This window comes from Phacochoerus africanus, chromosome X (genome assembly GCF_016906955.1).
Source record: "Phacochoerus africanus isolate WHEZ1 chromosome X, ROS_Pafr_v1, whole genome shotgun sequence".
Taxonomy (NCBI): Eukaryota; Metazoa; Chordata; class Mammalia; order Artiodactyla; family Suidae; genus Phacochoerus; species Phacochoerus africanus.
Genome location: NC_062560.1, coordinates 36568498 through 36710859, shown reverse-complemented (window position 1 = coordinate 36710859; position 142362 = coordinate 36568498). Strand labels below are relative to the sequence as shown.

General features: G+C 41.5%; 1 protein-coding gene and 2 pseudogenes across 1 annotated transcript; 1 reads left to right on the top strand and 2 right to left on the bottom strand.

The window, feature by feature from the left end:
* The first annotated feature begins 2339 nt into the window (after positions 1–2339).
* On the top strand, positions 2340–3251 carry LOC125118009 (ferritin light chain-like; annotated as a pseudogene).
* A 68367-nt stretch (positions 3252–71618) lies between these two features.
* OTC (ornithine transcarbamylase) lies at positions 71619–138915 on the bottom strand. Its single transcript, XM_047764630.1, has 10 exons — positions 138627–138915; positions 125764–125902; positions 124264–124345; positions 109325–109412; positions 92462–92615; positions 89909–90031; positions 83991–84044; positions 83761–83910; positions 81308–81445; positions 71619–72653 (listed from the first exon to the last, which is right to left on the bottom strand). The coding sequence occupies exons 1-10, from the start codon at positions 138701–138703 to the stop codon at positions 72594–72596; spliced, it is 1065 nt and encodes a 354-aa protein (XP_047620586.1). The 5' UTR covers positions 138704–138915; the 3' UTR covers positions 71619–72593.
* Positions 105191–105315, bottom strand: LOC125118321 (thymosin beta-4-like; annotated as a pseudogene).
* Positions 138916–142362: the final 3447 nt, after the last annotated feature.

Below are 142362 nucleotides of genomic sequence, written 5' to 3'. Positions count from 1 at the left end.
ACAGGTCTGCATTGAGGAAACATGGATCAAAAACGTAATGGGATATGCTTCTGATACTTAAGGGGGTTGACAGGGTCTCTATAGTTTTATTGCAAAACTGATTGACGACACAGCACGATTTTTTGAGGGCTTTCTAGTTGTTTGGCAGTGTTTTCTCATGCATTATGTCATTGAATCCTTGCGGCATGCTTGTGAGTTATTAACATTGCCATTTTACAGGCAAGAAAGCAGAAGCCCAAAGAGGTTACACTTGTAACAAGTGGCAAAGCTTGGATTTGAGCCCACCTGAGTCCGATTCCAACAACTATGTGCATAGCCACCCATCAGAGTACAGTTCTCGTGCTGGCTCCTCTGTAAAGTAAGATTTATCAATATTTGCACAAGGCAGAAAACCATCTCATCTGAGAAGGTTTATATAGGCATTTGTCTTTTCCAAGAATAAGTAAATGTATAGAAAATTGAAATATATTAAATGAGCCTGACATGCTACAATATAGAAAGCCTGTTAAATGGTGAAGTTTTCTCTAAGCTTAGCATTTTCTTGTTACGAGGTCAATATGATGATTAATGGTTTATGCACAAGGTAGAAAATGATCATTTTCTTTGCAGTCATTTGGAAGGTACTGCGTCGAGTGTAATTCATCCCCTATTTAGGTATGTGCTAGGATTGTTCTTGGATTTGAATTTTTGTTTCCCCCGCCTCCTCTCTACCCCAGCCTCTTTTTGGCCCTAGAACCAAGGCCAGAAAGACTGCAGAACTACTCCTGTTTTACCCAGTTAATTCCCTCCAGGATTGAAAAATGTGCTAGTCCTGAATATTAACAGTTTTTGCAAACCTCAAATGCAATATAGGAACACTCTGGGACGATAACATTCATGAAAAAAATGGACAATATATCCTGTATTTACATGCAGCATATATGTTCATATTTTAGCTTAAGCAGTGAAAGGAGACTTCAGATCTCCTTTTGAAAATTTAAGATGTCAATTTTCAACAACACAAAGTACAATTTGAAAGCTGCAAACAAATGGATTTTTATTTCATTTAGAACTAGATCCAAAATTTAGAACAAAATTCTCCTCTCTGGGGTTCAAATATTGTTTATCCTGAATAGAATATTCCTTTCTGTTTGATAGAAAATGCATGAAAGGGTTCTAATTGTGAAACAGCCCTAGGCAAGTGGTATTTAGGAAAATAAAATGCTAAGCATGGAATCTCATAGCTGGAAAAGCTCTTATGAGAACATGTAGTTCTGCCCTCATCTTACTGCTAAGAAAGGCTAACTCACCCTGCATGGGTTTTTTTGTTTTTTTGTTTTTTTTCAATTTTGGTAGGATTTATAAATCTACATTTTCGTCTTTAGTGCCTATTCACATGACAGGCTTCAGTTAATGGTGGAATATCTACATAATCACAGGAAGCCACCAGTACCTAACAAAACACCTGACCTATAAACAGTGTTTAGCAGAACTTTTAACTGAAGGAATAAATGCATCAACAAATGAAAAAAATGAAGGCTGAATAATAGAAAATTTATGATGGGATTCTTACTGGTCTGATTAATAAAATGGAAAGGAATTATGTCCATGTTTATTGTCTTGCCGGTTCTACCATTTCACACTCCATAGTGTGGATTTTGTCCTCAGTCAGTAAGGTCACCATGTAATGTATATTCCTAACAAGGACCATTTTGAGTATGAAAGGGGGTGCTATTTTTAAAATTAATTAATTTAAGGGTTACTATTCATAATTACGCCAGGGCAACAAGGCTACTGTGGGCAAACCGGAACTAATAAAGTCACCCTCTGGATGAGGGATTAGGAGCAAGGGAAAATCAAGTTATATGGTCTCTGAAATTAGAAACAAGGGGGTTTTGGAGTTCCCGTCCTGGTGCAGTGAGAACGAATCCGACTGGGAACCATGAGGTTGCAGGTTCAATCCCTGGCCTTGCTCAGTGGGTGAAGGATCCGGCGTTGCCGTGAGCTGTGGTGTAGGTCGCAGACGCGGCTCGGATCCTGCATTGCTGGGGCTGTGGTGTAGGCCAGAGGCTACACTCCGATTAGACCTCTAGCCTGGGAACCTCCAGATGCCGCGGCAGTGGCCCTAGAAAAGGCAAAAGACAAAGAAAAAGAAAGAAAGAGAAAGAAAGAGAAAGAAAGAAAGAAAGAAAGAAAGAAAGAAAGAAAGAAAGAAAGAAAGAAAGAAAGAAAGAAAGAAAGGAAGGAAAAGAAAAGAAACAAGGGGGTTTTAAGTCACAAATGAAGATTGGAGGGGGTTCACCATCAATACTTCTGATTTTTACTTTGGACACTAATCTTATCATGGAATTATGGCAAGAAATGGGCAAAATAATAGACTCCCATCCAATAATTAGGAAGGAAAGAATTAAACCTCTTACGAAAAGCTAAACTGAGAGACAATACACCTGGCAGTTCCCCAGTTTCTTTCTTCACGAGCATTTGGACGGAACAAACTGGGGGCTCCCACCTCTGGCTGTCTCCTCCTCCCCGAGTCTCCCACCACCCTCTAGCCCCGCCCCTTTACTCGCAACTTCCGACAGCATCTTCTAGGCTTATCCCCTGCTTCCTGGACCCGCCTCATAGCACACTTTGCGGAGAAGCCATCCTCACTGCTGACTAACCCTAAGCATCCGCATCCAGCAGAATTCTTCTGCCTAGATGCAGGCCGCCGTCCACCGCCCGATCTACCTGCACCTGCGGGCCTCATCCACTTACCTCGCTCTGAGCTTCTCCTTTGAAGGCGAGAAAGTGGCTCTGGAGGGCGTGGGCCGCTTCTTTCGGGAAGTGGCTGAGGAGAAGCGCTGGGGGAGAAGCGTCCAGCTTTTCATGAAGATGCAGAAGCCGCGGGGCGGCCGCGTCCTGATCCAGGAAGGGCAGAAACTGTTCCCGGACGAGTGGAGCACCAGCATGGATGCCATGGAGACCGCCACCGCCCTGGAGAAGAGCCTGAACCAGGCCCTCTTGGATCTGCATGCCCTGGCTTCTGCAAACGCTGACACCCAGCTCTGTGGGTTCCTGGAGAACCGCTTCCTGGAGGAGGAGATGAAGCTCACCAAGAAGATGGGTGACTACCTGAGCAACCTGCGCCGGCCAAAGGAGCCCCAGGCCGGGCTGGGTGATATCTCTTCGAAAAGCTCTCCTGCAAGCACGACAAGGAGCCCCCGGAGCCCGGAGCCCTGCGCCATCGGAGGGACCCTTCTGCTGTCCCCCGCATCAAGATCTCTGCCTGAGCCTTGTCCTCCAGCCAGGAGGCAACTTTTTAACCACCCTGAAACCTTCACCCAAGCCCTGGCGTCAAACGGAAACAAGAAAGGTTCTTTTTGCAGAGGGGAGAAAAAAAAAAAAAGCTAGGCAGTGTGTGTGGGGAGAAGTATCTGAACAGCATGAATGATTTGTAGTCTGTTTAATTCTCTAGATTTTCTAAAGAAATGGTCCCTAATTTCTGTGTTTCACCTGGGTACATTGAATATCTGATAAACAATGTTTTCTCTGTCAGAAGAATAAACACACCTATCTCAAAAATGCTGCATACAGTTGTAGGGGTTTCATGACTTCTCTGGAGTCATTCTGGGCACTGGATTCAACTCGATTGTCCTAACATGTATCTTTGGTTTTGCTGCCCAGAGAGCTGAGTACCTTTACAGTATGATATTATGCGCCACCCCCTCCTCAACCCCCAAACTCATGCTGAAATTGTTTTTCCCGATTTTCAAGTTGGTGTGATGCCATCTGCCTGTATTGAAGAAGGAGCCCTGGGAAATTCATCTTTGTGTCTCCCATTAGGTTGCTCCTGAGAACACTGTTACATTATACACTGACCCCTTCATGAAGCCTCTCAAGAGAAATGTCTTTCTGGTCTTAATATTAGTAGTACCAGTGCTTTGCTTGGGTAATTGGTTTGGTTTTGGTTTATAGACACTGTAAATGATATGACTAAGTTTCCTTTTCTGGCGGCCTGCTAAAAAGCTTAAAGCCAAATTTGTGATCCACTCAAAGTGGATAAGTAGAATTGTAGAAGCTAGAATTGTATAGGCATTTTATACACACTTCATTCCTGGTTCTTCTGTTACTCATTCCTCGGTGTATTTTATGTATTCTTTTAAACCATCTTAAACCCTTTCTGGAATAAAGTTGTGTATAAACAAATAAACTTTAAAAATGCAGACTTTTAAAATGGCTCTGTGGTTCATTTTAGAGCAAAGAGAAGAGAACTTTCAGGAAGCACTAAGAGAGCCAAAATGATTAGAATGGAGGTGGGTCAGATAGAGGTTACATTCCAGAAGCCAGGAGAAGAGAAGCAGTAAAATGTAGCATTCTTTTAAAAATGTGTTTCATTTTTCTGGTGAGTTGTTTTCTACTAAGTCCATACATTTGTGTCCGACAAATAGCAATCTAACAATTGTGTATTATTTTTTCTTGCACTTCGAAAAGCTGGAGTTATAACTTGTTCTCAAGGGACAGAAGTGGAAAAAAAATCATTTTTTTTTCCTACAGCAACTTTCCTTCCCAGAGCAGGACGACCAAAGGCATACTATCATTTCTTTTATCTTACAAGGGTCAGAGGCATAGGAAGAATATTTTACAAAGATTGGGACAACTGTTTTCTCAGTTAAGGAGAAAACCGTATCTTCCTGTTTTTGTGAAAAGTCTTTTGATAAAAAGAATATACTGGAAAAGTTACTCCCAGAGGGAAGAATTTTGCCCATTTGCTGGTGGTTGGCAGTAAGAGGTATAAGGAAGTAGTTAATAATTTTCAGCTTCAGATTAAAACTTGGACCACTGTGCTTAAAATATATACTTAAAATCAAAATTACTTTCAAATTAGCACTCAAATATAAACACGTAAATCTGAAGGAGAAAAAAATCACCTAATAATTATGAGACCATTTGAAAGACTATAATTTGGTAGATTATTTGGAAAGAAGGATAGAAGCATTTGTTTCCAAATAATGACATGATATTTGTCAAACCATTGCTTATTAGTGTCTTTTAATGTCAAGATTGAAGTTGTAGGAGAAAGCTTTATTAAAGTCTCCAAAATAGGCTGAAATATTCTTTGGCAATCAAATAATTTTAAAAAACAGTAACTGGCTGGGAGGACAATAAATGATTGAAAGACATATGGATAAAATATTAGTTTAGCTTTTAAAAATAACAAATCTCTTGGCAAATGTATTTGTGGAAAATGGGGATTTGATGACAAATTTCTAGAGATGAATTTGGAAACAGGTCCCGCAGTGATTTTCTCTATGGCTAAGCACTATGTGTGAGTGGGTGTGCATTAGTGCATTTGTACAGAGAATTATAATAACTGATTCCTGTAGGCTATGACTAAATTTCTTAAATCGGCCTTTAAGGCTCTCCTTGGTCTACCATGTCTAATCTACTTTTTAAATGGAATTTTCTAGTACTTTCCTATTGTTGGAAGTTTGGGGAGTACCAATCGCTCATCTTTTTGGTCATCCAAGTTCAAATCAATTAGAACAGACACAAGAAACCAGATGGAAATCAAGATAGCTTTATTGGTGGTAAAACCAAATTGGAGAATGTGTTAGGGCTTCCTATTGCCACATCCTGAATTAAATTCAACCACCCGGTTCCAAGAAGAGAAGCTGAAACAGAGCAGAAACCAGGCCGGACTGGCCAGAGGCAGGTTCAGCCTTTTCTGCTAACCCCATGGAGATTGGAACCTAGGAGAGTGCGTGGTGTCCCAAGGGAAGCGAGGAGGACATGGCAGGCCCCATTGTCTTATTATTCTGGTGACCCTGTACTATGGCTCACATGCACCAAAAAAAAAATCAGGATTTTAAAGTTCTCCACATTCACTCCAATAACTCCCTGTTAGGGACTAGAGTAGAAATTTCTATTCTTGGAGTTCCTGTCATGGCTCAGCGGTTAACAAATCCGACTAGGAACCATGAGGTTGCAGGTTCGATCCCTGGCCTTGATCATTGGTTTAAGGATCTGGCATTGCTGTGAGCTATGGTGTAGGTCGCAGACATGGCTTGGATCCTGCATTGCTGTGGCTTTAGTGTAGGCCAGCCACTACAGCTCCGATTCGACCCCTAGCCTGGGAACCTCCATATGCCGCAGGAGCAGCCCTAGAAAAGGCAAAAAGACAAAAAAAAAAAAAAAGAAAGAAAGAAAGAAAGAAAGAAATAGTTTCCTTTCTTACAGATGCGTGATGCCTCAGAATCCCTCGAATGACTGCCAGGAGCTCTCTGCCATAGCCGAAGCGCTCAGTTTGCCACCCAGTACCAGCAGTTTTCAGCCAGTTTCCTTTACCTGGAAAGCCTTTTCATACTCCACCAACTCCAACTCAGTCTACTTTCAGCCTAGTTCCAATCTGCCTTCTTCTGTGAAATCTTCCCTGACCAACCCAAACCAGTCATTTGACATGGATCCTTCTTCTTCTCCTAGTTGTCTTATGGTACCCACTAGACCGTAGGCAAGTTGGAGTCTGAAAGACAGAAAGCGTAGTGGTTGAGCAGTGGGCTTTGGGCCAGACTGCCTGTGTTCAGATGCTGCCTCTGAATCATCTTGGTCTGGTCTCCTCACCTTTCTTGGTCCCAGCTTCCTCCTCAGGAGAACTGGGCACGATCATAGTAAGACAGTACTATCCAACTCATAGATTTTAGGGAGGATTGAATGGGATGAACCAGGTAAGGATCCCTAAGTCTTGGCCCAGCACATCCTAAATCCACAATAATTGTTAGCTATTTTTATCAACTGATTTTTATATTCCAGCAGAGCTTAGTAAAGAGCTATGATAATAACATCTCAAAGTAAACTTGCTTCCGGTTTTAGGAAAATGGGCAACTTTAGATTCTAGAATCTTCCTTAATGGTCATTCCTCCCTCTAAATAGGCCCTATGTGTAGAAGTGAAGTGTAGGAATTTGCTCATTTCTTGGATGTGACATTCAGTATGTAGGAGGGGGAAAAAGAAAATGAGAGAGGACAACTCTCTCTTTAGGTAAATAAATGGAGCCACCTTATTTAGGACCTGGAATTAATTGTTTTAATTACCACACCACTAAAAGCAGACATGACACTGTATTAACCCCTCTCTCAGGAAGGACAAGCCACACAAAGAGGTCACTTCAGAGCCGAAACTAATTAGCTGCTGGCTGCTACTCTTCACATAGTTTCCAATTCTTGGGAGTCTTCTCTGCCCACTCTTTCCACCCACACATCCTCCTTACACTTCATGGTAGCCTTGAATCTGTCAGCATGAGGGAGCAGGGGCTGAATAGGCATAGTCAAGACTCCAGGCATCACTGAGGCCTTGAACTTCTTTACTGGAGGGCCTGTTGAAAGCTCTTACTTTTGGAGTGCTGTGTGGCTCTTTCTCTCCAGAAAGGTGTACACTCTTAGAGAAGTAGGTTCAAAATGCTACTTATTTAGAAAAGGACGACATGTTACTACATTCATGTCATGTTATTTATCTCTATAAACCGTGTATCCACCTTGATGAATAATTTATTCTGCACAATAATAATGAAGCAGGCACTAATCCATGGGTGTGGGAGGGGGCACACATTAGGAAATGGTTGCGGATTAATATAAGGTTTCAGCTGAGTATAAATTCCCCAAGAAGCAGACATGCTCCCCAGGATTTCAGCAGTTCTGACGGCTAAATTAGGGATCATGAGAAGAAGCAGAGAAAAGTCTCGATTTCACCAGGAAGACCTCAAAGGGTCTTCAGCTGCACAAGGTATCAGGCTCAAAGTGTGGGAAACCTGGGTAGAGGCAGCTATTTGGGGATTTTAAATCAAGTACATATGCCTGCTAAAAATTCATACCCTGAATCTAATAATAAAAAACATCAAACCTATCCAAATTGAATGGCATTCTACAAAATATCTAGCCTGTAATTCTCAAAAGTGTGACGGTCAAGAAATTAGGAGTTTGGGATTAACAGATGCACTATTCTGTGTAAAAAAGATAAACAGGAGTTCCCGTCGTGGCACAGTGGTTAGCGAATCCGACTAGGAACCATGAGGTTGCGGGTTCCGTCCCTGCCCTTGCTCAGTGGGTTAACGATCTGGCGTTGCTGTGAGCTGTGGTGTAGGTCTCAGACTCGGCTCAGATCCCGCATTGCTGTGGCTCTGGCGTAGGCCGGTGGCTACAGCTCTCTGATTAGACCCCTAGCCTGGGAACCTCCATATGCCGCGGGAGTGGCCCAAGAAATGGCAAAAAGACAAAAAAAAAAAAAAAAAGATGAGCAACAAGGGCCTACTGTATAGCACAGGGGACTATACTCAATATCTCAGGGGTTTTTTTTTTTGGTTTGGGGGGGTTGTCTTTTTGCCTCTTTCTAGGGCTGCTTCCCTCCATATATGGAGGTTCCCAGGCTAGGGGTCTAATCAGAGCTGTAGCCGCCGGCCTACACCACAACCACAGCAACGCGGGATCCGAGCTGCGTCTGCAACCTACATACACCACAGCTCATGACAACGCCGGATCCTTAACCCACTGAGCAAGGCCAGGGATCGAACCCTCAACCTCATGGTTCCTAGTCAGATTCGTTAATCACTGAGCCACGACGGGAACTCCAATATCTTGTTATATATCTATATATCTATATCTATCTATCTATCTATATATATATCTGAATCACTTTGAAACTAACACAACATTTTAGATCTACTATACTTCAATAAAAAAGAAAGAAAAGCAGAGAAAGACTAAGGAATTGAGGAATTGTCCCAGGTTAAAGAAGGCTGAAAATTATGACCACTAAATATGTGACCTTGGGTTGGACCTGTGCAGGGGCAAAAAATCTACAAAGGACATTGAGACAATTTATAAAATTTTGATAGGGATTGTGGATTGGATAATGGTATTGTATCAACATTGGATTTCCTGATTTGGATAATCGTGTGGTAGTTGGGTAGGAGAATGTCCTTGCTTTTAGAAAACATACACCAGAGTATTTAAGGATATAGCTGGGCACAATTTCTCTAACTTCTTTGAAAATGCTTTGGAAAAAAATATTGGTAAACTACTGTTGCAGCTTTCCTGTAAGTTTGAATTTATATGTAAATAAAAAGTTTTCCCCCAAAGTCAATCACAGATAATTTAGACTTATAACTACTGCATCTAGCATAGTTCCTAACTTATACTAAGTGCTCAAAAATAATTTATTGAATGGATACTGCAGGGGTTTTCAAAATGGCCCCATGGACTTAGATTTCTAATCATAGGGCTTCATGACCGGTTTAATTATCAGAAAATTCCAAATTCTTTTTTTCTTCCTGAACATAAATTATATACTTTCAGATTTCTTATCTAACCCTCATCCCCAAAAAGGATGTCAACAATTTTTTTTAAAGAAGAATAGCTAGACCGGGGAAGGCAAGCAAAAGGAAATCTTATTATTATATCACTACACCAGTGGTATTGCTGCTAGATTAAGTATTTTAATTTTCCAGGCCTTATGGTTTTATATCTTCAAAGAAGAATCTATGTACTTGCTTTTCTGGTGAAAAAAATTCTTTCGGCCATTATATGCCGTTAATACTCTGCAGAGCTTCATAATTTAAAACTCCTGTCAATCTGAAAAGGTCATAGAACAGGATATTCACTTTTATTTCCTTTGTTTCAGCTCTCATTCCACTTGTGAACACTCTTAGCATGTATATATACTATAACCTTTCTTTTGTGCCTTCCTCTTTGCTCATCATCCCCCAAAATGCATTCCCTGATGTTTAAAACTTATCTGATGTTTATTACAAGCTGATGTTTAAAACTTATCTGATGTTTATTACAAGCTGTCAAACATTCACAGCCAGGCCATTTTTGTTCTGTTGGACATACACAATCTCACAGAATGCCAAACTCAGATAACGTTACTCTAAGACTATAATAAAAGTGAGACAAAACAAGGTTGCTTCATAATTTTGTCTAAACACAAACAAAATCAAAATCTTTGCCTCTCACAAAATACCCAGTCATGGAATTGTCCCCACTTTCTAACAGCATCTAATGTAGAGCAAACCTCTGCTTCCTTGGACCCTCTCCCAAATCATCTATCCAAAATCCAAATCCTGTAATAGTTTCTTTCTACATACTCTTACTGAGACACCCCACAGTCCCTCATGATGTGAGTTATTTGTCTGCAATAAGTAAAATTCCAACTTGCTTACCTCTGGTTGTGTTCTTAGTTGTCTTTGCCTGAAGGGCAATGATGTGCTATTCTGGGAAATATTCTCCATTCAATCTATAAATATTTGCTAGTTTTATTAGACGTGCCCAAACAGGTATGTTCAGCCTCCTGTTTCATATAATCAGGAAATATAAATGAACAGGTCATGTTCATTTATTCATTCAAAAAATATTTCTTAAGCATTTACTCTATACAAAGCACCAAGTTAAGTGCAGCAGTAAAGCAATAATTAAGACACAGTTTACTTCCCTAATGAGCTCACACTCTGGGAGGCCAGACTAACAGAGAAAAACGTAAACTTCAGTATGGTGTATACATTGTATAGTAGAAGTAAGAGCCAGGTAGTGGTTTTCAAAAAAGGGCAGGATTACTCTACTTGGGTGGAACATGGGACACTTTTACGAAAGAAAAGTCACTTAGCTGATCTTAAAAGATGTTCAGTGTTGACCATCTGAACAAGGGAAGAAGAGATATTCTAGACAGAGAGGAGGCACTTGGCATCAATTGAATGACTGGAGTGCTTGGAATGAGCAAGTGGATGGCAAAGAGAAGCATGGAGATGAAGCCTGGGCAAGGCCCGAATCATGGTGGGTTTTAATGGATTTAATCTCACAGTAGCAAAGAGCCCACAATTTGTGGAAGAAGCAGTAGATACTATAAGCTGTGGCCCATGCATTCAGAGAGTTTATACTCCTGTTGGTGAAATGAAGCTCACATATAAAAAAACAACCAGGAGTTCCCGTCGTGGCGCAGTGGTTAACGAATCCGACTAGGAACCATGAGGGTGCGGGTTCGGTCCCTGGCCTTGCTCAGTGGGTTAACGATCCAGCGTTGCCGTGAGCTGTGGTGTAGGTTGCAGACGCGGCTCGGATCCCGCGTTGCTGTGGCTCTGGCGTAGGCCGGCGGCTACAGCTCTGATTCGACCCCTAGCCTGGGAACCTCCATATGCCACGGGAGCGGCCCAAAGAAATAGCAAAAAGACAAAACAACAACCAGAGAGTGACACAAGCAATATAGAATTATAGGACCCCCGTCCTCTTTGTCTACCCTGGAAATTGCTTGTGAATAGTTCCCATACAACTCTTTGCCGGAGGGCATTCTCTGGCCAGGGGAGTGTGCTTGGTCTGCAGGTGGGAGAGTTCAGAAGTGCCAAGTGTTAACTTTTGCCTCTTTCCTGATAGTTTCCTTGAACAGATGAGGGATGGAAACTAGTGCGTAAATATCTCAGTGTCCTCAGCTCTCGGTAGGACAATTCTGAGACATGTTTTCCACAATGTCTCAGAAAGTGCCCGGTGAGATTGAGCCCCAGGTTCCCTCCAGCAGTAACCCTTTCCTTGACAAACATTTTATCGGTTTTCCTTCCTTCCTTCACCATGCTTCTGGAGATCATACCTCCTCTCCCAATAAACTTCTCGCACTCAAATCCTTGCTGAGGGTCTGCTTTTTCAGAACTCCAAACTAAGGCAAAGATGAAGTAATAAATTATGCGTTACAGTCTCTATTGGCCCTAGGAACTTCCAGAAGAACCCATTCTGTTCTCCTTTTATCCTCCAAGCAGTGTGCCTCACCCTTCTGCCCCTACAGCCTTGCTCCACATATTGCTCATTACTTGGCCCCTCGGTAGGTAACAGTCCATCCACGGTGTTGATGGTCCCAGGGGAGATTCAGCCTGTAAATCTCCCACTCCCATGCAAAGCTGCTTTTATTCTGGTGTCTGCTAGGCGAGTGATTTGGCTGCCTTTCAACTTTCAAATAAAATCGTCACATTTGGGGGTCACTGAGACCATTGCCAGTCACTGTAGCTTCCTAAATATTCATAAGTATAACAGCTGGGGCTTGGTAAACACATTTTTCCAGACAGTGGTCATTTGGAATTCTCTGAGTAATGACAACCTCAGGACTGGGATCAGCAACAAATTTATTCGTCTGAACATCCAGGTTATGGACCCACTAAGACTCAAGAAGAACATTTGAGCCTATTTCTCTGAAGCAAATATTAATAAGCAGGATGTCTATTCTTGAGTCAGCTCACATTCCAATTCTTATTAGCTGCTTGCATCAGTAAACTTGTATTTAGCATGACACCTGTTGCAAAGAGGATCATGTTTCTTTATGCCTGTAACAACAATTTAAATCTCTAGGAGCTAATCAGACTTTGACATTGAATCTATTCCTATAACAGGACTGATGGAAAATCTTTTTGGCATGGTGGGATAGAGTGAGAAGTAAAACCTAAACAAGAAATTGGAATGTGATCCCTTTTCTAGGGACTGGCCAAAAGCTAGTAAGACTTTTGAATGTATGTATTAAAAAGAGAATTTGGGAGTTCCCATCGTGGCGCAGTGGTTAACGAATCCGACTAGGAACCATGAGGTTGCGGGTTCGGTGCCTGCCCTTGCTCAGTGGGTTAACGATCCGGTGTTGCCATGAGCTGTGGTGTAGGTTGCAGACGTGGCTCGGATCCCGTGTTGCTGTGGCTCTGGCGTAGGCCGGTGGCTGCAGCTCTGATTAGCCCCCTAGCCTGGGAACCTCCATATGCCACGGGAGCGGCCCTAAAAAGGACAAAAAGACAAAAAAAAAAAGAGAATTTAGTAAATTAGCAGGTTATAAAATCAACATAGGCATATAAAAATCGATAATGAAAATGATGGTTAAGTGGGTATATACTTTTATTAAAACTCACTGAACTATACACTTAAAAATTTGTGCATGTTGTTGCATGTAAATGATAAGCTTCATAATGATGATTAAAATTAACGAATTTTATATATACAAGCAATAATAAGTTAGAAAATATAATGGAAGACCCTATTTAAAACAGCGAATAATAAACCAAAATAAATAAATATAATATCTAGTTGGAAGTTTATTTTTAAAAAGTCCAAAACCTATATGAAAAAAAAAACTATAACACACTTCTGAAATACACAAAAGTACACATGAACAAATAAAAAGACATATATTCTGTTAGAAAAATATATTATCACTAAGATATCAATTCACCTTAAGTTAATTTCTTAGTTTGAATACTAACTGAATATTTAATTGTATTGAAGAATTACTATTAATTTTTGGATATGATAATGGTATTGGAATTATATTAAAAAGAATTCTTCTTTTAGAGATACATTTTGAAATATTTATGAGTAAAGTATGATTATTTGGGTTTTACTTCAGAAAACTCCAGTGTTGCGCAGAGAAGAGAAGTGATTGAAAGTATAGATGAAAAAGGTGGCCATGCATTGATATAAGGAGGTTCACCATACTACTCTTCTTACTTTCTTATATGTTTTAAATTTTTCATATCAAATAGTTAAATTGTAAAGAAGTCTGTTTTTAAATAAATCAAATTCTATTTACAGATACCATTGTAATTTTCTATTTCCCCCTTATAATGGTTGGCCACACAAACAAACCCTCAAAATATAAATCACTATTTCCCAAAACCAAAAGGAAAGGAAAGGAAGGAGAGGGGAAGAAAAGGAAAAGAAGGAAGGAGGAGTAAACAAGGAAGGAGGGAGGGAGAGAGGGAAAAGAAAGCATATGATCAAGTAAGGTTGGAACATATTTCATATATTTTCTTCCTCTTATAAATTCACAGTGCACATTAGCCAGTGATTCTTAACCAGATGAATATCAGAACTATCTAGAGAGAGAGATTTTTCCTCTTATTCCCTAGATCTGGTGGGACCCATTCATCTATAATTTCTAAAAATTCCCCAGATGACTCTGATATACATATTTGAGTGAGAGCCACTGAGAACATATAAAATGCCTAAAAATTCCTATAGCCAAGGAACTTGTAAAAAAAAAAAAAAAAGAGGAGTTCCCGTCATGGCGCAGTGGTTAACGAATCCGACTAAGAACCATGAGGTTGTGGGTTCGGTCCCTGGCCTTGCTCAGTGGGTTAACGATCCGGCGTTGCTGTGAGCTGTGGTGTAGGTTGCAGACGCGGCTCGGATCCTGCGTTGCTGTGGCTCTGGCGTAGGCCGGCGACTACAGCTCCGATTCAACCCCTAGCCTGGGAACCTCCATGTGCCGCGGGAGCGGCCCAAGAAATAGCAACAACAACAACAACAACAAAAAGACAAAAAAAAAAAAAAAAAGAAAGAAAAAAAAAAGAAGGGAGTCCCCTTGTAGCTCAGCAGTTTGGGCATCCAGCATCGTCCCTGCCGTGGGTCTGGTTACAACTGTGGCGCAAGTTTGATCCCTGGTCTGGGAACTTCCACATACCGCGGGCATGGCCAAAAAATAAACAAATAAAAAACCCTTTTTGATATTGCCTACCTTTGCCTATTTCCTAAGCATATGTGATCAAGGAACCCTTTTATCATATAACAACTACTAAGCTCTCCCCAAAACTATGGTCTGTAACAGGCAGCAAAACACAAGCTTAGGCTTCCTTGAATGCTATCTAAACAGTAGGAGATTGGGTTAGATTATCGCCAAATTATCTTCTAGCTGTGAAATTTGCAAATTGTAAGGCCCAGATCCCCAGGGGCAAAAAGTGACTACTAACATAATTAACTTGTACCTTTGTAGTCAGCCAAATGATTCCATCAATCAGTAATATACTGCTGAATTTTTAAATGTACTTTTTAGTCCATATTTTTGACAGCTTCTGTCTTTCAAGCTTGCTTCCCTGTTTCATCACCCACCTTTCAAGCTTAAGTATATTAGCAAAATCTTTCCAATGTCTTTTTCACCTTTTAGTGGAAGAAATAGAATGTATGGTACTACCTTAAAAAAATAAGCTCTGCCAATAGGCTATTTATAGCTTTCAAAAAGAAAAGTTTAAGAAAGAGCTTTTTATTGACCCTTCCAATTAAAAAGCAAACATCAATGAGAGCAGAGCTCTTTGGAAATTAATGGGTGTTGCTAGGGTGATCAACCATTCTGGTCAGCCAGGGACTAAGCTGTTACCCTGGACACAGGACTTTCGGTGCTAAAACGAGAACAGTCTCTGACAAATCAGGACAGTTGTTGCCAACTGCTGTTTGAAAAGGATGGAAAAGGTGTGCGTTTTCCCCTGTGGTTCATTATGCAATTGCTTTTATCTTCTGGACTTTTTCTGCTCCGACTGTCAGAGTGGCTGACTGTGGCTCAATGTCATTCATTCCATTATTACCTTTTCTTGCTGTGGGAGTTGAAGGGCTGCATGTTTTTCAGTTTTACTTCTGTCCTCTCTGAGTTTTAATCTGTCATCCCATGGCAACAAGAGGAATAGAGGGCTGGAGAAAGCATGCTTGGCTGATGTCTACTTACAATGACAACTGTGCTATATGTGGGTGGAGATGCAGGGGCAGGAGAGGCACACATTGGAAAACACGATGTTGACTGGGAGGCACTGAACATAACTAGTTGTCATTGTGCAATAAGCCAGCTGGTACCTAATTTGCATTGTCCCTTATTGATTGATTAATCAATTGACACAAGCACAAAACCAAAAGCTTGTTTGGGATGCATTAAGGAGTCCCCTTGTGGCTCAGAGGGTTAAGGATCTGGTGGTGTTACTGCTCTGGATTTTGCACAGGTTTGATCCCTGGCCCAGGAATTTTCATGTGCTGGGGATATGGCCAAAAAAAAAAAAAAAATTACCCAATCCTCACTCCTAATACATTTGCTGTTTACTTGATTCTAAGAGTACCAAGAACCAATCACACTGGAAAATTAATGCTTTTTTTTTTTTTTGTCTTTTTGCCATTTCTTGGGCCGCTCTCACGGCATATGGAGGTTCCCAGGCTAGGGGTCTAATCGGAGCCGTAGCCACCAGCCTATGCCAGAGCCACAGCAACTCGGGATCCGAGCCGTGCCTGCAACCTACACCACAGCTCACGGCAACGCCGGATCTTTAACCCACTGAGCAAGGGCAGGGACCGAACCCGCAGCCTCATGGTTCCTAGTCGGATTCGTTAACCACTGTGCCACCACGGTAACTCCGAAAATTAATGCTTTTATAGTGATTTATTGCGACCATCCTAGTTTATCGGGCTCTTAAATCACCAGAAGTGGTAGATTATTGGTCAGAATTTTTATTGGTAAGTCATTGAGCCAGAAGATGCAAGTGTTACACGGAATAACAAGCCTGACTCCTTCTCTGCTTTCCAGGCAGCAGTTGTTTTTCATTGCTATTTTGGTTTGGTTTGGATTGGGCTTGGGGTTTTTAAAAATACCCCATGTTTATTCTCTCCCAGTTTGCATGAGTAAGGCTTAACTCAGGAGCTCTCCTAGGCTGCAGTCAGGATGTGGACCATGGCTGTAGTCTCACTGGGGAAAAACTCACTTCCAAGCTCACTTACATGATTGTTGGCAGGATTCAGTTTCTTGCAAGTGTTTGGATTGAGGGCCTCGATTGTTTGCTTGTTGTTGACTGGAGGCCACTCAAAATTCTTAGCCACCTGGGCCTCACCAACATGGCAGCTTGCTTCATCAAAGCCAGCAAGAGGGTTTTCTAACAAGAGGGAATTTACAACCTTGTATAACTATCATGGAAGTGTCATCTCATCACCATATTGTTTGTTAGAGGCAAATCACTAGGTCCAGTTCACATTCAAGGAGAGATGATTGCATATGGGTGTGAATACCAAGAGACAGTGATCTTGGGGGTCCCTCTTAGATGTCTGCGTTCCATTCAGCAGTTTTGGAAGCAGCATAGCAAAGTGGTTTACTGATCTGCCTCTGAAGCCTTGTTTGGATTCCTGGTATTGCCACCTAGTAGCTATATAGCCTTGAAGAAGTTAATCTTTCTAAAATTCAGTTTCTCCACCTGTTAATTCAGAATAATAATAACATTTAGCTCTCCGGGTGGTTGTGAGGGTTAATTTTTTTTCCACTGTACAGCATGGGGAAAAAGTTACACATACATGTATACATACTTTTTCGTCCCATTGTTGTGTTGCGATGTAAGTATCTAGACATAGTTCTCGATACTACACCGCAGGATTTCATTGTAAATCCATTCCAAGAGCAATAGTTGGCATCTGTTAACCCCAAGCTCCTGATTCCTCCCACTTCCTCCCTCTCCCCCCAGGCAGCCACAAGTCTATTCTCCAAGTCTATGATTTTCTTTTCTGTGGAAACGTTCATTTGTGCTGTATATTAGCTTCCAGTTATAAGTGATATCATATGGTATTTGTCTTTCTCTTTCTTAGTTATTTCACTCAATATGAGAGTCTCTAGTTCCATCCATGTTGCTGCAAATGGCATTATGTTGTTCTTTTTTACGGCTGAGTCGTATATTCCATTGTGTATATATGCCACATCTTCTTAATCCAATCGTCTGTCAATGGACATTTGGGTTGTTTCCATGTCTTGGCTACTGTGAATAGGGCTGCAATGAACATGCGGGTGCATGTGTCTTTTTTAAGGAAAGTTTTGTCCGGATATACGCCCAAGAGAGTATGGTACTGGTACCAAAACAGACAGACAGACCAATGGAACAGAATAGAGAACCCAGAATAAAACCTGACACCTATGGTCAATTAATCTTCGACAAAGGAGGCAAGAGCATAAAATGGGAAAAAGACAGTCTGTTCAGCAAGCATTGCTGGGAAACCTGGACAGTTGCATGCAAAGCAATGAAACTAGAACACACCCTCACACCATGCACAAAAATAAACTCCAAATGGCTGAAAGACTTAAATGTAAGACAAGACACCATCAAACTCCTGGAAGAGAACATAGGCAAAACATTCCCTGACATCAACCTCATGAGTTCTCAGCTCATTCTCTCAAGGCAACAGAAATAAGAGCAAAAATAAACCCATGGGACCTAATCAAATGGACAAGCTTTTGCAGGGCAAAGGAAACCAAAACGAAAACAAAAAGACAACTTACAGAATGGGAGAAAATAGTTTCAAATGATGCAACGGACAAGGGCTTAATCTGTAAAATATACAAGCAACTTATACAACTCAACACCAAAAAAGCCAACAACGCAACAGAAAAATGGGCAAAAGACCTGAATAGACATTTCTCCAAGGAAGATATACAGATGGCCAACAACACATGAAAAAAGGTTCAACATCCCTGATTATTAGAGAAATACAAATCAAAACTACCATGAGATACCACCTCACACCAGTCAGAATGGCCATCATGAATAAGTCCACAAATAACAAATGCTGGAGGGGCTGTGGAGAAAAGGGAACCCTCCTGCACTGTTGGTGGGAATGCATGCTGGTACGACCACTGTGGAGATCGGCATGGAGGTACCTTAGGAATCTATACATAGAACTTCCATATGACCCCGCAATCCCACTCTTGGGCATATATCCGGACAAAACTTTCCTTAAAAAAGACACATGCACCCGCACGTTCATTGTGAGGGTTAAATATAAATGAAATTACTTGTATGTACATGGAGCATGGTGCCTGGCATGTGGTAGGTATTCAGAAATGTTTCTTGTCTTAGCCAGGTTTTCCTAGCAGCACCCTGAGAGACAGGCAGATGGGTTAGGGAGAGGGGAGAAGAGGAAGTCAAGCCAGGGTAATATCTCAGCAAAAAGCCTGCAGGGGTTAACTTCAGCCTGATGTGGCAGAGGAGTTCTCAGTGTGAGTTAGCCCTCTTAAATTGTATCATCTTGAGGTCAGGCAGCTGTGCTTTCCTACTCCTTTGCTCCCTATCCACTGGTCAACAGCCACCTACTTAAGGTAGAATCGGGGGATGGAAACTCCCAGCACTCCCAGATTATTGCTTAGAATAATCTGGGCAGAGCAGCTCCAGCAGCCTGAGGTCAGCTCACTGAAGAAGAGCCGCTGTAAGTGCGGGCATGGCAATTCAAAGAACACCAACATTGGTGGAGGGAGGGTCCATAATAGTAAAATGGCAAAAAGTGATTTGGGTTGAGCACTGATAATATCCAGTGCATATCTCAATTCAAAAATGGAGAATCACTTCTCGGCCTTTTGGCTAAGATCAAGTGCAAAAATGGAGGTTCCAGGGAGTTCCTCTCCTGGTTCAGTGGTAATGAACCCAACTGGTATCCATGAGGACGTGGGTTCGATCCCTGGCCTTGCTCAGTGGGTTAAGGATCCGGAATTGCTGTGAGCTGTGGTGTAGGCCGGCAGCTGTAGCTCTAGCCTGGGAACCTCCCTATGCCATGAGTGTGGCCCTGAAAAAAAAAAGAAAAGAAAAGAAAAAAAAGAGGTTCCAGTCTGAGTCGGGAGCTAAAACATGTTCACAGAAAACTATAATTAGATGTAAAATGTATTAATTGCTGTAATTTGAGTTTCAGATGGGGTCTTGGCAGAAGTTTCAATCATATTTTTACAAGAAAAGATAGAAGGGAAGGCATCCAAAATAATATCAAATATTGGTCAAAATTTTAACAAGCTGAGATGAAGGAAGTGGTATGAACAAAGGTATGGAGATAGAGAATATGGGGTCAGATTTAGGGAACAATTAATTCAGTTTTCTTGTAGGATATGGTAGGAGTAGAGGGAGGAACAGCAAGCATAGTTGGGTTGGGGATAGATCACAAGAAGCTTGAATGTGGAGATGATAAATTTATACTTAACTGAGAAGGAACTGAGGAGCTCTGACAGGTTTTTGAACAAGTATGCTATCATTGCTCTACTTTAGGAAATTAATTTGACTTTGCTGAATATGAAGGATTGGAACAAGAAAGGAAGGGTAGAGGAAGAGAAATTAGAAGCCTATTACATACTGAGTGAAGTAAGTCAGAAAGAGAAAGAGTAATACAATGTGATGTCACTTATATCTGGAATCTAATATACGGTACAAATGAGCCTTTCCACAGAAAAGAAAATCATGGACTTGGAGAACAGACTTGTGGTGGCCAAGGGGGAGGGGGAGGGAGTGGATGGTCTGGGAATCTGGGGTTAATAGATGCAGACTGTTGCCTTTGGAATGGATGGGCAATGAGATCCTGCTGTATAGATAGCACTAGGAACTGTGTCTAATCCCTTGTGATGAATCTATACATGTATGTGTAACTGGGTCAACACGCTGTACAGTAGAAAATTGACAGAACACTGTACACCAGCTATAATGAAAAAATAAAAATAAAAAAAACAAAAAAACCCCCAAAAGCAACATGGGTGATTGTGAGCGCTGGGAGTAGAGTAGTAAGAATAGAATATAGGCGATAGATGCAGATATTGCAAAGACAGAGAACTTACAGATTTGGCAGTTGAGTGGATAAAGTGAGGAGCAAAGAACAGGCTTCCAGCCTTTGGGAAAAGAGATAATTTGTGGGTGAACATAATGAGTATCGTTGGGCCTGTTGAGTTTGATATGTTGTCAGATGATGCAGGCAGTGATGTCCATCAGGAAGTTGCAATCATAGCAGTAGAGCTTGAAGAAGTAACTGAATTAAGAGATATAGGTTTGGCAGATGAAAGCATGGGCATTGATGAATTCATCAAGGTTCAAAAGTGAGGAAAAAAATAACAACCAATTGCAGTCTTGGAAAGCATTTAGGAGCAAGAGGAGGAAGAAAATCAGTGCAGAAGATACAGAAAAGGAGCATCCAGAAGTAGAATGAAGAGACTTCAGTGTCATAAAAGTCAGGAAAAGGGAAAGTTCTCTGGTAGCCTAATGGTTAAGGATAAGGTGTTGTCACTGCTGTGATACGAGTTTGATCCCTGGCCCAGGAATTTCCACATGCCAAGGACACAGCCCCCCCCCCCCCCAAAAAAAAATCAGGAAAAGGGAGAGGCTCAAAGAGAACAGAATGAAAAACAGAGAGAGCGATGGAGAGGAATAGGGAGAAGGAGACAACAATGGGATTGACAATTAGCAGTTCATCTGTGACATTAGTGGGTGGTTTCAGTGGGGCGGCAAAAGTGGAATCCACACTTCGAAGGAATAAGTAACGAGCAAGTTATGAGAATTTTTTCAAGAAGTTTGACTGCAGTGAGTTTGGCAGCCTGTGGGAGGTAAGGTATAATTACTTTTAATACAGGATAAACCTAAAAATGTAAGCAAAGGGAAGGGACAATAGAACAGGGATAATTAAAATATTGATTGATGGGGCCAGATCTAAAATGTCACCAGAAGAGACTGAAGTCAAGAGAATACATGTATTCTTCCTGCCCTTGCCAGCACTGCTCAGGTAAATAACTCACTCATTACAGCTTCCGGTGGTTGATGTGGTTATCGCACCCCCCCCCCATCCCATTCCCTTTAAACTTTGAGTCTTTTAAATTGTAACTCAAATAGTGTCTCTAGTAAAGTGTCTAATTTCAGATGAAATTTGCCATTTGAGAGAGTCATTTGCAAAAGATGACTCTATCAGGGTGAGGAATAGCGGATGCGTGACTAGCAGTGAAAGCTCACAAATCCACCCACCACACTCATCATTATGGAGGAGAGCAATTACCCTGGAACGAAATGCCATTTCCACATCTAATTTTCGGTTTCTGTATTAACTAAAAGTTCCACCAGCACACATATAAAATATACTTCAATTGAACTTCATGTGCCCAGTCAGTCAACATAACTCTAAGGGTAAGGATTTGGGGACAAGTTTATTAGGCTCTAAAGAGAAACAGAAACGCAGGAATCTTAAAACCAGTCACTATATTATTTTTATCTTCAATATATTTTTGTTGCTGTTGTTTGCACTTCTTTTCTCAGACACTAGAAGACAGGATTTGGGGTTCTAAAGTAAGCCTGGGAATGAAGAAAGTAAAGCTATCTCTGTGACATTATTATCATTTTCCCAGAGCATCATGGTGAATTATACACATGAAATTAAGCAAGACTCTATGTTATGCAGACAGTGATAGGGGCAGCTGTGTTCTCCTGTTAAGAGGTTAGTAATGGTGGGTGATAGTGACCTCTGAAAGCCATGCAGAGCCATGCTGCACCGTGTAGTCACTTTCCTGCTGCTAATTTATATGTGCCATGGTCAATAAACTTGGTATTAATTTAGCCATATCATATGTGCATGACATAATTTATTTTCACCAATCTGTAGCCCATAACAGAAAAACCTAAAGACTAAACAATGCAACATAAAAAAGTTCACAGATATAAATCAAGAGAACATTGCTGAAATTAAAAAGGCTTTGAATATACAGATCGGAATGGTATGATGTATCCCAGGAAAACTTGATACTGAACAAGCATGCCAGTTATTAATCTCTCAGCTCCAAGTACACCCTTCTTTTCTGTTCCACTCGGTGATGCTGGGGCTGTGACTGCAAATGACAGTTTTCATTTTCCAGCTGTTCTCTTGTTAGGCTCTACCAATATTAGAAGGCAGGAGGAAACATGCATCCTTCTCTTTGTATGATACTCCTCATCAGCATAGAGCAAGCAAAGATACTTTATTGGTTCCTGCCTCCAGCTTCTTTTGGTATTTGCATAACTGACTGATCTTACCCCTTTGAGATAATAACAGTAACAGCCAAAAGTGCAGACTCTTTAGAGGTCTGAGGTTCAATTCTGCAGGTTCTCTTCAAGCTCCTGAAATAACAACATCCAGGCAGCACCCCTTCCTTAGGAACTAGAGTCCCCTTCTCCAAGCTTCTAGGTTCTTATCATCTCCCTTTATTTTCCCAGTCTTAGAAGTGATAATTATTTCCCACAGATATTTCCTCTGCATTCTCCTTGTGTTCTTTTGTTCTTTGAACCCTCTTACACCTGTACAAAGTTCCCTATATTAAATCCCCTCTATTGAAATACCTAGTATGATGTCTGTTTTAATGACTGGACCCCGACTGATAAAATGAGTAAGAACAAAACATATCCCAGTAAATTTCCTAGGCTTCAGAAACAAAGAGTCCTGTGAGCAGCAAAAAATAAATATAAAGCCACCTGTAAGGGAAAAAACATGACTGACTTCTGACTTCTTCTGCCCAGTAATGTTCAACCCTAAAAGATAGTAAAAACAACAATGCCTATAAACTGCTAAGGGAAAAAAGGAATCCTAAGACCATTATAACCATCTAAAATGTTGTTTAGGTATAAAGCCAACATATAAATATTTTCAGGTATTATAAGAATTCAGAAAATATATTCCTTTAAAATATTCTTGTTGAACCTAAAATTAGAGTTGTTTTCTCAAACAAAAGATGGAGACTCCATGACAAATGAATTTGCAATAGGGATTGATTTCTCTTAAATATATGCCTACCACTAAAGTAATACAGTAGACTGCAAATGTTATAAAATATGGCAATAAGCAAAAAATTACTAATAAAACTCAAGAAGTAGAGGAGATACATTTTCTAGCAGATTGCTGACTGTACAAATGCAGTAGACTTTTATACTTATTTTTAAAATTCAGGAAACCTGCTAAAACTTTAACTCTTGTAAATTATAAGTTCTGTCAGATTTTCTAACTAATAATCACGTCATCTGCTACAATAATGACACCTTTTCCTTTTTTCAGTTCTCATACATTAATTTTTTCCGTTTTATTACATTGGCTAGGATGCCCAGTACAACTGAATAGAAGTGCTCATTTGTCTTTTTTTTTCTGATCTTAACAGTAACCCTTTCATTTTGTCACCTTTAAGTGCAATAATTGCTGTCAATATTGATAGATGTCTTTTATCGGAGAAGACATGATAACAAGAGGAGTTAGAGAAGGTCCCTTTTGTTTCTAGTTTGCTGACTGTTATGCTCATGAGTATGTATTGATTTTATTATCAGACCAATTTTATTATCAGACAGATTTATTATCAGACCGATTTCCTATGTTCATATGGTTTTTTACCTTTAGATTGTCAATGTGGTGAAGTACCTTGATGGATTTTTCTAATATTAAACTAATCTTGCATTTCTGGAGTAAATATGGTCAACTTTTTTTGTTGTTGTTGTCTTTTTGTCTTTTTAGTGCTGTAACCGTGGCATATGGAGGTGCCCAGGCTAGGGGTTGAACTGGAGCTGTAGCTGCTGGCCTACACCAGAGCCACAGCAATGCCAGATCCTAGCCGACTCTGTGACCTACACCTCAGCTCAGGGCAACGCCAGATCCTTAACCCACTGAGCAAGGCCAGGGATCGAATCTGCAGAACTCCTGGTCACCTTTTTTAATTTTTGTTTTTATTGGAGTATAGGCGATTTACAATGTTGTTTTAGTTTAAGATGTATAGCAAAGTGATTCAGTTATACATATACATATAACCATTCTTTTTCAGATTCTTTTCCCATATGCATTATTACAGAATATCGAGTCAAGTTCCCTGTGCTATCATAGTAGGTCCTTGTTGATTATCTATTTATATATAGTTGTGTGTATCTGTTAATCCCAAACTCCTAAACCCCACCACCACCTTTCCCCTTTGGTAACCATAAGTTTGTTTTCTATGTCCGTGATCCTCTTTCTGTTTTGTAAATAAGTCATTTATATCATTTTTTAGATTCCACATATAAGTGGTATCCTATGATAGTTGTCTCTCTCTGTCTGACTTACTTCACTTAATATGATAATCTCTAGGCCCATCCATGTTGCTACAAATGGCATTATTCTTTTTGTGGCTGAGTAACATTCCATTGTATATATGTACCACATATATGCAATATACATGTATACATTGTATATATATATACCACATCCATTCCTCTATTGATGGACATTTAGGTTGCTTCCATGTCTTGGCTATTGTAAATAGTGCTGCAGTGAACTTTGGGGCACATGTATTTTTTCCAGAGTATGATTTTCTCCGGATATATGCCCAGGAGTGGGGTTGCTGAATCATATGGTAGTTCTGTATTTAGGTTTTTAAGGAACCTCCACACTGTTCTCCATAGTGGCTGCACCAGCTTACATCCCCACCAGCAGTGCAGGAGGGCTCCCTTTTCTCCACATCCTCTCCAGCATTTATTGTTTGTAGACTTTTTGATCATGGTCTTTCTGACTGGTGTGAGGTGATACCACAGTGTAGTTATGATTTGCACTTCTCTAATACTTAGTAATGTTGAGCATTTTTGCATGTGCTTTCTGGCTATCTGTAGTCTTTGAAGAAATGTCTGTTTAGAACTTCTGACAATTTTTTTTTCTCTTGTAGACAGCATATATATGGGTCCTGTTTTTGTATCCATTCAGCCAGTCTATGTCTTTGGTTGGAGCATTTAGTCCACTTATGTTTAAGGCATTTTTTATGGCCTCACCTGTGGCATATGGAAGTTCTCGGGCCAGAGATTGAATCTGAACTACAGTTGCAACCTACACTGCAGCTACAACAATGCTGGATCCTTTAACCCACTGCACCAGGCAGGAAATTGAATTCACACCTCTGCAGCAACCCAAGCCACTGTAATCAGATTCTTAACCCACTGCATCACAGTAGGAACTCCCTACATTTAAGGTAATTTTTGTTATTTATGTTCTTATTGCCATTTTGTTCTTTGTATTGGATTTGTTTTTGTAGGTTTTTTTTTCTTCCCTTCTTTTGTTCTCTTCTCTTGTGATTTGATAACTATCTTTAGTGCTAGGTTGGGATTCCTTTTGCGTGTGTATGTGTGTGTGTGTGAGTATCTATTATAGATTTTGATTTGCCGTTACCATAAGGTTTTGATATAGCAGTCTATATATATATATATACAAGATTGTTTTAAGTTGCTGGTCTCTTAATTTCAAATGCATTTCCAATATCCTGCATTTGTACTCTCCTGGTCTTATGATTGCTAGTTTTGATATTATATTTGTGTGTCAATAATCTCCTACTTTTATGTATGTTTGCCTTTACTGATAAGCTTTCCCATTCATAAATTTCTTGTATCTAGTTTTGGCCTTTTCTTTTCCACATGGAGTAGTTCTTTTAGCATTTGTTGTAAAGCTGGTTTGATGCTGCTGAATTCTCTTAGCTTTTGCTTGTCTGTAAAGCTCTTGATTTCTTCACTGAATCTGAATGAGAGCCTGCTGGATAGAGTGCTCTTGGTTGTAGATTTTTCCCTTTCATCATTTTAAATCTATCATGTCAATCCCTCTTGGCCTGTTGAGTTTCTGCTGAAAAATCAGCTGATATCCTTATGGGGATTCCCTTGCATGTTGTTTGTTGCTTTTCTCTTATTGCTTTTAATATATTCTCTTTGTCTTTAATATTTGTCAATCTGATTAATATATGTCTTGGCCTGTTCTTCCCTGTGTTTATCCTGTATGAGACTCTGTGCTTCCTGGATTTGGGTGACTGTTTCCTTTCCCATGTTAGGGGTTAGTTTTCAGCTGTTATCTTTCAAATATTTTCTCAGGCCCTTTCTCTCTCTCTTCTCTTTCTGGGACCTCTATAATGTGAATGTTGGTACATTTAATGTCATCCTGAAGTTCTCTTAAACTTGTCTTCATTTCTTTTTATTCTTTTTTTTTATTCTGTTCTATGGCAGTGGTTTCCACCATTCTTTCTTCCAGCTCTTTATTCATCCTTCTGCCTCATTTATTTTGCTATTGATTCCTTATAGTGTATTTTTCATTTCAATTATTGTATTCCTCAACTCTGTTTCTTTGTTCTTTAAATCTTCTAGCTCTTTGTTAAACATTTCTTATATCTTCTTGGTCTGTACCTCCATTCTTTTTCCAAGATCTTGAATCATCTTTACTATAATTACTCTAAATTCTTTTTTTGGTAGATTGCCTATCTTCATTTTACCTAGTTCTTCTGGGGTTTTTTCTTGTTCCTTCATCTCAAGCATATTCCTCTACCATCTCATTTTGTCTTTATGTGTTTGCAGTCTCTATTTCACAGGCTGCAGGATTATAGTTCTTGTTTTTGTGTCTACCCCCAAGTGGGGGAGCTTGGTCTAAGGATTCGTGCAGGCTTCCTGATGGGAGGGACTGGTGACTGCCTACTGGCAGGTGGAGCTGGGTCTGGGCCCTCTGGCGGGGAGGACCATGTCAGGGAGTGTGTTTAGAGGAAGCTCTGGGCTCAGGAAGACTTTAGGCAGCCTGTCTACGATGGATGGGGCTGTGTTCCTTCCCTGTTGGTTGACCTGAGGCATCCCAGTGTTGGAGCCTACTGTCTCTTGGCTGGGGCCAGATCTTGGTGTCAAAGTGGCAGACTCCAGGATCCTTCATGCCAATGATTACTACCCAGTACCTCTGCCCCCAATGCCCTTGTCCCCACAGTGAGCCACAGCTGACCCCACATTCCCAGGAGACCCTTCAAGACCAGCAGGTAGGTCTGGCCCAGGCTCCTATGAAGTCACTGCTTTTTCCCAGGTCTTGGTACTGTTCTGTGGAGCTCCTGTGGTCAAGCCCCGGGCCTCAAAGCTAAATGCTCTGGGGGCTCCTCCTCTCAATGCCAGACCCCTAAGCTGGGGATCCTGATGTTCTGGGCTTAGAACTCTCCATTTGGAGATCCTCTGCAATATAATTATTTTCCAATTTGTGGGTTTCCCACCCAGTGGGAGTAGAATATGATTATAACACATATGTACCCCTCCTACCATCTCCTTGTGCCTTCTTCCTTGTCTTTGGCTGTAGAATATCTTTTTTGGTAGGTACCAGACTCTTTGTTGATGGCTGTTCAGCAGTTAGTTGTAATTTTGGTGTTCTCAAGAGAAGAGATGAGCTCAAGCCCTTCTACTTCACCATCTTGTCTCCAACCCCATGGTCATCTTTTTGCTTGGTCATCAAACCTTGCTAAATTCATTTTTTTAATATAGTGTTCGGGGTTCCTATGTCTATATTCATCATTGAGAACAGCCTGTAATTTTCCTTTCTTGTACCATCCTTGATTTGCGTTTGGAATCAAAGCTGTATTAGCCTCATCAAATAAGTTGAGGTACATCCCCTATGTGCTTGAGAAAAATGTGCTCTCAGTTTGGGCATGCAGTGTTCATGAATGTCCATAGGACCAAGCTTACTGATTATCATATTCATATTTCCATATCTTTACTGATTTTTCTGCTTAACTTATCAATTCCTGAGAAAGATGTGTTAAAATTTCCCCATCAAGGTGGTAGATTTGTTTATCTCACCTTGTTTCATCTTTTTACATATATTAGGCACATATAAATTGAGAAGTTTTATATTATCTTGATGATACCCTTCTCCTGAACAACACAAAGACCTCAATGGCATCTCTGATTTCCCCCTCCATACTTACATGCTTGTCTAGTATTTTATTTCTGTCTTATTTTTTAATTTTAAATATTAGATATTACTATCTATATAGTCACTTGTTTCATTGTTTTATATACTCAATTTGGATTTTAGGCATTATTTTTCCTTCTTGCATTTCAGATCTTACATTTGAGATTATTTTCTCCTGCTTGAATGGCAATCCTTTAGAATTTACTGAAGATCTTTTAATTTTTTTTCTAAAAATTGTTTAAATTTCATTTTTGTTCTTTTTTTTTTTTTTTTTTGGCCACACCTGTGCCATGTGAATGTTCCTAGGTAGGGGACTGAACTCACACCAGAGTGTGACCTGAACCACTGAAGTGACAATGTTGGATCCTTAATCTGCTGATCCACAAGGAAACTCCTTCATTTTCATGCTGAAATGTAGTTTCTTTGGGTACAGAATTCTTAGCTGACAGTTATTGAATCTCAGAATAATAAAGATATTATTCCACTGCCTTCTGACTTCAATTGTAGCTATTGATCTAATAGCCATTCCTTTATAAGTAGTTATTAGTATTTTCTCTCTGGCTAATTTTGATATCTCTCTTTGTTAATGCACAGTTTCACTGGGATATATGAAGGTATGTATTTCTTTTTAGTAAACCTGTTTAGAATTCCTCCAGACTTTATAATGAGATTTAGTATCTGTCAACAGTTCTGGAAAATTCTCATCCATGATCTTTTCCTACATGTCATTTACTCTTTCTTTTATAGTTTTTATCACCTATCTCTGGGCTACATTTTAGGTAGTCCATTTAGATCTCCCATCTGTTGCTGCTGCAACATATTCTTCTAATGGTTCGGTCTGTTTCTTCCCATGCTCCCAGTGGTATGGGAGGACCGGAACTCCCTGTTGCATCTGCTCTCTGTTCATATGAGATTCATCTTCTGTCCTTCTTAGGAAACATGAACTTAATCGGGGTTTGTTCCTGGAACCCTCTCTGTTTGGTAGTCCTTCACCTTGCCATCTCCTCCCAATTTTTGTTTCCCTCCTCCAATAGTACAGGAACAGTCCAGGAAGTCTCTGGCTAGGGAGATATTGAATGAGAGAGTGAAATTCCAGTCTCCCATTCTAGTAGGCATCCATAACATCCTGAGTAATTGTCTTGAAACCCCCATCTTGGATTTGAAAAAGGAGCGCATCCTCCCTCAGCCCAGTCAGAGAAAAGATGTATGGTGATGATGAAGGGTTAAAACTGCTCACTTTACAGATATTAAATGGGCTCTCCTCTAGTTCTCCTTTTGTATTAACTAGAAGAAGGATGAGGTAGGGTGGGTGGTGGCAGTATCTGGTTTTTTGCTCTCCAGTTCATACTCCTTGCAGGGGGATGGTGAGCCCCAATTCTAAATGGCTTGAGAACTTATGTTTAGAGTAATTGGTCTTTTGTTATCATCTTTGGGCCTTATGTAACTCCAAGGCAACAGGAAAATCCCACTCAGTGTCTGGTTACACATGAAAGCATTAGTTTTGAGAAAGGTTGATCAATCATAAGGCTACTTAATTGTTCCTGTCAGTTTTATTCCCAGGTGTACTTCTTAATTTACTGTACTTAAATAACTAAATGAATATGTGTTTCGAAAAATGGCAGTATCTTCCTGTGCTCTTAGTTCTGATACAGCAATTGATCTTATAATTTCTAAAATTGCATCTGCTCTAAGGAATACTTTGTCAAACATTTTTAGAATGTACGAAGTTTACACAATTCAGTACACCCTAGCTTCATCTTGGATGTTCCCTAAAACAACAGCAAACAAACAAAAACATCAAATTCTGGTTCGCTTCCCAAATTAGAGTATGTACAAGCATAATCTATTGATTGTCTTGGATGAACACACACTGGCATCATCCATTAACAACTCTAATTAGGGGAGCTATCAACTAAAGTGAAACAGGCCTTGGGCTCAGAACAAACATGACAGAAAACAGTGGTGATCTGCTAATTGTCTAATCACTAATGGACATTAGTGAGTTGAAGGACATTATGACTCATAAAAACAGTGACATTTTAAAATAAAAGGACATATGCTTATTATGAAACAATTAAATAAAACAGAACAGTATAAAAAAAGAGCAGAATCCTCTCTACAAATCCCCTGACTTAGAGATAAATGCTACTGCTGTTTTAGTAAACATCCTTATAGACATAGATACTGTCCTTTTGAAAGAATCACATTTTGTACAGTTTTGGGTATCTGTAACATATATTACCATTCAGATGCTTCTCAATATTCTCCATAACCTCTTGATATTCCTTCATTTTACAGATGTCAGATAAGTGATGAGCCAGTGTCCATTTGTAGACACTCCCCTGAAGAGTGGTAATAGGGGAAATTTCCAGAAGCCTGGAATGTGAAGAAGATATGGAGAATATTTTCTTTTTTTTTTGGCTGCTCCCATGACATGCAGAAATTCCTAGACTAGAGATCGAACCTGCGCCATAACAGCAACCCTAGCCACAGTAGCGACAATGCCAGATCCTTAACCTGCTGAGCCACCAGGGAACTCCAAGCTATGGAGAATATTAATGTGAGAAAAAAGAATGTTTACATGTATGCGTGACTGGGTCACCTTGCTGTACAGTAGAAAATTGACAGAACACTGTAAACCAGCTATAATGGAAAAAATAAAAATCATTATATAAAAAAAGAGAATATTGAGAAGCATCCCAAAATGCAAACATTGCCAATAATTTTAGGGAAATTCCCCAACTTTGATAAGGAAGGCTATATTTAAAGGCATGGCATTAGCAGTTAGTTTAGCCCTGTTGATCCCATACCCATATTAAATCAGTGGTAATTTCTTTTTGGTTTTCTTCTGTGTGGATCTTCTTTATAATTGTCTTTCTGGTGTCTCCTTTAATTGCCTAAGCAGGACTGCCACCTAGCTTCGGTTGCTAAGCTTTCAGAGTGTCAGAGCTTCCATCAAATAATGAGTGGCCAACTTGAAGGTCCCTCAAATGCCTTTATCACTTATCACTTCAAGTGCCTTTATCCCAGGACAAAGGAGCTCTTCCTTGGGACTATTATAGTTCAAGCTTTGTTATATTATCACCGCAGGCATTGAAGTTTTCAGAGGAAAACGTAGAATGATTTATCCTTGTGTGAACAGAGAATAACAAGAATGAACAGGACCTTTGGCCACCTAGAGGATGGAGCAAAAGGGATAATGCCATGATCCTTGGTTAAGGGTGGTGGGCGGGGACGCCCTTCTTCCCCAAGGAGATATTAAATTTCATATGTTACTCAGAAGACCAGGGGCCTTGTAATAGAAATAATTACTTGATTACTGTCAGAATCAGTGATTCTCAACCCTGACTGCACATTAGAATTATCCTGGAGGCTTTGAGACAGTATCGATGACTAGGCCCCACCTCCTGAGACACTGATCGAATTATTCCAAAGTGTTTCTCAAGCATCATTATTTTTAAGCTTTTCAGTGATTCTGATGAGCACACAGAGTTTGCAAATCCCTGGTCAAAATGAATAGACAAGAGTAGGAGTCTCATTATATCTATAGTTTAGATTGTGTAAGATGTCAGTTTGAACATCTTTAGGGGAAGGAGAAATGAAAAAAAGGTAGGCACTTTTCCCATTTTGGTCATTTGTGCTCTTGTGCTATTTCCTTATAGCTAGGATACCCATATAATTTATCATCCAAATCAGGACACTTCTGAATGTGAAAGAGGGAGCTATTAACAGTTATGCCAGGACAACAGTTGTTAGCAGTAACTATCTAGGCAAACTGGGACCAATTGCCACTTTGCTTATAGCTATGGCCTGCTCTCCTCCTGATCTCAGTAATGGCCCAAAGTTAAGCTATGCTGCTGTTGACATTTTAATATTTACCCACTGGAAGACTTTTAAGTCCCTTTTTCCAAATGTGCTTCTATCATGTAAAATTTTGGCAATTGGCTTTTTTGAAAGTCATTTTTTGAGGGTTTTAAAAAAAACTACTTTCCCAAGATTCTTATTTCACTTCTTCACCACCAGGCTCTTGGAGGAGAGACAGAAAATGAGACACACTTAACGTTGTGGGTTTTTTTTTTTTTTTTTCCTCCATTGTGAATAACTTTTTAGGCCCTCCAGTCAAAGTTTAATGAGAGCTAAGTGAGAAACTACTTGTTCTAATTAAGTTTTTAGTTTGTGTGTGGATTTTGCACACATATACTGGGTCCATTTCCCATTAACACGGATAATTAAATATTAACGGAATTTAATACATTTGTGAATGCACAGTCCCCATTAATTGCCTTTATCGATTACATTTGTTCTTCTGACCAAATGAAATGTCTACGAAAGCTCTATAAAGAAGCAGAAGTGTTAAAGGAGGGAAGGCATTATTATATCACTGAGAGTTAGTATTTTAACGCCAAGAGCACCTTCATTTTCCTTGGATGATTTGATTCATTGGGTTTTCAGTATTTTTTTTTTTAACCTGAGAACAATTTTAGCCAATGAAATCTTAACATAGAAATTCAGTAGATGAAACACGCTAAAAAGACCAGCTGCTTGGTTTGGAGTGAGATGGGTGATTGGGGTGGGCTTGAGGGGAAGGGGCTGTGTTTGCCTGTTCATTCCATGCCCCCCACCCCCTTTCAGCATAGGGGCTCAGGAAGAGTAGAGGAGTTGGGAAAGTTTGGGCTTGGGAAATCTATCATGTGTTCCTCATTTCAGGCCCAGATTCCTGCTATAGCTCAAAATATTAGTTTATTTCCAGCAGTTTTCCTTTTCATTTGAGGGAAGGTAATTAATTCTGCCATCTGCATGCCACTCAGGGCTGATACGCGAGCCAAAGGTGATGAACAGGACACGCTCTGATCTCTACCAGTGGCAATTTCCATAAATCTAAAGTATTTTAGGTTTGTGTAGCAAAATTATTACTAATTATTTCAAAAGCAACAGGCCCAGGGAGAGTAAAGGCGGCAGAAGTTTGGTTGTTGAGGTAAAGGATATTGTCATGAGAATCCCACTCTCTTTATACCTTCCGTTATTCATAAAGCCACAGTGACCCGTCTGCAGTTATGTTTGTTTGGGTTTCCTTCCTTTACAAACATTTGTCTCTCGATCGCTGAGTGGAGAGACAAATTGCAGTGTATCCACACAATGGAATATTATTCCGTAATAAAAAGAAATGGACTTTTGATACATACAGAAACATGGCTGAATCTCAACATCATGCCCAAGTAAAGAAGCCCGACACGAACGATCATTTACTTGGTGACTTTTAGAAAAGACAAATCGAAGCTACTCTAACAGAAAGCAGATCAGTGGTCACCTGATGCTTGATGTAGGGAGGACTGACTAGAACCAGGTACAAGGGAACATTTTGCAGTTTGGGAAATGTTTTGCATTTTGACTGTGGCGGTGGTTATGCAGGTTGATAAATTTATCAAAACTGATCAAAATATACACTTAAAATAGATTATTTTAGTGTAGTTTAAACAACATGTCAATTTAGTTTATTTAAAAACTTTCATTCTTTTAAGACAAACAATTTGTTCTTGGCACTGATGCTGGTGGGACAAGATGAAATATTACATTGAACTAGTCCTGTACAACATGCAGATCGGTTGGCCTGCTTTTTATCTCTTGGACATTATATCTAATTTTAGAAGCTTAAATCTAGATGTAAATATTATTATTGTATCTACTTCTGTTTTTTTCCCTCCTGGTTTCACTTTACCCTCTGATTTATCTTATTTTTTTACCCCATTTTTAATGCTTGCTATTTTTTTTTTTTACCCTTTGATCAGCTATTCTTTTTTTTTTTTTTTGTCTTTTTGCTCTTTCTTGGGCCGCTCCCGTGGCATATGGAGGTTCCCAGGCTAGGGGTCGAATCGGAGCTGTAGCCACCAGCCTACGCCAGAGCCACAGCAACGTGGGATCCGAGCCACGTCTGCAACCTACACCATAGCTCACGGCAACGCTGGATCCTTAACCCACTGAGCAAGGGCAGGGACCGAACCCGCAACCTCATGGTTCCTAGTCAGATTCGTTAACCACTGAGCCACGACGGGAACTCCAGCTATTCTATTTTTTAAAATTTTTATTTATTTATTTATTCCTGCTGTACAGCATGGGGATCAATTTATTCTTACATGTATACATTTTTCCCCCACCCTTTGTTCTGTTGCAATATGAGTATCTAGACATAGTTCTCAATGCTACTCAGCAGGATCTCCTTGTAAATCTATTCTAAGTTGTGTCTGATAACCCCAAGCTCCCAATCCCTCCCACTCCCTCCCTCTCCCATCAGGCAGCCACAAGTCTTTTCTCCAAGTCCATGATTTTCTTTTCTGTGGAGATGTTCGTTTGTGCTGGATATTAGATTCCAGTTATAAGTGATATCATATGGTATTTGTCTTTGTCTTTCTGACTCATTTCACTCCATATGAGAGTCTCTAGTTCCATCCATGTTGCTGCAAATGGCATTATGTCATTCTTTTTTATGGCTGAGTCGTATTCCATTGTGTATATATACCACCTCTTCCGAATCCAATCATCTGTCGATGGACATTTGGGTTGTTTCCTTGTCCTGGCTATTGTGAATAGTGCTGCAATGAACATGCAGGTGCATGTGTCTCTTTTAAGTAGAGTTTTGTCCGGATAGATGCCCAAGAGTGGGATTGCGGGGTCATATGGAAGTTCTATGTATAGGTTTCTAAGGTATCTCCAAACTGTTCTCCATAGTGGCTGTACCAGTTTACATTCCCACCAACAGTGCAGGAGGGTTCCCTTTTCTCCACAGCCCCTCCAGCACTTGTTATTTGTGGACTTATGAATGATGGCCATTCTGACTGGTGTGAGGTGATATCTCATGGTAGTTTTGATTTGCATTTCTCTTATAACCAGCGATGTTGAGCATTTTTTCATGTGTTTGCTGGCCATCTGCATACCTTCCTTGGAGAACAGTCTATTCAGGTATTTTGCCCACTTTTCTGTTGGGTGATTGGCTTTTTTGCTGTTGGGTTGTATAAGTTGCTTATATATTCTGGAGATTAAGCCCTTGTCGGTTGCATCATTTGAAACTATTTTCTCCCATTCTGTAAGTTGTCTTTTGGGTTTCCTTTGCTGTGCAAAAGCTTTTCAGTTTGATTAGGTCCCATGGGTTTATTTTTGCTCTAATTTCTATTGCTTTGGGAGACTGACCTGAGAAAATATTCATGATGTTGATGTCAGAGAGTGTTTTGCCTATGTTTTCTTCTAGGAGTTTGATGGTGTCTTGTCTTACATTTAAGTCTTTCAGCCATTTGGAGTTTATTTTTGTGCATGGTGTGAGAGTGTGTTCTAGTTTCATTGCTTTGCATGCAGCTGTCCAGGTTTCCCAGCAATGCTTGCTGAACAGACTTTCTTTTTCCCATTTTATGCTCTTGCCTCCTTTGTCGAAGATTAATTGACCATAGGTGTCAGGTTTTATTCTGGGTTCTCTATTCTGTTCCATTGGTCTGTCTGTCTGTTTTGGTAGCAATACCACACACTGTTTTGATGACTGTGGCTTTGTAGTATTTCTTGAAGTCTGGGAAAGTTATGCCTCCTGCTTGGTTTTTGTTTCTCAGGATTGCTTTGGCAATTCTAGGTCTTTTGTTGTTCCACATAAATGTTTGGATTGTTTGTTCTAGTTCTGTGAAAAATGTCATGGGTAATTTGATCGGGATTGCATTGAATCTGTAGATTGCTTTGGGTAGTATGGCCATTTTTACAATATTGATTTTCCCAATCCAGGAACATGGAATGTCTTTCCATTTCTTTACATCTTCTTGAATTTCCTTGATTAAAGTTTTATAGTTCTCGGCATATAAGTCCTTTACCTCTTTGGTCAGGTGTATTCTGAGGTATTTGATTTTGTGAGGTGCAATTTTAAAAGGTATTGTGTTTTTGTATTCTTTTTCTAATATTTCATTGCTGGTATACAGCAATGGGACTGACTTCTGAATGGTAATCTTATATCCTGCTACGTTGCTGAATTTGTTGATCAGTTCAAGTAGTTTTTGGGTTAAGTCCTTAGGGTTTTCTATGTATAGTATCATGTCGTCTGCATACAGTGACGGTTTTATCTCTTCTCTTCCTATATGGATGGCTTTTATTTCTTTTGTTTGTCTAATTGCTGTGGCTAGGACTTCCAAAACTATGTTGAAGAGCAGTGGTGAGAGTGGGCATCCCTGTCTTGTTCCAGATTTGAGTGAGAAGGCTTTCAGTTTTTCTCTATTGAGTATTATATTTGCTGTGGGTTTGTCATAAATGGCTTTGATTATGTTCAGGAATGTTCCCTCTATACCCACTTTGGCGAGGGTCTTGATCATGAATGGATGTTGGACTTTGTCAAATGCTTTTTCTGAATCTATTGATATGATCATATGATTTTTGACTTTTGTTAATGTGTTGTATGACATTGATTGATTTGTGTATGTTGAACCATCCTTGTGAACCTGGGATGAACCCTACCTGGTATGATTTTTTTGATATGTTGTTGGATTCGGTTGGCTAAGATTTTGTTGAGAATTTTTGCACCTATATTCATCAAAGATATTGACCGATAGTTTTCTCTTTTGGTGGTATCTCTGTCTGGTTTTGGAATGAGGGTGATGGTGGCCTCATAGAATGTCTTTGGGAATATTCCTTCTTCTTTAACCTTTTGAAAGAGTTTAAGGAGAATGGGCACCAGATCCTCTTCATATGTTTGATAGAATCTGCCTGTGAAGCCATCTGGTCCTGGACTTTTATTTGTAGGGAGTGTTTTTATGACCTCTTCAATTTCATTTCTAGTGATCGGTCTGTTCAGTTGGTCTGTTTCTTCTTGATTCAGTTTTGGCAGGCTGTAAGATTCTAGAAAGTTGTCCATTTCTTCCAGATTGTCAAATTTGTTGGCATATAGTTGTTCATAGGATTCTCTTATGGATTTTTTGTATTTCTGCAGAATCGATTGTGATTTCTCCTTTTTCATTTCTAATTTTGGTTATTTGGGTTCTTTCTCTCCTCTTCTTAGTGAGTCTAGCCAGGGGTTTGTCAATTTTGTTTACCTTTTCAAAGAACCAGCTCTTAGTTTTATTAATTATCTCTATTGTTTTTTGAATCTCTATTTTATTGATTTCTTTGATCTTTATAATTTCCTTCCTTCTGCTGACTTTAGGTCTTTTTTGTTCTTCTTTTTCTAATTCATTTAGGTGGAGGGTTAAGTTGTCAATTTGGGGTCTTTCTTCTTTTTTGAGAAAGGCCTGTATCACTATAAATTTCCCTCTGAGCACTGCTTTTGCAGCATCCCATAGATTTTGAGAGGTTGTGTCTTCATTATCGTTTGTTTCAAGGTATTTTTTAATTTCCTTCTTGATTTCCTCATTGACCCATTGGTTTTTTAGTAGCATGTTGTTTAGTCTCCATGTAGTAGGTTTTTTCTCATTTCTTTTCCCACAGTTGATTTCTAGTTTCATGGCGTTGTGGTCAGAGAAGATACTTGAAATAATTTCTATGCTCCTAAATTTGTTGAGGTTAGCTTTGTGTCCCAATATGTGGTCTATTCTTGAGAATGTTCCATGTGCACTTGAGAAGAATGTGTATTCTGATTTTTTTAGATGTAGTGTCCTGAAGGTATCAATTAAGTCTAACTTATCTATTGTTTCCTTTAGGATCTCTGTTGCTTTATTGGTTTTCTGTCTAGAGGATCTGTCCATTGGTGTGAGTGGGGTATTAAAGTCTCCTACTATGATTGTATTCTCATCAATTTCTCCCTTTATGTCTGTTAATATTTGTTGTATGTATCTGGGTGCTCCTGTATTTGGGGCATATATGTTGATGATAGTAACATCCTCTCCTTGGATGGATCCCTTAATCATTAAATAGTGTCCTTCTTTGTCTTTCTTTATGGCTTTTGTTTTAAAGTCTATTTTGTCTGATATGAGTATTGCAACTCCTGCTTTCCTGTCATGTCTATTGGCGTGAAATATTTTTTCCCACCCCTTCGCTTTCAATCTATATGTACCCTTTGTCCTAAGGTGAGTTTCTTGTAGGCAGCATATTGAAGGTTTTTGCCTTTTTATCCACTCAGCCACTCTTTGTCTTTTGATCGGAGCATTCAGTCCATTGACATTTAAGGTAATAATTGATAGATGATTATTTATTGCCATTTTAAACCTCGTGTTCCAGTTGATTCTATGGTTCTCCATTCTTCCTTTCTTTTTTTGGTTGGATGGTCTCTGGTTATTATCTGTTTGAGTGTTTTTTTTTTCCATTTTTTGCAAATGCAATATTTGGTTTTGGCTTGTGGTTTCCCTGTTTTTTAAGTATGCCACCCCCTTCCTATAATTGTGTGTTTTGGCCTGATGGTCCTGTAGGTTCAAACACTTCATTACTATACTAAAATTAAGAAGAGAAACAAACAAACAAAAGGGCCTATTTATTTCCTTATTTCCCTTGCCCACATTTTATGATTTTGATGACTTTTTTTTTCTTTTTAATTTTATTTTGTTTGAAACATGTTCATGATTAAATCTGTATGCTGGCTTATTTGAGTAACTTCTCTCTGATTGTGGTTTCCTCAATCCTAGTTCTTTCTCCTCTTTTTTTTTTCCCTTTTTCCTCCCTTTCTTTCCTTCCTTTCTTTTTGGTTTAGAGAAGCCCTTTCAGTATTTCTTTTAGCCTGGGTTTTGTACTGCTGTATTCTTTTAGCTTTTGTTTGTTGGAAAAAATTTTTATTTCCCCTTCTATTTTAAATGATATTCTTGCTGGATAGAGTATTCTAGGTTGCATATTTTTTCCTTTTAGCACTTTAAATATCTCTTGCCATTCCCTCCTGGCCTGTAGAGTTTCTGTAGAGAAATCAGCTGATAGCATTATGGGGGTTCCCTTGTAGGTAACATTCTGCTTTTCTCTTGCTGCCTTTAGGATCCTCTCTTTATCACTAACTTTTGCCATTTTTGTTATAATGTGTCTTGGTGTGGGTCTATTTGGGTTCAACTTGTTTGGCACCCTCTGTGCTTCCTGTATCTTGAACTCAGTATCCTTTAGATTTGGGAAGTTTCCATCGATAATTTCTTCAAATATATTTTCCATCCCCTTATCTTTTTCTACTCCTTCTGGAATTCCTATTATGTGTAGATTGACCTGCTTTATATTATCCCATAGGTCTCTTATATTGCTTTCATGTTTTTTCATTTGGTTTTCTGTCTGCTGACCTGATTGGGTGATTTCCATTATTCTATCTTCCACATCACTAATTCGTTCTTCTGCATTATTCATTCTGGTTTTTACTGCCCTTATTTCAGTTTGTATCTCTGCAAATGAATTTTCTAGTTTTTCTTGGCTCCTACTTATATTTTCTAGTTCCTTTCTGAGGGTGTCTGCATTACTGTTCATATCTTCTCTTAATTTCTTCAGTATTTTCACTATTTCTCTTTTGAACTCCAGGTCTGTCAGACTGCAGAGATCTGTTTCATTGTTGACTGCTTTAGGTGAGTTCTCCTGTTGGTTTAACCGGGGGTGGTTTCTCAGCTTCTTCATTTTGCTTGTTGTTTTCTTTTTCCTGGTGGAGTTGTACTCTCCATGGCTGGGCAGTTTGCCTTGGCATTGCTGTGGAATGTTTCCTGAGGGCTGGTGTTGTTGGTCAGTCTTTGAGGCAGCGTGGCTTTTCCAGAGGGGGGTGGGGTTGACAGGGTCTCTCTGAAGCAAGGAGGACTTCCTGAGGGCAGACAGGACTGGGAGGTCCGCACCACGATGGAAGCAGATTTCACTTGGTCGGGCAGAGCTTGCCCTGGTGTTTTTGGGCTGTGGGGCTCTTGCAGGGGGCTGGTGGTGCTGGGCAGCTGTTCCACGGGAGTGCAGAAGCCCCTGAGGGCTAGAGCAGCTAGCTGGGCCGCTGAGAACCCAAGAGACTCTTTCCCAGGGCAGCCCAACTCGGAAGGACTGCCTGAGAATATAGGCAGATTTTTCACGGCCCGGCCAAGCTTGTTCTAGCTTTTCTAGTCTGCAGGCCTTTTCCCAGGGGTTGGCGGCGTTTGGTGCTGCTCCGCAGGGGTGTAGCCCCTCCAGAGGGCAAGCAGGCCAGGACAGGGACAGCCCCTGCAGTGGTATGCTTCCAGCAGTTGTTGAGGCCAGCCCTCTGGGATGGAAGGCAGGCAGCCCCAGGTCCAACGCCTGTGTGAGGGGGAGGGGGAGGGGGGAACGCACTGGGAAGCTCAGCTTTCTGATAGCTGGCGGGCCAGTGAGCTCGCTGTGGCATGGGGAGTATTCTATGGGGGCCCACCCCTTCTTCTCTCCCCTCTCCAACACAGGTGCCTTGTCCAGCTCTTCTCCCAGGTTCCCTCAGATATGGCTTTCCACTTCCCCGCCCTTAGCGTATTGCTCCCTCCCCCACGACGCTCTGCTTTCTTGTCTCTCAGGCAGTCTCTGCCCTGTCAAACCTGACAGACTGGTTCCTAGACCCTCCCCCCCAAGCAGTCTCTGCACCTCCCACCCCAGCCCGTTCGGGGGACTAACCTCCGGAGCCACGGTCTTGGTGCCCAGCCCCCACCCAAGTGTCTCAATTTTTGGTGACTGTGCCCGTAGTTCAGATGATCTGTTCGGTTCTCACTCTGCTTTTCAGTACTCCGACTTACTGCTGCATTCTTCTCTGCATCTGGAGATTCTCCGATTCAGTTGATCTTTCTGTCGAGGAGGTGACTTTCCAGGGTGTGGGATGCCTTTCTCCTCCACAGTTCCCTTTTGGGAGTGCCCATCCAGTTCGGATTCACCTTCTCTCACTCTCTTTTCTCTTGTTTTACCCAGTTATGTCACGAGATTCTTGCCATTATTGGAGTTTAGGTTCTTCTGCCAGCAATTGATTGCTGTTCTGTGTGAGTCATTTAACCTGTAGATGTGTTTTTTTTGTGTGTGTTTGTGGGAGGGGGCGAGCGTGTCCCCCTACTCTTCCGCCATCTTGCCTCTGTCCCGAATTTTATATGCTTGCTATTTTTTTATGCTGAGGTGCACCCATGTAAGTTATGTGAAATCCTGTCGAGTACAAGGTAGAATATAAATTTTCAAAATAAAATAAACTTACTTGGTTTTTTTCCATTATAGACAAAAATAATGTATGTTTTCACCTCACTATACTTGTACACATACTAGCATTCACAGACACACACACACACACACACACACACACAATTACTGTTAATAGACTTAGAAATCCAATAAAGTTGGTGGGTTTGAGAAGGTAGTCTTTAACTGTGTTAGGACTAATAAATGAAATGTTTATTGCTTCTATGAGTCCTCTCCTAAAATATATAGAACCTTGACCATATATGACTAACAGTGGACACCCTGTGAAGAAAGTTGGCAAGAAACAATTCTAGACAATTCACTTGAAAAGTATGGTGTGGATTTAGATACTGTTTATCATGTTAATGGTGGCAGCAGAGAGTAACAGCAATAAGCCTTGCTATGAGATTTCAGAATACTCAAAATCAGCTTTTCTTTCCTAAAATCAAAGCCTTCTCATTGATGGAGTGTGCTGTTCAAAGGAGATTTGCCATTGGGAAGTGTGCCCAAAGAAAAGTAAATAAATGCGGTTTTTAAGCAAGGAATTGATTAAATAAACCTATGAAGAACCCTTATTAAGCACTTTGGAATATACAAGATTTATAAAGAAATATGTCTCTGTAAAGCAAGAATAAGGAAATCAGGCTAAAAAAACACACAACTCCATTTGTAGGTACAGATGGCGCCTGTACATGTTTGTGATGGGAATGGGCAATGGAGATATGTTAATGAATTTAATTAAATTATCTAAAAATATCAAGTTCAAAATCCAAAAAACAGTCCTAAAAAGTAGACCATCAGCCATCATCTATAATTTTTGTGTCAACTAAAATTTGCTTTGTTTTAAGTTGAGTACCCTTCCTTTAAACTGTTTTTCATGAACACAAATGAACTATTGGCAAGTGAATTAATCTCTTTCTCTTCATGATGAATACTCATAAAGGAATAATATTATCACACAAGCTCTTTTCCTTCCTTAAGTTAAAAGCAGTGATGGGAATTCCCTTGTGGTGCCTTGGGTTAAGGATCCAGTGTTGTCATTGTAGCCGCTTAGGTCGCTGCTGTGGCATGGGTTTGATCCCTAGCCTGGGAACTTCCACATGCCATGGGGTGCAACCAAAGAAAAAAAGAAAGCAGGAGTTCCCGTCGTGGCACAGTGGTTAACGAATACAACTGGGAACCATGAGGTTGCGGGTTTGGTCCCTGGCCTTGCTCCGTGGGTTGACGATGTGGTGTTGCCGTGAGCTGTGGTGTAGGTTGCAGACATAGCTCAGATCCTGAGTTGCTGTGGCTGTGGTGTAGGCCAGTGGCTACAGCTCCAATTCGACCCCTAGCCTGGGAACTTCCATATGCCGCGGGTGTGGCTCTAGAAAAGGAAAAAAAAAAAAAGAAAATTTTTAAAGAAATAAAAAGCAGAGAACTAAAATTAAGTCTCAAATGTTGGAGATTTGCAGTAAAACTATGGCATCAATGTTATGCCTGCCCTTGACCCTTACCCCTCAAAGTATGCTATGTGGGTAGACCAGCAGCAGCAGCATCACCTGGGAACTAGAAATGCAGATTCATGGGCCCACCTCAGACCTCTTGAATCAGGATCAGCATGTTAAGAAAATGTCATGGAACTCGGATGCACTTTCATTTGAGAAGTTCTGTCCTAAGCCATCAATATAACCAGAATTATGCAAGGTATTGCTAAGGTGGCCAAGCATCCCAATTAGCCCTGGACTGAGAGATTACTCTGGATTTAGGACATCCAGTGCTAAAACCAAGAGTCCCTGGCAAATCACTGGGATGAATTTGTCACTGTATAGTTGACCAAACTTCAACTTTAGAATTGAGGAAATATGGGGAAAATATGAATATGGGGAAATTACACTCTGGCTAGATGTCTGTTAATGTTAGCTCTTCTTTCATCGTTTCCATTCACTAACTTCAAGCATTAGGAAAACAAATGAAATGCGGAACAGTTCTCTGTTCTCTGAGATGTTGAGATCTTACAGCTCTGAAGTCCTCCTGTGACTCAAGAAACGGAGTCCAGACGGAAAGGCCTAAGGGGTAAAATCTTTTTGCTTTGTGAGTAAACTTCTTGCATGCGCTAGACCATCACAAGCAAGGCATTTTATTCTGTTCCTTTCCTGGTTTCTCATTCAGGATTGTTGGCGGCACCTCTGGCCCGCGTGTGATTATCTTATAGTTGCAAAACGTCTAAGGATAGCCACCTGGGAGAGAGCTGTTTGCTCTCATTAGCTGGGAAAACAAGGCTCTGTTTATTCCTCATGCTAGTGTCAGGGGGATCCTGGTTTAATTCCAACACAGGTCTAGGTGTTGATTTCACACAAAGGGATTAGCTTACGTGTCTGTGAAAGTTTTAAGGCAGCCTCATAGGAGCCATCTGACTCCACAAAATGTGACTAGGGAAAACTGGGTGTACAAAATGTACCGTAATTTTCCCTTAACATGTGTGAGTAGGAAATATTTATGAGGTCAAATCAAGTAAATAAATTGCCAGTGATGCTCTCTCATTCATCATACACTGCTGTTGATTTTGAAGTCTTGCCTGATAAATGTCCATCTTGTACAGTGCTCATCCCCCAACCCACATGAATATGGGATAGGTAGTCACTTATTGAAGCAGATGCTGCCAGTACTCTTCCCATAACTGTACCCCTGCAGCCTGCCACAACCCCTATACTGTTTCCATGCTTCTTGACTCTTGGTGGGTTTTCATTCCCAACCGCCGGCACCCACATCTCTTAGTTGGCTTACTACCCTTGGGCAGCTGGTGCCTGAATTGCCTGGAGATGCGGAAAACTGGAAGTGCCTGGGAATCTATATCCCCTGAGAGCAGCCCTTACCCAGTGATTGACAATGAAGAGAAGAATTAATATTCCAGCTCCCATGCCTTCTGAAGGGGACAATTCTTAGATGTGTTTTACACTGTCTCCATAACTCCCCTCTGAGATGGAACTTTGCCCTCACTTGGTCCCTTTCCTTTCTTGTCCCATTTTCACACTTGCCTACTGCTTTTTCCTAGAAATGCCTCCTAATGATTCACTTTCACATGAATCCCTGTCTGGAGATCTGCCTCTGGGCAACCTAATTTAAGACATTCATGTTACAGAATTTGAAGAACATCTAAATCTCTCCTGTCTCATGAAGACAGAGGTTTATACGAGAAATGAGAATGGCCCTTAAGCATATGCAAAGATGCTCTACCTTGGTCATGATAAGAGAAATGAAAATTAAAACGACACTGAGCTACTACTTCTCACCTATCAGAGGGGCACAAATTTTCAATGTTTGATAATGTACTTCATTGGTGAGGCTGTGGGGAAACAGGCACCCTCATTCCAGAGCTATTGGAACTCAATGACTAACTTCATAGTCTTATTCTTAATAATAATATTGTTATTTTGATGGTATGTGAAGTGGGACATATCAAATTCTTAATTATGCTAATTAAGAGTAAATATTTTCACTGTAAGAGCAAAGGAAGCAAATATAAAGTTAAATAAGAGCCCTATAAATTTAAATTTGCCTTGGAAATATCAGTATAAACTCATGATTTTTTTGTACTTTCCAAAAATATACATATTTCCTAATTCTGTTCACTCACTGAAAAAGTATAGAATCAATGAAAACCCAGTATAAATGAGGACCATAACATTCCAATTATGGCCTCTAAATAGTATTTGCTACAAAAAGGAATCAGAGTTCCTTAGAGTAACGTTTAGTTCCAAATTTGGAGCAAGAAGTGTACAAAAGGAATCTGAGACATCATGTTGTTCTAGAAAGCAAGGGAACTATCAAAGTCTGTTGGGGTCATGACAGATAGGTTCCTGCTGGTGAAAGATGGGACATTTGAGCATCAAGAAGAATAATGAAGCACACCAAAGATATAAATAGCCATGATTTTACAATGTTTGAGAAAAGTGAGCTTCTTCGAAAGTAACTGCAACATCACTTATTATTCTAAAAATCTGTTAATAAAGAGAAAGAATCCAATGTTTATTCTGTTTCTTGGACGAGCTATATTTTAGAGTAACCACATTGTTGATGCACAGAATTTTAAGCAGAAATCATCATAAGTTGTCAAAATCATTAGGTGGATGTCAATAGGTACCCTTATAGTGGAAGGATCAGGCTGACCATACCTGAAACCCTATCATCAGTCAAGTCACAAAAGGAAACAATATGACCTTATTGTTATATCAGCCAATTAATATAGTTTAGAACAATTTAATAAAATTATTATTTACCAAAGTGTGGACATGGTTAAGGAAAAACAGCATGTTGACGTACCCCAGGATTCACATGAGTGGGGACATTAACTCTAGGCCTGAAAGGGTAAAGAGAAGGAGCAGTTACCAAGACCTTAAAAGAGAAGTGCAGCTTTAAGAGAAGGTCACCCAGTGGTGACCTAAGGTAGAGAAATGTGGCCACTACCAACCTCTGACAACCCATCAGGGAAGCAACCAGGAGAATATATACCTCACCTTTACTCTCTTCCCGTCCTGTGATCTTTGCAGGTCTACCATTGCATAACCAGGAGCCAGAGGACAAAGAAGTCTGTTGATGGAGTCTATCAAAGTCAGTTCTTGGAGCAGAGGGCAGGATAGAGAGGAGTGGAGGGTAGAACTGGAGGGATAAACAGGGACTATCTGACACACAAGTGATCAATCCTTTCAGCACCAGTCTAATTCTTTAACAGACCTAAACAAAAGACCAGACCTCATAAGACCAGACCCGAATCCCAGCTTTCAGGATTTACAGCATCTCCCTCATGTTGAAGTAAGAAGCAGGCTGGTGTTGCAGTAGATTCCAACAGAGTCCTTAGGATGGAGGCTGTGGTGACCCTATTTGTTCATCCCATTTGCCAGCTGGCAGACTAAACCATTCACAGTGAGATTCAAGATTTGGTTAGAATTCTGGGCTCCAGGGACTCCAGAGAAGGATAAGATCTGCAGCAAATCCAATCTGTCTGTCCCTTTGCAATTCCTTTAAGCTGATTTCACACGTTAATTCTCTTCAGCAGGAACTTGTCAAAACACCAAATCTTTCTTCCTCTCCCACTGTTTCTTCCTACTCTTTCTATCCATGAAAAGACCTAATGATTTTTGTCACTTAGTAGCTAGGGTGACCGTAATATACAGTTGATCCTCATGGTTCACAGATACCATAGTTTTGAATTTGCCTAGTCTCTAAAATTTATTTGTGGAGTTCCCGTCGTGGCGCAGTGGTTAACGAATCCGACTAGGAACCGTGAGGTTGCAGGTTTGGTCCCTGGCCTTGCTCAGTGGGTTAAGGATCCGGCGTTGCCGTGAGCTGTGGTGTAGCTTGCAGACGCGGCTCGGATCCCGCCTTGCTGTGGCTCTGGTGTAGGCCAGCAGCTGTGGCTCCGATTCGACCCCTAGCCTGGGAACCTCCATATGCCGAGGGAGCGGCCCAAGAAATAGCAAAAAGACAAAAAAAAAATTTTATTTGTAACACCCAAATCAATACCTGTGGTCCTTCTGCTGTCATTCATAGACATGTACAGAGTGAGAAACTTGAGTTGCTCACTTGATGAGCATTTTCCTCGCTGAGGTTGAATGTGGTGATGCTCTGCCTTCTTGCTTCAGCTCTCATACAAGAAACAAGTGTTCTTTTTGCGGTCTGTTTAGTGCCCCATTTCCCCAATTTTTATGCTTTTGCTTGGTGATTTTTCTGTTTACAATGTCCCCCAGATGTGTGTCACTGGAGTGCTGTTTAGCATTTCTAAGCACAAGACAGCTCGATGTGCTTCATGGAGAAAACACCTGTATTAGATAAGCTTCCTTCAGGCATGAGTTATACAAGGCTTTGGGCCGGCAGTTTGATGTTAATGAACCAACAGTGTATATGAAAGTAGGTATCTTTAAACAGAAAGCCAGATAAAACAAAGTTATGTATTGATAGGTTGAAAAGGTTATGACTCAAAGCTTTCAGGAAGCTAACCCTGTATTTTCCTTAGGATGCTGGTTCAGTATTTGGTAATTCAGTGTTTGCAGTGACTTTATAGTGCATAACTGCTATGAATAATAACATACTGTGTCATAGAAAAGAAAATACTTTAGGAAGTGAAAGGTGGAATGCCTAGACAGCAGGTGAAAACTGGGACAAATAACACTATAGTGTGTTACACTCAGCTCCCACTAGCCTACAGAGCCGATCGTGTGCATCTCTGCCCAACTCTCCATTCACTGACGCCACACTGATAGCTTGAACTTGGCCACTGTAGTAATATTTACACCATGGAAATTGGTAAACCCTATGAATCAGAGAGTTAATTGTTAAACATCTACCAGCACACCACTGACTATAACTCTTCCTTTCTGTAGTTTTCCCCTCAAATTCCTTTTGTTGAAGTACAGGAATCACAGTGAAGTGCCACCAATTACCGCAGCTGACTGTAGGCCTGGAGAGAAAAATTCTCAGGTGAATGACTGGAAGTGTGTGGCCAAATCCTATGCTTATTACCTCCTCCTTCATTCCAAATTCATTCTCAACTCCTTTCAAATTCTCTCATAGCTAAATCGAACTGGAGCCTTGATGACAAAGGAATCTGGAAAGTATAGTTTTCCAGGATTTAGTCCTTGTGGTACAAGAGAGAACTTGGAAGCTGGGGATAATACCGAATATCAGTAGACCCTATATGACGTGGAAGGAAAATAACTCTGATATTAATAAATACCAATAAACAACTCAATAAATATTTCCTATGTGCCATTCACTGTGCTAGGGGATTTCAAGCAGCAATTTTCAGATTATGGGAAAAAATCTAAAATAGGTTATATGATTAATTTATTATGTTGTGTCTATTTTTTTTTTTTTGCCTTTTCTAGGGCCGCTCCCGCAGCATGTGGAGGTTCCCAGGCTAGGGGTCTAATTGGAGCTGTAGCCACTGGCCTACACCAAAGCCACAGCAACACGGAATCCAAGCCTTGTCTGCCACCTACACCACAGCTCGTGGCAACACTGCATCCTTAACCCACTGAGCAAGGCCAGGGATCGAACCTGCAACCTCATGGTTCCTAGTCGGATTTGTTAATCACTGGGCCACGACGGGAACTCCTCTGATGTTATTTTTAAATAAAATTGAACAAAGCAGAATAGAATAGAAATATCAGAATGTATCACATGTAATATGAGTAAATATCATTTGTAAAACTTTCGTCTCAGATAGATAGATACATATGTGTGTATATATATTTGCAAAGTGAAATGCATTTCTTACTGTTGATTACAGTCAGTTTTTTAAAAACATAGCTTTTAGAGCAAGGATTAGCAAACCTTGGTTACGCTTTGAAGGCCACGTCTGCTACAGCTACTCAACTCTGTTTCTGTAGGGTGAAAGCATAATAGATAATAAGAAAGTGAATGGACATGGCTCGTACTAATACAACTTTATATACAAAAACACGTGGATGGTATATAGGATTTGAGTCACAGGCCATAGTTTGCCAACTCCTGATTTAGAACAAAGTTTCTCAAACTGTATGTGGTAAAACACCAGTTTTTTTTTGGTTTATTCGTGCCCAGAGCAAGCACAAAGCTCATAGTACATGCAACTCATCCAAGCAAGTTCGACAACACCCAGTCTGACCTATGCATTGCTCAACAAGTTGCGTACAGTGAGCAAGCACTTAAACACTATGGTTTATTTACATTTCTAGAAAAGATTATAAATATATACGCTCAGGTTTATGACTTATTGCAGGCTGCTAGCAATCAGATCAGAGACCAGTATTTGAGCAGCACTACTTTAGAGAATACAAAGAAATGAAAGATACTGCCATTGTATTCAAGAGGTTTATGAGCTAATGGCGACAAACCGGTTAATAAATAACAGTGCTACAGGTTAGAATACAGTATGTGCTCTAATACAAAAACTAGTTCATTGCCCATGAATGTATTTTTCCCAAACTTGAATTGCCTATCTGAAATAGCCAATTGTGCTTGAGATAGATATAGATGATATATATATATATATCCAAAGAAATTATTTAATGAATACCAACCATATTTTTATTTGATAATCTGTGATTTTCTATCTTTTTTTTTTGTCTTTTTGCCATTTCTTGGGCCGCTCCCACGGCATATGGAGGTTCCCAGGCTAGGGGTCGAATCAGAGATGTAGCCACCAGCCTACGCCAGAGCCACAGCAACACGGGATCCGAGCCACGTCTGCAACCTACACCACAGCTCACAGCAACGCCGGATCCTTAACCCACTGAGCAAGGGCAGGGACCGAACCCGCAACCTCATGGTTCCTCGTCGGATTCGTTAACCACCGCGCCACGACGGGAACTCCGATTTTCTATCTTTTTAGTTGCTTTGAAAGATGCTCTATGAAATTTAGAAGGAAAAAATCCTCTCATAGACATCATCCTGAACAGTTCTTAGTGAATGAAGGCTTAGAAAACATCCAACTCACTTACTGCAGTAGCTACAGCTGATCAACTAGGGACAGAGGCTACTGTTATTTGCATATCAAATAGTTTGCTTGTCTCTCCAATGAGAACAATTCCTCTTTGTAAACCAGCAGTAAAAAACCATTTAAGAAATACTTTAAGATTTAAAAATACATAAGATGGTTGATGAGAGCCAGGTCATAGTGTTATAGAGTAAAAATTCTTGACAGGGAGTTCCCATTGTGGCTCAACAGGTTAACCCAACGCTGTCTCTCTGAGGATGCAGGTTTGATCTCAGGCCCCGCTCAGTGGGTTAAGGATCCGGCGTTGCCACAAGCGGTGGCATAGATTCCCGGATGAGGCTTGGATCTGGTGTTGCTATGGTGCAGGCCAGCGGCTGCAGCTCCAACTGGACCCCTAGCCTGGGAACTTCCATATGCCGCAGGTGCAGCCGTAGAAAGACTCAAACAAAACAAAACAAAACTTGACGCTTGAGAGTTTCTGACCATTACCTTCCCCATGCCCTTGAAAAGCAAGTGTTTTCTTGCTCTTTCCTTTTTCTGCTTTCCAAGGAGGGACTTCTGATGGCAAACTGGTTTGAGAGCTCCTGTGCTGGAGAGTTATAGGAAAACGGTGAAGCAGAGTGTGTGGACAAGGGTTTCATGAGATCATGAGTTATTAGACGAAGACAAAACATCCACGTAAGCATGAGCTGCTGATGTCGCAGTGTCAATGGGAAGGAGAGAAATGAGGGTGGGCCTGTAGTGTGTGAAGGGAAGCTATGAGAGAGGATGAAAAGACGGAATGTTAAGGCTTATTGTTGAGAACTGTGTGTTTCCCTTCATGGAGCTGCTGAAAGATTAACCTATTTAAATCATACCTTGTATGAAATATGTTCTTTCCAAAACAGCAGCATGTGAGGCATGGTTTTAAAACATTAACATTGTTGTGTTTGAACTAGTAATATTTATTCTGTGCCTTTCCCTGTCGAGGTACTCAAGGGGTGTTTGAAGCTGTGTCTTCAGAGTCTCTCAGAGCTACTCAGGTTTTTGTTTTGTTTTGTTGATGAATACCAACCTGAGCACTGTTGAAAGATTGCTATAAATCAGATTTGACACCTCATCTTGATGATTATAATCCGATTCAATTAAAATTGGTTCATCATTCCCCTTCATAAGAACCTATAGAATGAGGAAGAGAGCAGTAAGATTCTCTTAGTTTTACAAATGGATGAATTTGGGTGCAAGAGATTAGATGCTTGCTCTAGGGTCACTTGGTGAGTTGGGTTTCCTGATTAATGAAAATTGCAGTGTTGGCACTGACATCCAGTATTTATTTTGGTCCTTAAAAGAACGCCCAGAAGATTTCGGCAATGGATCGGCTATGGATGTAAGAATGAGGGTAATATCTGATCAACCTATTGATGGTCCAGCAGTCTCTTTGTCTTAATATCTTGAATGAAGAGCAGAGTGCTCCCCAGTGACCTCACTTTTGGGGAAGGATAGCTTGGACTTTTTGTGCTTTAAAAAAGACTTCACAGGAGTTCCTGTCATGGCGCAGTGGTTAACGAATCCGACTAGAAACCATGAGGTTGCGGGTTCGGTCCCTGCCCTTGCTCAGTGGGTTAACGATCCGGCGTTGCCGTGAGCTGTGGTGTAGGTTGCAGACACAGCTCGGATCCCGCGTTGCTGTGGCTCTGGCGTAGGCCGGTGGCTACAGCTCCGATTCAACCCCTAGCCTGGGAACCTCCATATGCCGCGGGAGCGGCCCAAGAAATAGCAACAACAACAACAAAAACAAAAAAAAAAAAAAGAAAAGGAAAAAAAAAGACTTCACAGAGTTCCCACTGTGGTGCAGCAGAAACGAATCTGATTAGTATCCATGAGGATGCAGGTTCCATCTCTGGCCTTGATCAGTGGGTTGGGGATCTGGCATTGCCATGAGCTGTGAGCTGTAGTGTAGGTCGCAGATGCGGCTCGATCCTCTGTTGCTGTGGCTGTGGTGTAGGCCAACAGCTGTAGCTGTGGTTGGACCCCTAGCCTGGAAACTTCCATGCGTATGGGTGCAGTGCTAAAAAAAAAAAAAAAAAAGCAAAATAAATAAATAAATAGACATCAGTGGCATCTATATCCTGGGCCCTGCCTCTAGCCTCTCCTCTCCCCACGCATTACCCTAGGGGAGTCATACCTTCAGTTACTTGGAGTGGGGCTGACATCCGAAGGGATTTCAGACATTGAAGTTTTAGAAAATAAGATTTTAATTTTGCTGTTGTGAAGAGCAAAGATCCAGGAAATGTTACCCAGGATAAGAGTGGGACAGAAAGAGGACAGAGTCTGAATTTTGCTTGAGTTTGTTTTTTATGATGCTGTGAAATATAACGCTTAAGATTATTCTCGATAACATACTCATGAATGAATGGGTCAGGGAGGAATACTCTGAATCAGTCCCGTCACCAATAAGAGAGGAGGATGTCACCAGCCTCTGAAACACTCCCCCATGGGTAACAGATCTGTTAGGTAGATACTGCCCCTCTCCCTGCCAGCAGAATGCGATTCATGTCATGGAGAAATGCACATTTCATATATATATATATATAAAGCCTAACTGTCTAAAACCTGAAATGTATGTATGTAATTTTCTCCAGAAATAGTTTGCAATCATCTGCCCCCATCACTGCATTTTTCAGGAGGGAGAAAGCCTTTGTGTTTGTGGTATACTTCAAGTTCTTGGAGTGAATGATAGCTTTGCAAATTAGATGATTCAGAAGGATTTTTATTCTCTTTAATGTATTATTTTAATAAGTAAATTTAAAATAGACTGTTTCTTCAGCCTAATTGCTTTCATGACATTCCATTGAGGCCGTTTATATAATAAGCCCGAGTCTGATGGAAGGGTGACCTGCCTGGCCAGAGGGAAAAGAAATCACTGTCGGACCAAAAATTATTCCCAGTGTTGACACATCTCCCCAGAAGCATCAGCACAATCTTATTTGCTTTGATCAAGGAGAGGGCAAGAATGAGATCCTTGATCTGAGTCAAGAATTCTTCTAAATTCTGTTCCTGGTTCTTCTAAGGCAGGAACGCAAACTTAACATCTGCCAAACGGGTCATAACATTTTTTAGGTCACAGACCTTTTGAGTATCTGGTGAAAGCTGTGTTGATCCAGGTCCTCTAAGATGGGATTAGCCATACAAGAGATTTATTTCAAGGCTTATGAGGGAAAATGAAGGGGTACATGGACTGGGGAGGCTAGGAGAGCCCCTGGCCTGAGAAGGATATGCAGTTTGATCTTCTGTCGGGGAGAGAGGGAAGGAACGAAGGTTCAGTAGAAGCATCCGAGGCTTCAGTGCAGCTTCAGGGAGTCCTTGAGCCAAAGTTACCTGTGAGAACAGTCCCACATCTCCCAGGAACACGCCTGCCTTCGTTTCCCTGCCTTCCCCACTGCCTGGGAGCCGCTGAGGCTGTTACTCAGTTACACTCCCAAAAGTCAGGGGTCAAAGAGCAATATTTTCATGGCCACCAGTCTATTCCTTGCACTGCACATAGCTGCCTCACACAAATTCGGGGAACAGATCCTCTATGTTTTCCATGAGACTCTCTTCCTGAGGGGAAAAGTCAGGAAAGGGGGGTAGGTGGGACAAATTACACCCCCTGTTGCTGCAGTTGGTCTTGGAGCTGCAATTGGCATCATCCTCTCTCGCCTCTACTATTCATTCTAGATTTCTCTCACCCTCAGCTCTCACCTCTGTAGGTCTTACTTGCTTTACCTGGTGGTATAACCCAGACCTTCATTCGTGGGAGGTCTGAGCCCTTGAGAATCATACCTTTCTGAGGATGGGGTTGCTATACATGCCCATGCGCCGTCATAACTGGGTAAGAGAATACCAGCAGGTGCCCAAGTGTATCACCTTGGTAACATACACATTCTCCATGCTGCCACTGTGTAAAATCAGCCATCCCACTCCTAATGATCAATGTCGACTACTCTTGTCAAGGTGACTCATCTCACCTTTTGGTCCCTGGGCACAAGGTGCCCAAAGTGTCCTGGTAGCCATAGCTTATAGTTCAAAAGGGACCATTTCCTGCACTGTCTGACAAGAATGTACAATCTTTGAGGACCATGAGCACCAACCCTGTCGTGCCCAGAGTTTATGGGACTAGAAGCCCAGAGTCTTCCAGTGGTAAGTGAGGCCACTCATGCTCCTATGCCTTGGTCTCTGGATCCGTGTATTCTTTCTACCGGGGACATAGTACCGGACAGAGGTCTCTGATTTAATATATACACTGTGTCCCAAAGGGCACCCCCTTCTTTCAGAGTGTTGTCACCAAGGTGGCATTTTAGTTATTCCTTTCAAAAGCTGTTTCAGTGTTCCATGAGACTGACTGCTTTTGGATAATGCGGTGTGATACAACCAGTGGATCCAACAGTCATGGGCTCACTCCCATACTTCCTTTGCTATAAAATGGGTCCCCTGGTCAGATACCATGTTGCACGGGATTCCATGCTTGTAGATCAGGCCTTCCATAATCCCTTGGATAGTGGCACTTGCTGAGGCTCTACAGGAGGGAAAGGTAAACTCAAGTCTAGAATAGTTATCTATACCAGTGAGAACAAACTATTGATGCTTCTTGAGTGGAAGGAGCTCATTGCTGTTGACTTAATACCAGGTGACCAAGAGATAGTGCCAGAACTGGAAGCTCAGTTCGTGTCTCCTTTGCCAATGGATTGGACATTTGGAGGCACCAGTAAGCTAGATCAACTTTGCAGAGTTCATGTTACTATGGCCATCTCAGCAACCATGGGCACTACATGAATATGCTCATTGTGCCAATTCTGGGGCAATGACAAAAGCTAGCTAATATTAACTGGCTGAGTCATTTTGTCTACTTGGTTGTTAGGTGCCTCTTCTGTGTGGATGATTTCTAGTGAATATTTATGTGTAATACAAAGATCTTCACATTTTATAACTATTCCCATATTTCCATCCCACAGGCCTCTACCCCAGAACTCCTTGTATCTGATCTCCTACTCTGCCCTTCCAGGCCATTGGGCCACTGCCCATGAATCTAAAAATTCTAACCTCAGACTACGGTTCCTTCCATACAAAATGGATGGCCAGATTACCACTTTGGATCCACCCATTGGAAGATTATCTCCCCCATTTTCATTCAGCCACTATCCATTTCCAGATTTCACCCACACACTGAGGAAGAGCTTTATTCTCCTCCTTCAGCTGTTTGTATGAGAATCCTCCCCCAATGTGTCTATTGGTTCAAGCCTTGGTGGGATATTGGTACAACCCTTATGGGTGACACGGGGATCTGGGCTACCTGCTCATGCAGTTAACTTGTGTCCTCTGATCTTGTTTGATCCCTATCCTCAAGGTAACATTTCCATGTTATTATGGACTAATGCTAGGCTGGTCTTATTTTATGACTTGATAGTTTGGAAAGAACCATCTCATAATGTGTAGCTCCAGCATGGTCAAATGTTTTGTCTCTAGCAGGGCCCACTAGCATACTAGGACCTGTTTCTCAAAAGGCATTTTCTGCTGTGGATGGCATGCCTTTACTTCAGACTCCCAGGGGCCACATTGTTTTTCTCCCGCTGGAGCTATCATTCTCCACCACTGACACTTGTAACATGAAAATGTCTCCTGGATTGTATGGCTCATGTGGCAATGTTGCTTGTAACATAACCTGGGCTTGCTGCAGAACCCTTTCCCGCTCCGCCCCCTACTTAACGCTACAAGTTCTCCACGCCAGAGTAATATTCCTGTGAATAGAATGTTGTGTCTCTAGGACCCAAAGAGGCCCACCAGATGCTATGTGTCCTCTCTGTGATAGGGAATGTAAGTTTCAGCACTGTTTTTTACTTCAAAGTGAGTATTCCAGCATGCCCCTGATCCCTAGACTTCTCCACTGGGATAACCACCAGAGAAATCTTTAACAAGTAAGCTACTACTTTGTGCCAGAGACTATCTGTGTCTCACCTACCAACCAGGGCAGTGTCATCTTCACCCACAGGAGAGTGAATCACCAAGTTCCAACTCCGCATCTTACTTACTGCCTATATTCTCAGACACCCCCTGGTACCACTTATGTAGTCCAGGTCCTACAAGAAGTAGATGCCACAACAGAACTAGCCATGAAAGAGATTTCTCAGGGACAGTGGCTACTACAAAAAATTTGGAGGGAAAGGGGGAGGCTAGAGACCTCAAAGCAGATCTGACTCTGGGTGAAGGAGAGAGAGAAGATGGGAAGAAAGTGGGAAGGTTGGGTGGAAGCATCTTAGACAGCAGCACAGTTCTGAAGGAGTTCTGCAAGGCTGTCAGGGAGTCCTTGAGCCAGAGGTGCCATCAGAGAAGTCTTGCATCATTGGCTTGGAGCAGGCTGTGGGAAATGTGGCCTTGGCATCCACACAATGATACATTTCAGAGTGCAGCAGCTGGGACCATCAGTCACTTATGGTCCTTGCAGTAGGGGATCTGAGAGGTCTATTTTCCTAGCTGCCACAAAAGCTTGTTTCTCATCACAGAAAAGCATACTATTATGCACATGAAGAATATGTGTAATTTCATGGGGTTCATGGACCCTCTCAAATCCATTTGTTGAATTGCATGGGTGGTTAAGAACACCTGTTTTCAGAATTTATTGCTGATGTCATTTAACAAGAATAGCCTGCTGTAGGTTTTCATCTGAAAGACAAACAATACATATTCAAAAAACACATACATGCCTTAAGGATATATTGTAGCCTCTTCATTAAAAGGGAGTCTATAGCCTCAAAATATCATGTACAGTACTTTATACATTGAAGATAATCTGAATATCTTGAATGGGCATCCAAAAAGGACCCCAGCCAAAATGGTCCCATTTGGAAAGAGTTTCACTGGGAAGATTGGGAAGCAACAAAGATCTTTCAGTCTTGAAACCCTCTCTTGTCTCAGAGTTTAGCAGAGCAGAAGTTTGGTGAATCTAATTTCAGAAAGTTCATAGCTTTGTTCTAATAAAGAAGATGCCCAATTTCTTTAATCAGATAAAATGTTTTCAATATGTAAATCCTCTTTGGTAAGCAGTGCAGCTGAAGCAATGTAGTAGAATACATTTCTAAATCCAGGTAAAGGATGATCTTAGGCAACTCATTTAATCCCTGTGCATTGGATTCCCTTTTTTTTCCTTTTTAATGGCCATACCTGTGGCATATATAAATTCCTGAGCCAGAGGTTGAATCACAGCTGCAGCTGCAGGCCTATGCAACAGTGACACCAGATCTGAGCTGAATCTGCGACCCACATCAGATCCTTAACCCACTGAGTGAGGCCAGGGATCGAACCCACATCCTCACGGAGACAATGTTGGGTCCTTAACCAACTAAGCTACAATAGGAACTCCTCCCTTACCATTTTTCATATTTAAAAATATAAATACTTCTATTTATTTCTAATTTTAATTGAGATGAAGTTTACATAGTTCAAATTACACAAACTTTTAATAAACAGCTCAATAAATTTTTACATACATCCATGTAACCACCAATCAAGTCAAAATATAAAACATTTACAGGGCTCCCAGAAGGCTCCCTTATGCTTCTTCCCAGTCAGTACCACCCACATAAAAGTAACCACTATTCTGACTTTTACAACCATAGATTAATTTTGCCTGGGCTCCTTTGTGTCTAGTTTATTCTACTCTGCATTGTGTCTAGATTCAGCCATTTTTATTTATGGGTGACTGTACTTCATTGATTTTCACTGTTGTGTAGTATTCCATGGTACCGTTGGTTATCCTGTCATTTACTGGCCCACTGTATTGCTGATGGACATTAGAGATGTTGCCATTTTGGGGCTATTATGAAAAAAGCTGCTATAGATTCTTGAAGAAGTCTTTTGATGGACATAAGCACTCATTTCTCTTGATTGTATATCCAGGAGTGAAATTGATGGGGCATGTGAAATACGTATGTTCAGTTTTGCCAAATATTGCCAAATAGTTTTATAATGTGGTTGGACTACCAATTTTAACTCTCATCAGCCAGGTGTCAGAGTTTTAGTTGTTTCCACTGTCCTGGCCTCGCAGACAGTAGGTATTGTAGTTCCTTTAAATTCGGGCCATTTCTAGTGGGGATTCTCCACTTTTAAGAAAGACTAACTGAAGCAGTATCACTCAAGATAAAGGCATGTCAATGCTCTCAGAACCTCTTAGAGCATTTGGGGTGGTTTTACCCTGCTGGATACACAAGGTTGTGATATGTTTTTCTGGGTTTTGTTTGTTTGGTTGGTTGTTTTGTTTTGTTTTGTTTTGTTTTGTTGTCTTTTCGCCTTTTCTAGGGCCGCTCCTGAGGCATATGGAGGTTCCCAGGCTAGGGGTCTAATCCGAGCTGTAGCCGTCGCCCTAAACCACAGCAACAGCAACTCTGGATCTGAGCCACATTTGCGACCTACACCACAGCTTACGGCAATGCCAGATCCTTAACCCACTGAGCTAGGCCAGGGATCGAATCCACAACCTCATGGTTCCTAGTTGGATTCGTTAACCACTGAGCCACAACGGGAACTCCATTTTTTTTTTTTTAATTGACTGTTGATTACAGCATTCTTGGTTCTTTGGAAGCACACCTATAGAAATAACAAAAGAAAAGTTTTATAATTATAAAGTCCCTTAGAAAATCCACTGGAAATGATTCTTGGAAATTTAAAGTCTAGTCTATGACCCAAATTGAAGTGGTACAAGGAGGGAAATGGGCACTTTAGGAACCAGAGAAGTGGGTAGCTCCAGAGAAAGGAATGGATCATGCACTTTATTCCTGAAAATAACTGTCCATTCTTACATAAATGTATAGAACTTCTTCTCAGTGGCATTTAAAGGATTAATAATTTAATTATCAAACAACTTGGACTTTGGTCAGAAAAACAGATGTTTACATCAATAAGGCAACAACTCTTGAGCTTTTACTGAGGAAAGAGGAACGGCAAGGAAACCACTAATTATAATTAAGTAGCTTCCCTACTTTATTCACCTCTCAGATCTATGACCAGGAAATATGTCTGTTTGACCTATTAATCTATAAATCAAGATTTGAAGACAAGAAATATAGATCCATCATCTTCTTTAATCCTTTCCTTTAGCTATTCTCACCCTATAAAACTGCCTTGACTTGTCCATGGGGCTCTATTTCCAAATTTTTTAATTCAAAATAATTAAAAATGAACAAATGTGTATTAATTATTTCCTTGTGCCAGGTAAAGGGTCAGGAGTCCTTGCATCTATTATCGTATTTATGTTTCACACTAAGTATCTTGCTTAAGTTCTTCTCATCTCAGTGAAGCTAAGAGATTTGGCATTTTACTAACACCGCTTTAAAGATAGAACTATTAAGGCAAAGAGGTGAAATGACTTGCTTTTGTATGTTTCATGATAATTTCAAGTTCAAAGTGTTTATTCATTTTCTTTGACTTTTCGATTCAGTTGCCAAGTCCCGTTAGTTTTATCTTGGAACAAGGCTTCCATTTCCACAGCTGCTACTCTTATTCAAGGAATGAAATAGCCACAAGACTGGTTTCCCAAATGAATCTACACGGTATCACTATATCAATCTTGATGAAACAGTGTTTTCATTATGCCCCTTTCTCATGCCACACTATTCAATGTCTCCCCAGAGCCCGAAGGAAAAATCCAAACTTAGTAGCCTTTTCACTCTTTTTTGGCCGCACCTGCAGCATGTGGAAGTTCTCAGGCCAGAGATCAAATCCACGCCACAGCAGTGACAACACAGGATCCTTAAAACCACTAGGCCACCAGGAAACTCCTTTGTAGCTTTTTGATGAAAGCACTCCTCGGTTTTGCACCAACATACTTTTCCAAATATTTCTACACATAAATCCTCCATTTCAAACAATATAGACTATTTACTGACCATCAACTAAGATTTTTCCAACTCGCTCATTTGCTCACAGACCTGCCAACCTGAATGCCCTTCTCCTCCTTCTTTGCCTAAGCACATGTTGCCAGGCCTTCAATGATGGAGTCACACCCATCCACTGACCTGAAGGGTTCCCTTCTCAGGTATTTTCTTCCTGCTCTGAGCTCCTGTGGCATTTAACAGCTGTATTAGGCAGACAGCAAGTTATTTACAGAGTAACAACAGGATAAAAGGCACCATGGTCGATTTGAAAAGAAATTCTACACTCCTTGAAATGAAAGAGCTCAAAATGTGAGATGACAATATAAATGGAAATTTTGATTAGGAAATTAATGATATGCTAGTAACATTTTTGGGCAGGTACTGTGTAGCAGGCCATGCATTTTTTCCCTGGATTTGCACATTCATTTCCGTACGTAGACACTATTATTATCCTTTCTTTACAGATGAGGAAACTGGGGCTTATGTATGTTATAGGACACAGTCAAGCTCATCCAACTAGTAAGAGGAAAGGGTGCATTCGAACAGCCTGTATTCTTATCCCTTAGGCTATAGTGCACTTAAGGTATAATCTCAAGTTCCAGTTGCTCCAGAAGGAACACAGGGAGAATGAGGAGATGTAAAATGCTGGACAACTGCTAGGACAGTGAATACAGAGAAACAAAGGAGGGCAAGAATTGCCAAAAGAGAAATTAAAAGATGAATTGAAACATGCTCCAATAAAGTGGAGTTTAGGATTCTGGAGCCAGCTTTGTTAACATTTGTCTTCCAGGGTCTTCCTTTTATAAACAAATTGTAGATTTGTAGATTCTTAAATGGCTTAAATTCAGTCAACTGTTTGGCTCCCAGCTTTAAAGCTGTGGAAATGCCACTTTACTGGTTTGTCGAGAGTTGCGTAGACTCTGAGGACTAACTCATACCAACCAAACATCTAAGAGGTTGATGGATAGATAAACCAGATAACAGCATAATCACGTACAATGACACTATTTCATACTTTAGTCAACTCACAGCTGTCCTCACAGAACACTCTTAATGGATATGTCCTATCAATGGCTTCCCATTGCACTTGGAATAAAAACCAGAATTCTTGCTTTGGCCTCAAAGGCCTACATGAGGCCTACCTGAGTTGAACTTTCCAGACTTGTCTGGCACGCCTCTCTCCCTTGCCAACTACAGTCTAGCTATCCTCACCTTCTTCCAGTTCCTTGAAGAAGCCAAGCCCTTTTTCACCTCAGGACCAAACTGTACACTATTGCTTCTAGATGGAATATTCTTCTCCATTCTTCACTTAGTTACATGGGGATCAGAAACTAAGTACCTTAATTTCTCTTACTGACCTTAGTTAAAGAAATGTAATTTTTACAATTATATTTAATGAAACGTCTTGAAGGGAGCTTATCCTATTAGCATAACTACTTTGAGAATTAATTCAAAATGTTATGAGGGACGTTCCTGTTGTGTCTCAGTGGTAACGAACCCAACTAGTATCCATGAGGACACGGGTTCGATCTCTGGCCTCACTCAGTGGGTTAAGGATCCAGCGTTGCCCTGAGCTGCAGAGTAGGTTGCAGATGTGGCTTGGATCTGGCATGGCTGTGGCTGTAGTGCAGGCTGGCAGCTGCAGCTCTTATGTGACCCCTAGCCTGGGACCTCCATATGCCGCAGGTGCGGCCCTAAAAAGACAAGAAAAAAAATATTATGATTGTTGTACAAGTCTCAGGAAGATAACGAAGAGAACTCGGAGGACATTTAAATTCTAGTGACCACATAAAAAGGCATTGTGGGGCAAAATAGCCAGAAGGAACGTAAGTTTTAAAAGATAAAGATATGTGTTCTGTTCCTTGTTAATGAGGTGAGATCTTCAGAGAGTTGTTCTGTGCTAAGATGGGTAAATACAAAATACCTAGTGTGAGCCCTTTTTGTGTGTGTGTGTCTTCGTGGGGCTGTACCCACAGCATATGGAGGTTCCCGGGCTAGGGGCTGAATCGGAGCTGTAGCCGCCCGCCTATGCCACACCCACAACAATGCCAGACCCAAGCTGGGTCTGCGACCTACACACAGCTCATGGCAAAGCCTGATCCTTAACCCCCTGGGCGAGGCCAGGGATCGAAACTGCATCCTCATGGATACTAGTCAGATTTGTTTCTGCTGAGCCACAATAGTGTAAGCACTTTCGCTCATAAAACATGTTTGTTATAGGAACTTGTAGCTATTTAAGTGATAAAATGTTTTTGTAATAATAAATGGAATGGATTCAATTAAGCAATAAATAAACTTACCAGCCCTACAGCTCAACCTGTAGCCATAGAAGAACTGGCATCACCTCACACAAATCTGTTCCAAATCCAATGAAAAGCCTGGGTCCCCCAGTTATTCCCATCACTCAGGATTCAGTTGTCAAGTCGCCTTCTCCGAGAGGCTTTCTCTGGGCAATTTACCTACAGCAGCACTACTCAAATTTTGGAAAATCACATGGTAAAACTGCAAAGGTTCAGGACCTCTCTACTCCAATAAGCCGGGTCCTCTGTATTCTTTATTAACTCTCCAGGTGATGCTATACTCACTGAAGTTTGAGAACCAAATGTGTGCTCTTCCCTTGGTCCCTTTATTCTGTATTAGACCATCTTATTTGTTTCCCTCCCAGCTTCTGTCACAATACCTATTTCCATGTGGTTGTCTGTCTCTCCTACTAGACTGTAAACACCACGAGGGCAGGGATCATGTCTTTCCAGTCAATTCCTGTACCCCCGGCATACAACACCTTGCCTGACACAAAGCTGGGGCTCAAAACAACAGATGGCTCAACATGCATGGGACGAATGAAATGGATTTTTTTTTGCATAGTGCACCCAAGACTTGCTTTATAGAAGTGAGTCATAAACTTTTTATTTTCCACCAGAATCCTTTTGGGAAATTCTACTCAGTGTTATAGGTAAAATCAGAGTAGAGTCAACTATTTTTGTTTAATCAGGAATGGGAGCACCAGCGATTTTCCCACTTGCCCTCCCTCGGATCCCTGAAGGCAGGATAAGAGCTTGCTTCATAGTTGGTGGTCCCTGGACCAGCAGCATCAGTGGATGGTTCAAAACAAATGGTGGATAAGACTGCTGACACCTTAGCATAAATCAGGACTGTAGAACCAAAAGTCATTTTATTCTTAACTATCCCATGCAGGCAGTTTTGTTGTTTGTTTGTTTGTTTGGGGTGTTTTTAGGGCCACACCCGTAGCATATGGAAGTTCCCAGGCTAGGGGTTGAATCAGAGCTGTAGCCACCAGCCTACACCACAGCCACAGCAACACCAGATCTGAGCCACATCTTCAACCTACACCAAAGCTCATGGCAATGCCAGATCCTTAACCCACTGATTGAGGCCAGGGATCGAACTCGAGTCCTCATGGATACTAGACAAGTTCTTTATTGCTGAGCCACAACGGGAACTCCCCAGGCAGTTTTTTGCTTGCTTTTGTCTTTTTGTCTTTTTAGGGCCGCACCCGTGGCTTCAGGCAGTTTTTTAAAAAGCCAAATTCACTTATTAGTGCCTTTGATGAACCAGTACAAATATTAATGTTAAATTTCAACCCTTGAGTACATATCTCTTTAATATTCTGCATGATGACATGAGGAGTAAGCATTAATCTTTTCTGTTGCATAACAAAATATGATTGTTTTGAAGAAAAGCACATGTGCAGTTCTTTGAGTTTGTGTTGAACTAGCTGCCTTTTTCATGGTACACAAGTTTTAATTAAGAAAAAACAATAACTGACAAACTATGGTCATTTGGACTTGGGGATTTGGCAGACATCTTAAAAATGAGCAAAATGAATCTGTCACTTAAAGCTAAGTAATTCACGTATTTGTGGTCAAAGATAAAATTTGAGGAGTTCCCGTCGTGATGCAGTGGTTAACGAATCCGACTAGGAACCATGAGGTTGCAGGTTCGGTCCCTGCCCGTGCTCAGTGGGTTAAGGATCCGGCGTTGCCGTGAGCTGTGGTGTAGGTTGCAGACGCGGCTCGGATCCCGCATTGCTGTGGCTCTGGCGTAGGCCAGAGGCTACAGCCTCGATTGGACCCCTAGCCTGGGAACCTCCATATGCCTCGGGAGCGGCCCTAGAAATGGCAAAAAGACAAAAAAAAAAAAAAAAAAAAAAGATAAAGATAAAATTTGAGCATTCAAGAGAAAATTAGAATTGTGTAAAATTTTAATCTTTTTTACAATACTTAAAGGTTTTTCTAATGAGATAGGTGGTTGTCTTGGTCCATTTGGGCTATTGTAAACAAAATAACATAGATTAAGTGGCTTATACACATCAGACTTCCCACGGACCTGGCGGTTGGGAAGGCCAAGATCAAGGCGCCAATATGGTTGTGCTCTGGTGAGGACTCTATCCTGGTTCATAGCTGGCGCCTTCTACCTGAGTCTTCACATGGCAGAAGGGGCTAGGGAGCTCTGTGGGGGCCCCTTCATAAGGCACTTATCTCATTTGTGAGGGCTGCACCCTCGTGACTTAAGTACTTCCCAAAGACCCCACGTCCTAATACTGTAGTCTTTGGGGGCTAGGATTTGAACATGGGAATTTGAGGGGGAGGTGCAGACATTCTGACCATAGCCACTGTGGTATTAACAAATGAACTTTTTTTAATAATGGTTTTTATTTTTTCCATTATAGCTGATTTACAGTGTTCTGTCAATTTCTACTGTACAGCAAGGTGACCCAGTTACACAAACATGTATACATTCTTTTTTCTCACATTATCATGTTCCATCATAAGTGACTAGATGTAGTTCCCAATGCTATACAGCAGGATTTCATTGCTTATCCACTCCAAAGGCAATAGTTGCATCTATTAACCCCAAATTCCCAATCCATCCCACTCCCTCCCCCTCCCTCTTGTCAACCACAAGTCTGTTCTCCATGTCCATGATTTTCTTTTCTGTGGAAAGGTTCATTTGTGCCATATGTTAGATTCCAGATATAAGTGATATCATATGGTTTTTGTCTTTCTCTTTCTGACATACTTCACTTAGTGTGAGAATCTCTTGTTCCATCCATGTTGCTGCAAATGGCATTATTTTGTTCTTTTTTATGGCTGAGTAGTATTCCATTGTGTGTATATATACCACATCTTCCTAATCCAATCATCTGTCATGGACATTTAGCTTGTTTCCATGTCTTGGCTATTGTGAATAGTGCTGCAATGAATATGTGGGTGCATGTCCTTTTCAAGGAAAGTTTGGTCTGGATATATGCCCAAGAGTGGGATTGCTGGATCATAGGGTAGTTCTATGTATAGTTTTCTAAGATACCTCCATACTGTTCTCCATAGTGGATGTACCAATTTACATTCCCACCAACAGTGCAGGAGGGTTCCCTTTTCTCCACACCCTCTCCAGCATTTGTTTTTTTGTGAACTTATTAATGATGGCCTTATTAATAAGATGGACTTAATAATTATTAATAATTAATAAGATGGACTTATTAATGATGGACTGGTGTGAGGTGGTACCTCATAGTATTTTCGATTTGCATTTCTCTAATAATCAGTGATGTTGAGCATTTTTTTCATGTGCCTGTTGTCCATCTGTATATCTTCTTTGGAGAAATGTCTATTCAGGTCTTTTGCCCATTTTTCAATCGGGTTATTGGCTTTTTTGCTATTGAGTTGTGTAAGTTGTTTGTCTATTTTAGAGATTAAGCCCTTGTCCGTTGCATCATTTGAAACTACTTTCTCCCATTCTGTAATTTTTTTTTATGGTTTTCCTTTGTTGTGCAAAAGCTTGTCAGTTTGATTAGGTTCCATTGGTTTATTTTTAACAAATGCAATTTTTTGAGTTTACATAATGTAATGGGCCATCACTTGGATGATCTACATAATTCTGAACAAATATTTTCCAAATGACCAATGTAGATTCACCCCTGGGCAAAAGATTTATTCAAAATGAAGTTTCATGTAACAGTGTCGAAAAGTTCCTTGATGCGGTTTCAGGTTCCACATTGCACCTAACCTTTTAAGGAGCTATCACTTGCGGAGTTTCAATGTAACATCCAAGAATATCCACAATTGTTTGAAAAGTCTACTACCCTTTAAACTCTGTGAGGCTTGATCATCTTCCTATACTTACTTCAACACAGTAAAACACAGGGAAAGTGGAAACAGATATGAGAATCCAGCTGTCTTCTATTAAGTCAGGCATTGAGGACACGTGCATAAACACAAATCAATGTTATCCACTCTATTCATTAACTTTGTTTTGGAATATATAGTTATTTTCATGAAATATAATAGGTTCACTATTGTTAGCTTTAAATTAGTCAGAATCAGAGTTCCCATTGTGGCTCAGCAGTAACAAACCCAATTAATATCCAGGAGGATGTGGGTTTGATCTCAGGCCTCGCTAAGTGGGTTAAGGAACCAGCATTGGCATGGCCTGTAGTATAGGTCGCAGATGCAGCTCAGATCCCACATTGCTATGGCTGTGGTATAGACCAGCAGCTGCAGCTCCGATTTGACCCTAAAAAGCAAAATAACAATAATAATAAATATATAAATATTTCTAAAATTCCTCAGTCTTAATTTCTAATGTGATATATATCACATAAGCAAATATTTTTGAGATCTTTATAATTTATGAGAATGTAAAGAAGCCCTGAGAACAAACGTTCAAATAAGTCTTAGGGAGTTCCCATTGTGGCATAGCAGAAATGAATCCGACTAGGAACCATGAAGTTGCGGATTTGATCCCTGGCCTCGCTCAGCGGGTTGAGGATCCGGCGTTGCCGTGAGCTGTAGTGTAGGTTGCAGACGCGGCTCGGATCCCGCAGTGCTGTGGCTGTGGTGTAGGCCAGCGGCTACAGCTCTGATTCGACCCCTAGCCTGGGAACCTCCATATGCCACACCCATGGGTGCGACCCTAAAAAGACAAAAGACAAAAATAAATAAATAGGTCTTAAGAACCATTTGGAAACTTCCTTTGAGCACTTCTGCCCTCAAACAAAGATGAATAAACCCTGATAAGTTCTTCCTAATCCCTTTCCCCTTTTATCAGCTAGACCCCAAGTCTGACAATTGCCAGATGCCTCTGATTCATTTCATGTAAATGTACATTCCTGGCATGCTTTCCTAAACAAGGGTTTTGTCACTTTGATTAGATTTTTGGATTTGTTTGCTTCCATGATTTGGTTTGGCAAAGAGCCAGGTCATTCCCTTGGGTAGCATTTGTATTCACAAACCAGCTTCTAGAACAGAGGTGGTTCAACTGAATCAGCTGCTGGTTTCTGCCAGCTTCAGAAGACGAGCTCATTCTTTGCCCTTTTTTGAACACCAACTGTTCTACTCAGTATGTTTCTGATAGTGGGATATAATTTTGTTATAAAGGGCCAAAGAAAGTATTAGAAACAATCCATCAAACAAAAGGAGACTAATATTTATTTAGCACTTGCTCTAAGCCAGATACTCTGCAGGAACACTATGAGATGGGCATTAATATTCCCGTTTTACAGATAAGGAGAGCAAGGTTCGATAGTTAGTATATAGCGGAAGAAGTATTAAACCCAGGCCTCAGTGACTCCAAAGACAGATTAATAATCAGAGGATCTGGGTATGTCAAATGCTTTATGGTGGTGCTTTATGGATGTGGGGATAGAGACGCCTCAAACAAGTCTCTAGAATTACCTCATATTAATGACTCTCCAAGTATGGTTTCTGGACCAGCACCATTGGCATTCCTGGGAATGTGTTAAAAATGCAGATTCTCCGAGTTCTCTTGTGGTGCAGTAGGTTAAGGATCCCGCGTTGTCACTGCAGCAGTTTGGGTCAATACTATAGAGTGGGTTCCATCCCTGGCCCAGGAACTGGAACATCTACATGCCTTGGATGTGGCCAAAAATAAAAAAACTGCAGATTCTCAGGCCCCAATCCATATACCTGCCAAATAAGTAGCTTTGGGGGAGTCAGGAAGCCAATGCAACGGGCCGACCAACTAAACAGCTGCCAGAGTTGCTGACCTATAAAGGTGTTAAAATATCACAAATAAATCTGCCCTATTTTGTCAGTTGATTCAGATCTACTCTTCACTGGGGAAAGTAAACTGGTCTCCTACTCCATGCACCTAATAATTTCCTCATTATGAATTTGAACATGTGACAGGAAAATAACTCTTGTTATTTATAATGTTCTGCTTCCTTCTGAGAAAGACTGATCCTGGTGATGGGGAAAGTTTTGCTTGCTCAAGCACGAGCTTCGTCACCATTTGTCTAATGGCCTCTTATCTTCCTACTCCTCCCTTGATGCCTTGAAGCACAGTACAGACCTCTGAAAAATCTTATTCTTGGATCGCCTTAGCTCAGATTCCCTAGAAGCAGAGCCCACAGTGGGGCTTCCTGTGCAAATGTGTTACTGAGGACGCACTCTCAGGAGAAGAGAAGCAGGGGCAGTCGGTTAAATGAACATCAGGGGGAGCCGACCAAGGATATGATCTCAGATATTAGCCTCAACCTGATCCCATGGGGAGCTCTGGAGCATGAATTTCACCACAAGGTTGGTCCCGCCTACAAGGAAGGGAGCCAAGTTTCCACACACCCCTCTCTCAGTTACTCATTGACCGTGAATTGCCAGTGGTGGGGTGAGGGTTGGCCTCTAACCTCTTGGGCTAAGTGGTTCCTGATGGCTGAGAGTAAAGCTTCAAGAAAAAAGGGAGGCTGTAAGCCATTAGCATCCAGGCCTGACAGCAGCTGGGGGATAGGCGAAGTCAAGGAAAAGGCCTCAGGATGGGGCACCAACAGCACCTGCATGAGGGCTCTTTGGATCTTTGTTCATTTCTCTGAATAAATGTATCCATCTCTGCTTAGGTGCGAACCCTCCCATCTGCTGGCCTCGCAGAATCATAGTCCCAGACCAGCCTGTTTCCTGTGCCCCACTCAGCCTATGAGGGAATTAGATCAAGCAGCTCCATTTGTAGGGTCTCGGATCGTTTGCAGAGGGGAGCTGAACCCACGTATCATCCTTCCCTGTAGAATATCTTAGAAACATTTTGTTGTTATTTCCTCTTTCCTCCTATTGTAAAATGAAAGGATAATCTATGTTATTTCTAAGCCTCATGCCCAGTTTAAAAATTCCTTTGCCTAATGATTTTGCTCCAAAAAGAGCCTAATGAGTTTCACCAAAATGTTGCTTAGAAACTAAAACTAGTGCCATTGATATGTCAGGCACTATTCAAACGGAAAAGATTTCGTCCCTGTGAAGGATTTCACTTCCATTTGCTCTGACCAAGATTCTTTCTATCAAGAATTGATACTAAATTTTCTGGACAATTCTTAGGGATGAATTTCTTTAAAATATTAAAGAACCGCAGAGTTGATCTCAAATTCCCGCCTCAATGATCTGTGTCATATATTTGCCACATAAAGATGCACAGACACCATCATTTCCATTATGGAATCTTTATGATATTGTGATACAAACTGAGGCAAAACACCGGAAACCTCACTGAAGTGTCCCCATGTGTCTCATTTAATCAAGTGCAAGGTGATATTGAAAAAAAATGCTTGATGTAATTAATTGATGGTAGGGCTGCTGGTACCAGATACTAGCTCTTTGTATGACTTAAAACAAGGCACCTATTCAGGCTTATAAAATACTGAAAAGTATCCCCTCTGGTGGATGGACAGTCTACAACAAAAGTCACTCCCCTCTCCTGGCTGTAAAGCCTATAAGGAGGTAACTAAAGTGTAGACCAGGTTTTAACCTTTACTCGTGTCTTTTACCCAAGACCTTTACACAGAGTCTATCTTGCATGTCAGTATATGGGGTTCCTGGTTGTAGGAGCCCCATCATTGTGACTTGACTGGTTTTCCACTCTTTGATATGACCTTTCATATTTGTCACCAACCCTACAAAATTGGTGAGTGGTGCCATGTCTCAAGACGTGCTGCAACCATCTCCATAATCTCGACACTGATGGGAACATCCAAGACAAAAAGGCCCCCCAAAGAATGTGTTCTGGATGTATGTATCTTTCTTCCTTTTTATTATGTGAGATTTGCTTTGGAACTTTGGCCTTGGACCAAGCAGCCCTCACCATTTTAACTGAAGGTCTAGGGTCACTTATTTGTTTAGGAGGTCTGCTATGGCATTGCCATGCTAATCTAGGCAGGTCTTTCTACCTGGGCATTTTGCAATAGTCAAATCATTCAGCTCAACATTCGTTCAAAATATCTGACTTTGAATTAGTTTACTAAAGTTCCTAGAAACTTATCACTGCAGAAAAAAACTAACAACTGATAATTCTTCCCCACCATTGAAATCATTGCAGTGTAACCACATGATATTTTTCCCTCCAATGTTACAATGAAGAAAGCCTGGAAGAAAGGAGTTCTTTGGCCAGTTATATTAATTAAGTTGATAGGATCTGTTATGTGCACCAGCGATCCAAGGGGTCATTGCTGGAGTTTTTGTTGATCTCTGTCATTGCAGCAGTTACATAGGAAAGGGAATGAGGGGGGAAAGGGTAAAAAGAAACAGAAGATAAAATAGCTTTAAAAAATAATACTAAATGTTCCTTCCCTGTTGTCTTTATTTCCAATAATAGACATAATGTCTTCTTAAGATGAAAAGTTAAGAAAGCAAATTCATTCCAACAGGTTTGGGTTGAGAACAGTGTTGAATTGTGTGTTTATAAAAAAGAAAGCTTTGGGACTTTTTGAAGTAAAGTGACTACATCTTGGCAAGAATATGATACAAGTTCTTTCTGATTGAGGGAAGAAGATGATACCTTATATTTGGTTCAAAGACTAGCCAGTAAAGAGCTGAGAGCTCATTACCGTGGGAGACCATTTAGAAAGCAGAAGGAGGACGTTCTCTTTTAGCACAGCGGGTTAAGGGTCTGGTGTTGCCACAATTGCAGCTGGGGTTCGATTCCTGGCCCAGGAACTTCACATGCCTCAGATGTGGAAAAAAAAAAAGAAAGAAAAGAAAGAAAAGAAAAAGAAAGTCGAAAGATACTCAGGATTGTGGGAGTTCTCGTCGTGGCTCAGCAGAAACGAATCTGACTAGGAACCATGAGGTTGCTAGTTCGATCCGTGGCCTCGAACAGTGGGTTACAGATCTGGCATTGCCATGAGCTGTGGTGTAGGTCGCAGTCGCAGCTTGGATCTGACATTGCTGTGGTTGTGGCTTAGGCCTTCGGCTGCAGCTCCAATTGAACCCCTAGCCTGGGAACTTCCATATGCCACAGGTGTGGCCCTAAAAAAAGGCAAAAAAAAAAAAAAAAAGAAAGATACTCAGGATTATGTCCTTTGTATGTAGGCTGTTTGAGGGAGAGCTTCTCACAATCCACATGGCACCTTCTGGTTAAATTGTTCTTAGACCCTCTGCTGCAAGTAGAAACCCCACTCTTTCTTTCTCAGGTGCTTATAATAAATAACCATAAACATGAAAGTCACCTTTGATATTTACTAGAAAAATTTATTTTTCCTGTAATATTATGAAGCTTCCCCCCCCCTGTGAAATATGCTGTATTGCATCTTCCTTGCAAATCTAATTTTTAATTCATCTCTTACTCATTGAAGTCATAGCTGTCTACTGAAGAATATCAGTCAACCAGGCTGGAAGCATTTTTCAAATAATAGAAATGGAATGTAAAGATAATCACTTTTCTTGTCCTCTGTAAACTTTTTTTATTTTATTTATTTATTTATTTATTTATTTATTTATTTATTTATTTTGTCTTTTCGTCTTTTTAGGGCTGCACTCGCAGCATATGGAGGTTCCCAGGCTAGGGGTCCAATCAGAGCTGTTGCTGCCGGCCTACGCCACAGTCACAGCAACGCCAGATCCGAGCCACGTCTGTGACCTACACCACAGCTCACGGAACGCCGGATCCTTGACCCACTGAGTGAGGCCAGGGATTAACCCACAACCTCATGTTTCTTAGTCGGATTCGTTTCCGCTGAGCCACGACAGGAACTCCTAAACTCTTTTTTTTTTTTAAGTTTCATTTATTTAACATTTGAACTAAAGATTTCAAATTATATCGTAATAATTCAACAATACAAATTTTGTTCACCCACAAGAGACATCTAGCTTTAATCGCATAATAATCCAGTAAAGCAAATTTTTATTATCTTGAAGCAAAATTAGAGGGAAAAATGGGCTGAAATGTGGCAAGCAGTAAATTTATGGAACTATCCCGTGTGTGGTGTGATGAGATGCATGACAAGCACAGACATGAAAAAATTAAATTTCTCCTGCTGGAGAATTTGAACCTACAAAGGTGTCACTAATGGATCTTATGTTCCTAGCTACATAGGCATGGTTCTACCACTTGTTCACAAAGGCTTCTTTAGGTTTGTTACATTAAGTATTCATTACAGAAAAGAGATGTGTGCTCTCAAAGGACCCTCTTTCCCCAAATGACTGGAAAAAACTCCAGAGTTTGGACACAATTATAGTTGTTGTCTAAGAATTTCATCATTTCCTCCACACATGAATGTCTATCTACCTCATTTGCCTGAAAATTGCACTACATCAGCAAGATGGATCATTTAGCTTCCTTGTTGGTCCTGGGGGATATGAGCACAGCCCACAGATCTACCAGCAGCTGACTGCCTGGTAAATGTTTACTTATAAATTAGCGTGGGTGATAATTTATTAAGGCAATAAGCATAGATTACATTTAATGGCTTAGGCATTATGTGTTATGAACGCAGTATTTTATGTTTAGTTGAAGCAAATGTATATGGTTATTAATATGGTACCCAAATGTAACTCAGAAATTGTGAATTGGAAAGTTTAAACCAAGTTAAGCCACATATGACAGTGCACAAGCACTTAAATTAAGGGCTTTAGGGAGGTTTCACAATGGCAAAGCAATATCATATCATTCACCTATACAATGCATCAGGATCTGTTTATTTCTTAGATTCTCTTCTCCTTCCCTTATCAACTGACTCATTCTGCTACAGAAGAACATGGTTTCCCTCTTGACAAGCATCACGGCATCAAAACTTTGGCTTCTGGAGCTGAGGCGAGTAATCTGTCAGCAGAGACACCATGACAGCCTGGGATGACACACATAGAAAGAGAAAGAAAGAAATGGGTAAACATTAGCAAGAGTTGCTTAGTCACTTAGGGAAGGTGATCCAGGTCGCAACTTTGAAAGTCTGCAGTTGAAAGGTGTTTTCCCAAGGAAAGGATAAAGGGACAGTTCCAATAAAGGGAGGTCAAGAAGGATCAGGCTGACTCAAATATATACAAACGCCATGCTCATTTAGGCCTCATTCCAGGACTAGTAGGGGAGAGAGCTGAAATAAGGTACCAAGACAGTAGCCATGATTGGATTTTCCAGGCATAAGTGAAATCTAGGAATTGGCTGGTTTTAGAGAAATGGAATCTCTCCCATCCATGTTTACACTGCGGTTTGGGTATTTGTAACCTAGAGAAGTTTAGAATAAATCAAATGTAGACTAGTAAACGTAAATCATTTGAGTTCATGCATAATGTCTTTCTGAAATCTGGGTCCTCATGAAAGAATGTTTATAAGCAAGAGTACAGCTGCCCATTAGGCTGTCAGTTTCAAATGGGAGTTTTCACTTTTACTCTTCCCGACTTCCACAGTAATGACCATAGTAATAGTATCAGGAACAGTGATGGCAAATGCTTCTCGAGTGCTTACTACATTCCAGACGAAGTGCGTTATCCCATGCTAGTCGGCTAAGAAATATTTGCCAGGCAGTGTGCTACGTGCTACAGTGAGATAGAAAGACATGTTATGCACTGTCTCCTTTAACACAACAACCATCTAAATCGGCTTCTGTTATTAGCATTTATAGATGAGGAACTTAATCCTGGAAACAACACAGAGTATAGAACTGGGTTTGGAGCCAGGTTTCTCTGACTCCCCTCTTAAGAGGTAGTTTTACTGCCTTTGCAGGTGCTTGCTCTTTCTTTCTGACCACACCGTACTTGTGTCCCTAGCCATATCAGAAGTGCAGGTTTTATATTTCACATGTGCTCATTGCATGTAGTTATTGAACAGTTCCCATGGGCCGAGCCCTGTGCTGACTGCTTTCTGTGCATCACACTACTTAGTATCCTTTCCCACTTGTGTGAGGTAGTAAGAGAGAGAAGATACAGCTGAGGAAAATGAAGCATAGCTGTTTTCCTGAGAGACAGTCCTAAGGGATGGATCTGAACCCGCTTGTCCTAGATCTTGACCATGATGCCCAAAGGACTCCTGCCTCATTTACTCCCCACCACCTTGCCAAGCTCCTTCTACTTTACTCCCATTTTCATATGGATAAACTAGGCTTCGAAGAGTTATGGTGCTCGCCCAACGTCACACAGAGAGCCAGAATTTTAACCTGGTTCCCAAAGCCCATGTTCGAGAGCCAACCAATACTCGATATTGCCTTCAGGCTAAAAAATGCATTGAACATGTATTTGGGTATTTCTCAAGTACCATGCTGGGTATAATGAAGAACCTTCCACATAAGATCAATGCTCTTATGAGGGTGTTTTCATTACAGGGAGGGGACAGGCAACAAACAAATAGTGATCAATGTCCATTAGAAAAAGTAGTGATAAATGTCATTAGAAAAGAAAATTAAAAATGGGATAAAGGATGGGAATTCTCTTGTGGCACAGCAGGTTAGGGGTCCGGTGTTGTCACTGCAGTGGTTGAGTCACTGCTATGGTGTGGGTTTGATCCCTGGTGCAGGAATTTTGACATGCTACCGGCACAGCCAAAAAAGAAACAAACAAACAATCCCCCCCCCCAAAAAAAAACCCCACAAGATAAAGTAGGCTGGGGAACCACTTAAGAGCAGGTGGCCAGGGAAGACCTTAATGAAGAATGACATTTAAGCTGAGATCTGAATGACAAGAAGAAAACAGGGAGGTCAAACTCTCGGATAAGAACATCTTCCTGGTAAAATACTTAAAGCTTTTTTCTGGGTTCTTGGGACCATATATCTAGTTTGGTTTGCTTGTGTTTATTTGTTTGTTTGTTTTGTCACGCTCACGGCATGTGGAAGTTCCCAGACCAGGGATCGAACCCGCACCACAGCAGTGACCCAAGCTACTGTAGTGACACTGCCAGATCCCCAACCCGCTGCACCACAAGAAAACTCCTGGTTTGGTACTTAATGGTCATTGCATGGTCACACTTATTTTCAGATGTTAAATCTTAGAAAGTCAATTTGGAGTAGACTTGCCAGATTGAGTTAAATAAATAAATACAAATTGACATTTTTAGACAAACAACAATTTTTCTAAACTATAAATATGTCCCCAATATTACATGGGACATATCTGTACTAAATAATTATTTATTGTTTATCTGAAATTGCAGTTTAACTGGGTATCCTGTATTTTATCTGGCCCCCCTAACTTGGAGAGAAGAGATGATAAAATACTCTGAATTACATCCACAATGGTGTGGTGTATCTAAGGCTCATCCTGCAGTGCTTTGAAGTGTCAGATTTTCTTTAACAGGGTTTCTTGAGGTTGCTTTAACTACAGTAAAATTTGTGGGCAGAGGAAGAAACCCACCTGACTTTTTGTGAGTCCTACAGCCTTACTAACTATTGCAAAATACAAAAGCAAACTTTTTCAGGAGGAAAGGGGTGTGTGTGTGTGTGCGTGTGTGTGTGTGTGTGTGTTTAAACAACAAGATCCAAAGGACGGTGCACTACGAATAGAATGATGTGATTACTGGAGTGTTCTGAAAGCACAGCTGGAAATCGCCCAGCAAGGACGGCTTAAAAAGCTGCTCCGAGTGCTGAAAGAGTACACTTTTGCTTTAAAATTTTTATATGCCTTTAGAACAAGCCCTTCACCTTATTTAGTTATTACATTCGTCATCATGGGCCCTCAGTACCTGAGGCTAGATTGTATCTTTCCTTCTTTCTTCTGTCCTGATTTTAAATGAAACTGTGCGTGTGGAAATCATTCTCCAGATAGTGGTGCTGTCCAGTAGGACTTTCTGCCATGATGGAAATGTCCTGTATCCGTGCCGTCCAATACAAGTAGTGTAGCCACCAGCCATATGTAGCTATCGAGCACTTAAATGTGGTTAGTATGTCAGAGGAATTGAATCTTATATTTTATTATATGGTAATTCACTTAAGTCTAAATTTAAATAGCCACATGCGCCTAGTGGCTACTGTATTGGATTGGGAAATTCTAGAGAAAAACAAGTATTGTGCCTTTAGAACATTCCAGAAAGATTTATTTCAGCAATTCAGAGCCTAAATGCCATTCTAAATAAGCTTCTAAGAATAATCTGTTCACCTTTAAAGTAGGAACTTAGACTAGACAATCTCTAAGGTCTCATCCCACTTGAAAATGCCATGCTCCAATGAATTGTATAGACTGTGCGGGGAAGACACAATATTCTTTTTTTTGTCCTTTATCTCCAATGCCTGGCAGAGGGTCTGGCACAGAGTAGGTGCCCAGTATATGGTTGCTGAAATGAACTTGACTCAGTGGTATCTCCAAATCATCTGGCTCAGAGACATAAAGAGGACAGCATGTGTGTCACCGACTCCATTCCAGAATCCATGTCAGGCATCTCTAGTCAGTTATGCCACTCTTCCTTTCCAAGACCACAGGCAGGCTTAGAACCTTCTGAACATAGGACTCTAAGTAACCTATTGATGAGATTGAGGATGTAAGATTGCAAGTCGTTTGCCATCTGTACAGCTTGATCTGCTTATTTTATATGTGAGGAAACTGGGACTTTGAGAAGTAATTCTTACCCAAGATGTCACAGCTGACTAGGATCAAAAACAGAGCATTCAAGCTCTCCTTACTCCCAGTTGAGTATTCTTTCTATTTTATATTCTCTACTTTCTTTTTAATATGGCTACGCCTCTCGAGTTCTTTAAAATATATTTTCCCATTAGGGGAAATGGGTAACTCAGGAAAGTGGAAATATGGTAGAAAATGAGAGGGCATAAGGTTTCACCGTGTGTGTGTGTGTGTGTGTGTGTGTGTGTATGCAGATTTTATATATGTGTGTGTGTGAGTATCCTTGTAAACATTTGAACTGTATGAATACATTACGTACTTAATTTTTAAGTAAATTCAATTTAAATATGTGTTTAATAAGCTCTTTAAAAATTCAAAAGTGCAAAGCATCTTCATAAATGATCTTTTAGAAAGCTTACTTTTACTCTTACCAAAGTGGGTATAGAGGGAACATACCTCAACATAATAAAAGCCATTTATGACAAACCCACAGCAAATACAACACTCAACAATGAAAAGCTGAAAGCCTTCCCACTAAAATCTGGAACAAGACAAGGATGCCCATTCTCACCACTGTTATTCAACATAGTATTGGAAGTCCTAGCCACAGCAGTCAGACAAACAAAAGAAATAAAAGGCATCCAAATAGGAAGAGAAAAGATAAAACTGTCACTGTATGCAGACGACATGAAACTATATACAGAAAACCCAAGGACTCAACCCCAAAATTACTTGAACTGATCAACACATTCAGCAAAGTAGCAAGATATAAGATTAACATTCAGAAATCAATCACATTTCTGTATACTAACAATGAAATATTAGAAAAGGAATACAAAAATACAGTACCTTTAAAAATTGCACCCAAGAAAATCAAATACTTGGGAATGAACCTGACCAAGGAGGTGAGAGACTTATATGCTGAGAACCATAAAACATTAATCAAGGAAATCAAAGAAGATATAAAGAAATGGAAAGATGTCCAATGCTCCTGGGCCGGAAAACTTAATATTGTAAAAATGGCCATACTACCCAAAGCGATCTACAGATGCAATGCAATCCCTATCAAATTTCTCCTGACATTTTTCGCAGAACTGGAATAAATATCCAAAAATTTATATGGAACCACAAAAGACCCAGAATTGCCAAAGTAATTCTGAGGAATAAAAACCAAGCAGGAGGCATATCTTTCCCAGACTTCAGGCAATATTACAAAGCCACAGTCATCAAGACAGTATGGGACTGGTACCAAAACAGATATACAGACCAATGGAACAGAATAGAGAACCCAGAAATAAACCCAGACATCCACGGTCAATTCATCTTTGACAAAGGAGGCAAGAACATCAAATGGGAAAGTGACGGTCTTTTCAGCAAGTATTGCTGGGAAACCTGGCCAGCTGCATGCAAATCAGTGAAACTAGAACACACCCTCACACCATGCACAAAAATGGCTGAAAGACTTAAATGTAAGACAAGACATCATAAAACTCCTGGAAGAGAACATAGGCAAAACATTCTCTGATATCACCCTTACAAATGTTTTCTCAGGTCAGTCTCCCAAAACAACAGAAATAAAAGCAAAAATAAACCAAAGGGACCTAATCAAATGGACAAGATTTTGCACAACAAAGGAAACCAAAACGAAAACAAAAAGACAACTTACCGAATGGGAGAAAAATAGTTTCAAATGATGCAACGGACAAGGGCTTAATCTCTAGAATATACAAGCAGCTGATAAAACTCAACAGAAAAAAAAGCCAACAACCCAATGGAAAAATGGGCAAAAGACCTGAATAGACATTTCTCCAAGGAAGATATACAGATGGCCAACAAGCACATGAAACAATGCTCAACATCCCTGATTATTAGAGAAATGCAAATCAAAGCTACTATGAGGTACCACTTCACACCAGTCAGAATGGCCATCATTAGTAAGTCCACAAATAAATGCTGGCGGGGGTGTGGTGAAAAGGGAACCCTCCTGCACTGTTGGTGGGAATCTAAGCTGGTACAACCACTATGGAAAACAGTATGGAGATACCTTAGAAAACTATACATAGAACTACCATATAACCCAGCAATCCCACTCTTGGCCGTATTTCCAGACAAAACTTTCCTTGAAAAAGACACATGCACCTGTATGTTCATTGCAGCACTATTCACAATAGCCAGGACAAGGAAACAACCCAAATGTCCATCGATAGATGATTGGATTAGGAAGATGTGGTATATATACACATAAAAAAGAACAATTTGCAGCAACATGGATGGAACTAGAGACTCTCATCCTGAGTGAAGTAAGTCAGAAAGATAAAGACAAATACCGTATGATATCACTTATATCTGGAATCTAATATATGGCACAAATGAACCTTTCCACAGAAAAGAAAGTCATGGACTTGGAGAACAGACTTGTGGTTGCCAAGGGGAGTGGGAGGGAGTGGGATGGTCTGGGAGTCTGGGGTTAATAGATGCAGACTATTGCATTTGGAATGGATGGGCAATGAGATCATGCTGAATAGCAATGGGAACTGTGTCTAATCACTTGTGAAGAATCTATACATGTATGTGTAACGGGGTTACCACACTGTACAGGAGAAAATTGACAGAACAGTGTAAACCAGCTATAATGGAAAAAATAAAAGTCATTATAAAAAAAAAGAAAGCTTACTTTTAGTTTTTCCCCCGTGGATTTCTAAAAGGTACCTGTTTTAACAGGTTTGGGTTGATTTATCTCTGTAACTTCGGTCATCTTATGATAAAGAAAAGAGCTTGAGGAAAATTTTTTGCTATTTTTCTGAGGTACGTGATTGGAGAGCTTATATTTGTTTTTTTTTGTCATCTGGATCTTTGCTACTCAAAACGTAGTCTGCAGGATGGCAGCCTCTGTATTACCTGGTTGCTTGTTAGAAATGCTAACTCTTGGGCCTGTCTCAGACCAAATCTAAATCTGCACTTTAACAAGATTCCTAGGTGATTCAAATGGACATTAAAGCTTCAGAGGCACCGGTCTAAATGACATGACAATTGCCATTTTGGCCAAAGTTAGTGTCCTGAGATGGCAAGCTGGAAGGTACATTTAAAAAAAAAAAAACCAAATCATCCCTCTTATTAGATATGGAAAATTTAGGCCTGATATACAACTTTGCATTGCAAAGGGAGTCATGATTAGCTTCCAGTCAGCCATAGGGGAGCTCAAATCTCTGCTGGTCACTGCACTAGATCAACAGTGAAGATGATAATGGTCATCATAATATAATAACAATATTCACAGTGTATTAGATAACATACTAAGTGTTTTATGTGTATTATTTTAATGCTCACAATAACCCTATCTAAATCCATGTATAGATTATATAAATAACTAGCAGATAGTCCTTTCCAGCTTGTTTTAATTGACTCCATAGATTGAAACTACATTTCCCAGATTCCCTTGCAGCTGGGGTGCAGGCCTGCCTCTTGGAGCTCCAAGCTCTAGACTTAGAACCCCAAGTGAACAACATGTAGAGGAAGCTATCTCTGGCAGATTGGATCTTCTGGCCCATATGCACGTGGAGGTATCTGGTTCAGCTGGGGAAGCTATACTGGAGTATCTGGCATTTAGTTTCCAGGGCATTAGGTACCAGGCCATGGGTGGTTCTATCAGTGGTGTTTTGGCTACAAAAGAACCACAGTGTTGCTGGGCAATTTTCCTGCCGATGTTGTTTCTGAATATGGTGTACAAGAATGATTCACTGCACCCTCTTTCCCCACATTAGTTCAGTAAGGTGCCTAATGTCTTCTAACAGATTCTTATATATCTGCCTGGAGTGGATTCTATTGTTTGCCGGTAAGACCCTGGCTGGTGTAGTAACTGAGACTAGTTAAATCACTAAAAGCTAAAAAAAAAAATGGTGGTACTAACTTATGGCTCTTGAGTATTCCATTTTTCAGAGAAGAAAGTGATGTTTAGGATGTTGTAAAGCAGAGATATGACGTTAGTATTTCCTAAAATAGCTGGGATGAAAATGAAACTACTCGTGTTTTGTTGAAGGGACTAACAATGTTTAAGATTAGTCTTGCTGCAATGTTGGAAATGTTCTATACCTAAAAACAAAGGTAGCCGTGTGGCTAAAGCCAGTAGAGAAGCAAAACGATTACCTAGGCAAGGAATGAAAAGAAGAAAGAGAGGAGGAAGGAAAGACAATTTCTTTGAATACCTACTTTGTGTCAGACCCTGAATTAGGGGCTTCTCTAAACATTAACAAGGGGACTATAAAATTTTGGTATAAGAATTATACAGCTCAAAGGGTGGGGAAAAATGTATACATGTAAGGATAACTTGATCCCCTTGCTGTACAGTGGAAAAATAAAATAAAAAAAATAAAATAAAAATTAAAAAAAAGAATTATACAGCTTATAATGGTTGGCAGGCAATGGTAGGTAGCGCTCAAGATGATCAAGAACATAAGACTTTGGACTAAAATAGATATATTTAGTTGGGGGTCACTTTTACTCCATTAAAAGTACACTGTAAATGCTTTCAGCAACAACAATCTATTCTGAGCCTTCTGGAAAAAAATATATATGCCACATAGGAAGTTCCCTGGTGGCAAAACGTCACCACTGTGGCTCTGGTTACAGCTGTGGTGCAGGTTCGATCCATGGCCCAGGAACTTCTGCATGCTGCAGGTATGGCCAAAATAAAAAAGAAGCCATTGGAGTTCCTGCTGTGGAATAATGGGTTAAGGATTCGTCTTAACTCTAACTGGTGTTGCTGTAGCTGTGGCTTGGATTTGATCCCTGGCCTGGGAACTTCCATGTGTCGCAGGTGGCCAAAAAAAAAAAAATAATCATTGCCATATGAGCAAATGATGTATGCGGATAATCCCAGGTGCTTATTATTTACCAAAAGGAATGAAGGACCAAGTTGGGGCCACACAGAGAACTGCCTATCCTCCAGTCCCCATCGCTTGCTTACCATGATTGTCCACTTTCTGTTTTCAGCCTCCGGGAATACAAGTGATTGTGGAGAGTAAAACACTTCATCGTCCACTTCTTCTGGCTTTCTGGGCAGGCAGTGTAAAAATGTCCAGTCAGAGGCAGCAACTTCCGCAGTCTAAAGAAGAGATGAGAATAAGACTGTGTTTTGACTCTTACATGCAGCTATCAATGTCATCTTCTTCAGAGTCAGAGTCTTGGAGTCAGAGGTCAATGCGAAGGGAGAGAGAGGGGGGCGCACAGTGAGGGCTTAAGCTAAAAGCACCCAGTGGAAATGGATATGGTACTTGCAACTTATGGAACTTCCTAGTCCTTTTTTTTTTTTTTGATTTGGGAGATCATCATTCCAAATTAAACCACTAACTCGGTTTTCTGGTATCCTGTCTAGTGGGACAGTGGGACACTTCAGTAAAGAAGTCTACGAGGGTAACATGTGGCTGGTAGTAAAAGTCACCACTTACACCCCAATGTATTTTAAAGGTTGCTTCTATGTGATCACGTTATATTTTTAGCTTATCTCCAAATTGTGGTCTTTGGCACTGGAAGCATGCTTCATCGCTAGTTACAGCAATTGTGAAGAAGCGCTCCGGCACAGGAGCGCATTAAGCAGGATTATAGGCACTGCGCACGAGGTGTTTCATCCTTAATGCAAATATCCTAGCAGTGTAAGTTTTCTCCAACAGTCAGTTCCTAAAAATTACACTTCCCATCATTGTTCAGATACAAGATGCAAAACTACATTCCCTCTTAAATTCTTACCTCAAAATCACTGCCGTTGTTCTCAAATGCTTTCGGTTTTGTACAAAAAAACCCATTAGAAATGGACAAAGGATATTATATAAGATGAAAGGCTGTGAGAGCAGTTTATAGGAAAAGGATATAGTAATGGCCCATAAACATGAAAAGACATCTAACTTCATAATCAGAGAAATGCCGATTTTAAAAAGCATGAGTTAGAGATTTTTTAAAAATTAAAAATGTAAACAGCAACTAATAATGGAGAGAATGTAGAGGGAGCATAAATTGTCAGTCCTTTTGGTTGGGCAATTTAGTAGCATTTCTCATATGTTAAAAACTATATACGGAGTTCCCATCATGGCTCAGCGGAAACAAATCTGACTAGCATCCATGAGGACCCAGGTTCGATCCCTGGCCTTGCTCAGTGGGTTAAGGATCCAGCATTGCCGTGAGCTGTGGTATAGGTTGTAGATGTGGCTTGGATGTGGCATTGCTGCGGCTGTGGCGCAGACCGGCAGCCGCAGCTCCGATTCAACCCCTAGCCTGGGAACCTCCATATGCCATAGGTGTGGCCCAAAAAAACCAAAAAAATAAAATTAAAATAAAATAAAGTGGAAAAAAAAGTATATACCACTTCACCCAGAAATTTGTCCCCTGGGCATGCATTCTCTAGTCATACCTGAAAAAAGATATATATCTATATCTATATCTAGAAAGATATCTTCATTGCAGCATTATTTGTAATTAGGATAATTAGACACAGCTTAATTTTCCAACAGGAAACATCTTAAGTAAAATAGGGTCCACTTGTACTTGGAATTCTAGGCAGCCATTAAAAAGAATCAAAAATATCTAAATGGACAAGAAAATCTAAGATTTAAGTGGAAAAAATAAGTCAGAATAATATGTCTAATCTACCATTTATGATAAATCAATAGTTGTATGTGTATGTGTGTGTACGCATATGTAAATACACAGAAAAGATCTGCGAAGAGACACATCAAATTGTTAAACAGTGGCTACCTCTGGGAATAGTCGCTGTTAAGGGGACGGGGAAAATAACATTTTCACTTCATTTTTCAAACGTCATCCTGTTGTCATGTATATAACTAAGCATTTATACTTTATCAATAAAGTATCTATTGAAATCGCTTAATCCCTTTTTCCACCAAAACAAAGTCGTTGCTCTGCAGACAGAATCCCAGTGGACACCTGGCTTTTAGGGTATTCCTGCAGAACAGTGGTTCTCAAAGTGTGACCCTGGAGCAGCAGCAGCTCCTCACCCGGGAACTTGGCAGAAATGCAAACTCTTGGGTCCCACCCCCGACCAGTAGGGTTAAGAACAGAATTGCAGAGCTTTTCTTAAAGGAGAAATGGGAAGAAACTGCATGCAGCAGGAGTAACCTAATGTCTCTAAACAAAGAGTAAAGCATTCTGATGCCTCCACCTCTGTCAGAGGGGAAAAGTGGCTTCTGTCTTCTGCCTGGGTTTCACTGCCTTCATACCAGACAAAAGCGTCTTTCCAAAGGACACAGCTAATCTTCAGGAGGAGAGAAATCACAGGGGGATACAGTCAGTGACTCCTTTATAGGGAATGAAAGGACAGTCTGCTCTCCCCAAAGTGAAGGCGTGATTAGATGATTCTGGCCCTTATGAATGCAATTAATGGACCTTCAGAGAGGCATCAATTTGTACCTTCATTGTAACCTGGTAACCTTGGAAAGCCTGGAGCCGCTTTTTCTTCTCCTCTTCTTGTCCCATGCTTATCCAAGTGTCTGTAATTAATACATTGCCTCCACGAGCCGCCTCCAATGGATCATTCGTCAGCGACAGCTTGGTCGCGTTCTAGCACACACAAGCAAGCCCGTTAGAGAACTTGGCGGGGCAGAGAAAGACAATTACACCGTTTCATATAAGAAGCATACCTCCTTGGCATACTGCTCCGCCAACTTGGTTATACTGGGATCCGGCTCATAGCCCTGCAGGGGGAAGAATGAACTGTTATTTAGGTAATTTTGTCATATATGCCTCCTTATATATGCATTACTTTCCTTTCAGCAATATGCCTGCTCTCCTTCCCATTTTTGTTTTAAATGTTCAGCAGAATATGATGTTGACATTGAGAATCTCAAACCTTAATAGTCCTTTTGGGCATTTAAAGAGGCATAATTGCCTCCTTTTTCTTCTAGTATCTTTGACCTCTTTGGCCATAAAGACAAACAGTGTGTGGCACTTTCTAGCTCTTAGGAGGACCTCTTTTTGCTCCTGTAATAGTTTAAGGGGGTTATATACCTAATGCTACAACTTAATGCATTCTTGTCTTTCCAGACGTTGCGTTTATTTTTAATGCTTATTTTTTTTTCCGGTCTGAAATGCTTTTTCCCACCCACTCCATGTGGATAATGCTTTCAGGTCTCAGTTCAAATGTTTCCTTCTCAGAAAATCCTCCCCTCACCGCCTCAGCTAAATGCTCAGAGCCCCCATGCACACATCTAACTCGTCCGCACTCAGAAAATCCTCCCCTCACCGCCTCAGCTAAATGCTCAGAGCCCCCATGCACACATCTAACTCGTCCGCACTCCCCAGCAAGTGTTCTGCGTTCAGGGCACTTGCTTTTAAATGGCATTTACCCAGCAAGTACACTGTTTGTGCTGAAATATCTTTGGTTTGGTCTGCTGAGGTCAGGGTTAGGTGAGGCAAGGCTTGGGTGAGGCAAGCAAGGTGCCTAGGCACCAGATCTCAAGAAGCCTCCTTGTCAGAGCCGTGCAAGCACACATTTTGCACCCTAAGCACTTCGCTTGCTCCCCCGGTCTCAACCCTAGGTGACAGGGGGGACACCATGGAGACAACTAAGCCCCCCACGGTAGTCCAGACCCTGCTGCCTCCATCCTCACCCTCCAATCTGCCCTGTACACAGCAGCCAGAATCGTTTCCTCGGAAGCCTTCCATGTCCACTCCTTGTTTCTTAGGTCGAAGCTGATTAAGCATATCAAGGCTCCAGCTTCTGTCTCTTTTCATTTTTCTCCACATCTCGCTGCAGGAAAGCCAATCTCAGTGTCATCCTTGCATACGTCTTGCCCTTTCCTGTCACCCCAGCCTTTCGCCCTTGAACACTTCCCCGCTTTGTCCCCTCCTGGCCGTCTTCATCAGAACATGTCAGCTCCTCCTCTGTCAAAACTCTAGCCCAGCCTCCCCTCCAGACCCTCCGTGTGGAAGGCTTGTCAGTCCAAACACCGTCATTATTCTCACCTTCCTCCATCCTTCTCGTTTTCCTGAATGCTTAGAATTTATCCTGACTTGGTTTTTCTAAATCCTCAGGAGGCCATTGTCATGGGTGCTGTGATGTACCACCCAGATCCCCCTTCATGAATAAAGGACTTATTCCCGCAGCTGCTGGGCGTGCTGCCAGAAGATGGCTTTCAGCTGTCACCCCTCTCTGGGCACGGCGTCAGCTGTGGAGAGCTGACTCACCCCAGGCACGTACCCCTCCAAGGCCACCTCCATTCAGTGACTGATGGACAGGAGGGCACGAAAACCTGACTCCCTCCTCCCAACTCAAGGCAGGCCTAAAATGCCATCTCGGATCTAGACCTCTCCGCGGGGTCAGCGGAGGCTGTTCTTGGGCTGGCATCCCAGCTCGGCTTCTCCCTCAGTCCACTCCTGCTTCCTTCCCCTCCCTTCTCGAGGGCACGCCCTCATAAACATCCTGCACACTGAATTCTGTCTCAGAGTCTGTGTCCCAGCAAACTCAACCCATGCCGGGCATGTTCAAGTGTATTCATCTGAAAGTATTCTTATTTGCACATGACGATTCTCTACCATAGTTCCTTCGCTCCTTAAAACATCCTTGAGCAAAGAAACTATCAGATGAGGATGACGACTGCAGACATTTTGGCCTCTTTATCATCCTCAGATAGCCATAAATTCTGGATGTGGGGAAGGTAATTAATAAAGGCTTGCTAATTTAGTAGTTAATGTTGTGACTATTCGTACTGATAAATAGAAATGAAGAGGCTTGGCCCTGAAAATTTAGCCTTCCCTTTGGAAAGCAGGTTTTATACTCCCTAAGTATAATCATTCTTAGAGAAGGAATCAATAAGTACTTAGAGAACCAACAGAGAGGTTTGGAAATTAGAAAATCACCCAACCTTGTGTGCACTGGGCCATGACTGAGAATACAAAGAGGAATTCTTGATTCACAGCTCAGCTTTCAACACTAAATCACTCATTGGCTTTTACATAAATCTTCAAAGCAGATGAAGAAGGTGATTAACAAACCCAGTTCTGTCTAAATATTCACTTAGAACAATGTTAAAATCATTACCATCAATAGTTAATGGAGCAATTTTACAATCAAGGACAAAATTATGTTTTCTTGAACATGTAAGTTATTCTTGGTTGAAGACTAGGGAAATAGATTAATTATGGCCTTGGAAACTGTTCGGTGCTTCTTAAATGTACAATAAATCTCCTAGCTTTATCTTTAAACAAAATGGTCCCCTCATAAATTGATGGAATAACTTCTCCACTGAAAACTCTCCAGAGGATTTTATTTACTTATTTATTTATTTTGCTTTTTCGGGCCACACCCGAGGCATATGGAGGTTCCCAGGCTAGAGGGTCAAATCAGAGCTGCGGCTGCCGGTCTGCGCCACAGCCACAGCAACATGGGATCCGAGCCGTGTCTGCGACCTACACCACAGCTCAGGGCAACGCTGGATCCTTAACCCACTGAGCAAGGCCAGGGATCGAACCTGTGTCCTCCTGGATACTAGTTGGGTTCATTACCGCTGAGCCACAATGGGAACTCCCAGAAGACTTTTTAAAACTCTCACGCCCAACAAGATTTAACTAGGTTTTTGTGCTCTTTATCATTTAAATTAGTTTCTGCACAAGAACAATACTGAAATTACTCTATAATAATGGAATTATTTGCTTTGATGTTAATATCCTTGACATGCAATAAAATGTTGAAATCATACATTTTTCCCACAGAATAAAACCTTCCCCAGAACACCTTAGAGCAGGGAACAATTATTGTTAATGCGTGTTTTATATGTAAAAACTAAGTGCAATAATGGTTTGCATTAATATAGAGCCTTTCTTCAAATTAGATTTGTAGTGAAAGTGTGACTTCCCATAAAAAGAAGCAGAACTACCTTATACACATATCAGATTTGACCCTTTATTTCAGTATATGCTGAACAAAAAAGACTTCTCTAATGTAAGAGGTAGCTCTCTGAGTCCCCAAAGTTTACTTGCATAGGGTGGCTTTCAATCTATCCTGCTGCCTATGCCTGACATTTCTTCTATGGCAAGAGTATTAGGCAGAATAATGTCCTCCAAAAATTCATTCCCAACCAGAACCTCAAAATGTGACGTTCTGTTAGAAGTAGGGTCTTTGCAGCTGTAATTAGTTAAAAGGAGGTCACTCTGGATTGAAGTTGGCCTAAATTTAATGACTGTTATCCTCATCAGAAAAGGAACATTTGGACAGAGAAAAAACATGGACCTAAAGGGAAGAAGATGGAGGCAGAGATGGGAGTGATGCAGCCACAAGCCAAGGAACGCCCGAGGCGACCACAAGTCGGAAGAGACAAGGAAGGGTCCTCCCCTAGAAGCTTTGTAGGGAGCACGGGCCTGCCAACACCTTGATTTTGGACTTCTAGTTTCCAGAGCTGTGAGAGTTTCCGTTTCCGTTGTTTGGAACCTGCAGTTTGTGGTGCTTTGTTATGGCGATTCCGGGAAACTAAGGCAGCAGGGTGCAGGGCCTCCAACTGGTTCAGCAAGAACACTAGGGGAAAGCATTTTGCTTTCTTTTGTTGTTTTATTTGGTTTTGGCAGATGCAGCCGCTAACATTGGTGCTCTCCCCAGATGCGCCTGGAGGACCCCTTTGTGCAGCTTCTGCTCCCTCTCCCCATTTCAGTGTGCTTTGCACGCCTAGCACTCACAGCTCTTCAGATGATGGCCTGCTGGCCACGCTGCTGCTTTTTCTGCCCAAAGCACTGGGGGACTCACCACCCCACCTCCCCACGCTGCCCTTGACCAATGACTGGTTCCAAGGATCCAAGCCTGCCTTCCTTGCCTCGGGTTGGGCAACTCCGGGGCATAACCTACACTCCAGAGCTCCTTTCTTGGTTCAGGCTGAAGCCGCTTTCAGTGGGTTTGTGCCCGATGTGGCACTTGGGTGACCAAATCACCCTGGTTGGCCTGGGACTCTCTCCGTTTCAGCACTGATAGTCCCACGTCCCCAGCAATCCCTCAGTCCATCTTAAACTCTAGAAGGAGAAGCAGGGAGGACTTTGGGGGCCTCACATATTCTCCTGGGAGGTCTTAGCTTATGAGTGAATCCCAGCAGTGACTACTCAGATAACAGCAAACACACGCTTGGTCAGAAACACACTGGAGCCCAGTCTTGTGAATCGTCAACTCTTAATGCGAAGCTCATTTGTGTCTCTTACCTTGTTTCTGAAATGGTTTCTATTTAGGGGAGTTTTCCCTTCAAAAGACTCCTGATAGGAAATTAGAGCTGATGAGAAACATAATGGGGAAGAGGGTTCAGAAGAGATGGGATATGAAAAGGGTTCTCTGGGGATCCTTCAGGACGGGTTTGTGTGAGTCTCTTGCAGAATTCGTTTTTATCTTTTAAAAGGCCTATTTATTTTGTATGAGGCCGGAGGCATCTTAACACAGGGCTTCTCCTAGGGGGATCTGCACTTTGATTTTGGTGTATTTATTTATAGATGTGTTATTATGTAGGTAGAACCCTTACATGTCAAGAAATTCAAACCATATAAAAGGATAGACTGTGGAAATAAAGTCTCCCTCCTACCTCTATCCTTAAACCTCCCAGTTTCGCTTCTCGGAGACAACATTTATTACCAGTTTCTTCTGTATCAAAAGGGTTACTTTGGACCTATAAAAGAAGTCACGCTTCCCGTACATTCTGTGAGAGATTAATAGCAGGGTAGCAAGTATGTGGGGGTGAGCGTCCCAGCCAGGACTCAGATCTAAAAGGCGGAAGGGTCCCTGGATTTTAATTTTGAAACACTAAGTGGGTGTAGACACCATTACTGTGTCCTTCACATTAGATTGAATTTTTTTTTTTGTGACCAAATTGTAGTATTTGAAACATGACAGCATCTTCCCCATGCCTTGGGATTTCTCTGCTGTCTGGATCGCATGATTTTCTTCCGCCTTTGTGCTATCAGTGCACAAAGATGCCAGTCATCGTAATGGCTGGTTGCAGGGCATTCAAAGGGATAATTCAGACATGCTTTTCACACAGACTCAGGATGAAAGGCATCAGCCAAGACTATTTCTTATTGTAGAGATCGGAAGCCAGGTACACAAGAGACCAGCTAGCTATACTAGGAGGGCTAGTAACAGAACCTAAATTTTGTGGCGTATCCCGTGCTCTCCTTGCAGGGAAGAGAGGCTTGGTTCTCAGTAGGTAATTGCATCTGGGCATGATTTAAGGGGGGTTTGTTTCAAGGCAGAAAGTATCCTTACCTTTGTCTTTTTTTTTTTTCCTGGCCTTTTCTTTCTTTTTTTTTTTGTCTTTTGTCTTTGTTGTTGTTGTTGTTATTGTTGCTACTTCTTGGGCCGCTCCCGCGGCATATGGAGGTTCCCAGGCTAGGGGTTGAATCGGAGCTGTAGCCACCGGCCTATGCCAGAGCCACAGCAACACGGGATCCGAGCCGCGTCTGCAACCTACACCACAGCTCACGGCAACGCCGGATCCTTAACCCACTGAGCACGGGCAGGGACCGAACCCGCAACCTCACGGTTCCTAGTCGGATTCATTAACCACTGCGCCACAATGGGAACTCCTTTCCTTACCTTTGGAGTCGCCACCTGAAGGTGCATCCCAAATTTCGCCGCACTCATCATGATGGAGTGCAGGATGTTATTCCCATCCCCAATCCAGCTGAGGGTAAGGCCTTTCAGAGAGCCGTAGTGTTCCTGAAAGGCAAGAGATGGAGGAGATTACATCTGGGAGGAGATCTACTTAGTGAAACAAATATTAGGGTTACAATAAAGGAAATAGTCTTTTTTTTTTTTTTTGTCTTTTCTCGGGCTGCACCTGTGGCACATGGATGTTCCTAGGCTAGGAGTCTAATCAGAGCTATAGCCAACGGCCTACACCACAGCCACAGCAATTCGGGATCCAAGCCATGTCTGCAACCTACACCACAGCTCATGGCAACGCCAGATTCTTAACCCTCTGAGCAACGCCAGGGATCGAACCCGAAACCTCATGGTTCCTAGTCAGATGCGTTAACCACTGAGCCAGGACCGGAGCTCGGGAAATAGTCTTCATCTTAATTTTAAGTACTTCATTGGAATGAGTAAGCTACATTTTTTTGCATTACACAGAGCAAGTCGATAACACAAAGGTACAATCACCAAAAAAAAATAGCAAAATATTCTAATATCTTAAGCCAAGACATCATATGAACGCATATGGAGACTCAAATTTTCATAAATTTCGAATCTGAATCTTTGTTGTGTTCATTCTTTCATTCAACAAATTGATAGCCATCAATGTCCAAACACTGTCCTTGACCCTGGAGATATAACAGTGAACAAAGGAGAGAGAAATCACTGCCTTTATGAAGCTTATACTTGTTAGTTTAGGAAAGGGGGAATGCAGCACACCCAGAAGAGTGCAGCATGGCAGTTGAGTATGTTCCCACTTATATCAAATTGGAAAACATGCCCATTAATACACTTGGTTGTTTACGGACATAGACGTGTACAGTCGAAGTATAAACATATGCTTGGAAATTATGAATACAAACACCAGGGCAAAAATTTCTTTGTGGGATTGGAGGAAATGGGATCAGGGAGAGTTACACAGTGGACTTCAGGAGTTGCCGTCGTGGCGCAGTGGAAACGAATCCTACTGGGAACCATGAGGTTGCAGGTTCAAGCCCTGGCCTTGCTCAGTGGGTTAAGGATCCAGCGTTGCTGTGAGCTGTGGTGTAGGTGGAAGATGCGGCTCGGATCCTGCATTTCTGTGGCTGTGGTGTAGGCCGGCAGCTGTAGCTCCAATTCGACCCCTCGCCTGGGAACCTCCATATGCTGCGGGTGCAGCCCTAAAAAGAAAAAAGAAAGAAAGAAAGAAAATGGGCACAGTAGACTTCAACTCTATCTGTAATATTTTATTTAAAAAACAGTAAAAATTTCTAAAGTAAGATTTGGCAAAACCGTAACGGGCACATGAGTGTTCGTTTTACTTTCTCTGAAATATCTGTAGGTTTCCTATATTTTATACATTTATATATAAAGATAAGATCCTGAAAAGAGAAAGGCTAACTAATTTGGAGATCACAGAAGTTCTGGGTGGCTAAGTTAGGATTTTTAAAAATGTTTCATTGATGTATAGTTGATTCACAATGTTGTGTTACTTTAAGCTAGGATATAAATCGAGGTCCATCTGATTTAGATCCATGCTCTTAATAAGCTGCTGTTTGAATGAATATTCAACTCCTACACTGAGTATCTCCTTTAAGAAGGCATTTCACCAGGTCCTGCAGGGGGCTATACGACGAATAGAATGTTTCTCTGTCCTTCATGAATGTTAATCTAGAAATGATAAGGCCCCAGGGGAAGCATTAAATTATCACACGTACAAATAGCCACTTGGTATCTAACACTGTACCATCCTCTCTGCGTTAATCTTATCTTCATCACGGGAGAGTTTCATTTGGAGTTTAACCTCACACTTACAAGTATGTAGCTTATTCACATGAGAAGGCAGCTGGACCTCTCCAGCTTGCCCTGTCTCCCCAGAAGAGTCCATAGACACAGAAACTGTGGTCGTCAGGATTCACAGTGGCAAGACTGGAGATTGGCTGTGGCAAACCAAATGCGGTGCATCTTCCAAAGTTATTCAAGTTCCTCATTTGAAGGGACATGGCGAAATTTGAGCCTCAATGCTATAAATTCAGCATGCTCTTAACTCCAGTTGCTAACAGTTTATTAAAATGAAAAGAGAACGTTCTCTTCCTCAGAAAGGGATTTAGTAATTAACCATTTTGAATATTCAGAGCACACTCCGCCCATCTTCTCTCCCAAGTCAGAGCCTGACGTATGCGGGGTTGCATAAACGTTTTTCATTTCCTATGTTCCAGCGTGTGCTGTTCATCCACTGGGTTAAATACGGCACCAAAAAGCAAGGGTTTGAGAAGAGAAGTATCTATCTCCTAATCCGTGTTTAGCAATGCCCTGTCTTCTTGGGTGTCTAGTTGCACACATATGCTCTAATTCTTTGCCAAGATGATATTTGAAAACAAAACACCAATACCACAATTGAAATGCTTCCATTTAGACCTGGTTAGGGATTATTTATTGATTTTGCTCTCATGTTAGGCAAAGAAATAAGCCAACCTGGAGCGTGAGGTAATCAGCCAGGATCTGGATAGGATGGTACAAATCTGACAGCCCATTGATGATTGGGATGGATGCTTCTTGAGCCAGGATGTCCAGGTCTGATTGTTTATACACTCGCGCCAACACTGCATCTGTCATGCTAGACAACACACTGCAGCAAACCAAGAAAAGATCATCTAAGTTGATTTTGCTTAATAATTCCTTCTTTAATGTAGTATCTTAAACAGTCATGGGAAATGCTAAAAAATTAGAATTTTTACCGTGTTACAATTACCTATCAACATGACATATTTAAAAGCTAATAATAAACATGAGGTCATTACAGAAGCCAGATGTTACTCCACTGATGTCTTGGCCGGCAACCATTGATTTTAGTTTTGGGTTTTTTTTTTTTTAATTTTTCTGGTCTTTTTAGGGTCGAACCCGTGGCATATGGAGGTTCCCAGGATAGGGGTCGAATCAGAGCTGCAGCTGATGGTCTACACCACAGCCACAGCAACTCGGGGTCCGAGCAAGCCACATTTGCGACCTACACCACAGCTCACGGCAACGCCGGATCCTTAACCCACTGAGCGAGGTCAGGGATCGAACCCGCGTCCTCATGGATACTAGTTGGGTTCGTTAACTGCTGAGCCACGATGGGAACTCGGATTTTAGTATTTTTTACAGGGGTAAGAAACCAACTATGGGCCTAGCAGTTGTGATGATGAATTATGATTGATATTTGGCAGTTGATAAAGTTACAAGGGACAAGACCAAAAACAAGAGATACAGAAAAAATTAATGAACTGGACTGTAGCAGTTGGGGGGGGGGCTCATCCCACACATCTATCCTTTCACTCTAAAATGGAAAGTAGCAGTGTGGCAGCCATGGAGGTGCCCCCACGGATTGCTTTGCAAGAGGGAACCTCATGGGAAGAGTGCTATTTGCCGACAACCCCCCACTGCTGCACCTTTGGGACCTGCTGCAGGAGTCCTACTGAGGCCACACCCTCTCCAGGCTGTTCCCAGCAAAGACCAAGCCAAGCAGGGGCCCCAGAGCTGAGCCATCTGCCAGACCCAGGACTTTGCTGACGGGCAGGCTTTGCTCTGGGCTCCCACGGGCCTGGTGGAGACTTGCTCAGAGCTGCGCTGCCTCTGAGGCTCTCCCCACCCCATTCTCCTTCCTTTGCCCTCCTCCCGGGGTCAGCCCTGCATCCTGGCCTGAAGGCTCTCCCACCTACTCCTGCTCCCTCCCCGCTGGAGCCTTCACAATTGTTTCTCCCGGGAAATCTCTGGCAGGTCTAATTCCATCTTACAGTCCACTTCTCAGTGAACTTCAGCTGACACAGCCAGCAATGAACTCTTCCAGGGGCTGAGCCTGAGAGGGCACTCAGCCCTTTCCCCTGCACTCTGCCCAGCTTTCAGTGTCTCTGGAAAAGCCAGAAGGTGCTTAACATCATACGAACACCAAAAACCCACAAATAAACCAGGACTGATAATGTCAAGGCCATGAATTCAAATGACACACAGAAAGATGGGTATACTTATTCTCATTTTTGTAGCTGAAGGACCTGAGACACAAAGGGCTTAAGTAACTGCCCCAGATCACACAGCTAATTAAGTCAGAGGAGCTCATTTTCAAACCAAAGTCAGTTAAACTCAGAAGGCCATGTCCTTAGCAGTACAACACATTGCCTCAAATTCGCAGATGATAAAAACCTGGAATGAGAATCCGGGATCCAGATTTTAAGTTCTCTGCAAGTGTCAGAGTGATGGTGGTCCCTTAGCTACAGCTTCAGCCTTACAAAAATAACAGAGATGGCCTTGTGTTTCAAAGCTTGGTGTCCTCTTATTGCTTAAAGGGAAACCCTACAACAGAAGCTTCTAACCATTTCAGTTTTAAGGAACTCTTTTTGATGGCGACAAAATTGAAAAGCCTCTCATGATAGTAGTTGTATTAAATATAGAGTCATTATTAAAAGGTATCCAGTTAGTCTTTGTAATTCCGGCTCTGTAACTTACTAGTTTTGTGACCTTAAACATGTTATTTACTTTCTCTATGATTTAGTTTCTTCATCTATAAAACTATAATAACAATATCTATCCCATGGCATTGTTGTGAGGACTGAATGAGATAACCTACATAAAATTCGTAGTATGACACCTTGTTCATAGTAAGAGATCAAAAAGTAGTACATATTATTACCATGCCGAAAGAAAATGCACAAAAATTAAATCTAGTATGTATTCAGTAAGGATTTCATAAATTTGATTTTAATCATCACATATTTAGAACATTAGTCCTTATATATCTGAGACATATTATTTACCTCATCTGTAGAAGAGTTGTGGTGCTTATAAAATTTAAGGACAAGAGTTCCATCGTGGCTCAGTGGTTAACGACTCTGACTAGGAACCATGAGGTTGCAGGTTCGATCCCTGGCCTTGCTCAGTGGGTTAAGGATCTGGTGTTGCCATGAGCTGTGGTGTAGGTTGCAGAGGCAGCTCGGATCCTGCATCACTGTGACTGTGATGTAGGCCAGTGGCCAAAGCTCCGATTGGACCCCTAGCCTGGGAACCTCCATATGCCGCGGTTGTGGCCCTAGAAAAAGACAAAAAAAAAAAAAAAAGAAGAAGCGCAATTGACCCTTGAACAACATGGGTTTGAATTGCACAGGTCCACTTACACATGGATATTTTTCAAAAGTAAACACTACAGTACTACACGGTCTGTGATTTGTTGAATCCATGGATGCTGAGGAGCCGCAAATAGGGAGGGCAGACTCTATAAGTTATATGTGGATTAACCCCTGTGTTGCTCAAGAGTCCACTGTATTTTCCTGTAAGTTCAGTCACTGCTAAAAGCAGTCCCGTGGCAACAGTAGCTACAATCTTTTCTCCCCCCAACATTTGTTAGCATCCCTAGTGTACAAATTTTAGTCTTAATATTGTTCTATATATAAAAAAGGAACCAGAAACTATTGGAGGACAGTTAATTGCATGACCTTGGGCAGGATAAAATCAGTGTAACACTTTGTTGTTGCTAGGAAGCAAAAGTGATTTTAAAAATAGCAGGAGCAGTACGAAAAGGAAAAAGAACCAACTTAACCATTTGGACAAGTTGTTCTGGTTTCTTTTGGCCCATGGCATATGGAAGTTCCCGGGCCAGGGACTGAACCCACACCACAGCAGCGACTCAAGCCGCTGCAGTGACAATGCTGAATCTTTAACCTGCTGATTGATCATTTATAGTAAATACCATTAAGCAAAACAAATTGTGCTTCTGAAAGGCCCTGATGCTCATAAGAAAAGAGTTAATATAAAGAAAATGTACAAAAATAATTGTAATATCTAAGAAGGATGATATTACCATGTGCATTTAAATTTCTTTACTGAAGTATTAAGTAGGTAAATGCTTATCTGTAACTGTATAGATGCAGATAGATATTTCATGGGATTTTAAGTATATTTCTGTTCATAGAGTATAGATTTGAAGGGAGTTCCCATTGTGGCTCAGCAGGTTAAGAACCCGACTAGCATCCCTGAGGATGCAGGTTTGATCCCTGGCCTCACTCAGTGTGTTAAGGATCCAGTTTTGCTGCGAGCTGGGGCACAGGTCATAGATGCGGCTTAGATCCCACATTGCCGTAGCTGTGGTGCAGGCCGGCGGGCGGCTGCAGCTCTGATTTGACCCCTAACCTGGGAACTTCCATATGCCTAGGGTGTAGCCCTCAAAACAAACAAACAAAATGAAACCAAACCCAACAAAAACCAGGTATAGATATGTGCCATTTTTAATGTGTGTAAACCACAAATAATTCGCACAACTTAGAAACCAAATAGTTCTAGAAATAGTAGAAACTGTCACATAAATGGACAGGCTCAATCAGCATTTATAGGCTTATACAAAGTGAAGTAGAAAAGCTGTCCTGCAGTTTACTAGCCCCCATTGCCCTACACAATTTCCAATTAGAAAAATGATACAGGAGTTCCCGTCGTGGCGCAGTGGTTAACGAATCCGACTAGGAACCATGAGGTTGCGGGTTCGGTCCCTGCCCGTGCTCAGTGGGTTAACGATCCGGCATTGCCATGAGCTGTGGTGTAGGTTGCAGACGCGGCTCGGATCCCGTGTTGTTGTGGCTCTGGCGTAGGCCGGTGGCTACAGCTCTGATTCAACCCCTAGCCTGGGAACCTCCATATGCCGCGAGAGCGGTCAAAGAAATAGCAAAAAGACAAAAAAAAAAAAAAGAAAAGTGATACAGCCCATTATTCCAAAATAATAACTTAGTTAACTATCCTGAAGAAGAAATGTCTAAATTTTCAAACGCACTTTCCTGTCTCTCTGGGGATGAAACTTCTTGGTAACCCAACTAATTATAACACAATGCCAATCCGAAATAAATATACTTCAAGACATTGAAACCAAGCTGGGTTACTATATCATAAAAAAATATTACAATGGGTCATGTATGCCAGATATTGAAAACAAAAGTGAAAGAACATCTCATCCTTTCACGTCTTTGGTAAATCAGGATTCGTATTAAAAACAGAAGCAAGGATCCCATGGTGGACAGAATAATGCCCCTGCAGAGACGTTTGGGTCCTGATACCCAGAACCCATGAATATGTTACCATACATGGCAAAGGACATTTTGCAGATGTGATTAAATGAGGGATCCTGAGATGAGATTACCCTGGCTTGGTCGGATATAATGACAAGTGTCCTTAGAAGAGAGAGGCGAGAGGTCAGAACTGAGAGAAGATGCCGGCTGTGTTGCTGGCTTTGAGGATGGAGGAAGAGAACCATGTGCTAAAAGAGACAGGCAGCCTCCAGAGGCTGGAAAGGCCAAGGAATTGGAGTCTTCCCTGGAGCCTCCACAAGGAACATAGCCCTGTGGACTCATTTTAGACCTCTGACCTGTAGGAGTAGAAGATAATAAATTTCTCTTGTTTTAAGTCATTAAATGTGTAGTCATCTGTTAAAGCAGCAATAGGAAACCCATATTGGATCTCATATAAAAGTGAAAACTAGGCGATAAAAAATATATTCAACCTAGTGGACAGCAACTTGAGTATAATTCATCTTAAGCTTAGCAACCAGTTCCCACAACCCAAACCAAATTAAGAGGTAGGGTCAGCAATCCATTTAACCTGCATTCCTAGCCTCTTGAGATGATTTTTTTTTTCCTTCCAGTCTGGTAAAATTACACACACCTATTTAAATCCCAGGACCATGTAAGGATAAGAATAAAAGTAGGAGTATGAATGTAAACAAAATTAAATCTGTGATATTAATAGCATTGTGCTCAGTTTTGTTGTTAAAATATTAATCAGCTCTGTAATCAATGTGGTGTTTTATGTGTATATTTTCCTTTTTAAAATATTTAGAGCATTCAAGGAAATCTGAAATGCTAGGCTTGTGATTAAGTTAAATGTTTTAAAGCTTTTGATTAAGTTGCAATCAATGTTTAAATGGTTAGGAGACTTGTTTCATCCCTTTAATATGTATTTGATTTAGTGGCTGTATAAGTAGTATGTGAAAGTTTACAGCAATCATTCTGAAACCTGAGCACACATCAGAATCACCAGGAGGGCTTATCAGAACACAGCCAGTTGTGTTTCAGATTCAATAGGTCTGGGTTGGGGCCCAAAAGAATTTGCCTTTCTAGCAAGTTCCCGGGTACTGTTTATGCTGCTGGCTTGGGGACTACACTTTGAGAACCACTAAGGAGTGTTTGCTCTTTTATGTTTATAGAAATGCTAAATTCGTGAGACTAATATATTGGACTGTAAAGAAAGTACGAAGGACAGGGAATATTTCCCCAGGCACGAAAAACCTCTTGGACATGAAAGAATCTGTGGGCAAAAGGGAGTATGACAAAACTTGATAGAAAATGTCACTTCAGGAGTTCCCATCGTGGCTCAGCGGAAACGAACCCGACTCATATTTATGAGGATGTGGGTTTGATCCCTGGCCTTGCTCAGTGAGTTAAGGATCCTGCGATGCTGTGGCTGTGGCATAGGCCGGAAGATGCAGCTCCAATTGGACCCCTAGCCTGGGAACTTCCACATGCTGCAGGAGTGGCCCTAAAAAAAAAAAAAGGAAAAGAAAATGTTACTTCAATCCTTCAGCCACAGAAGCTGCAGGTGAAATGGACTCAGTGACGTCGGGGGAAAGGAGCACCTCCCAAGCTCTTTTCACACTGGAATCACTTGTGGAAACAAAGATATTAAAGACCTTTAAACAGACAATTGATATCATTTTGCCAATGAAGTTGCTTTCTGCTTTATCTTTAAAGTTGCCATAAATCATGGAAAAATCGTCATTCTCATTTTTCTTCTTCCAGCCTACTACATATCTTTTTTAAAAAAGCCAACAACCTTTTCACTGGAAACAATGATAAACCTATAATAACCTGTAATGTAGGCTGGACTTACAGGCCCATTAGCAGTAGTCTCGGCTTTCAAAGCTCGCCAGCAATTTAACATCCCAGCTTTCAACATAAGAGTTGTGTTATATGTGTTACAAATGAAAGAGTGACACATTAAAAATACTCTCTAGCTCTGTAATGACTTTTTATTTTGGTCTCTTTTCATTTCCATTAAATATATAGAGTTCTATTTGCCTTCCGGTGGATTCCTGCAGCTTTGCAGAGAATCTTAGGCATCTGTCAACAATGGTAGCCAAACAATTTTTGCAAAACCCAAAGTACCCAAAATTGAAAGTTTCTCACACCTATTCAGTTTCCTCGGGATTTTTAATTGTCAATATGAGGATTTTTTTTGAAAAATAATTAACAAGTTAAGATATTTATTCAGCTCGATTTTGCCTAAATATTTAAAATATGTTCTGTTCCCACCCCGCCCCATCGTACCTTTTTCTACTGTTAGAAAAAGAAACAGCATGGCATAGGACTTTAAACGGAAAGATAGTTCGGGAAATTAAATGTTAACATTGATTATTTCTGGATGATGGCAGTACTGGTGGGTTCTAGCTATTTTTTAAAATCTCTTTTAATATTTTCTACCAAAAGGAGTATGGCTGTAACAACCAAAAAAAAACCATATCATTCAAAAAAGAAATTTTTTCCCAAACATCATTTTGAAAGTAATTGAAAATGAACTAGGGCTTCTCAGAGTAATGGCTAATTCTTGGCCTTAGTGAAGAAATGTGCAAAATGATCCTGGAACGTCTTACCATATCAAAAAGCAAGGAACTTATCAAAGACTAATAAAGTTATGTCAGAATGACCCAGTAGCCAACCTGAAGACAGATTACACTGACCAAATTTGGGACAATTTGAGCACCAATAAGAGTAATAACTGCAATGGATTGAAAGCTTCAAATATTAAAATGCATGACTTTATGAAGATACTAAAAATCAGGAACATTGAGAAGAGGCATAGCGAGATCCATTTTAACTCAATTTAAAAGAGATCTCTCAGTCAGTTTGCATAAACTGTGGTCAGAAAAGTCAGGCTGTATAAAGATGGAATAAGATAGCCCTGTATGTAAAGAGTGCCCTGATACAGAATATTTTCATATAGGTTCAAGAACGATTTTGAGGAGGAGGCATGAAAAGGATGGTTGATCTAAATAGTTCATAAAGGTCTTTCAAATCTCAGGTTTCTATTATTCTTTAATATTTTTCTCCTTTGGTATAAAATCAAAATTTGTTTAGGAATTAACTAAAGCACCCAGAAAGACAAAACAACACCATAAATACCATAAACAATGTCTCGCATGGCCCCAGGAAGGCCTGATGCAGAGTCTGTGTGGTTGGGTAAATAGATACTAAAAACAAAGAAACAAACGAACACAACCCCAAACCCCAGCAGTGTGCCAGGCCACATCTTAAGAGCCAATATGGATATTGATGAGGTGGCAATCACACAGCAATCCTGATGCTCTTAGAAAAAACTGGGTTGTTCCTAAACTCTTGGAACATGGTGAATGTGTCGCAAAAGGCAAAGGCAAACAGAAGTTGTGTTCTCATGGAGTCCTGCCATGCCTTCTCCCTTTTGTCCCCATCGTGCCATGATGTGCTGTATGCCCCCTAAATTCCAGCTTGTTGTCAATGACATCTCCAACCCGTGGAATAGTTGACTGGCAAACAGTTGGAGGAATATTTAGCTGTGCATTATGACACAATGAAAAGCCTGTAATCATTTAAAAATGGGTATTTCCTATTTTTATTTCTTAAAGAAGCAGGCCAAGGCCCTGGAGGAGACATAGACTTTATTCCCAATGTAAATTGGCCAAGGAATAAACTTGCTGACTGAGTCTCCCTCTGGGAGGAGACTATTCCAATGCCCTGATATCTCTACATAGGTTATAATTTTAGTGTGATCAATCTAAGAATGATGAGGAAGCAAGATCATACCTTCAGCACACCTACATGGGCTCCTCTCAAATGGGCTAATGTTGGAAGAAGCCCAGGAATGTTGAAGGAAATTGCCATATGCAGTTTATTCAGGAAGGCGTCTATAAGGGCCAGAATATTTTGACTTATATGTTGGTTCCTAGTTTTGAAAACCTCAGAGATAAATGAATCAAGCATAATGGCATTCATAATGACTTCCTCAAAATATGCTATGGGAATTTCAGTGTTAGATCAGTGTAAACTGACTAGAAGACCACAAAGATGGCCGGAAGTGAGCTAGAGCCTGTCCTGAGACTGAGTTAGGCCATAACTTGATTCAACCAACATTTCTGGAATTTCTCCTTTGTGCCTGTCCTTTAAAAGCACTATCTGATTTATCCTCATATGACTCATTGAGATATATGTTTATATCTGCATACAAATGAGGACCTAAAGACTCAGAAGCAACTGGTCCAAACGACAGGGCCAATGTAGTATGAGCTGTGACTTGAAGTGAAGCCCAACCCTGCTTCAAAGCCCCTAATCCTTTTTTAAAGTCTGTTTTTTTTAAATTGGAATGTAGTTGACTTACAAAGTTTTGTTAATTTCAGAGGTACAGCAAAGTAAATCTATCTATCTATCTATCTATCTATCTATCTATCTATCATCTATCTATCTATCTATCTATATTCCTTTTCAGATTCTTTTCCTCTATGGGTTATTACACAGTATTGAGCAAATTTCCCTGTGCTATACAGTAGGTTTTTGTTACCCACCTATTTTATATATAATAGTATGTATATATCAATCCCAACCCCCTAATTTACGCCCCCACCCACACACATTTCCCCTTTAGTAACCACAACTTTGGTTTCAAAATCTTTAAGTCTGTTTCTGTTTTGTAAGTTCCATTGTATCATTTCTATTAGATACCATATATTAGTGCTCTCATATGATTTGTCTTTCTCTGTCTGACGTACTTCACTTAGTATAACCATTTCTAGGTCCATCCATCCTGAACCAAATGGCATTATTTCATGCTTTTTCATGGCTGAGTAATATTCTGTTGGCTATATGTACCACGTCTTCTCTATCCAATCCTCTGCTAATGAACATTTAGCTTGCTTCCATGTCTTGCAAAACCCCTACTCTTTACACTATGGCAACCTGCCTCTAAACTATAAATATATCATAATTCATATTGTGAATGACTGGCTTTTTGTTGCCATTTACCCAAGGACATACAACCGCCATGCTGCTAGTTTCTTGGTGGCCTCTGTAAAGATTCATGGAGATATCATATTTCCTATTAGGTACAAGTTTATTAGTACCTAATTAGGTACATAATTCCGATTAGGTGCTAATATTTTAAAACATTTTACTAAGAAACCTCAGTGAGATTACCTTTTTGGTCTTAATATCATTGGTATAAATATCTCAAAAAGAGTATTCCAGCTTTCCAAATCATTCCTTTCAATATGACAGTGGTTCACTCCTTCTCTTGAAAACTGTGTCTCATCCTCAAATCCCTGAATAACCTCCATTATTGGAGCTATCAAAATGACAATGATTTGAAACCCTTCTGTGTTGCTGCAGAGGCATGTGGGTATATGGATGTATGATGGGCTGAATGGTAACCCCCAAATTCATATCTACTAGGAAACTCAGAATGAAGCATTGTTTGGAAGTAGAGTCTTGCAAATGTAATTAGTTGAGATAAGGTCATACTGGAATGGGGGGAGTGCTAAATCCAATGGCTAATGTTCCCCTTAGATATACAAAGGAGATAAAGCTGAAGGCAGACATTAGAGTGATGCAGCTACAAGGCAAGGAATGCCAAAGATGGCTGAGAGCGACCAGAAGCTAGAAAGGGGCAAGGAAGGAGTCTTCCCTAGAGCCCTCAGGGAGAGCATGGCCTTGTTGACACATAGATCTGGGGCTTCCAGCCTCCAGAACTGTGAGAGGATAAATCTGTGTTGTTTTGAAGCCACCAAGTTTGCGGTGATTTCTGTGGCAGCCCTAGGGAACTGGTACAGTAGTCTCTGCTGATTTTCCTTTCTACTGGTTTTGGATTGGCAGAAAACACTTTAGCGATCACTACCATAAGTAAATTGCATCTATAGGGGATGTAATTAGAGTAGAAAAACATTACATTATTTGGGTTTATAGGGAGCCTTTCATACACATGGTTCCTGAAGCTGTTTTACTAAGTACTGTATTAAAGTGAAAATGACTGTGAAGCTATTATGCACCTTTCAATAATGGACTCAGAGCATTAGCCATGAACAGCTGTCATTATGGAAGAAACAGAAAGCCCTGAAACTGGAGTGATAGTGTCCTACTGCTATTGCTAAGTTTCATCCATTTTTAAACTTCCAAAGAATAAGTGATCTGAGTCATGCTAAGGTGTCACTTCTGGTGTCACATCTAAAAAGACAGGCCCAGAGTGGGGAAAAAAATAGCATAGCCAACTTTTAACCCCAGTAGAGCACTGGAGAATTGACAGAATCTGAAGATACCCTCAAATCTGGGTACATGTTACTGAATATATGTCTTTCTTTTGTGTTTCTGATACTCTGGGGAGTAGGAAAGAGTTGCTAAGAGAGACTTTTCGAAAGAGGGAGGTGAGCAATAGCTGATTTTCTCCAACGGGAGCCTGACCCTACAGGGATCCACTCTGAACAGAGGAAACCTTTGGATTCTCAGGGCCGCCTTCCCATGGGTGTAGGATACAGCCTTGCTAGTCACATTATGTCTAGGTGAAGGACGTTTAGCCAAATCCAGAGGAGAAATGCTAGCCCAGGTGTGCAAAAAAGAGTTGGCAGAGCAGCCCCAAGATGGCCGTCCTCAAAAGGCCTGCTTCCAAGTTTGGCCCCTGGCTGGCATCTGGGAACTTGGACTTTGGGTTTCCACCATTCCTAGAAGCAAGGACGGCTTACTACCTAAACTGGGTGTATAAATACTGTGGGTTACGCTGACTGCCTTCTTTCCCTCTGGCAGTCTAGAATTTGGGTTCAGGTGAGGTAGAGAGTGCCTATATGACCAGCCCCCAGTAAAAATCTTATGCCCTGAAACCCTAATGGGCTTCCCTGGAAGACAGCATTTCCCACAAGCTTCCGCCTGGTCTCCCCTGGACTCATGTGCCATTTCCCTTCGCTGGTTTTGCTTTGTATCCTTTTTTCATGATGGATCTTAGCCCTGAGCAGAACCGTATGCCGAGTGCTGTGAATCCTCCTAATGAGCCATTGAACCTGGGGTGGTCTTGGCGACCCTGACACACCAGCTCCTTCATAATATCAGTCGGCAGCTCCATCTCAGGACTCCCCTTCGCTCCCCACGAGCACCCTTGGATGCCACGGGACTCACCCGAGACTTAGCTAAGGAGAATTCACCCACTATGTGCTGGAGTTGTACTATCATAGTCAGGAAGAAAAGAGCAGCACATTTTATTTTGAATGTGTACTTAGGTTTTCTACTGCTCGATCTGATTGTTCCTTTCTTTGGTGGCTGAGACAGGACCAACTTGTAAAGGTACACTTTTTAAATTTGTAAATGCAAAGTATGTTTATTTGCAGATGTGAAGACATAGTTGGCTGTCCTTCTGTTCCTGAATGCTTCAAGCTTGTTCTTGCCTTAAGCTTTTGCACCAGCAGTTCTTTCTGTCTGAAATGCTTCTCCCACGGCTTTGCACGCCTGGCTCTGTCTTTTCAGGGAGCTCTCCACTTAACCCTCACCTCCTCAGAGAGGCCTTTCCTGAGCGCCCCATCTAAAAGAGCCCGCACTCCACCCACAGATCACACTGCTTTGGCTTCATCATAGCACTTATTTCAACCTTCTATTTTATTCACACTTTATTTTGTTTTGTTTTGTTTTGTTTAGTGAAAGCCGCCTCCCTCTAGAATATGATTTCCACTTGAAAAAATATTTTGTTTGATCTCATCAATATTTTGTTCTCAGTGCTAAAACAATGCCTGGAAGAAAAACTAGGTATCCAGTAAATATTTTTGAATAAATGAATAATTAAATCATTTGACTAAGTAAATGACCTTTTGGAAATTACATTTAACAGTTTTCTGGAGCCTGGCCCAATTTGCTTTTTTTTTTGGTCCGTTGCCACATTCAGTGTGTGTATTCCCCATCAGGTTCTTTTTTCACCAAGGGGCAGTCCCTTTTTTTCTTCCACCAGGCCCCCAAAGCAGCCAGACAGGCAGATAGAGAAGCGTCGCCATCAGTGTCAGATATGCACTCTTGCTTCAAAAGGGCCAGCACTATCGTTTAAACATCATCCTATCTCGTTGCATCTTACAAAGTTTAACTTCTACAAAAAGCAAGGAGGCAACTGCTATGGATTGTACTGTGCACATCAGCAGGGTCAGTGTCATTAAGATTCATTTCCTTGCTTCTCCTGTTCAATTACCTCTGTGAAAGGCAGTGGATTTCTCTTGTCCTCTTCAATTTAGGTTTATTGAATTTCTGAATCTCAGCCATATCTTGTTTATCAGACATTTTGGCAGATTAGGCAGTAATGGGGTGCCCAAAAGAAAGTCACATTTCCGCAGCAGCTACCCCCTTTCTAACATCCCCCCTGCCATTTCCAGCTTCTTCTGATATTGCACTATCCTTCTCTGCCTTGTACCCTAATGATTGCCTCCTGTCCCTCCCTAACCGTGCCTGTCCTCAAGTTTCAGCCTTCCCTAATTCTCCCATGATGAGCCTCTGCAGCTCATTGTCTACCACTGAGCTTCCACTTCTGTTTCTTCAGCTCTCAGCTTTACTCAAGGTCTTTATCTCTGGTGGCTCGTGGACATTTGTACGTGGAGGTTCAACCTTTAACGCAATGTATCCAATACCTAATCTATCACCTTCTCCCCAAAGCAGGAACTCCTTTCATTTTCCTGCTTTGGCTAATATATACATACATATTTTAAGAATAACAAATCAGAAATCATCCTGCCTCCCCTGTCAGTGTACCTTTCCCATTCAGTTAATATGAAACCATATAAGTATCTTGTTAGCTGTCCCTTCTGTACTAACGCACTAGCATAGATTGATGGCCCAACAGCCCAGGATTACTGCACAGCCTTCCAATTCAGGGTCTCTGAAAGTGTGTAGCCACCACTGCAGCAGAATCATTTGAGGAGACTGTCAAAATATAGATTCCCAGGGAGTTCCCTCGTGGTCTAGTGGTTAGGATTCAGCACTTTCACCACTGCTGCATGCTGCAGCCAAAACAAACAAACAAAAATATATAGATTCTGAGACTCCAATTGAACCCTAACCTGTAGAATTAGAATTTCTGAGTGTAAGCCCTAGGACTTGGCAATTTAATTAATTCCCCAACATAATTCTGAAGCTAGTTTTAGAACTCGTGGAATGATCTCTCTACCTTCTGTCTCTACTTAGATCCAAATTACTCTGCACCTGTCTACACAGAGTTTACACTGGGACACACCTCTGCTTAAGGACTCTGACTTTAAATCTAATATATGTGCATACATTTGAGAGTATAGATTGAACCTTAGGAATCAGAGAAGAAAACTAAGATCCAGAGAAATTTCCGTCCATGGAGGTCACAGAGCAGGTAAGTGGCAAAGCTTGGACTAGATCTCAAGTCTTGTGATTTCCAAGCCCTGCCTCACAGAGTTAACGTACATGTCCTGACTGCCGTCCTTTGAAAGGGCTGCTCTTAAAATTGGCCTCTGGATGGCATCTGGAAGCTTCAGTTTGGGGAGGGTTCCCACCATCCCCAGGACTGGGAAAGAGCAGCTCACCATGCCTGAAATGTTTTTATAAACAATATGGTTTAAAACGAATCCCCGTCTTTCTTCTGGGAGCCTGGAATTTGGGTACATGGCAAACAGAGCATGCTCTGTGACCATCCCCCATTAAAAACCCTGGCCACTGAGTCTGTAGGCAGCGTCCCTGATGGACAGCATCTTACATGTGTTGTCACAACTTGGTACTAAGGGAATTGAGTGCATCCTGAGTGACTCCACTGGGAGGGGACTATTGGAAGCTCACACCTGGTTTCCCTCATGTTTCCCCCCATGTGCCTTTTCCCTTCGTTGATGGTGCTCGGTGTCCTTTCGCTGTAATAAGTCATGGCCATGAGTGTGACTATATGCTGAGCACTCTGCACCCTCCTCGTGAATCATCAAACACGGGGGTGGTCTTGAGGACCTTGCAACACACAAGCCAAGGCTTGCATAACTTCTTTCATTGCCTCTCTCGTGGGCTGTATAGAAGAGACAGTAGGCGTAAACCAAAACAGCATGGCCTTGGAAAAACAGCATGATTTAGATGCTGACTTAGCTGCTAAGCTCCATTACTTCTCTGAGTCATGGTTTCATCATCTGTAAAATTGGGCCAATAATACTTATCTCGTAAGATTTTTACAAAGATTTAGAGATAATAGTATAAGAGCCCCATAGTATATACCCTTTAAGGAGGAGCTAGTATTTCCTTCAAGTCTTTTGGATAAGGTGGAATGGCCAGGAGGAATTTTGTGCATCCAGTTTTACGTATCTATATATCCATGTAGCAGTGGCACTGGTGATATGGACCAAAAGGTCCCAGTCATGTTGGAACTTGAAGCAGATTGTTTTTCCCAGGATCTAGGTAGAGCTCCTCTAACTAAGGACTCACAGTGGGAATTGTGTGAGAATCGTGTGGACTCACAGCACAGAAAAGGACATGTTTATACTCATCCTCAGTTTTCATCCCATGCTTGGCTCTTCATCTCTTGCTTTTGGGGACCCGCCCACTCCACTGATTTCTGGGCCCTGACCTCTTTCTGGCTGCCACTCTGCGCTCCTTAACTCTTCATGGGATGCTCACCTATTCCTACAACTGTATCCTCTTTCAACTACTAGTTTACACGTGACTCATTCACCATCATTCGCTTGGTCCTATGTAGAGGATTACCACTGAAATTTCTTTCCTGATTGTGTCCTTGGCTTCATTCCTTAACCATCTTGTAATATTTGTTCTTGAATAAAGTATATTTCACTTTTGTGGAAACAGAATTATTAGGCAAGCATAATGCCACCCGTCAGTGGCAGCACATTTGGAAGAAAAATTTGTTTATGTATTGATTCGTTTTGTCCCTTGCAGCCAGAAGATGAATACAACACTTCTTACTGCTAACATTGTCCCATCCGAAATAACGTAACTAAAAGGTTTAAAGATGAGTTATTTCACATCTCTTCAGCAATTCAAATGAGGTGGATTCTTTAGCATATCCTAAGGTAGCTGCCCTAAAAAGCAGACAGTGTCTGCAAGGAGTTGCTTTATGGCACATCGTTTTCAGCAAACAATCAGTAGACTTTGCTATCAGGGCAAAATATTTAAACAAAGGCATTTGCTCTCTATTTCTCGGTCAGACATGACACAAGGGTGAGGGGACTGCATGGGGAGTCAGAGGGTCTATGTTTCAGTCTGTGACTAGAGTCTAATAGTTCAGAGCCTTTTCCCACTTGCACGTTCATCTAGATAGGGGTGAGCCACTAGTACTTGCCAAGAGAACGTGAGTGGATGTGATTATGCCTAAGATGGCTTTGAACCACGTATCCTGTCTCCATGCTCTTTTCTCCTAGCTCTTGGATGTTGGCACCCGGGATAACCGTGGAGGGCACATGTGGAAGATGGTAGAGCCACTCTCATCCAGAGTTCCTGAATGGCCACATAAACAATCAGTCCTTCCATCTCTCCATCAGGAACATTGCACTATGTTACTCATTGACATTCTGAGATCTTTGTGTTGTAGTAGCTAGTGTGTCCCTAATTAAGTTGTTTCACTTCTTTATGCCCATCTGCTTGGGTTGTTATAAGGATTAAGTGGATCAGAACAAGGCCTGACCCATAATAAATGTTCCGTAAATGTTCGCTGTTAATATTACTCCCTGTTCTGATGTTAGCTGGTTATGGGTCATTGAACATGTCAATTTCCCTAGACCTCCATGTCTTCAACTGTAAAACATAAGAGTCACACTTGATGACTAAATTTCCCAAAGTTTGAAATTTTGTATTCAGAAGTCTCTTCACATTGCTAAGAAAAATAATTATCTTAACCCATGGAAAGGGGCCGGAGGATAAGGGAGAGGCATTCAGAACAGCAGGTTAAGAGGGAAAGAAGGTAAACAGAACAGGCCAAAGGGGGCTGAGAGGGAAAACCACTGTTTAAAGAGAAGCATAATTTTTTTTTTTGTCTTTTTACTATTTCTTGGGCCGCTCCCGCGGCATATGGAGGTTCCCAGGCTAGGGGTCCAATCGGAGCTGTAGCCACCGGCCTTCGCCAGAGCCACAGCAATGCGGGATCCGAGCCGCGTCTGCAACCTACACCACAGCTCACGGCAACGCCGGATCGTTAACCCACTGAGCACGGGCAGGGACCGAACCCGCAACCTCATGGTTCCTAGTCGGATTCGTTAACCACTGCGCCACGACGGGAACTCCATTTTTTTTTTAAATTTAAACATCAATTCTAAAATTAACTTCAAAGAGAAGATTTACAAACCGAGCTGTGTCCTTGAGACTTTCATTCACACCCAAGTGAATATCTTGTGTGGTAAGAAAACAAGGATGTCCTCCTAGAAGGGCAAAGCCTACAATAAAAGAGAGGGAGAGGAAAAAAAGAATTAAAGTATCAAACAAAATAATGAGGCGTCAGCACCATCTCAATTGAGAAGTCAAAATCTAAATCTCACCAGCCTCTCTGATAGGGAATTCTCAGGGAAAGCAAATTGAGGAATGGAGAGAGGCATATGACATTTTCTGTACCAGAACCTGGTGGTATGGGGCATTGTTCTCTTTTGAAGGCTAGACCTCATTTTTATTCTTTGAAACGTATAATGATGTCCACCAGGAAAATGGGAAAATTAAACGTTAGTATGGGAAGTCATGGATTCCAATGGAATACGCTCAGTAACGCAAAGGAATAAACCAGTAATACACACAACATGGCTAAATCTCACGAACATGCTGAATGAAAGAAGCTAGACACAAAAGAGTAGATCATGTATAATTCCATTTACACGAGGTTCTAGAATGGGTAAAACTAACAGAGTGGCAGAAATTAAAGCAGTACTTGTTTCTGGAGAGGGCACTTGGCTGGGGAGGAGTATTGATGACCCTTCTGGGATAACAGGAATGCTTTCTACCTTTCAGCCTTGATAGAGTTTGTATGTGTAATGTATTCTTTTTTTTTTTTTTTTTTTTTTTTTTGCTTTTTAGGGCTGCACCCGCGGGATATGGAGGTTCCCAGGCTGGGGGTTGAATCAGAGGTACAGCAGTTAGCCACAGCCACAGCAACACAAAATCCAAGCTGCGTCTGTGACCCACACCACAGCTCACAGCAATGCCAGATCCCCAACCTGCTAAGCGAGGCCAGGGATCAAACCCACATCCCCATGGATCCAAGTCGGGTTCATTACTGCTGAGCCACAACGGGAGCTTCTGTGATGAATTCTTTAACACTTATTGGACTATACACTTAGGATCTGTGCCTTTTCCTATATCTAAGTTATACCTTAATTTTTAAAAAGTTGAAAATAAAATGAGCAATGAAATGGCAGTTTCAGATCAGTAAAAGCAAGATCAAAACGTCATTCAACTATTTTATTTATCCTCCAACCAAGACAGGGCTAAGCACCCCGTACACATCCCCCTCACCACTTTCCAGCCCTCCGTGGAATGTGAGACTATTGCAGACATCCGAGCAGATGATGGCTCCCGCCCCACCCTCACAGCACGTGCCATGGGTCTGAGGGGGATGACACGGAGAGTGGCCTGCCCCAAGCCATAGCTCAATTCTGTGGGCACAAGCAGAGCCCTTTGACCACACTTCCTGGGGCAAAATTCTGGAAAATGGGGACATCCCGTCAGAACTTTACTCCCTGAGACACGTTCCGTAGGCAGGCTTCCTCAGATATATAATGTAAAAGCAAATAAGTGTAATTACAAGACAGAGACTTGTCTGAGACATTTTGCAAACTTTACTTTTTGCCTCCTTCTTGTGATATACCTTATTTGTCTTTTGGGACATATGCAACAATCACAATTTTCTAATCCCACCAGTTTCCCATGAGAAAGGAGGAAATCATTAATCCCACGGTGAACTGGGGGACAAGGCGTTTTAGACATACGAAGGGGAATTAGAGTCTCATGAAACAATCTACTGAAGCCTTAACACAATTTGAATAATGCAATTTGAATATGGATGGGTATTAAATGATATTAACAAATCATTTTTGTTAGGTGTGAACATTATATTGTAGCTATACAAAAATAGTCTTGTTTATTTGAATGTGCATAGTGATGTATTTTGAGATAAAATGGCATTATAGCTTTAATATACTTTGCAATTTTTTTTTTTGGTCTTTTTGCCTTTTCTAGGACCACTCCCGAAGCATATGGAGGTTCCCAGGCTAGGGGTCTAATTGGAGCTGTAGCCGCCAGCCTATGCCAGAGCCATAGAAACGCCAGATCCGAGCCACATCTGTGACCTACACCACAGCTCATGGCAATGCCAGATCCTCAACCCACTGAGCGAGGCCAGGGATCGAACTCACAACTTCATGGTTCCTAGTTGGATTTGTTAACCACTGAGCCACGATGGGATCTCCTACCTTGCAATATTTAACTAACAAAAATGAATAGTTAAATCAAAGAAGGCAACGTAATAAAAGTTGTTAGATTGATGTAAGGGTTAGCGGTGTGCTCATTATACTAATCTTCCTATTTTCTGTTCATTTGAAAACTTTCTTAGGTAGAACAAAAAAGCCCACAATGAAACAACTGTTCTCATTTCTATTACTGCATAAAAAATAATTATATTCTGCCTATTTTATACTTGAAAATAGTCTCTTGGAGTTCCCTGGTGGCTCAGGGGATTAAGTATCCAGCTTTGTCACTTCTATGGCTCAGGTCCCTGCTGTGGCTTGGGCTCAGTCCCTGGCCTGGGAACTTTCACATGCCATGGGTATGACCAAAAAAAAAATATGCCCATTGGAGTTCCCATTGTGGCTCAAATCCAACTAGGAACCATGAGCTTGTGGATTTGATCCCTGGCCTCGCTCAGTGGGTTAAGGATCTGGCATTGTGGTGGCTGTGGTATAGGCCGGCGGCTACAGCTCCGATTCGACCCCTAGCCTGGGAACCTCCATATGCCGTGGGAGCAGCCCTAGAAAAGGCAAAAAGACTATATATATATATAAATATATATATATATATGCCCAGACCACATGGTTTTTAGGTAGAGGCCACTATGTTCTGACTCTAGCAATAACTAGTCACAGAGCACTGCCAGGTGCTAGCACTTCATAAACTTTCTTCCACTGAATCCTTTACTCTGACAAACATAGTAGATTTTATTTTATTTTATTTATTTATTGCTTTTTAGAGCCACACCCATGGCATATGGAGGTTCCCATGCGAGGGGTCAAATTGGAGCTGCAGCTGCTGGCCTATGCCAGAGCCACAGCAACGCCAGATCTGAGCCGCGTCCGTGACCTACACCACAGATCATGGCAACACCAGATCCCTGACCCACTGAACGAGGCCAGAGATCAAACCTGCATCCTCATGGATACTAGTCGCATTTGCTTCCACTGAGTCACAACAGGAACTCTCCAGATATTATTATAAGAATTGAATTTAAGTGGTCTCTTGGAGTTCCCTGGCTCAGTGGGTTAAGGATCGGGCGTTGTCACTGCTGTGGCTCAGGTTTGGTCCCTGGCCCTGGAACTTCTGTATGCTGTGGGAGCGGCCAAAAAAATCAAGAATTTTATAGACAGGAGTGTTAAGAGTCACGAAGCCTAAAAACTTGTTCAAGATGTTTTTGAGAACTTGGAGCTTCCCCTAGAGGAGCCAGCCCCAGAGCCAACTTACACTGGGATCTGAGAGACAGGAACTATAGTGGAACTGGACTCAGTCTTCATCTGGAAAATCAGGCAGTTTGCCTAGAGCCCGAAGATGCCTTGCAGATCTGACATGCTACATCCCAGGTAGAATCAGAGAACAGGAGACACACTAACAACCTACTTGCTATGGGACCTATAGTAAAGAATTTGACTCAATTTATGATGTTTGATTGCTACTAGCCTCCAAGCCCACCATCACTCTCCCTTCTCCTCCTGCCCTATACCCAGGTAAGCTTTGGCACTCGAAGGAGATTCAGGCTATACAAGTCCTGGCCTGTGCATAGGAATCCTCACCCCTGCCCGCCCCCCCCCCCCCCCCCCCGCAACCACAATAAATGCCCAAGCCAGTGTCATTCCCTTGCTCTCTAATGCCACCTTTGGACCAACTTGGAGCCAGCCCTACTCTCCCCAGAAGGCCACCTTATGCGAGAAACAAACCTTTCCATCTCCTCCAGGTGCATTGTGGTATCCTCGCTGTCAACCATCAAACTAAATCTTGGTGGGAGGCACATCGTGTCTCTGTGGAGTGACCACAACAGGTCCCAGCTGCCCAGCATGGTTCTGAAGTGTATTCATTCCTTCTAAAATACATGTCTGGGACTGTGCTAGGCACTGGGAAAAGCACTGTTAACAACAAGATACAAGTCCTGCCTGCTTGGAACTTATATTCTAGTGGAGGAGAGGCAGAGGGCAAACTGAATGAGTGAACTGAAGACCTTGTATGTTAGATGTTGACAGGTGCTATATGCAAAAGAGAGCAAGGGAGTTCCCTGGTGGCTCAGCAGGTTAAGGATCTGGTGTTGTCACTGCCACAACACAGGTTGGATCCCTGGACCAGGAACGTCTGCACACTGTGGGTGCAGCCAAAAATAAAGAAATAAAATGATTTTTTTTTTAAAAAAAGGAAAAAGAGAGCAGAGATAAGAGATAGGGAATGTAAGGAGAAGAAGCTGCAATTTTAATGTGGTCAAAGAAGTCATTCAGTGACATTGAAACATGCCAAAGAGTGGGAAGAGCATATCCTGAGGTCCTGAGGAAGGGTCATGATGGATGGGTTCAAGGTACAATAAGAGAGTCGGTGTGGAAGGTACAGCGTGTGTGAGGAGGAGAGTAATAGGAGGTGAGGCTGCAGAAGGAAGGTGGGAAGGAAGCAACAATCTTGACTTTTGTCTGAATAAGAAGCCATGGGAGAGTGGAGCAGAAAATGACATGATTGGACTCTCGTTTTTGTTTTATTGATTTTTAGGGCGGCACCCGTGGCATATGGAGGTTCCCAGGCTAGGGGTCGGGTCAGAGCTGTAGCTGCCAGCTAACACCACAGCCACAGCAATGCCAGATCCGAGCCGTGTCTGCAACCTACACCACAGCTCACGGCAACGCTGGATCCTTCACCCAGTGAGCGAGGCCAGAGATTGAACCTGCATCCTCATGGATCCTAGTCAGATTCATTTCCGCTGAGCCACGATGGGAACTCCGGACTTATGTTTTAATAGAACATCCATAGTAGGGCAAGAGCAGAAGCAGGGAGACCAGTCAGGAGACTGCTGCAAAAAAAAAAAATCTAAGTAGTTCCCTGGTGGCCTAGTGGTTAAGGACTCAGCATTGTCACTGCTATGGCTTGGGTTACTGCTATGACACAGATTCTATCTCTGGCCCAGGTATGTCTGCATACTACAGGCATGGCCAAAAAAAAAAAAAAAAAAAAAGTCTGGCTGAGAGCTGATGGCTTGGACCTGCATGGTAGCAGCTGAAGCAATGAGGAAATGATTGGATTCTCGATATACTTTGAAAGTAGAGCCAGCACTCAGTTGATAACCTTACTTCCCACTTCAATGAAAAAAAAAAAAAAGGTAACAATCAGAGAACTTCAAGATTCCATCACCCCATTTCCCCACCTGCCAGTATCTGTACCCATAGATTCTGCTTCCCTTCCTCTTAAGCACAGATGGACTTTCCATGCCCATGTATGCACCAGGGGCAATGCCCCTCACCTACTCAAGGGTGTTGCTCTAACAGTTCTCCCCCTTCTCCCTTACATTACCTCCATCTCAAATAGGCTATTCTCATTTTTTCACTCATTAATTTAAAAAAATGCCAACTTTCTCTCTCTCTCTGTTTTTCCCTGCGGCATAACCAGGCCAGGGATCAGATCCGACCTAAGCCGCAGCTGCTGCAATGCTGGATCCTTAAGCCCTGTGCTGGGCTGGGAATCAAACCTGAGTCCCAGTGCTCCCAAGAGGCCCCTGATCCCGTTGCACCATAGTGGGAATTTCAATCCAAATTTTCTCTTATCCCTATTTCCCCTGCCAGGTGTCCATGTAATTCTTTGCTCCTCTTGCAGCAAAACTCTCTCTCTCTCTCTCCAGTTCTTCTCATCTCATTTCCCTCTTCGGTGCCCCAACACTGCATCAAAACTCCCCTCACGGAGATGACTCATGACCTTCACGTTGCTCCCTCTAGTGGCCTTGTCAGTTCTTATGTTTCTTGACCTGACAGCATTTAACAAAATTGCTCATCACCTTCTCGGTGATTAACTTTCCTTGCCCACCATCCAGGACACCACACCTACTTGCTTTTCCAGCTGCCTTGGCAGTTGTTTCTTCTCAACCACCATTGCTCATTCCTTCTCTTTCCCTTTACCTCTTACTGTCGATGTGCCCCAGGGCTAGTCCTTGGGCCTCTTCTCTCCATCTACACTCACTTCCTTGATAGTTGTATCTGGTCCCATGGACTTAAGTACCGTCTCTACACTGATGGCTCCCAAGTATGTCAAGGCAGAATCGCACTCCCTTACTTGAGACCTGTCTTTTCGACACCTGTGCTTGTGTGTCTAATAGACATCTGAAACTCAGTACTTCCGAAACTGAACTCCTGATCTTCCTCTCCGTCCCGCCTGACGTGCTCTATCCTGCTTCATCCTGCTCAGAGGGGCTCAGACACAAACTCCGAAGTCATCCACGATGCCCCTTTCTACCTGATACATCAGGAATCTTGTTGGCTCTCCCTTCACAATGTATCCTGAATCTGGCCCTCTTGCCCCTTCGTCTGCCACCACCCTGACCCCAGCCTCTATGTCCTATAGCGACCTGTTGACAGCTTTCACTGCTCTCTTGTCTCCTCCCCCAGCCCCACAGTTTTTCTCAACAGGGCAGTCAGAGAAATCCATTTAAAATGCAAGTGAAGGAGTTCCCGCTATGGCACAGTGGGTTAAGGATCTGGCATTGCTGCAGCTGTGGCATAGGTCGTAGCTGCAGCTCACATTCAATTCCTGGCCCAGGAACTTCCATATGCCACAGGTGCAGCCATGATAAATAAAACCAAATGAAGAATATAAAATGCACGTTAAATCATGTCCTTCCTCTGCTCACAATCCACCAAAGAGTCCCCTGTTTTACTCAGAGTAAAAGGCAAAGTCCAGATGCTGAGTACATGTCTTTCCCTCGGTTCCAGGCAGTCTTCTCTTTGTGGAGAGCACTTATCTCTTCCACCACGTGGTATCACCCACCTATTATGTCTATTGTCTGTGTACCAACTAGAATGGCAGCTCCATGAAGGCAAGGATTTTCCTCTGTTTTGTTCACTGATGTATCATTCTCAAGAACCTAAAATAGAGAGTTCCCATCGTGGCTCAGCAGTAACGAACCCGACTAGTATCCATGAGGATGCGGGTTCGATCCTGGCCCTGCTCAGTGGGTTAAGGATCCAGCGTTGCCATGAGCTGTGGTGTAGGTTGCAGATGCGGCTTGATCCTGCGGCGTTGCTGTAACTGTGGCATAGGCCAGCAGCTCCGATTCAACCCCTAGCCTGGGAACGTCTATATGCCTCGGGTGCAGTCAAAAAAAAAAAAAAAAAAAAACACCTAGAATAAATACTGGCATATGGAAAGTACTTATTCAAATATTTGTTGAACAAATGTAGGAAGAATTTCGACTCTGGAAGGAGGCCTTGTTCTTTTCACTTGCAAACATCTCCTAATTTTGTTAAAAGAATTTCTAGTGTGTGTGAACTGAACTAATGGAATTTAGTGATTATAATTATTAATCCCTCTTGAGCACTTAATCTGTTTCTAAACAGGGAAAATTACCTAAACAAATATGAATACTGCATATTCATCAAGAAGGTATTTTTGGCGCATCTACTATGTGCCGAGCCAATGGATGAATGCCATTGAGGGGTAGGGACTGTTTGGGAAGGTTTCAAACAAAGTTTAAGACCTCCAGGCAAGTCTGCTCCAAGTCCTAAATCTTTACATTGACTGAAGCCATTTTGCTGTAACAACCCAGGATTAGTTTGTTGCTTTTTCATTTCTCTCTTTGTGGTATAAAAAAAATTCAGGAGTTCCCATTTCGGCTCAGTGGGTTATGAACCCGACCATCCATGACGCTGTGGATTTGATCGTTGGCCTCGCTCAGTGGATTAAGGATCCAGCGTTGTCACGAGCTGTGGCTATGGTGTAGGCTGGCAGCTGCAGGTCCGATTCAACCCTAGGCCTGGGAACTTCCAGGTGCCGCAAGGGCGGCCCTTTAAAAAAAAAAAAAAAAAAAGAGGAAGAAGATTCACCTCCAGCCAGACTTACGGAGGTGGGGGTAAGAAGAGCGGTTACAGAAAGTGTTAAGAAATAGGATTTGAAGTTAAGAATAAAAAACCTCGCCTGCGGTATCAGCACACAAAGGATGCTGTGGCCGTCAAGCCATTAGTCACTCCCAGCCCCAAGGGTGAGCCCTGAGGGAACTCAGGATGGAGACAAAAGGGCTGCCTGCCACCAAGCACTCAGCCACGGCAGCCACTCCCAAAGGTGCACCCTGAAGGGACTCAGGGTGGGAAAGAACAGGATATTGGCCCTGGACAGCTGAGGTGCATATCAAAGGAATGATTTCAGTGAGACTCTTATATCTTCCCATGCGCAGAAAAGTGCTAAATTCCTTAACTTGAGAGGTCTGGTTTGCCTTCATTAACAGTAATCTTTTGCTATTCCTATCCAGGCTGGCTCTTCCCTTACCTCTTGGGAGCTGTCTCTCAGAGCTCCTAAGAGGCTGCCTCCAAGACTTAAGTCCTCAGCAAGTCCACGGACTAAAACGTAATTCTCAGACTTTTAGATCGTGCAAATTTTTTCACTTGACAAAGCCTTCACCAGTTCTTGAAGGAGATGAAATGGGAGGACATTGCCTCCAAGAAGGAATTGCCTCTGCAATTTATGGCCACCAATCAGAAAGCCAAAAAGCCAGAGTTCCCAGGGTGGCGCAGCGGAAATGAATCGGACTAGGAACCATGAGCTTGTGGGTTCGACCCCTGGCCTCGATCAGCAGGTCAAGGATCTTACATTGCCTCGAACTGTGGTATAGGTCTCAGATGTGGTCGGACTGATCAGACCCCTAACCTGGGAACTTCCATATGCCGTGGGTGTGGCCCTAAAACGACAAAAAAAAAAAAAAAAAAAAAAAAGAAGAAAGAAAGAAAGAAAGCAAGCCCAAACGCAGCCAAAAGCACAGGTCAAGCATTCACCAGTTTATCAGACCTGGATGGTATTAAGTGTTTCTGGAAGATGTCAGGGTTTATTTTAATTTATTTTATTCAAATATAGTTGTTTTACAATGTTGTGCTAATTTCTGCTGTACAGCAAAGTGACTGAGTTATACATCTATACACTCTTTTTTTTATAGTAGTTTATTACAGGGTATTGGATACGGTTCCCTGGGCTATACAGTAGGACCTTGCTGTTTATCCATTCTACCTATACTATTTTGCATCTGCCAGTCCCAACCTCCAATCTGTCCTTCCCCCACATCCCTTCTCCTTTGGCAACCAAAAGTTTGTTCTCTGTGTCTATAAGTCCATTTCTGTTTTGTGGGTAAATTCATTTATGTCATATTTCAGATTCCACACATAAGTGGTATCATATGATATTTGTCTTTCTCACTGACTTCACTTAATATGAGAATCTCTGGTTGCATCCATGTTGCTGCAAATGGCATTACTTTGTTCTTTTTTATGGCTGAGTAGTATTCCATTGTGTATATACACCACATCTTCTTAATCTATTCCTCTGTCAATGAGCATTTATGTTGTTTCCATGTCTTGGCTATTGTGAATAGTGCTGCAATGAACATAGGGGTGCATGTATCTTTTTCAGTGAAAGTTTTGTCCAGATAGATGCCCAGGAGTGGGATTGCTGGGTCTTATGGTAGTTTCATATTTCGTTTTCTGAGGTGCCCCACCATACTGTTTTCCATAGTGGTCGTACCAATTTACAGTCCCAGCAACAGTGCAGGAGGAATCCCTTTTCTCCACACCCTCTCCAGCACTTGTTATTTGTAGACTTATTGACAATAGCCATTCTGACTAGTATAAGGTGGTATTTCATTGTAGTTTTGATTTCTCTAATAATTAGTGCTGTTAAAGCATTTTTTCATGTGCCTGTGGCCATCCGTATGGTTTCTTTGGAGAAATGGCTACTCAGTTCTTCTGACCATTTTTCAATAGGGTTGTTTCGTTGGGTTTGGTTTTTTTTTTTTTTTTTTGGTAAAGTTGTAAGAGTTGTTTGCATATTCATATTTTGGAGATTAAGCCTTTCTCAGCTGCATCATTTGCAACTATTCTTTCCCATTCCATAGGCTGTCTTTTTCTTTTTTAAAAAAGGTTTCCTTTGTTGTGCAAAAGCTCGTAAGTTTGATTAGGTCCCATTGGTTTATTTTTGTTTTTCTTTCTATTGCCTTAAGAGACTGACCTAAGGAACCATTTGTACGGTTGATGTCAGAGAATGTTTTGCCTCTGTTCTCTTCTAGGTGTTTTATGGTGTCTTGTCTTATGTTTAGGTCTTTGAGCCATTTTTCCATTGATTTTTTTAATTAGGTTGTATGAGCTATTTGTATATTTTGGAAATGAAGCTCTTGTCGGTCTCATCATTTGCAAATATTTTCTCCCAGTCCATAGGTTGTCTTTTTGTTTTGTTTATGGTTTCCTGTGCTATACAAAAGCTTGTAGGTTTAATTGGATCCCATTTGTTTATTTTTGCTTCTATTTCTATTGCCTTGCTAGACTGCCCAAAAAAACATTGGTATGATTTATATTAGAGAATGTTTTGCCTCTGTTCTCTTCTAGGAGTTTTATGGTGTCATGTCTTATGTTTAAGTCTTTAAGCCATTTTGAGTTTATTTTTCTGCATGGTGTGAGGGTGTGGTCTAACTTCATTGATTTACATGCAGCTGTCTCGTTTTCCCAGCACCACTTACTGAAGAGACTGTCTTGTCTCCATTGTACATTCTTACCTCCTTTGTTTGGAAGCTTCATTAGCCATAGGTGTGTGGGTTTATTTCCAGCTCTCAGATCTGATCCATTGATCTGAATGTCTGTTTTTGTGCCAGTACCACAGTGTTTCGATTGCTAGAGCTTCGCAGTATTGTCCAAGGTCTGGGAAGGTTATGCCTCCTGCTTTTTGTTCTTTTTCCTCAGGATTATTTTAGCAATTCTGAGTCTTTCATGGTTTCATATAAATTTTAGGATTATTTGTTCTAGTTCTGTGGAAAATGTCACGGACTATTTAATAGGGATCACATTAAGTCTGTCAGAGGAGTTTGTTTTTATCTATTTCATTTGTTTATGTGCACACATCTGATATTTTTGCACAAAGGATTTCATTTGTTCATATCCTAATTTCCATCTGGGCAAATGAAAGTACATTTTATTTTTCTCTTTATTTTCCTCACAGATCCCTGCAAGCTTTGGTAGAAGGGGTATAAATAGAATTCATGCACTGGAAATATGAGGGTTCTGACGGCTGCTGCTGGTAGAACTAAAGCAGCTATTAACCTCTCTGTGCTTCGCTTTCATACCTGCAGAATAGCAACATCTGCAGGATAGCATCACGCTTTCATACCTGCCTCCTCTGTAAAGATGATGAATTTGAAACAGCTTGGAAAGCACCAGCTTCCATTTCACCTTGAAAGTCAAAAACCAATGTTAAATAATGAAAAGAACCGTCTCTTAGGATGCCCTGTGCACTTTTCTATCAGCTACTGCACTCCCCAAGATTAATAAATGTATCTTGCTATCTGCTCAATTAATTGCAATAAAAAAGTATAATCATCAGTAGACACACAGGAGAATTGTGTGGTTTGCCAGGCAGGCATACACAAAGAGTAGCTAAGGAATGAATGAGCTACAACTACATGCAGTGACATCGATGCAGCTCACAAACATAATGCTAAGCAAAAAGAGCCAGACACAAAAGAGCACATGCTGAATGACTCCATTTCTATAAGTTCGAAAACAGCAAAACTAATCTGTGAGGTTAGAAGCCAGGATAATGGCTAACCTTGGGGGTGGCGGGGGAGGGGGGGGACAACTGGAAGGAGATACAGGGGAGGGCTTCTGGGTGCTATTAGCATCCTGTTTCTCTATCTGGGTCTTCATTACAAGGATGTGTTCACTGTAACAATTCATTGAACGGTATGTACACTCACTGCTTTGTGCACTTTTCTGCAGGTGTCTTACATTTTAATAAAAATATTACATGAGCAATTAACATGGCCTGATTTGGGTGGAGCATTTTATTTTCTCTCTCAAGATAAGTGGAAATGCTGCTCTATCTTTGCAACTCAGGCTTAGGATGGAATCCTTCAAGACTGTCCTTTGAGAATCACCCCATCCCAGAGGCTGGCACAAATCTGGGGTAGTAATAGACAGTTTTAATTATAGCCTATTTACATTCTAAATACCAAGGTAACAGGTTTTGATGAAAAACTGTGCCAGCGGACAACTATTAAGGTGCACCTGTACACAATAGAAATGTTCTGCCGTGTTCTTGGTTGAGGGTTACCATTTCTCTATGCATTTAAATCAGCTGCTTACTCTGACGGATTCTCCGACTGTTGAATTTGGCAGGATGCCATATGCAACGAGACCCATGGGTGTTTATTGTAGGTAATGATGAATACTCTGTGAACCATAACTTTTTATGCTCATATGTTCCTTTTCTCTTGTATTTGTTGTTAGAGTTTGTAATTTTGTGCCGATTTCAGAGCATGTCTTTACAGAAAACCACTGTTGAACCAAATGCTTCATGCCACCTGTAGAAACAATTTACTGGAATAGAACATAGCTAGTACATGTCTGAATTAAATTAGATACTTAAAAATTACATTTAATCATGGCTTCTAATCCTGGGTTTGCCATTTATTAGCTATATGTCTGTGGGCCATTTGCTGAACCAGTTTCAGCCTGTTTTCCTCAATGGTCTCAGCCTTATAGAGTTGTCATGAGGATTAAGTGAGATAATCCATGTAATTAATGTAGAACACTTGGCACAGGGTCTGTACCCAAAAGCTTATTAAATCTTCACTCTTGGTTTCATTAGTAGCTTAACTACCACCAGATATGTGCATGGTTAAACTGATCATTTATTCAGGGATATTTGAAATCAAAAATAACATTTGGACAGGGAAAAGTGGTAGATAACACCAACAACTGAGAGAAAATGATTTGAGAACGACTTAAAATTGAGAAAATTCTATGTATTAATTGATTCTTTCAATGACTTCAAAAAAGAGCACCTCTCGAGTACTGGAGTTCCCGTCGTGGCGCAGTGGTTAACGAATCCGACTAGGAACCATGGGGTTGCGGGTTCAGTCCCTGCCCTTGCTCAGTGGGTTAAGGATCCCACGTGGCTGTGGCTCTGGCGTAGGTCGCAGACGCAGCTCGGATCCCGTGTTGCTGTGGCTGTGGTGTAGGCCAGTGGCTACAGCTCCGATTCGACCCCTAGCCTGGGAACCTCCATATGCCGAGGGAGCGGCCCAAGAAATGGCAAAAAGACAAAAAAAAAAAAAAAAGCACCTCTCAAGTACTAATGACTTAAAAAAAAAAATGATAACCAGCGTTGAAAAGGAGCAGAATTTGGTAATTACTGACTGGTTTATGCAATATTCATTTTTCTTTTACTAAACGTCAGATGTCAATGTGACCTTTTAAAGGACCCAGCTTTAAAGAGCAGAATGTTCGAATCGGTTTTCTTCCTAGGACTTTAAAGATCAGGTGACGACTTAAATGTTTCCTTTCATCCTCCTTCCTTCTCTCAAGGGGCAGCAGGAAATGCGTTAGTAAGAACAATAAACTTGAGATCTGAGTCCTGGCACAATTTGTATTAATTGCATGAACTCGGCAAGTCACTTAATCCCTCTGAACTCCATTTTGTTGTGTATTTAAGGTACCTCATTACTGATCATTACAAGGCAAGAACTGTATGAAATAGTTGTTTGCTTCTGAGCCCTAGAAAGCTCTGATGCTTGTACGTAGGATAAGATGTACAGAGAATCACCAATGTGTTTTTGTTTATGGTACCACCGCCTCAATCCTATCCATTTGCAGTCATATTATTGATCCAAGCGAGGTCTGATGGAGCAAAAATGCAGAGAGAAAGAAGGGGTGATATGTGGCTTATGAGTTTCAAAATAAGCTTTTTGAAACTCATTATAGGGATCATAGTTTGAGAAAAAAAAAGAAATTTTGAGTTTCAACAGCCTAGGATTTCAGGCACAAACAACAGAGCCAGGTTTTCCTCTTGCTTTATCACCTGGCCTCCAATACTGGGAACTGCAAGGGGAAGAAGAGGAGCATTTAGCAACAGAAATAAACACTGATGGACCTTCGAGACCACTGTCTGTTCTCCAGGCCAAGTACTGGACAGTGGGGAGCATGATGGAAATTTCAGCTGAGTTTGGGGGACCAGAGAGCTGAGAACATCCATGTCTTGCTTTTAAGACAGAGTTCTGGGAGGAAGCAAATGTTATAGAACTCCCTGGCACCCAGCAAGAGGAAGGAACACTAGAGAGAGCCTTGCAGTATCTCTGTGCCTACTGTGGCATGGTGACCTGCCAAGAGATCGAGAAAGCCAGACCGGGAGATAGCTCATGTCTTGTGATCATAGTAAAGCAAACTCCACAGTGAGTGGGAACCAGTCAAGGTCCAATAGGGATAGAAAAGTCCCAGCAGATTTCAGCACAAATATCTGATGATGATGTTTTTATGACCGATGACCAGATCCCCATAGCCCAAGATGCCTCAGCATTGAGATACTCTCCAGGACTTAACCATGACTGTGGAGAAAGGCTGAAGAGACCTTAGGTAAACACCTAAATGACCAAGGACTGCCTAACGTTGCAAAGATTAAGTTTCCATCATCCAGCAAAATTGGCACAAACAAGAAAAAGCTCATTGCGCATTAGAAAAATCCACATTTCTTGCTCACATGAGTTGGAGGCCTGAGAACTTATGCCCACTGACATTTGGTACTGAACACGAAGGACTATCTGGGGCTTCCACTCAAGTCCTCATGGAATTCCTAGAGATGAGGCTCATCTTTCTGCTCACAGTTTCTTTGAGAATTGGAAAGAACATTCAGAGGCTGGCACTGCTATTCGTGGTGACAATGTTTTCCCTTTGTTGTTGCCAAAGACACAGACCAACCCCCCCCACTGAGCTACTCCTCCAGATCCTCACCTCTAGCCCCTCCCCAACACAAGTCCAGGTTTGTCCTCGGACTCACCTGTTTCTGTAGACAATCTTGTTCGAGTACTTCTTTTTTCAAAAATCATGCCGAGGGACTTCCCTTGCAATAAAGGCAAATACTGAAAATCAAGGGTAAGAATACAATTAAAATGAAATATACATTTAATATCCAACATCAAGGATTATGTTTCCAAACTTATTCTTTACATAATCAGAAAATGTAGATGAACACTATTCCCCAAAGAAGCATTCTGATGTTATTTACAAAGTGAATTTAAATTGTTCTTTGCAGGGTCTGTACAAATGGGGGAAGGGAACAGGACCTCCCACAGTTTATTGACATGGAATGAGAAAGTCGTGTTCGTTGCTCCAAGATCCACCTGAACATTCATTCCAAAGTATATGACCCTTTCACACTGGAACCATCTTCTTGTGTAAACCCTTGGAAACCTTGACCCATGTTCAATGACCTCTTTGAAGGTGCTTGGTTAGGAAGCGTTTTCTCAGCTAGGAACGTGCTACTCTCTCGCACCATGGGATCTTCAAGCCTCTAAAGATGAAGTCCCACCGTTTCAGCTACTTTTTCATTATCATTTGGAAACAATCTGGAGACTTTGGGTGTGGGGCAGGGCTCTTCCTCCTTCCTCTTCTGTAGGTGGACTTCCCGACAGGGTGAGTTCTGGAACAAATAGATTCCTGCTGGCTAAACTTCCTCGCCACAAAACGTGAAAAACAAAGTTTGGGGCTCTTGGGGGGCCTTTTCTCCTTATTTCAAGGTCTTCTATAGGAACTCATAGCACTTGGAGTCACTCCTGTGTTCAGTTCATTCTCAGGATCTGGGAGAGCTAGTGAACTAGATAAGAAAGTCAAGGTTTTGTAAAAACTTTCTCAACCTGAAACCATCTCTTTCGAATGCTTTCCAACAAGCTTGGAATACGAAAATGCTTTCACAATTAAGCAATCTAAATGAAGCTGCTGCATTAATTAAGCGTGTTTCAAACATAAATTTCTCAAAATGCAGAATGATGCTTACAGCCAAGCACCATATCCCATCTCTTCTCCTGCTTGGTTACCACTTAATTGTTTCTTGGCTAATCTAAAATTTTTTAACTCTGTCACATCATCCTGAATTTTTTGAAATTATCCTAATGATGATATATCTGACATTCATCCAGAATTGAAATTTTTTGCTAGAAAAAAATGTATCATCCTTATTTTTAACTTGGGAGAAAACACACTTCGAGAAGAAAGAAGGTATGAAAATAAAGTCTTTCCAGAACTATGATTCCTTAGGTTCTGATTCAGTTAATAATGAATTTCAACATTCCACATGAAAGAAATGCAATGACTTGTCATTGAATAACTGATTTTTATGCTTTTGCTATGCTCTTACACTCAGTCATAATCAATTACCTTGACTGTGTGGATTCATTACTTAGCTATTGCTTAGGAATTTTAATGTATTTTCTTTTCCCTCTTTCTTTCTTTAAAAAGGCTAATTGGTAGCAGTGGACGGTAATACAGAAATGCTACAAACCTCTCCTTTCTGCTTTATCCTAAATTTCAGATCAGCTGATAGCCATAGGATATACTTAATTTCTTCTCCTGTAAAGTTCTTTAGAGTGAGGAGGTCACGACCCTTCAGCTGCACTTTATTTTGTAGTGGTTGTCCACATCTACAAAAATGAAAGAGAAAGAGAAAGATATATTTAAGGAAAAAAACCCATGTTCCATGTGAAAATAAAATATTGCCTTCCATATCAGTAAACAAAAGATGTCATAGTCACCAGCAATTGCAGCCACCTCCAAGGGTGAGCAGGTGCACCCTTGAGGAGACTCAGGATGTGAAAACACAGGATACAGAGTTCCCATTGTGGCTCAGTGGTTAACAAATCTGACTAGGAACCATGAGGTTGCGGGTTCGATCCTGGGCCTTGCTCAGTGGGTTAAGGATCCAGCGTGGCCGTGAGCTGTGGTGTAGGTTGCAGACGTGGCTGGGATCCCGCGTTGCTGTGGCTCTGGCGTAGGCCGGTGGCTACAGGCCTGATTGGACCCCTAGCCTGGGAACCTCCATATGCCTCGGAGGCAGCCCAAGAAATGGCAAAAAGACACACACACACACACACACACACACACACACACACACACACACACGCAAAAAAAAAAAACAAAAAACACGGGATAGTGGCCTCAGCTAGCTCAGGTGCATACCAAAGGAATGATTTCAGTGAGCCCCAGACCTTTGCATCTTCCCGTACAGAGAAAAGCACTACATTCCTTAACTTGAGATATCTAGTTTTTCTGTTATCAGCAGTAATCTTTGGTTTCAACTAAAAGCCCTTTGTTGCAAAATTCCTATATATCCTAGCTCCCCCCTCACCTCATCGGAGCAGGTTTCTCAGGGTTACTTGAGATGCTGCCTCCCGGGCTAAAGTCCTCAGTTTTGTCCACCAAATAAAACATAACTCTCAACTTTTTAGGTTGTGCATGTATTTTTTTAGTCGACAGGTAATTCATTGTTTAATTCTTAAAACATAACAAATTGCATGTAGCCTCGTGTGTCTCTGCAAAGTGCTAATGCCTTAGAATCGATGTGGCTGTGGTTTACATTTTAGGTAGCCAGTATTTTGAATGTTGAAAGAAAACTTTGAGGAAAGAGGTTGAACTCTCCTCTGCTGGAAATAACCATATGAGTGGCTTTGTTACCTGCCAGCTGTGCAGCTTTGGGCAAGTTACCTAAGCTCTCTCTGCACCTAAATTTCTCACCTAGAAAATGAGTATAATAGGAGATCCTGTCGTGGCTCAGCAGAAACAAAATCTGACTAGTATCCATGAGGACACAGGTTTGATCCCTGGCCTCCCTCAGTGGGTTAAGGATCCAGCATTGCCGTGAGCTGTGGTCTAGGTCACAGATGCAGCTCAGATCTGGAATTGCTGACTGTGGCATAGGCCAATGGCTACAGCTCCCATTAGACCCCTGGCCTGGGAAACGCCATATGTCACAGGTGCGGCCCTAAAAAGATTAAAAAAAAAAAAAGAAAAAAAGCAAAAACAGAAAGCAAGAAAATGAGTATAATGATCTTAGAGGTTTGTTGTAAGGATGAAGTGCTTTTAATACGTGGAAATCATACAGTGTCTGACATATAACAAGTATCTGATGAATTTTAGCCATTATTATAATGATTGGCAACTTTCTCTTGGCTTCTGCAATCCATTTTAGAAGCTGGAGGTAGTCACCAATGGCAGAACGAATTCTTGTGTATCTCCTTTGCAAGTCCTGTTTTAGTATCTACCATCTCACGCTGGAATGAGGGAAGAGTCAGCATTTATTGGGCCTGGGCAGAAACTGAGAGTCCCATTTTAACATTCTGTTACCTTATGATAACAATAATTATTACTTGGAATAATCAGTGTATAAAATAGGTAGCATTTATTCTTTCAGTCTTCTCCGTGTGATCTTTATCTAACAGTAATTATATTGTATACCACTAGAAATTACGAATAACCAAAGACAAATTAGGATTCACCACATCTATTAAACATTAATTTTACTAGAAGTAAAACAATTGTCACAAAATGCTCATGCTTGAATTCCAGCCTAAGAAAAAAGCTTGTGCTACTCGGCATGAAGAGTAAATTCTCTAGTGGAATTTATGTATGTCTTTTTGCAGTGATGACAAGATGATGGGTAGGAAAATCACATATTCACTCAGTTTGTTGTTTCTATTGCATGATTTAAAAAAACTTACACAAATGACTATTTCACTAACTGTCCAACTTTCTGGCAGAGTCTATTGGTTCAGTTAGTGTTCAACAGGGGAATAGATATTTTTCCGTAGACCTTTGGAGAGATTAAGCCCTTCAGGTATTCTAGCCAGTAAGGAAAGGAACTTCCATAAAGATCGCGGGTTTGTGGATTAGTTGGCTGATGGTTGATTGATTGATTGAATATAAGATACGAATGACATATTCAATTACAGTAGAAATTAGTGTTTTCAGCTTATGTGTGCATCACAATTTTAGTCAACATTCCTATTTCAAAGATCGACAATGTCTTCAACTTTTAAATATATGTGATTAATATATTCTCCAAATGGAAACTTCTTTAAAGCAGGGGTCCTCAACTTTTTATTACAGACCTAACATTAAAACATTTTAAGGAGTTCCCATTTTAAGGGTAGGTGTTACTGCTACTGTGGCACAGATTGGATCCTTGGCTCAGGAATTTCCACACGCCTCGAGTGCAGCCAAAAAATAAAAATAAAAACATTTTGAACATGGATCCACAATGTGTGTTCACTTACTTATACAATATGTGTTACTATTCTAATAAATTATGCACATGACAAAACATAAAGAAAAATAAAATGTTAAAGCCTATACTAAGAAGACTCAAATATTTTTAAGATAAATTTAGAAATACACCAAAAAAAAACTTGCTGGAGTTCCTGTCGTGGCTCAGTGGAAATGAACCCGACTGGTGTCTGTGAGGACACAGGTTCAATCCCTGGCCTCGCTTAGTGGGTTAAGGATCCGGCATTGCCATGAGCTGTGGTGGAGGCTGGCAGCTGTAGCTCTGATTCGACCCCTAGCCTGGGACCCTCCATATGCTGCAGCTGTGGCCCTAAAAAGACGAAAGAAAGAAAACGAAAGAAAGAAAGAAAGAAAGAAAGAAAGAAAGAAAGAAAGAAAGAAAGAAAGAAAGAAAGAAAGAAAGAAAGAAGAGAGGAAAGGCGGGAAGAAAGAAAGAAAATGAGGAACTGAATTTAAAAAAAAAAAAATGCTGGCTAAAGAACTTCCTAGAACAAATCTTCATTTTCTTCCTTCTATTGGAACCCTAGTATAACACTGTGTCCAAGACCTGGATAGTAGCAGGTAACAACTTGATAACTTTAGAGACATGGCGATTCGGCAGGAAATTTGTTCTTACATATGTATTACGGTTTTATGTTTGGTTCTGATAATATCGATTAGTGATCATATTAAGCAACACTTGGGATATATGAGCACTGATATCGTTGAGACGTAAATCCTTTGTCTGATAATTCATGCATTTTCCTGGGTCAAGTGAATTCTTCTTCTGGGGATCTGTAAACAGGTTTAACATGTCTGGGCGAGAATGGAGGTATGGCAGATTAATCTTAATCTTTCCCAATTCACATTTAGGGCAGCTTTGGGAATATTTTTGCTTCTGGAATAAGGTCCAAACAACGTAAAAATTACAGAAGATAAACGCTCTTGACTCTATATATTACAGTAACACATTCATATTCATGGCTTAAGACTTCTTCCAATATTATTTTTAAAAGGGTAAGAAAAAGAAACTTTTCTGGAAAACCCCAATCCCTAGGATTCAAGGGATTTGGGAAACAGCACTATAGTTGTTGAATTCACATCCATCAACAATAATAGGTGAAAAAAAAACCTCACGAGCTAATTTTTCAGGCGCTTTTCTATTACCTAGAGCTCAAGCTCAGATTTCTCGTTATTTGGGGACCCACAAAAGCTGAGTCTCCAAACTTGAGCACTTAAGGAATTCGCTACCCTTCCCCACTTTCAGCCCCCGCAAGACTCTGCTGTATCTACTCCCCTCTAAATACTCACAGGACTAAGTGCTTCAATTGTAGATTTTCGAATTGTGGTGGCGGTGTTGAATCTCGGAGAAAAATAATTGGAAGTGAACATTTGACAGGAAACTGAATTTGTCTCCCCTCTTTCCATGAAAGGAAATGGGAAAATAACGGTGAAAGAGGAGGCTCAGCAACATCTTTAGCTACTTCAGTAAAGCTCCAACTTCTGGCTCCTATTACCCAAACAGAAGACAGTTTGGGCGAGGTCAAAGGTCTCTGAGGCTTTCTCCAATGTGTCCTTACAAACTTCAAGAAGTTTCTAATTTGGAGGTAGGGTTAGGTTTGGGGTTAGGGCTAGTGTTCTGCTATTGCGATCATGTCTGTCCTTCAACTCAAATCTATCAGTGGAGAAATAAAAAGGTAGAAGACACCAATATCCTGCTTGAATCTTCCTTTCATTTTCAAATTTATATAGTGACAGAAATGTTATTTCAAATTATTTTCCTTAGCCCACGAGTGATTAGAAGAATAGTTCTTTGTGAGTCTAGCCTCCACATGGCAGCAGTTGATAATGTTGCCCTCACTCCTGTTGGGGTGGGATCACACCTCCAATAAATCAGTAAATGTTAGCAGATACGATTTTTTAAAAATACAGACAGGAATTCCCATGTGGCACAGCAGGTTAAGGGGCTGGTGTTATCACTGCAGCAGCTCAGGTCATTGCTGTGACACAGGTTTGATCCCTGGCCCAGGAACATACACATGCCATGGGTACAGTCAGAAAAAAAAAAAAGACAGGCAGTTCTGGCTATGCACCTCAGTAAGAGACTGTAAATAACGATTAAATCTGAAACTTTGCAAAGCAACCTTACTAATCCTGGAAAAAATCACAACTGTTCTGTGACAAATTTTTTTTATCAAAACATTAAAAACTCTCTTATTGTCTGTTATAAAGGCATAAGGAGATGAAAAATAGTAAAAACTGAGATACACTGTACACTGTATATTTAGTACAATGTCATTTCAAACATTAGAAACAGCTAGCATTATAGTGTTTTATTTCTTTGTAAAAACTGTTGAGTAGTTTGACAAGTGCATGCTGTCTTCTTATCACACGACTGATCGTCAGAACAAGCATCTTTTTTGTGCTTTGGTACATTGTCATAATTCTTCCTTAATTTGGATCAACTTCCAACATTTCTCCTTTGACTCTCAATGTTGTGAAATCTCTCTGAGAATTCCTTTAATGTGAAGTGTTTTGCTGGCATCACTTCTTCTGTAACATCTTCATACTTTTTGTCACAACCACTGTACTCATTTATGTCGGTAACTTTGTCTTCACTAAGTTCCTCTAACTACAGAGCTAAAACCTCTCAAGTAATAGCAGGGTCAATGATCCCACAGTCGGCTATTTCTTCTATCAATACATTTGCATTCGGTTCAAATTTAACTGCCAGGGTTGTCTTTTTTTATTTCTCTGCTGCACTTTCATCTCTGTCAGACAATTCCTTCTTTTGATTATTCATTTTTATAAAATGTTGCATGGGCTTTATCCCTGGGAGAAAAGAAGGCAGAACAGCTATACTCTTTGCTGTCTCTATGTGAACTGAATCACAGCTGCACAGGGAGCAATTGCCAGCAGACTTTGAAAGAAGTGATGTGATTGGTCACTGACCATAATGTGCATTTGTTCTTTACATAGTGGTTTGTGGACTGAAGAGCTGGCCATTAAGTTTTGACTCTATGCAACTGAAATCTGAACTGTGCACTTGCAAGACTGGTATTATTTAACTAAACTGTAGTAATTGAAATTCCTGCACATTGGGACCATGCAAAGGACCATGCCTACACCCTGGATGCTTTCCCATTATAGGACTCTTTTCTTTTCTTCCCTTTCCTTTCCTTTCCTTTCCTTTCCTTTCCTTTCCTTTCCTTTCCTTTCCTTTCCTTTCCTTTCCCTTCCTTTCCTTTCCCTTCCTTTTCTTTTAAGGGCCTCCATGGCATGAGGAGGTTCCCAGGCTAGGGGTCAAATCCGAGCTGTAGCTGATGGCCTACACCACAGCCACAGCAACACCAGATCCAAGCCACATCTGTGATCTACACCACAGCTCACGGCAATGCTGGATCCTTAGCCCACTGAGCGAGGCCAGGGATCAAACCCGCATCCTCATGGATACTAGTCGGGTTCACTAACCATTGAGACATGACAGGAACTCCGACTCTTATCATATAACTCTCCTTGTCCAGAACACTCTCCCCTCAGCCCTCAAGCCTGGCTTTTTCTCATGGCTAGGCTGGCAGCTTAAATAACACCTCCTGTGAGATTCCTTCCCTGATTGTGCTAAGCGGTCTCCACTTTGCCTTCAATTTGCCCATAACACTTATCACAAATTTTAATATCTATTTCTGTGTCTATTTATTACTTACTTTGAATCTTCCCATTAGATTTTATGATCCATGATGTCAGGAATCTTGCCTGTTTTATTCGCTAATATATCCCAGTGCTGATTGCAATGTCTGGGATATAGTAGACATTCAATAAATACTTCTTAAGTAAATGAGTGAATGAAGGAATGAATGAGGAAGAAGTAAATCGATTTGTATAAGAAATTCAGCAGATTTCTGGGAATAAATTTACAGAGATTCCCCATGAGAGAGTTTCAATGCCCTACCTACAGTCTGATGACAAGATACCAAGAGCTCCCCAAACAGAATTAATATTGAGGCAAGAGCAAGTATGGGCTGGGACCCAGGCTGAACACCAGGCCTAAGAGTCATGGAGGAGAGTTGATTGTGGCCTAATATGCTGCTAAAGCTGAAGTTCCTTAGGGCTCAACCACTCCAGAATTGTATTTCCATTACTGGGAACAATGGTTGGACATATGTATGTGAAACAAAAGCATTATAACCTTGGATCCTAAGGAAAGCAGTCCGAGTCAAGTGCAGAAATCTACAAAACTGGTGAGAGCACCTGATGGGATAAGTTTTTGCCCATAGCACTATGAGGGCCAAATCCAAAGTACAGTAAGAATGAACTCTGCCAACATTTTGGGTCCCTCTCTCCATGAACCCCTTTTGGAGAGAATAAGTCCCCAGGGTTCTGAGACAAAAAGAGTGAAGAGGTAGCTCTGACCCTCTGTCATACCAGCCTGTGAGGGTTTGAGTATTTAACTGGAAGATTTTTTTTGAATAGTGCACCTGCAGAAGGGGGTCATCCAGTTTACACCATGGAAAAACCATTAGAGTAGCCATTACCTTTCTCAATTCTGTCCAGGAGGTGGGGCAGGAAATGTTGGCTTGGGAAAAAGAGCTGTTTTTCATAGATATCAAGAGCTAACCAGGAAAATTTATCACTAGAAGAAAAGCAAACACAATGGTTCCAGTTTAGATTCCTGTCCTGTTTACTGTCTCCTCATAGACGTCCCACTGGCTCCAAAATGGAGCTGCCACACTTCTTTTCTAAGCTACTTAAAAATTAGAGAAAAGTAGAAAAAGCTCCAGAATTGTGCTGTGTCAAAATGCCTCCCCTACAGGTTTCTTGCTTTCTGGTGAGAAACCAACCCTCGAGTTGGCCAGGTAAAACTGCTGAACTAAATGGCTGTTAGGGTCTCCTAGAGACCCTCATGCTTCAGTTGGAAGCAGCCTACTCTGGTTCAGGAGCACTCAAACCAAGGCCAGAATCACTATTTTAGTGTTCCCAGAAAATGCTTGGTCTCCTTCTACTCCAGTATATCTCCTTGGTAAACCAGGCCTAAACCCCAGTTTCATTCTTCAGCCAACACATAACAGGGAAGATATAATATTGGAGAAAACGATGGGCAGCTATAATGGAAAAAATGAAAATCATTATAAAATTTAAAAATGTAAACCAGCTATAGTGGAAAAAATAAAAATCATTGCAAAAAATGTAAACCTGCTATAATGGAAACAATAAAAGTCGTTATAAAAAAAACCCAATGGGAACCGCATACAGATTTTCCATCAAAGCTGTCATTGTAGTCTGGTTAAAGCCAGAGCTTTTGAAAAAGGGAAGACTCATTTGTTACATTAATTTTATCCCTTGAAAAAATAATTACAGAGATTTCTCAACCCCGAATCACTGAATGCTAAGAAGTTAGGCCAAGGTAATGGTAGACCCTCGTGTTAGCTTTACCCACATATCTTCCTAACTAGAAAATGGAAGAGTATTCTCAATTGGCAGAATGAAACCTTTCATTGCTAGAGTCTGCATTTTCCAACTCTAGTAAATTGTTTGGAGTATGGGGTGGTGGGGGAGACCTGGATGGGTTCCCTTTTATAATTATATTTTGTTGGAAGAAAAAGAGCTTAATTCGAGTAAAATGTGATCAGTCAAAAACTGACTTTGCCAGAGTAGGAAAAAATTCAACGTTAAATGATACTTTGATCCCCATGGAGAATTTGAGATAAAGACTTTAGCTTCTGGAGGCATAAAGAGAAGGCCAGTGGGCCTTATGGCTGAGATTTTGGTGTTTCTTTAACATTGCAGATTGACACAAAAGGCTTATTTTCTTGGTGTTTTTTTCCTTCTTTACTGAGATCTTTTGGCTATATCTTTTTTAAAATAGGATATTATGCAAGGGTAGATTGGCCAACTTGATCAATTTGGAAGGATCGAAATGATCAAAGCAATGGAATGAAAAGAAGAGTAGTTTTAAATATTCGAATTCAAGTCCTAGTTCCACTATGACCTTGGAAAGACCGTTTTCCATCTTTGGCCTTAATTCCTCATCTGAAAAAGTAAGAAAATGAACTACAAATCAGTGAGCATGTCTTTGTCTTCCACCACACTCATGGAGTTCCTAAATACAGGATATCTCACAGGCCATACTGGAGCCATCTGAATGCTCAGTGGCCTAACTTTAATGTCATCCCTTTCTTTCCAGCTCAGAAAGGCATATTGCACTGTGTGCAAGGGAGAGGGACTCTGCTTTCACAAAGCCTCTGAATATGATCCTGTTGATTTGGAAAGTCAAAGCACAAATCATTTCCAAATTTCTCTATTATTAACAACAATAATAATTTATGAATAAAAATGTACTTGCAACCTTTCTCACGGTTGCCCCATGCTCCTATGTGGTATGAATATGTGGTGCTATTGATAACTGGGTGACTGGATGGTTCCTAAGATACCTTAGATCGTCAATATGCTAAAATTGGAAAACTTTCCGCTCATCTGAAAATCGAAGCGTGGGATGAGGATTAGCTTGTACAGACCTATTATTAAAGGGCTGGAAACCTGAAACTGTCGAAAATCTGTGGCCACCTCTACTTCTTTTATCCTAAATTACGAAATTACTAGAAATCATAAGCTAGAAAGAAAACCTCATTTCTACTGTTGACCAAGGGAAATATCATGCGCCCATTTCATTCCTGGTTTCATGCCTCGAATAGTTTTCTGAAGTCAAGAAATATGTTTTGAAAAGGGCATTCATTTCCAGTGATGATGGAAAATGTGAATAATCAAGAGGACTCTTGTCTGCCCTCTACGCACAAGTGTAGATGACCCGTAATCGCTTCGTCTGTGTGTGCACGCGTGTATAGACGGGCATGTGTGTGGGATGAAGGGAGCATAATGAGTTCTGTAAGCCCTTAGAGAGTTCTGGAATGAAATACCTGAACACCAGTCACCTCCGGCTCCAATCCATAACCTCCACAGAATTGGGTGGCTTAGCTCAATATTCCCTGAAGAAATTTCTATTTGTGAGATGAAATTGAACTGCACTTACAAATGGGTCTTCTCTGATAAAGAAAGATATTTTTGTAGTGCTTTCTTTAAAAGCTATAAGTGGTTTCCTTCATAGGCAACAAATCATAGGACACTCTCTATTATCCAAACACGGCCAGGCTCTAGAGCCTTGTTTGTGAGATGAAAAGCCTATGGATTGGGTGTTTTTGGCAGTCTTGGGATCTGATCCTATTGATTTTGCAAAATAATAATAATAATTGACTAAAAACGATTGATCCAGGAGCCTGCATAGATGGCTTCAGCCTCACTTGAGTGGTTATTTTATCACATCCATGGCAATGTGGCTGCTCAATTCAAAACTGCACAGTCCCTATTTTGTGGCATTGCCAAACCCTAATCATGTATTTCCTATCACTGTCTCATGCTAAACTCACGTCGTGTATTTTGTAACAAGGGCCCTCCACCTTTCCCAAGAAAGACAACAGACAGGGGGAGGGAAAAAATGGACTCTCTATGGAACGCTGAAAATCAAGTAGTACTGTACACGCAGAGACGATGAGAAGATTTTCTATTGTTAAGGGGTTGTCAAAGGCTGTAGGTCTTATCGAAGATCAGCGATTCTGCATTCATCTAGCTGGCAGGTAGTGTGGCTGACTAAAGCATAGAAAGAAAAACACGCCACATGAAAATGATACCATTTCACTGCTGTGCCATTTTTCAGCAAAGATGCTCTTAGTTTCTCATAACCTGGGTGATTCGAGGCTTTCCTATTTTCAGATAGCAGATATGGATTTAGGCTGATTTACCCATGTTTTTGCCCCAGCCCCCTTCGCTGTGAGAGATGGCTAGCCAGGATTTTCAGAATCAGAGTCTGGCTAGTGGATATAGAAATTAGAAGATCAGTAAATATCAAAAAATGCCTAAATATTGAGAAGAGGTTTTACTTGCAACATTTTGACCTGTAATCATGGTAAAAAAAAAAAAAATCAATCATCACTGTGATTTTCAAACCAAAGTCTTAAGTTTATGCTCCAAGCGTTGGTTATTCATTCTGTTGACTGTCTGCAGCTCAGAGATGCTTCTTGTTAAAAACTCTGGAATAAAATTTTGTGCTATAACTCAGTGGGATGGAATGATAAAATAATGAACTGTCATCTTACAGTTTTCATACACATTATCTCACTGATTATCCCTAGACTGTGACTTCATGTGTCTGGAATGAAATAACGCATTTACCTTATTTACCACTTACTTCCAACACTTTGCTTAGGGCAGGGCGCAAAGTAGGTGCTCAGTAAGCTTTTATTAACTCTATGATTGAAGCGCCCTGTGATGTAGGCAGAACAGGTATTACTCTTTCTCCCATGTTATAGGTGAAGCAACATCACAGAATAATTTAGTGACTTGCTCAAAGTTATATTGCCAGAGAGCGGTGGTGCCAGGCCTTGAACTCACTTCTTTAGACTCTAAAACCTGAGTTTTTCTTCGGATTCTTGGCTTATGTGACCTAACTCTGGCCCTAATCAGTAATCTCTCTGGGCCTCATTGACCTTATCTGTAAAGTAAGAGTAGGCATTATTCTGTGGCTCGGAGGTCCCACCTAGGTCTAATACTATGGGCTTAATTTACAGTATCATTTATACTGTCATTCTGGCTTCTGAGTGCTGCTGATGGTGGCGTCCAGAGAGTCCAGAGCTGTCAGGTGGCCCCGAGAAGAGAGGCCCAGGGCCACAGTCACAGGACCATTTCCTAACAGTGGGAGAAAACTTCAGACTAGACGCTACTAACTTTTGCAAGTCAGCGAGGTCATTTTGAGTTGGTTTAGGTTGTCAGGAGGCACTGGGAAAACTCTGGCTGTTAATAGGCAACAATGTTCAAATTTGATGGTGTCAATGAAAAGAACCCATAAACAATCTATACTAAGAATAGAAAAGAATTTTTAAATTTGAGCCAAACTAAGGGCTAGCCTGAAAGCCATCTTCCCAGATTATTCTGAGAAACTGTTCCAGAGAAACATGGTTTTCAGCACAGTTTTCTATCTTGTCAGAACAAAGAACATTAAGAACATTAGACAAGTCAGGTTTTACATTTCTTCAATGTTTCAAAAAAAAAAAAAAAAAGAAGAAGAAGAAGAAGAAGAACAGACCACTAGGCCCACAGCAAGTCAATATGGCCTTGGCATCTGGGAAGGGAGCTTCATCATCAAAAGAGTACCTGCATGGCGACCCAGGGAGCAAGGCATTTAATCCTTATTTTTGACATGGGAATTCTTTACTTCTGATCAGTGTGCTCTTTTCTTCAATAATTAAAGCAGATGTACAGTGTATGTCTGATGGGCCACAAACAGGCTATTTTCGTTGGCATCAAATTCAAGTTAACTTGTGTATAATAAGCCAGAATGACTTGGCTCTGTCTCCATATGTGAACATCTATCACTGGCCTTGCTTCCCTGCTTAACCCATCGCCCCTGTCCCCTTCCCCAGAGACATTCTCCTCACCGCCTTCCCCTGCACGCGTGCCCAGTAGCCGTGAGCAGAATGCAGCTTTTATAATGAATCTGTTGGAGACAGCCCCCTTTCACGTGCTATCAAACATTTCAGAAACAGATCTCAAATTTGGATTTTCTTTGAAAAATGTCATTATCCTCATCACCTACAAGACTCCTTTGCAGCAGCTTTGTAAATATTTATCTAGTCGTTCTTTGGGGGTCTGTTTTGTTTTTTTTTAAACAACGAATCAATCCCCATGCCCTAGAATGATATGTTGTTTTCAAGCAAACCCAAATCCAAGCTGAAGGCCCTGTGGAAATGAGTTCCTCTCATTTCCTTCAGCCGGTGGCTCCTTTAGAATGTACACAAATGGAAGATGTCAAGAGCATTTAGTCTCATACTTGCCGCAGTTGGCCCCCCACCCCCACCCCCCCGGCGCCCCATGAAATCTGATTACAGGGGACTGAGCAATGCAAGCTCAGCTGGAATTAGAGACAGCTGTCCCCAGTAAGGGTCAAACCTGGCCCTCCACGCTGCAGAAAGAGGCCTTCGGCGGCTGCACTCCTCTGCAGAATAGAATTTCATTTAGCACCATGGTTCCTAAGTCAGACTCAAGTCTCTGGCTGTCACTTACCGAAAATTTCGCACCACGCAATTGTGACTGTGTCTAAGGGCTGACTTGTTCAATAGAATCCTCAAATTAAACAGCATCTTCCTTTGATGGTGAAAAGGTTGCCTCTGGGCTCTTGAAAACGCGGCACCTGAAAGCTGAGTGGGGTCCACCTGAGAGCTAAAATGCTTTCAATTGCACGGAGAGAGCAAAGGTACTCTTGCCCTTCAACTGCCTTATCTAACGCCCCTGCTTAGCGATACTGCAGGGCAGGGTACAGGAGCATGTGAACTTTAAGCCAAGCTCCGCCACTGTGTTTCGGATTTTGTTTTGTGTTTTGAGAAGGAATCCTGGCTCTTTGGGTGCTCAGACTCATTTTTCATAATATATTTATGCTGTCACATACTTGTACCAAATCAATTGACAAGTACTCATTGAGCGTATAATATATGCAAGACACTGCAGTGCTGGCTGCTGTGAAGGTACATAGAAATAACTCATTCAGAAAATATGAATTGGCAGTGCAAAACCCCAGATGTGGACGTGACCTCCCTGAGTCTTTCCAGTGATGTCGCTTTCCTACCTCTAAGTCCCAGCCTCTCCACAAAAACAAAGAGAAAGCTGTGCTCCGGAAGCTAATTTTGGGGTGGCAAGAAGCTGGAGCGGGGATGGAGATGGAGTCAAAAGATCTCAGTCCTGGAGCTCCCATTGTGCCTTGCACATAATAGGTCTTCAATAAATAAGGAGCTGCCTCTTCATTCCAGCAGAAACCCATAATCTGCAGAAGTAGGGGGAAGGTACCAAATGTTCCTCCCACGGCAGCCTCTCCCCATCACTAAGGGGCCATCCAAATCTTCACGCTCATTCCTTCAACGCACAGTTATAAATCGTATATTTGCAAAATCTATTCTGTGTCAGATACTAGGCAAGGCTGAACTCGCAGGGAAGGAAGATGATCTCACTTTTGCAGAGTTTACAGTTCAGTAAGAATCATAGATTTGTAAATACACATCCATAACACAAGTCCACAGGGGAGGTCCAGATGAAGCACCGCCATACCCCAGAGAAAGAGGAACCCTTTAAGCTGGGGAGGGCGGGAGGTAGGGAAAGGGCAAAGTAAGCATTGCTAGACATTTGTGGAATGCAAAAAAAAAAAAAAAGTGTCACCTAAAAACCAACTGTGGCCACTTTAGGGGCAGAGATGGTCATGATGTCACAATATTAGCAGAGAAATTTACTGACACTATTCCCTTCTACTCAGCGTGATGCGGGAAAAAGAGAGGGAACGATTGCGGGAGTTCCCATTGTGGCTCAGTGGGTTAAGAACCTGCTATAGCCTCCATGAGGATGTGGGTTCAGTACCTGGCCTTGCGGGGGGATTAAGGATCCAGCATTGCCGCAGGGCATGGCGTGGATTGCAGATGCGGCTCGGATCTGGCATTGCTGTGGCTGTGGTGTAGGCCAGCAGCTGCAGGTCCGAGTTGACCCCTAGCCTGAGAATTTCCGTATGCCCCAGGTGCAGCCATAAAAAGAAAAAAAGGAAAGAAAGAAAGAATATGGAAAAAGAGAGGAAAAGACAGAAATTTCCAAACCTCTGCCAAAGCTTCCATTCTGGAAAGACTATTCCAAGCAGAGGCAAGTGTTTGCAGTGGCACAGAGGTGAGAAGGCATAGAGTGACTGCTCCACGTGGGCGAAGAGATGGCCGCTTTGTTTGAAAAGATCACGTTAAAGCACTGTGGCAGAGGCAAAACAGGGAAGGAAACTGGATGTTTGCGGGGAGACTAAGAGAGAAGAGGGTAACCTGCGTGCTAAGATGACGCCCACATCTTCAGTCAAGTGTGCTACCCACACAAACAGCTCATCTGAACAATGCGCAGCGAGAAATTGAGAGGCGTCTGCCGCGCTGAGGAAGAGGACGTGGGCAGCACTTCTGAGATGCCAAAGCAACTCATAAACACTCAGGATCCTGTGGAAGGAGGAGCTCAGTCCCCCCCCCCCCCCCGAAGAGGCAAAGGAAAACCAAGCCCTCCCATAAGCCCCAGAGAGACTGGAAGAGAGACTTTGGACCACAAGTGGGATGAGCTTAAAGGCAAAGGCGCTGAAGTTCCAAAGACCAGCTATTTCTACGGACCTCTGGGTCACAGGTGGAAAAACACCATACGAGGTTTGACATTTGTCTTCAGAATTCACGCAGGTGCTCTTACGGTCCCTCCCCCCTCCCCCCGTGACTCCTTTAATTCCACTCTGACTGCTTCGTTTGGCTCCTCACCGAGTTCCTTTTGTTCACCCAGCCCTCCTCCCACTCATCTTTCTCTGCCAGCACCACCAAGAGGCCAGGGCTCTGTGCCGGGTGGGCTCGGAGGGGTATAGTGATAACCAGGAATGATGGTTCCCACATGGACTGCACCATCTAGAATGCTTCCGGAGCAGAGCTTCTGTCTCTGTCCCCTGACCTCAGGCATCCTAACCTGTTCCTTTGCTTCAGACCCCATGGGACCCCCAGCTTATCCCTCCTCCAGCTTCCATCATTGGTGGTTGGGGATTAGATGGGGTTCCTGGAAGACATGGCCCTCATCCTTGATGAATTGGGAGGGATTTGAGAATTGTCAAAACTGGAGGGGGCTACAAAGGCTATCACAGGCAAGGAGGGAAGGCGTGAGAGACCCAGAGGAAGGAACAAATAGGGTGTGTGGCGTACAACAACTAAAGGGGTGGGTCCACTCCATTGCTGACTAATTAAATGAAGCCCCACCATCACCGAGGCCACTATGAAAAACACAAAACCATGAATGTCCACGCCCTGTATGTATGCCCTTGGCATTCAGTCTTCCCCCGCATTCCTGCCACTTCTTAGTGCATGTGCCCACAACTCTCTGGCTGAGGGTGAACTCCTCAGAGTCCTCATCCCTGTGTGGGCAACCACGAGGCGTGTTTTACTCTCTCCCCCAAAGGTCCCCCGTGGGACCCAGGCTTGATTGCCCGCAGTAGTAACCTGCCTATCCCTGCACCCTCTGTCAGCCACCTTCCCTTCCCTGTCTCTCTTCCCTCCCTCCCCTACCTGTGTTTCCTGGGATCATCTCCCAAATAAACCACTTGAACCCAAATCCCTTTCTCAATGTCAGCTTCTATGGGAACCCAATCTTTGCCCAGGTCTACTTCTCAACAGTTTTTCAATGTTTTTCTTCTTATTTTCCCCGCGCCGCCCCCCCACCGCCCCGGTCCCCCCATCTCTGCTTTGTACCTGGGCTTTCAGGGTCAACAGCATTGTGCCCTATAGCACATCACACACTCACTGTCCGATTTGGTCCTGGTGACCCTGCAACTGGAGGTGCAATGGTAAATATTTAATAACCAACTCTTCCAAAAAAAAAAAAAGATAAAAGCTCTGGCTTTTTGGTATTGACCAATTTGTGTGGTATAAATACTCCCACGATGGACAGCTTCAAGCTACCAAAGTGACACTACTGAGCACAAAGTTGGGAAGAGCGGCAAAAGATTGGCTCTTACAAGCCACTGTTGGTTGGCTCCAGTCCGCCACTGCTAACTCCCACCCAGAAAGGAGGATTCTCCCAAGATTTGGGAAGGAAGAATGGGACCAGATTGTTGGGCGCCCTGAAATCCAGATTATGGAGTTAAGAATTTAATCTATAGCCAAAGGATGATTATTAAAGTTTTAGAGCTGGGGCAGACAAGGGGCCATATGTCATTATTTGCATTGTGTTTTGAAAACCGTAATCCAGTTATAACCACTGTTTAAGA

Bases quoted from the DNA above. Each gene is read 5' to 3' on its own strand.
- OTC (XM_047764630.1), bottom strand. From the start codon at position 138,703: ATGCTGTTTAATTTGAGGATTCTATTGAACAAGTCAGCCCTTAGACAC. The intron at 92,616-109,324 runs GTTTGTAAATCT...GGTTTGCTGCAG, and splicing joins AGTCTCAAGGACACAGCTCG to TGTGTTGTCTAGCATGACAG. The intron at 81,446-83,760 runs GTACAAATTGAT...TCTCTTCTTTAG, and splicing joins GTTACCAGGTTACAATGAAG to ACTGCGGAAGTTGCTGCCTC.